The sequence below is a fragment of the Pseudophryne corroboree genome, chromosome 7 (genome assembly GCF_028390025.1).
Source record: "Pseudophryne corroboree isolate aPseCor3 chromosome 7, aPseCor3.hap2, whole genome shotgun sequence".
NCBI classification, from domain to species: Eukaryota; Metazoa; Chordata; class Amphibia; order Anura; family Myobatrachidae; genus Pseudophryne; species Pseudophryne corroboree.
Window position 1 is genome coordinate 384,877,037 of NC_086450.1, and position 144,179 is coordinate 385,021,215.

At 45.7% G+C, this 144,179-nt stretch overlaps 1 long non-coding RNA gene across 1 annotated transcript; it reads right to left on the reverse strand.

Moving 5' to 3' along the window:
* Positions 1–14,974: 14,974 nt before the first annotated feature.
* Positions 14,975–89,290, reverse strand: LOC134943757 (uncharacterized). Its single transcript, XR_010181727.1, has 3 exons — positions 89,187–89,290; positions 26,695–26,814; positions 14,975–17,226 (listed from the first exon to the last, which is right to left on the reverse strand). It is a non-coding gene; the product is annotated as an uncharacterized LOC134943757 (long non-coding RNA).
* Positions 89,291–144,179: the final 54,889 nt, after the last annotated feature.

Consider the following 144,179-nt stretch of genomic DNA (forward strand, 5'->3'; position numbering starts at 1 on the left):
TGAGCGATTCCATCTTGAACTTGAATTTCTTTATGTACGTGTTCAAGGATTTCAAATTTAGAATGGGTCTCACCGAACCGTCCGGTTTCGGTACCACCAATAGTGTGGAATAATAACCCCGGCCTTGTTGAAGTAGGGGTACCTTGATTATCACCTGCTGGGAATACAGCTTGTGAATTGCCGCTAGCACCGCCTGCCTGTCTGAGGGAGCAATCGGCAAGGCAGATTTTAGGAACCGGTGGGGTGGGGACGCCTCGAATTCCAGCTTGTACCCCTGAGATACTATTTGCAGGATCCAGGGATCCACCTGTGAGTGAACCCACTGATCGCTGAAATTTTTGAGGCGACCCCCCACCGTACCTGGCTCCGCCTGTGGAGCCCCACCGTCATGCGGCGGACTTGGAAGAAGAAGTGGGGGAGGACTTTTGCTCCTGGGAACCTGCTGTTTGTTGCAGCCTTTTTCCCCTACCTCTGCCTCTGGACAGAAAGGACCCGCCTTTTCCACGCCTGTTTTTCTGGGTCCGAAAGGACTGAACCTGATAAAACGGCGCCTTCTTAGGCTGTGAGGGGACATGGGGTAAAAATGCTGACTTCCCAGACGTTGCTGTGGAAACTAGGTCCGAGAGACCATCCCCAAATAATTCCTCACCCTTATATGGTAACACTTCCATGTGCTTTTTTGAATCAGCATCTCCTGTCCACTGGCGAGTCCATAAGCCTCTCCTAGCAGAAATGGACAATGCACTTACTTTAGATGCCAGTCGGCAGATTTCCCTTTGTGCATCTCTCATATATAAGACTGAGTCTTTTATATGGTCTATGGTTAACAGGATCGTGTCTCTGTCTAATGTGTCAATATTTTCTGACAGTTTATCTGACCACGCAGCGGCAGCACTGCACATCCAAGCTGACGCAATAGCTGGCCTAAGTATAATGCCTGTGTGTGTATATACAGACTTCAGGATCGCCTCCTGCTTTCTATCAGCAGGTTCCTTGAGGGCGGCCGTATCCTGAGACGGTAGTGCCACCTTTTTAGACAAACGTGTGAGCGCTTTATCCACTCTAGGGGGTGTTTCCCAACGTGACCTATCCTCTGGCGGGAAAGGGAACGCCATTAGTACCTTCTTAGGAATTACCAATTTTTTATCAGGGGAAGCCCACGCTTCTTCACACACTTCATTTAATTCATCTGATGGGGGAAAAACTACGGGTAGTTTTTTCTCTCCAAACATAATACCCTTTTTAGTGGTACCTGTAGTTATATCAGAAATGTGTAACACCTCTTTCATTGCCTCAATCATGCAGTGAATGGCCTTAGTGGGCATCAGGTTAGACTCATCGTCGTCGACACTGGTGTCAGTATCAGTGTCGACATCTGGGTCTGCTTGAGGTAGCGGGCGTTTTAGAGCCCCTGACGACCCATGCGACGCCTGGGCAGGCACGAGCTGAGAAGTCGGCTGTCCCACATTTGGCATGTCGTCGATTTTCTTATATAAGGAGTCTATACGTGCACTCATTACTTTCCATAAGCCCATCCACTCAGGTGTCTGCCCCGCAGGGGGTGACATCCCTTCTAAAGGCATCTGCTCCGCCTCCACATCATTATCCTCATCAAACATGTCGACACAGCCGTACCGACACACCGCACACACACAAGGAATGCTCCGAATGAGGACAGGACCCACAAAAGCCCTTTGGGGGGACAGAGTGAGAGTATGCCAGCACACACCAGAGCACTATATAATGCAGGGACTAACTGAGTTATGTCCCCTATAGCTGCTTTTTCTATATAATATATATACTGCGCCTAAATTTAGTGCCCCCCCTCTATGTTTTTACCCTGTTCTGTAGTGTAGACTGCAGGGGATAGTCAGGGAGCTTCCTTCCAGCGGATCTGTGAAGGAGAAATGGCGCCAGTGTGCAGCAGGAGATAGCTCCGCCCCTTTTCCGCGGACTATTCTCCCGCTTTTTCCTATATTCTGGCAGGGGTATTTTCCACATATATAGCCTCTGGGACTATATATTGTGGAGTTTTTGCCAGCCAAGGTGTTATTATTGCTTCTCAGGGCGCCCCCCCCCCAGCGCCCTGCACCCTCAGTGACCGGAGTATGAAGTGTGTATGAGGAGCAATGGCGCACAGCTGCAGTGCTGTGCGCTACCTTGGTGAAGACTGATGTCTTCTGCCGCCGTTTTTCCGGACCTCTTCTTGCTTCTGGCTCTGTAAGGGGGACGGCGGCGCGGCTCCGGGACCGAACACCAAGGACTGGGCCTGCGGTCGATCCCTCTGGAGCTAATGGTGTCCAGTAGCCTAAGAAGCCCAATCCGGCTGCAAGCAGGCGAGTTCGCTTCTTCTCCCCTTGGTCCCTCGCTGCAGTGAGCCTGTTGCCAGCAGGTCTCACTGAAAATAAAAAACCTAAACTATGCTTTCTTTCTAAGGGCTCAGGAGAGCCCCTAGTGTGCATCCAACCTCGGCCGGGCACAAAATCTAACTGAGGCTTGGAGGAGGGTCATAGTGGGAGGAGCCAGTGCACACCAGGTAGTCATAAATCTTTCTAGAGTGCCCAGCCTCCTTCGGAGCCCGCTATTCCCCATGGTCCTTACGGAGTTCCCAGCATCCACTAGGACGTCAGAGAAATGGTCATTTGGAGAACCAATTTCTCTGCATGACCATTTTCTTCTGTTATCCAGTTTTCTCAATAGACTTAGGGGTCTATTCATGAAGCAGTGAAAAGAGCGGAGATTTGAACTAGTGGAGAAGTTGCCCATGGCAACCAATCAGCATTGAAGAAACATTAATAATTTGCATACTATACAACTGTACGGAGCAGCTGATTGGTTGCCATGGGCAACTTCTCCACAGGCTCACTTCTCCACACTTTTCACTGCATCATGAATAGACCCCCTAGACTTAATTGTCGTTAGCGCCGGTAGGGTAAGCTTGCTGGCAATGTGATGGTCAAAGGCAGGGAATCTCTAATAATCACACACCCTGGGACAGGGACGGATCTAGACTTTTCTTTAGGGGGGGCGGTTTACTGTTTAATCTTGACTCCTCCCTCTACAGTCTCAACTCCTCCCATCTGCAATCCTAACTCCTCCTCTCTCAATTCTGACTGAACTTTTTGAGTGAGACTGAGATAGAGCTTTGTGATTGTGCTATGTACATGTGACTGTGTTATGGGGTAATTGTATTTATTAGCCCTAGTACCCACACACCAGCAAGTGAGGGGCAAATGCTCTGTAACCCTTGCTCTCCTGGCTCCTCTGTGCTGCTGTGGTATAAGCTGCAGCACATCGTTCTGCCTCATGCTCTCCCCGGAGAGCTCTCTTCTGCTCAAAAGTGGGCGTGGCTATGACTGTGTTAGGGGGGGGCGGTCGCCCCCTTCGCGCCCCCCCCCCCCCCCCCCCCCCCCCCCCTAGATCCGGCCCTGCCCTGGGATTGGTTTTGGCGGCTTGCTTGGCATCATCAATATGAAAAATGCAATGGTTGGGCAGTCTGCGTTAGCCATGTTTTCTTTGGTGCATCACTTGCTATTTTCCATCCGTGCATGTGTTATTTAGCCACTGGTATGGTATTCTATAAGGCTCCATTCTGCAGGCATGTCCAAACCAGTTTAAACTCTGTCTTTTAATACGGGATTCAATTGTGGGTTGGCCTTGGCATAGTTTTTGGATGGTTTCCTTTCTCCAGCAGTCTGTTAGCTTTACTTATAGTATGTTTCGTAAGCTCCTCAATTGGAAATATTCTGGTTAGGTCGGTTTAAAGGATTGTCCATGATGCTGAACAATAAAGTAATATTGCTCTAACCGACGTGTTGTTGTTGAATACCTTAATTTTTGAGTCAATGGAAATGTCTTGTTGGTATCCACTTGTTCAATGATGTTTCCATCTAGGTTTAGCTGTACAGGCTTAGTTCCAGTAAAAATGTAGTTTTTTTTATTTTTTTGCATTAATTTATAAGTCAAGCTTTTGCTTCATTTGTGCAGAGCTTATTTAGGATGTTTTGGGCAACCTGCATGTTTTTGTCTAGGAAGACGATATCATCGGCATAGACTAGATCTGTGGGGGCTGTATGTTTATCAGTAATGGTGCACATTTCATTTAGAAAAGCTTTTCGTAGAATCCAGTCCATAGCTGTGTTGAAGAGCATGGGCGACACTCAGGGCCGGTGCAAGGTCTCTCTGCACCCTAGGCATAGCTTCAACCTGGTGCCCCCTAACCTGCAACCCCCCTGCAGGAGGTGCATTAGGGCTATGAGAAGCGGTCGTGAGAGCGCCCCTTGGGAGCCATAGTTACATCCGCCTCTTTGTGCCTTCACATGACTTGATGTTACATGTGTTGGCACAGAGGAAGCACTGAGGCACCATGTGGTATAGCCTGATAGTGGTGGCTGCAACTGACTAGACCTGCAGCAGCAGCCAACGCAGTGTAACAGGAGGAGGCCCCATACAGATATATCCTTCAGTTTTTTGCTAGATGAATTTAGTGGCGCCCTCCAGGGTCTGTCGCCCCTAGGCAGCCGCCTAAAGCTGCCTAATGGTAGAGCCGGCCCTGGCGACACTATACAACCTTGCTTGACGCCAGTTGAGATTGTGAATGGTTGGGACATTTGGACCAGCATATTTAACTTTGTTTGACCATCGTTGCAGAGAGCTTGAAGCACCTTACCTAAGGAGAGTCCAGAGTGACTGGTTCTGTATTGACCACTTGTAACGTGAATCCTTCACGACAAGAGTTCTCAACTTACGTAATGAGGACTCTGGTTTTGTTTTATCTTTTTATTATTTTGTCTGAAATCTGTGTGTACTTTTAAAATAATCATATACTCTTTGTATTCCTTTTTTTCACAACTAAACTCTGAAGTTATTCTTGGCATTAAATCCTAATTTCTAGTTCTTATTTTCTGTGTTTTTAGACCTACGGCCTTGAGAGGTACATGCAACTGATTTTGAAAATCTATATATATTGTGATCGGAAATGAAAGACTGCTGTGGGAGGAGCAACTCCCCAGAATTCCTTTGGTTGTGGCAGGCATATATATGTTTTATTGTTAGGATAATTTGTAAAAGCACCAACGTCATGACCGCCCAACTTGGAAAAGTTGTGAGTGCGTGACAACTGGTGTTCGGGAGTAAATGGTCAACTGTCATTTGGTCAACTGTAATAGTAATGGTCAACTGTCATTTGGTCAACTGTAATGGTAATGGTCAACTGTCATTTGGTCAACTGTAATGGTAATGGTCAACTGTCATTTGGTCAACTGTAATGGTAATGGTCAACTGTCATTTGGTCAACTGTAATGGTAATGGTCAACTGTCATTTGGTCAACTGTAATGGTAATGGTCAACTGTCATTTGGTCAACTGTAATGGTAATGGTCAACTGTCATTTGGTCAACTGTAATGGTAATGGTCAACTGTCATTTGGTCAACTGTAATGGTAATGGTCAACTGTCATTTGGTCAACTGTAATGGTAATGGTCAACTGTCATTACCAGATTTTCATTCCAATCAGCCAGATTGGACAAATAATCTTAAAGTGTGTAGACCCCTTTACTCCTTAGCTGTCTGAACATAATTTTTTAAAATAAAATAAATATAGCCAAGCATTTGAAATATCACAGTATTTTCTCATAAACAGCACTAGTCCACTATGACAGAGATCAGCATAATATGATTATAGCATAGCACTGATATACAATAGTACATACAGGGGCATATGGACTGAGCCTTGACGAGTGATAAAGTTGAGAGAGATAAAGAACTAGTCAATCAGCTCCTAACTGCCATGTTACATACAGGCTGAGTTTGAAAAATGACAGGAGCTGACTGGTTGGTAGTTTACCTCTCTCCACTTTATCACTCTCCAAGGCTTAGTACATCTGCCCCACAATCAATTAGTAACAAATCAATTTTGACCTATAATTTTATAGAATGTTCTTAATAAATGATAGCTACTAGCTACAGGCAACTTGTCACAGCAGGTTTGATACATGTCACCCACAGTCTCATACAAAATTACAGCTATTGCACATGTAACAGGGAACGCCCTTAAAGCTGCAGTTCTACCTGGTGAATCGTTATACTGTGGTTACCTCTTCCCATAGAAACAGCAACACAGGTTTCTCATTGCAGCCATTTTTCCTGGAGCTCCTGCGTTCCTCTTATACCCCAAAAAACAGGGGAGGGGTCTAAGCGGCTGTACTATTATAAGCCACAACAAAGAGATTGCTGCTTGCAATGAGTTCTTCTACTAAATCCACTCCAGCACCATTTACATTTGGGCCCTCACTCCGAGTTGATCGCTCGCTAGCTATTTTTGCAGAGCGGCGATCAGATAGTCGCCGCCTCTAGTGGAGTGTATTTTCACTTTGCAAGTGTGCGAATGCTTGTGCAGCAGAGCGGGACAAAAACGTTTCTTGCAGTTTCTGAGTAGGTCTGAACTTACTCAGCTCTTGCGATCACTTCAGCCTGTCCGGTCCCGGAATTGACGTCAGACACCCGCCCTGCAAATGCTTGGACACGCCTGCATTTTCCCTACCACTCCCAGTAAACGGTCATTTGACACCCATAAACGCCCTCTTCCTGTCAATCTCCTTGCGATCGGTTGTGTGAATGGATTCGTCGCTAGAAGCCTTGCACTGCAACAATGCTGTTTGTACCCGTACGACGCGCATGCGCATTGCATACGCATGCGCAGTATTAACCTGATCGCTGCGCTGCAAAAATTTGCAACGTGCAAACAACTCGGAATGACCCCCTTGGTTGGGTAAATTTATTTACCAGTTTTGTTTTACAAAGCCTTTAAATCCCTGAAAAAAAAACCCAGCTGCATTTAGTCGTCCCCAGGGATCTGGCTGGGGAAGGGGACAACATAGTCTAGTACTTTATGTACACTTTAGTACATATTATATTGGCTGGGCCAATGTAATATACTGTAATAATAAGAAGCAGGCCACTCTTCTAACTAGCAGCAAACAAAACCATTGAGGAATTAAAGGATTTAATAATTTTGTCAACGGAACCAATATTTGGATGCAGTTTTCATGTTCCCATTATAAAGAAATGTACCTAGTGAATTGATTTGCTGCAACGTCATTCATTTTGATCCAGCCAGGGATACCTCTGTTATATCATACATTTTTAAGTAGCTGAAGGTTTGCAACTGTTGGAGCAGCCAACAAAGATGGCTGTCTCCATGGTGCTCTAATGCTCTTTAATTCTCCGTACACAAAATAAATGATATTTTGCCTCCAACCTACATTTATTTTGTAGTTATTCCTCTTTTTTGGCCAAGCTGTTTGAACTGATTGGGCGAGAAACTCGCTAACTATGTTCAACAGCCATGATCAGTCATTAGCGTAATTTCACGGAATAGTCTTTGGCCAGCTCCTGCTGCTATGTCTGATAGCAAGGTGATTAGACATAAAACACACACATAAAATCTATTTCCAAAACAGGCACAGAAAAAGTAGCTTCCTTAACTAACTCCCTTGACCAAAACTCTGATTCCTTTCTAGCTAGCAGTTACTATCTGTAGGGTGTCTCCTTCCTACTAATTATCACCTTATGAGAAGTGTTTCATTAAGAAATTCTGCTTTTGATTAATTATCGACAGAATGCTGACCAAGAAAAAAAAATGAAATTAATCCGTGACCCTGTCTAACTAACACTGGAAATTCATCACACATCCTTTTAATATTGAAACACGGCTCAGAATTTTAATAGATAATATTGTTTTTCCCCTCCCAAAATCTCCAGTCTTTATTAATGCCCCAAGGTAGAAAATGATATTGCTTTGCACCGAGGCAGTCATTGTTCATTTTAAATTTATTAACCAGAATGCACTTCATCTTTGTGATTTTACGGTTTCTTTTTAATTTCACCTAGTGTAAGAACAGAATATACCCTTTTAAACATTTAAGATATTAAAATTCCGCATGCAGGCATGTCATATAAAGGCTACTTCGATTAAGTCAGATTTAAGTAGTTCATTTGTAATTTCAGCTCCCAACCCACCATACTATTTAAACTTCATGATATTGAAAATAACAAAAAAAATACCAAAATCATTATTTCATTTTTTGGGGAAATAACCAAAAACAATACCAAGAGTTTTGTAGCAACATTAGGACAATCCATTAATGGTAATAAATAATATATATGTATTTTTTTTTTTTTTTTAAGTTTTACATATTAATTTTAATTTTTCTTCTGGATAAAAAAAAAGAATAGAAATATTTTTAAGCTAAGGATATTAATTTATACAGCGGTCTGCAAAGAATATTTCAGTAAGTTCAAGTAGTGTCCTGGCTAAATAACTAGTCCATTAAAACAAGCAGCAAAGGCTGGATTTGGAACTAGAGTGTCCAGCAACTGCCTTGCTATGTGTTCTCACTTCTCATAGCTACTAAGGGGGACATGTACTAAGCAGTGATAAGAGCGGAGAAGTGAGCCAGTGGAGAAGTTGCCCATGGCAACCAATCAGCTGCTCTGTATACTTTTATAGTATACAAATTATAAATGTTACATCAATGCTGATTGGTTGCCATGGGCAACTTCTCCACTGGCTCACTTCTCCACTTGTATCACTGCTTAGTACATGTCCACCTTAGTGGTATTTAATCCAGTGACTTGCAATTCAGTCTTTGGTAATTTAAAGTCATGTTGAAATCCAATGTCTATAGTCCTGCTTTATTACAAATATATGTAATCCCAGGCAGGGCTGCCATCAGAAATTGTTAGGCCCTAGACTGACAAAATAGGCAGTGCCCCCCCCCCCCCCCCCAAACAAACAAACAAACTTATTAGCATATGAAAAGGTAATAAAGTGGAGATACAAATGGGAATATAAAGCTACAGGATATGTGGAACAAAGTATAGCAATATTAGCATGCCCCTTTTTCAGCGGACCGCAGCAGGGAGTCCCTCCTTCCCATCGCCTGATGTTGGGAGGTATGTATACCTACATATCCAGTATCACCTATATATATATATACATACAGTATATAAGACTATATTTAATTATTAATACATATAGTTTAATGCAATATAGATATTTGCTGGTTTCTGTACCTGCAATCTGTTAAGAAGCAAAGGTAGACTAGTAATACCACTCCCTGCCCACTGCCACAGTATGGTCTACCTTCAACTCCAAGAATGCTGGGAAGAGGAACTGTGATGGGGGGTGTTGTCAGCCTCTGTCTCGACTGGAAGCCGGCCTAAGCCTGGCTGTATCTGTTTATGGCCAAAGCGCTGCATACCCTCTGCTGTAGCGGATGGTCTTCTGTTTGCCGGCGGCCGGGCTCCCGACGACCAGCATACCGGCTCCGGAATCCCGACCACCAGCATACCGACATCTTTTCTCCCTCTTGGGGGTCCACGACCCCTCTGGAGGGAGAATAGATAGTGTGGCGCTCTGTGTGGCGAGCGCAGCGAGCCTGCAAGGTGCTCATTTGCGCTCGCCCAGCTGTCGGTATGCCGGCGGTCGGGATTCTGGCGCCAGTATGCTGGTTGCCGGGAGCCCGGCCGCCGGCATACCCTGCTACACCCGCTGTACAGTGGCGTAAGTTCGTCACAGTTGCCCAGAGGCAAGATAAATATTGGTGCCCCCCTATTTCCTATATTAATATAAGTGTGTGTGTGTGTGTGTGTGTGTGTATGTGTGTGTGTGTGTGTGTGTGTGTGTGTGTGTGTAGTGTTCTGGAAAAAAAATTATATACTGTATTTATACATTTCATTGTCTTTTATTTTAAATGACACATTTCTTAGAAGTCATACCCAGGATTAGAACCCATGACCTGTTACACTGACAGCAGACACTTTACTGATGGAGCTATTTGCTCCTGTAGAGGAAGCATGAGAATTCTAACTATATGAAGTTACGTGTAATTGTCAGAGAAGTATCTTCATATAGTTAGAATTCTCATATTTCCTATACAGGAGCAAACAGCTTCATCAGTAAGGTGTCTGCTTCCAGTGTAATAGGTTGTGGTTTCTAATCCTGGGTGTGACACTTGTAAAATGTGTATATTCAGTATAATAAAGAGGGTGTGATTTGTAAGGTGCAGGAACCAGTGAGGAAGTCGGCCACTGAAAAGACAGCGACAGCTATCAGTTAACTTAATTCAATGGTGACACAGAATGGGAGGAGAGGTGCCCCCTTCAGAGCAGGAGCCTGGCGGCAGATGACTCCGTTGCCTCCCAGAGTTCTGCCCCTGCCGCTGTAGCTGCAGGACATGTGTTTTTTACAGGGACCCCCGCTCCTCCGGAACACTGAGCTAGTTGCAGATCACGGACTGGCAGCCAGCCCGACATGGAGAGACATCTCTACATTTTGAATTTGGCGCCCGCCATGATCCAATCACAGCTCGCGAACCGGCAGCCAATCAGGAGCGGCAGCTTGGCTGCTGGTCTGTGATCTGCTGCTGGGCCAGGGTCTACAGTCCCGGCATTCCACTCCTAATGACAGACCTGTTTCTGGGCCTTATTTTAAAATTGTTTTTAAAAGCATTTATATATATTCAAGAAGTTGATTATACGGAAATGATTCGAGGCTAATGTCACTTATACAGTGTCTCTAATGCCATGCAGAGTGCAAACTGCTGATATATAAGAGAAGCAGCCGGCAGATAGTTACATATTCAGTCATTTGCTGCTGCTCCTCAATGATAGTGTTACTCTGGGAGTGTGGTGCTTGTTTATAATGTAACCACCAAGCATCATCCTTACCGTCAGGTCAGAAGCAGCGGGAGTGGTGGTGCACAGCCTAAGAGGGAAATACCCCATCTGCCTGGGAGGTGCTACCCAAAGGCACCCCCAAGACTTGCCTGCAGTGAGGGCAATGAGGTTTGATTATTTAGTTGTGTTTTTATTGCTATCTGTGCCAGTAAAATAAAAATACGAACTTTTTAATGCATAAGTACGTACCCTTAATACAGTCTGTGCGGCATTATAAATATCTGAAATATATTCTACTTTTAACTCACAATTATAATGGAATTATTCATCTGGGTTGCACCGAGTTTATGGGGTGAGATATCAAGCAATAAAAAGAGTGGAGAAGGGGACCAGTGGAGAAGTTGTCCATAAACACCAATCAGCATCTACCTATCATTTATAGAATGCACTTGATAAATGCTACCTCAAAGCCTATTGGTTTCTATTGACAACTTCTCTATTCCTCAGCTCAATCACCCTGTTCATTGGCCCTCATTCCGAGTTGATCGTTCGTTATTTTTCATCGCATCGCAGTGAAATTTCGCTTAGTGCGCATGCGCAATAGTCGCACTGCGACTGCGCCAAGTAACTTTGCTATGAAGATAGGATTTTTACTCACGGCTTTTTCTTCGCTCCGGCGATCGTAGTGTGATTGACAGGAAATGGGTGTTACTGGGCGGAAACACGGCGTTTTAGGGGCGTGTGGATGAAAACGCTACCGTTTCCGGAAAAAACGCAGGAGTGGCCGGAGAAACGGGGGAGTGTCTGAGCGAACGCTGGGTGTGTTTCTGACGTCAATCCAGGAACGACAAGCACTGAACTGATCGCACAGGCAGAGTAAGTGTGGAGCTACTCTAAAACTGCTAAGTAGTTTGTGATCGCAATAATGCGAATACATCGGTCGCAATTTTAGGATGCTAAGATACACTCCCAGTAGGCGTAGGCTTAGCGTGTGTAACTCTGCTAAATTCGCCTTGCGACCGATCAACTCGGAATGAGGGCCATTGTTTGATGCATCTCCCTTAGTTCCCTGCATACACATAGGTCTTGTGACTGTGGACTATTGAGCTGTAGATATATTTACACCCTTTGCATTGCATCATGGTCTCGCTGACATTACTCCCTCACTATTTGCATCCTAGATGGGCTGGACCTGCTCCTACTGTAACTCTAGTTGACGCACATTCTCATTTTCTTTTCTTTTTTCTCTCAAGGCTGTGTATTTATCTATGGTACTTTCTTGTAATACAATTGATGCTCTTTCAAAACCCTGCTTTCCCTGCACGGACAGCCTTGGAAAGGGTTAACTGAACACCTCCGTCTCTGGCCCTGAAATTAATGAATATTCTGTAAAGAAAGCTAGGCAGCTCTATTTGCTTTTCGACCTTTAAAACACAACATGGTTCTGTGTGTAAGAAAAATATAATGATATTTTGCTAGAAAAATAATAAAGTTTATATTGGTTCATGACAGGGTTGGCCTGTCAGTATACATTTCATGCATTTCCTTTCTATATACCTTGGTCATGTAGGCAATGGTAAGCTATGGTAGGTAATAGCAAAATAAACATCCTGAATATTGAATACATCAGATAAAGACCAACAGACCTGTCATCTAATAGCTAGCCCATTTTACTAATATTTTAAACGTACTTATCTTTAAGTGTCTGTACACTTACATCTCTGAGACTGTGGGCCGGATGTAATGACTTTTTTTTTTAAAGGGGCAATCACTTACAAGTCAAAACCATGCATTGTAAGTAATTGCCCCTTTAAAAAAACATCCTAGTTCGACCGGCGTCCCACACGGCCACCGAACTTGGTTGTCATTACATCCAGCCCTATTTGTTGAGTTTAAATTTTACATCTGGATTGAAATATACAGCCGTTATTATCATCAATTTTGAAATTTGCACCAGTGACCAAACATATGAAACGCGCAGATGCAATACCTAAAAACATAGGGGGTTATTCAGAGTTGCTAGCGAACCAAAAAAGTTAGCAATTGGGCAAAACCATGTTGCACTGCAGGAGGGGCAGATGTAACATGTGCAGAGAGGGTTAGATTTGGGTAGGTTACATTGTTTCTGGGCAGGGTAAATACTGTCTGCTTAATTTTCACATTGCAATTTAATTTCAGTTTGAACACACCCCACCCAAATCTAACTCTCTCTGCATATGTTACATCTGCCCCACCTGCAGTGCAACATTGTTTTGCCCAATTGCTAACTTTTTTTGTTTGCTAACAACTTTGAATAACCCTCATAATCTTAACAATACTTGTAAGTCAATAAAGGGGTGTGGCTGACTTGCATCATCATGCCTCACTCTACTGAGTTTACATGGGAAGGCCTCACTATCACTTTTCCAAGCACAAGGGACCACAAGTATATGATACACTCAACTCAAAAGAAGAGCATAAGTTATGTGCATGAGTAACAAAAAATTATATAAGTCACATGAGACTAACAGACGTGCTACTTTATAATGTAACTCCATCTCATTAGCTCCAAAAGGGATATGGCAGATTAAGTAACACACATTGGGTCTCATATAGAGTTACGGGAAATTCTGGCCAAAAGGTGCCCCCCCCCCCCCCCCCCCCACCTCCTCCTCCCCCTGAGTGTGCCACTGACTGTATGCTCCAATCTTGGCTTAATTTGCACAAACTCATCAGCACATTTTTGGACCCTGTAGCCTTATGATAAGAGTAGGGGTGCTCCTAAGTTTCTGCAATATCTGGGGTCCATCTCATAATCACATTACCCAAAGTTAGTAATTCCTACCATGTAAAACAAGTCATTCCTGTTTATTATAACTAAAGTAATAGAATGGTTTAAAATTATCATCTATCTTCAGACTTGGTCATATCATCCTGCAACATTTTATATTTATGACTTCCGTTCTTTTTAGGGTTATTTTTATATTATCAGGCGGATATGTTTACTTTTCTTTCCCTGGCACACAAGTCAAATCAGGTCTATAAGAACAATTATATCACAAGCAGAGAGCACAGCAGTGCTGTATTAAAGCTGCATGGGCCACGTGCAAGCCTCTGCATGTATATGATCTGCAGGTGGAATGCCTTTCAGTTAGAGCTGCGACACCGACCACGGAGCAGGAGGTAAAACAGCTGCATGGAGTGGCCCCTGGGCTCCAGGGTTGTGGTCAAACTTTTTTTTTAAAAGGTACGTTTTTATTATTGTACCAATTACACACAGAGTTAGCCATGTGTCACTGTTGTCAGGGATTAGCAAGGCACCTGGTTTATGTCTTCTGTTTTCTGGAAGTGAGCAGCTGCTATACCTAGAACCTAGCTATGGAAATGGGTATGGAAAGTAATGATTCCTCTCCTCCCTTGATTTCACTATCCATCAAATACCTGCCCATTTCATCTGTACTGCAAGTCCGCTGACTTGGAGTTATCCTTGACTCCAACCTCTCTTTCAAACCACACATTCAGTTCTTCTCTCAGTCTTGTCTTTTCCACCTACATAATATCTCTAGGATCAGCCCCTTTCTCACCCTGGAGGAAGTAAAGACACTTATCCACTCACTTGTCATCTCTAGACTGGACTAAGGTAACCTCGTCTTATCTGTCCTCCTTGGCTCGCTCCTTTCTCCACTACAATCTGTCCTCGGTGCTTCTGCTTGGCTCATTCTGATCTCCAAATGCACTACATCTTCCTCCCCCTTTCACCAGGCTCCACACTGGCTCCCCTTTCTCTTCAGAATCCATATTAAACTCCTCACACTTACCTATACAGTGCTCCCTTAATAATCTCCCCTACACTTCCGATCTCATCTCATTTCACACCCCCGTCCACAAAGTTCGCTCAGCCAATGGCTCCCGTCTCTCTTTCCAGCTGATTACCTCTGCCACTCCCACCTCCAAGATATCTACCGTGCTGCTGCCCACCACTGGAACTCTCTTCCTCCCCAAATAGACTCTCCAGTTCTCTGGAAAGGAGAGATGTATCAAACCATGGAAAGAGATAAAGTGGAGACAGATAAAGCATCAATCAGCTCCTGTCATTTTTCAAACATAGCCTGTAACATGGCAGTTAGGAGCTGATTGGGCGGTACACTTTCCAAGGCTTCAAAACATCTCACCCCAAAGCTTCAAACAGTCTCTCAAAACACACTTCTTTATTAAAGTCTTATAGCTTTCAGCCTAACTCACCCCTAAATGCTCTCTCCACTCTACAGTATGTCACCTCTGTCTGTATGCCCCTTCTTTCTAGCTGTAAGTTATCATAAGCAGGGCTCTCTGCCCTCTTGACTTCTTGCCCTGCCCACATAGGCATCAAAACTTTAGGCTCAGCAGGCAATGCTACCTTCTTGGGTACTGTGACTGAATATGAAACATTGCCTACAGTATATACTGTAGATTGTATCCCATGTTTTGCAACATTTCTAAGTCTATTTTTGTATTTTCTTTTTTTCCCTTTGTATTGTTTATGTTTGCATACTTTGCATACTTTTATATTAAGAATATTAAGACCTCCATTGGTTTATTTATAATTAACCACATTAAATTCCCTTACTTAACTCAACTTAACAAAATACACAGACATCAAACAGCTTGGATAAAATGTCACAGCTTTTCTTAAATTAATTATCATGAGAAAGGTGGCCAGGAGGTGCTGCAATCTCAGTTCTAACTTCTCTAGATGTAACCCTTTTAGGGGACAACTATAATGCACCCTCTCTCCCCACTGACACACTTGCACTGTGAAGGCTCATCTCCCCTCACGAGCACAGTCTGAATGCTGCTCAGGTCCCCCCACCTTAGGTAGGACAAAAATAGAGGGTAAGTGCTCTACAATATCTTCTTGTGCCACAGAAGGCCACGGAGATGCAGCTCTCTCCTGACATGCAGCGCCTCCACTAGAATTGGGAAAAGTAAATGGGTGCAGATCATTAGATCTGCAAGCAAAAGGTCTACAGTCATTAAGTCAACCACTAATGGTCGACATACATTAGGTTAACAGGGTCAAAAGGTCAACAGGGTCATTAGATTGACATTGAAAAGGTAGACCGTAGTAAAGGTTGACAGGATCAAAAGATCAACACATGAAAAGGTTGACATGGGTAAAGATCGACACAAAAAAGTAGACACATCATTTGTCAAAAATGTTGTTGTCATTTTTGCCGCCAAAGCATGTGGAACCCCAATTTCTGTACCATGTTCCGTCGCATGGCTTGTGAGCTTCAGGCAGGTTACTATTTCCAATCATAGTCAACGTGGATGGTAAAGTATGAAAAAATTGATTAGAATGCTAAAAATACCCAAAAAGCTGTGTCAACCATATGTGTGTCGACCATTTGTACATGTTGATCTTTTGTACCTGTCGACCATAAGCACCGCTGATATTTTACATGTCTACCTATTGACCATGTTGACCTAATGCATGTTGACCATTAGTGGTCGACCTAATGACTTTCAACCTTTTCATGGTTGACCTATAGTCCGGATACCAAAAAAAACATGGACAGCACAAAACTGAAAAAATATAACAAGGTTTAAGGCAGGAGGGTGGGACTCCAAAACTGCACAAAAGAACCAGCCACCCCTTAATTACAACACTAGTAATCATGCACCCCCTGAAGCATTCCATTGGCTCAAATAATGATTGTTGCCTCAAAACCTACTTTGCATAGTAACAAGACTGTCACACTCAGCCAATCAGAAAAAAGTCTTCTTTGTGAACAGTTATTAAACCTTTCCCTGAGCACCCAATTTTATTGATTGTTTGTATCCAGTCTTTCTAATTGTCAATAAACATTCATAGCTTAGACGACTACCCAAATCCACTGTTACAAGCTTTAACGGAGTCGAGCTTTACATTTGGCTTCTGGATCCATTTAAAAACAAAGTTCCTGAGTAAAAAATGTGAAATCACCTGTGACACATCCTACAGATATAAGGGACAATATTTTAAAATAGTTGTGGGCTAGAAGGACTGAAGACCCATTTCATCATCCATCTCTAGGAGATATCAATTGTTCATCATTTGTTTGGCTCTGATGAAATACAGTGGAATAAGACATCTAGGTCAGTGTACCATAGCCTAGGCAGGTTACCACTAATGTATAAGGGATGCCTACATTTAAAAATGTGCCCACTACTTAGGAGAAACCAACCCCATGCTGATGGAACTGGGGCTCAACCCAACACTTTTGGCCAATGGTTGTTGAAGAAATCATTGTTTAAAGTTAAAAAATATATTTTAGTATGTGACACTACTGGCACTAGCAGACGTACCAGTATATACCCCGTGGTTGCCAGAACCAGCACATACTAGTGCTTGTAGATCTGAGACTTGTAGCGCCATATTGTAAAATATTACAAAGATAAAACACACACCATATTCAAAAGTCCTTTCATTTAAATAAACAATCCGACTCCATGTTGTCCTTCTTCTTATTATATTACTAAATCCTTAAGGATGTTCTTCTTTCTTCTTTTCCATCTTCTTTTATTCTGTCTTCTCTGGCACTCCGATCTTTAAAAAAAAAAAAATCCAAGATAGACTCCTTGATGATAAATATATTGGGAAAAGACAAATAGAAATAGACATACATACATACATACATACATACATACATACAGACAGTGGGTGGATGAGTGGATGGATGGATACCTGTCAGTTTGCTTAACACAGTAGAGTATACATAGAACACATACATGTGAGGTTTCCTGAGTAATTATTGGAGAGATTCTAACCTTGAATTTACCAAAGTAAGTGTATAAACAAATGAGTGTTTTCTCACTTCTGGCTGTATGGAAACAATATCTTTTCATCCATGCATTTCTTTAGAAGTAGAGAATAAAGTGTGAATTTATCAGTACAGACAACTGAGCATGAAGCTGGAGTGCCTCAGGTATTGGTGTGCTTTGGTATTAACCTAGTGTACCATGTATCATAGAATGTATGAACTGGAGGAAAGGGTGGATGTATTTGCTTTAATATATGAACTTAGGGCCTAATTCAGACCTGATCACAGAAGCAAAATCTTTCTCTCATGGGCAAAACCATGTGCACTGCAGGTGGGGCAGATATACCATTTACAGAGACGTTATGGGTAGAAATTGCATACGGGGGTGAAGGAATAAAGAAGTTATTATTGGGGTTATGCTACAGGCCGCCTGGTATTAATGTGTCTGACGAGAAATTGTTACTGAACCAAACTGAAAGAGCAGCAGGAGTAGGAGACATAATAGTGATGGGAGACTTTAACTATCCCGAGATAAACTGGAAAATCAATTCATGTGATACTGCTAGGGGCAATATGTTTTTGAACACGCAAAAATAAGAATTTACTCACCGGTAATTCTATTTCTCGTAGTCCGTAGTGGATGCTGGGAACTCCATAAGGACCATGGGGATTAGCGGGCTCCGAAGGAGGCTGGGCACTCTAGAAAGATTTAGGACTACCTGGTGTGCACTGGCTCCTCCCACTATGACCCTCCTCCAAGCCTCAGTTAGGACACCGTGCCCGGACGAGCAGACATAATAAGGAAGGATTTAGAATCCCGGGTAAGACTCTTACCAGCCACACCAATCACACCGTACAACTCGTGATACAATATCCAGTTTGACAGTATGAAAACGACTGAGCCTCTCAACTGATGGCTCAACAATAACCCTTTTGTTAACAATAACTATTTACAAGTATTGCAGACAATCCGCACTTGGGATGGGCGCCCAGCATCCACTATGGACTACGAGAAATAGAATTACCGGTGAGTAAATTCTTATTTTCTCTAACGTCCTAGTGGATGCTGGGAACTCCGTAAGGACCATGGGGATTATACCAAAGCTCCCAAACGGGCGGGAGAGTGCGGATGACTCTGTAGCACCGAATGAGAGAACTCCAGGTCCTCCTCAGCCAGGGTATCAAATTTGTAGAATTTTGCAAACGTATTTGCCCCTGACCAAGTAGCTGCTCGGCAAAGTTGTAAAGCCGAGACCCCTCGGGCAGCCGCCCAAGATGAACCCACCTTCCTTGTGGAATGGGCCTTTACAGATTTTGGCTGTGGCATGCCTGCCACAGAATGTGCAAGCTGAATTGTACTACAAATCCAGCGAGCAATAGATTGCTTAGAAGCAGGAGCACCCAACTTGTTGGGTGCATACAGGATAAACAGCGAGTCAGATTTTCTGACTCCAGCCATCCTGGAAACATATATTTTCAGGGCCCTGACAACGTCTAGCAACTTGGAGTCCTCCAATTCACTAGTAGCCGCCGGCACCACAATAGGCTGGTTCAGGTGAAACGCTGACACCACCTTAGGGAGAAGTTGGGGACGAGTCCTCAACTCTGCCCTATCCATATGGAAAATCAGATAAGGGCTTTTACATGATAAAGCCGCCAATTCTGACACTCGCCTGGCTGAAGCCAAGGCTAATAACATGACCACTTTCCACGAGAGATATTTCAGATCCACGGTTTTTAGTGGCTCAAACTAATGTGATTTTAAGAAACTCAACATCATGTTGAGATCCCAAGGTGCCACTGGGGGCACAAACGGGGGCTGAATATGCAGCACTCCTTTTACAAAAGTCTGAACTTCAGGTACTGAAGCTAGTTCTTTTTGAAAGAAAATCGACAGAGCCGAGATCTGTACTTTAATGGAGCCTAGTTTTAGGCCCATATCCACTCCTGCTTGCAGGAAATGCAGAAATCGACCTAGTTGAAATTCCTCTGTTGGGGCCTTATTGGCCTCGCACCATGCAACATATTTTCGCCATATGCGGTGATAATGCGTTGCCGTAACATCTTTCCTGGCCTTAATAAGCGTAGGAATGACTTCTTCCGGAATACCCTTTTCCTTTAGGATCCGGTGTTCAACCGCCATGCCGTCAAACGCAGCCGCGGTAAGTCTTGGAACAGACAGGGCCCCTGCTGTAGCAGGTCCTGTCTGAGCGGTAGAGGCCACGGGTCCTCTGAGAGCATCTCTTGAAGTTCCGGGTACCACGCTCGTCTTGGCCAATCCGGAACCACGAGAATTGTGTTTACTCCTCGCTTTCTTATTATTCTCAATACCTTTGGAATGAGAGGCAGAGGAGGGAACACATAAACCGACTGGTACACCCACGGTGTTACTAGAGCGTCCACAGCTATCGCCTGAGGGTCCCTTGACCTGGCGCAATATTTTTTTTACTTTTTGTTGAGACGGGACGCCATCATGTCCACCTGTGGTTTTTCCCAACGGTTTACCAGCATCTGGAAGACTTCTGGGTGAAGTCCCCACTCCCCCGGGTGGAGGTCGTGTCTGCTGAGGAAGTCTGCTTCCCAGTTGTCCACTCCCGGAATGAACACTGCTGACAGTGCTAGTACATGATTCTCCGCCCATCGGAGAATTTTTGTGGCTTCTGCCATCGCCATCCTGCTTCTTGTGCCACCCTGTCGATTTACATGGGCGACTGCCGTGATGTTGTCTGACTGGATCAGCACCGGCTGGTGTAGGAGCAGGGATTTTGCTTGACTTAGGGCATTGTAGATGGCCCTTAGTTCCAGAATATTTATGTGAAGGGAAGTCTCCTGACTCGACCATAGTCCTTGGAAGTTTCTTCCCTGTGTGACTGCCCCCCAGCCTCGAAGGCTGGCATCCGTGGTCACCAGGACCCAGTCCTGTATGCCGAACCTGCGGCCCTCTAGAAGATGAGCACTCTGCAGCCACCACAGCAGAGACACCCTGGTTCTTGGAGACAGGGTTATTAAGCGATGCATCTGAAGATGCGATCCGGACCACTGGTCCAACAGGTCCCACTGAAAGATTCTGGCATGGAACCTGCCGAAGGGAATTGCTTCGTAAGAAGCCACCATCTTTCCCAGGACCCGCGTGCAGTGATGCACTGATACCTGTTTTGGTTTCAGGAGGTCTCTGACTAGAGATGACAACTCCCTGGCTTTCTCCTCCGGGAGAAACACTTTTCTCTGGACTGTATCCAGAATCATACCCAGGAACAGTAGCCGTGTCGTCGGAACCAGCTGTGACTTTGGGATATTCAGAATCCAGCCGTGCTGGTGCAGCACTTCCTGGGATAGTGCTACTCCCACCAACAACTGTTCCTTGGACCTCGCTTTTATTAGGAGATCGTCCAAGTACGGGATAATTAAAACTCCCTTTCTTCGAAGGAGTATCATCATTTCCGCCATAACCTTGGTAAATACCCTCAGTGCCGTGGACAGTCCAAACGGCAGCATCTGGAATTGGTAATGGCAATCCTGTACCACAAATCTGAGGTACTCCTGGTGAGGATGGTAAATGGGGACATGCAAGTAAGCATCCTTGATGTCCAGGGATACCATGTAATCCCCCTCGTCCAGGCTTGCAATAACCGCCCTGAGCGATTCCATCTTGAACTTGAATTTCTTTATGTATGTGTTCAAGGATTTCAAATTTAGAATGGGTCTCACCGAACCGTCCGGTTTCGGTACCACAAATAGTGTGGAATAATAACCCCGGCCTTGTTGAAGTAGGGGTACCTTGATTATCACCTGCTGAGAATACAGCTTGTGAATTGCCGTTAGCACCGCCTCCCTGTCTGAGGGAGCAATTGGCAAGGCAGATTTTAGGAACCGGTGGGGTGGGGACGCCTCGAATTCCAGCTTGTACCCCTGAGATACTATTTGCAGGATCCAGGTATCCACCTGTGAGCGAACCCACTGATCGCTGAAATTTTTGAGGCGACCCCCCACCGTACCTGGCTCCGCCTGTGGAGCCCCACCGTCATGCGGCGGACTTGGAAGAGGAAGCGGGGGAGGACTTTTGCTCCTGGGAACCTGCTGTTTGTTGCAGCCTTTTTCCCCTACCTCTGCCTCTGGACAGAAAAGACCCGCCTTTTCCACGCCTGTTTTTCTGGGTCCGAAAGGACTGAACCTGATAAAACGGCGCCTTCTTAGGCTGTGAGGGGACATGGGGTAAAAATGCTGACTTCCCAGACGTTGCTGTGGAAACTAGGTCCGAGAGACCATCCCCAAATAATTCCTCACCCTTATATGGCAACACTTCCATGTGCTTTTTAGAATCTGCATCTCCTGTCCACTGGCGAGTCCATAAGCCTCTCCTAGCAGAAATGGACAATGCACTTACTTTAGATGCCAGTCGGCAGATTTCCCTCTGTGCATCTCTCATATATAAGACTGAGTCTTTTATATGGTCTATGGTTAACAGGATCGTGTCTCTGTCTAATATGTCAATATTTTCTGACAGTTTATCTGACCAAGCAGCGGCAGCACTGCACATCCAAGCTGACGCAATAGCTGGCCTAAGTATAATGCCTGTGTGTGTATATACAGACTTCAGGATCGCCTCCTGCTTTCTATCAGCAGGTTCCTTGAGGGCGGCCGTATCCGGAGACGGTAGTGCCACCTTTTTAGACAAACGTGTGAGCGCTTTATCCACTCTAGGGGGTGTTTCCCAACGTGACCTATCCTCTGGCGGGAAAGGGAACGCCATTAGTACCTTCTTAGGAATTACCAATTTTTTATCAGGGAAAGCCAACGCTTCTTCACACACTTCATTTAATTCATCTGATGGGGGAAAAACTACGGGTAGTTTTTTCTCTCCAACATAATACCCTTTTTAGTGGTACCAGTAGTTATATCAGAAATGTTTAACACCTCTTTCATTGCCTCAATCATACAGTGAATGGCCTTAGTGGGCATCAGGTTTGACTCATCGTCGTCGACACTGGTGTCAGTATCAGTGTCGACATCTGGGTCTGCTTGAGGTAGCGGGCGTTTTAGAGCCCCTGACGACCCATGCGACGCCTGGGCAGGCACGAGCTGAGAAGTCGGCTGTCCCACATTTGGCATGTCATCGATTTTCTTATATAAGGAGTCTATACGTGCACTCATTACTTTCCATAAGCCCATCCACTCAGGTGTCTGCCCCGCAGGGGGTGACATCCCTTCTAAAGGCATCTGCTCCGCCTCCACATCATTATCCTCATCAAACATGTCGACACAGCCGTACCGACACACCGCACACACACAAGGAATGCTCCGAATGAGGACAGGACCCACAAAAGCCCTTTGGGGGGACAGAGTGAGAGTATGCCAGCACACACCAGAGCGCTATATAATGCAGGGACTAACTGAGTTATGTCCCCTATAGTTGCTTTTTATATTATATATGTATTGCGCCCAAATTTAGTGCCCCCCCTCTCTGTTTTTACCCTGTTCTGAAGTGTAGACTGCAGGGGAGAGCCAGGGAGCTTCCTTCCAGCGGATCTGTGAAGGAGAAATGGCGCCAGTGTGTCTGAGGGAGATAGCTCCGCCCCTTTTCCGCGGCCTATTCTCCCGCTTTTTTCTGGATTCTGGCAGGGGAATTTACCACATATATAGCCTCTAGGGCTATATATTGTGGTATTTTTGCCAGCCAAGGTGTTTTTATTGCAGCTCAGGGCGCCCCCCCCCAAGCGCCCTGCACCCTCAGTGACCGGAGTGTGAAGTGTGCATGAGGAGCAATGGCGCACAGCTGCAGTGCTGTGCGCTACCTTGGTGAAGACTGATGTCTTCTGCCGCCGTTTTTCCGGACCTCTTCTTGCTTCTGGCTCTGTAAGGGGGACGGCGGCGCGGCTCCGGGACCGAACACCAAGGACTGGGCCTGCGGTCGATCCCTCTGGAGCTAATGGTGTCCAGTAGCCTAAGAAGCCCAATCCGGCTGCAAGCAGGCGAGTTCGCTTCTTCTCCCCTTAGTCCCTCGCTGCAGTGAGCCTGTTGCCAGCAGGTCTCACTGAAAATAAAAAACCTAAAACTATACTTTCTTTCTAAGGGCTCAGGAGAGCCCCTAGTGTGCATTCAACCTCGGCCGGGCACGAAATCTAACTGAGGCTTGGAGGAGGGTCATAGTGGGAGGAGCCAGTGCACACCAGGTAGTCCTAAATCTTTCTAGAGTGCCCAGCCTCCTTCGGAGCCCGCTAATCCCCATGGTCCTTACGGAGTTCCCAGCATCCACTAGGACGTTAGAGAAATTATAATTACTTAGTTCAATTAATCGAGGAACCAACTAGGTACAATGCAATCTTAGACCTGGTATTAACTAACAATGGGGAATTGGTATCAAATATTGAAGTTGGAGATCCCATAGGTAACAGCGACCACAATATGGTCACATTCAATATCAGTTTTCATAAGCAGTCCTATATTGGCTCAACTAGGACTCTAAACTTTAGCAAAGCCAACTTTGACATGATGAAGGAAGCGTTAACGGACATTGAATGGGAAATTCTGTTTCAAGGAAAAAATACTACAGAGAAATGGGATGTATTAAAATCACTGCTAATTAATAATACTCATAAATGTATTCCTACCAGCAGCAAAAACAGGAATAAAAATCCCAAACCAATGTGGTTTAACAAAAATATAAAGGAATTAATGGACAAAAAAAGACGAGCATTTAAAAAATACAAATCTGAGGGGGATGCGGAGTCATTTCAACACTATAAGGACTGTAACAAAATATGCACAAAAGGAATAAGAGCAGCTAAAGTAGAAACTGAAAGACTAGTAGCAAAGGAAAGCAAAGCGAATCCCAATTTTTTTTTTAAGTACATCAACGGTAAGAGACTAAAGAAGGAGAGTATAGGCCCTTTAAATGACAAGAGGGGAGTCTTAATCAAAAATGATAATGACACAGCAAACAAACTAAACAAGTTTTTTTCAACTGTATTTACCAGAGAGGACTAAATGCTGGGTCTAACACAAAATCTCAACAAAGATAATGTCCCACTGCTAAAAGCTTATTTATGTGAGGAGGTAGTCTGTGACCGATTAAAAAAGTTAAAGACTAATAAGTCACCTGGTCCCGATGGAATTCACCTGAGGGGTCTTATGGACTAGCAAGACTGCTATTTTTGATCTACATGGATTTGGTTAAATCGGGTATGGTTCCCAAGGACTGGCGTATAGCGGAGGTAGTGCCAATATTTAAAAAGGGGAGCAAAGCTGAACCAAGTAATTATAGACCAGTCAGTCTTACATCTATAGTGGGGAAAGTATTGGAAGGTATTCTAAGGGACAGTATTCAAAAGTTCCTTGAAGCAAATAAGATCATTAAAAGGAACCAACATGGATTTGTGAAGGACAGATCATGTCAGACCAACTTACTTGGCTTTTATGAAACAGTAAGTGCGAACCTGGATCAGGGTAAGGAGGTGGATGTAATCTTTTTAGACTTTGCCAAAGCTTTCGACACTGTACCACACATGCGTCGTATCTGTAAGCTACAAGAAATAGGGCTAGGGAGCACAATATGCACTTGGGTCAGTAATTGGTTAGATAATAGGGAGCAGCGCGTTGTGGTCAATGGATCATTTTCAAATTGGACAAAAGTACTAAGTGGTGTGCCACAAGGGTCTGTACTTGGACCACTTTTGTTCAACATTTTCATCAACGACCTAACAGTAGGTCTAGAGAGCATGGTGTCAATTTTCGCAGACGATACCAAATTGAGTAAGGTTATAAATATGGAGGGGGATGCTGAGTCTCTTCAGAATTACTTAACTAAACTGGTAGCATGGGCAGCAAAATGGAGAATGAGATTCAACACAGACAAGTGTAAGGTAATGCACTGTGGGGGCAAGACCAAAAATTACACCTACATACTAAATGGGGTAATATTAGGGGATTCTGTACTGGAAAAAGACTTAGGGGTTCACATAGATAACAAATTAAGCAGCAGTACCCAAAGTAGGAGTGCAGCACAGAAGGCAAATAAGATATTAGCATGCATAAAACGGGGGGAATTGATGCAAGGGACGAGAGTATTATACTCCCATTATATAAATCACTAGTGAGGACACATCTTGAATACTGTGTGCAATTTTGGGCACCATATTACAAAAAGGATATCCTGGAGCTAGAAAAGGTTCAGAGGCGGGCGACCAAACTAATCAAGGGCATGGAGACGCTGGAATACAAGGAAAGGCTTACAAGGCTAGGCATATTTACATTGGAAAAGAGGAGACTAAGAGGGGACATGATCAACATCTACAAATATATAAGGGGTCAATACACAGAGCTTGGGAGGGACCTGTTTTCTATAAGATCAGCACAGAGGACACGTGGTCACTCGCTTAGGTTAGAGAAGAGGAGTTTCCGCACATTGAGGCGAAAAGGTTTTTTCACAGTAAGGACAATACGTGTTTGGAATTCCCTGCCTGAGAGAGTAGTAACTGCGGACTCAGTCAACACCTTTAAGAATGGGTTAGATAAATTCCTATTGGATAAAGATATTCAGGGTAATGGTGTGTAGGCACGCATTATAGTTAATTTAACTAGTCCTAACATAAAAATAACTAGTCCTATAATAAGACTGCATAGGAGACCACAAATAGGTTGAACTCGATGGACAATTGTCTTTTTTCAACCTTAGTTACTATGTTACTATATTGTTTCTGTGCAGGGTAAATACTGCCTGCTTTATTTTTACACTGCAATTTAGATTTCGGTTTGAACACACCCCACCCAAATCTAACTCACGTGTTATATCTGCCCCACCTGCTGTGCACATGGTTTTGCTCAGTAGAGAAAAATGTTGCTGCTCTGATCAGGTCTGAATTAGGCCATTAGACATCTGTTAATGGTGAGTTGGAGCCTCTTGGTGAATTTGTATTTCAATCCTACTATCCTTAAATCAGTAGCATGACTTTACCTATGTTTTGTAAGAGCTCCCCATGTGTAACCCCCCCCACATATATATATATACATGGAACTTAGTTTCACAGGGTAAGGCCACTTCCCATAGCTTTAGGCCCTGTTGCAGCTGCACCCCCTACATTGGAAATTCCAAAGCACTAAAATGGGTTAATTCTCTCACACAGACAAACACCCTTCCAATGGTTTTCTCTTCAGCACAGAGATCTGGCTAGGTGTATGTTATCACCAAAATAAATAATATCAACCAGATATATTGAGTCAGGTAATGCAATTAAAGGTGTGCTGCACAATATACTGACATGTCATGGTTACTGGTAGGTGACTGCCTACTTTTTTCGCCTTCATAACTTCTTGCCTATGTAACAGCCACTCCTCTTCTTCCTCTTTCTTCTTCCTTTCCTCATCAACACCCTATAAGACTAGCAACGTAAAAATTTAGAGCAACACTATTTTAATTATTAATACATGGGCCCTCATTCCGAGTTGTTCGCTCGCTAGCTGCTTTTAGCAGCATTGCACACGCTAGGCCGCCGCCCTCTGGGAGTGTATTTTAGCTTAGCAGAATAGCGAACGAAAGATTAGCAGTATTGCTAATAAATAATTCTTTGCAGTTTCTGGGAAGCTCCAGACCTACTCACAGATTGCGATCAGCTCAGTCCGTTTAGTTCCTAGTTTGACGCCCTGCGTTCGACCAGCCACTCACCCGTTTCTCCAGCCACTCCTGCGTTTTTCCCTGACACGCCTGCGTTTTTTAGCACACTCCCGGAAAACGCTCAGTTACCACCCAGAAACGTCCCTCTCCTGTCAATCATTTACTGTTCAGCAGGGCGACTGAAAAGCGCCGCAGAATCCACAGCAAATCTGCTAAGTTTTTAGTTAAATAACTAAGCGCATGTGCCCTACGTGCCTTGCGCATGCGCAATTAGCAACAAATCGCAGCATAGCGAAAATCGTCAATGAGCGAACAACTCGGAATGACCCCCATTGTTTCATAGTAATGTTCCATGGATTTGTATGCTTGGATCACATTTATTGATCTTCTTACAAATAAAAGTGGTGCCTTTAGATTCCAGTGTTGGGAACCCTGATAACTCAGGTCAGTTCATAATTGCACACTCGTTAAATCCAGGCCCTTATTCCGACTGTTCACATACAGTAAGTAGCTGAAGTTCCACCTTGGGAACACATTATAATTTACACTTCATTTCGTATACAAAGCTTTATTGGAGTAATTGACTAGTAAAAATGTTGTTAAAATCCCTTGAAATTATTTAGTAATCAATAATCATTATCAATTACATCTCTGACCTTGCTTTGACTGTATGCGCTAATGCATACAGACACAGACTCAATGCAATGAATTCATTTCTTTTTTATATGTTATAGTGTTGCTATTGTTTTTTAGTACGGCATTCCTGGTTAATTATACACATAAAATTGATTCTGTACAATGTAAACAGCCACATTGAGACAGCCAAGTAGACATTCTTTTTATACTGCTGACTTGATTATAGAACAGCACATATCATAAGTGTCAATTTTATTTTTATGCAGACAGTTAATGAAAGTGAAGTTATTACATGACTGTCAACAGTCCCAGTTTAGTGACACAGCCCAAGTCCCTGTGGGCTAAGTCATGTGGCCTGATCGGCTAAGGGTATGGTCAATGTTAGATGGAGATATTATTAGCTGAATGAGGAGTAAGCTTTGTACTGATGGGGGCATTGTTGGCTTTGTCCTAATTTGGGAATCTTGAGAGGTATGTTTGTTGACAGAAAATGAGGCAATAGTCATGTCTACATGAGTACAATGTGACACTGAATAGCTGTAATATGAGCACATGACTCATCTGACAAAGCATGGAGCTCATTCAGGGGTCTATTTATCATTAATCACATATTTAATACGATCTGGGGGCAATATTAGCACCCGGAATCTCATTGTAATGTGAGATTACATCGGCCCCATGTATCATGGAGCAACCACAGGGAGTCCGTCCCTGCGATGTGCTCTGAGTGGAAGCAGGACTCCTGTGCATGTGCGGTCTTGCTGACCATGCATAGGCAGCAGCTATTGCCAGGGAGGGTTCTGGGGGAACCCCCTCCTGGCTAATTATGCGATGTGTTGCCCATAGGCTACAGTGAGCTAATGGCATCTTCAAATGGTGGTAGCTGCAGGGGCCAATCTCCTCCAGAATGCTTTGCAATCTGGAGCTTGGTAAATCTGGCAGCATTGCTTCCCCCATAGAAACCTATGGGAGTTGCGGCTGCAGGCCAGAATGGAGGGATAGCAGCAGGTATCGGATATGTCTGCTGCAGTACCTCTGTGATACATCAATGTGATACTAATTACATTTACCCCCCAAAACAGGTGTTTGGGGGAAATACGCTGCAAATATTTAATGATAAATGGGCCCCTTAGAGATGGGCTGAAATTACAGACGCCTACCCAGTCAGTATGTAGATTCTGAAACATATTGTGATGCAAACAATTTAGATTTACTAAGATACGTGTCAACGCATGATAGGTGTGGAGGCACTTTCAGACTGGAAAATAGGGGTACAGGGAAAAATCCCCAGTGGGTCCCACTGCCTGGAGGATCCACCCCTTCCTCCAGTGCCAGGCTCCGGACTATGCACTTGAATTATACATTGTTACTATATTACCAGTTACAAGGCCTCTAATGGCAGTCTGAGCCTCTGTGGCCAGTTACACCCCTTGTTATAACTTGCCACAACCCTTAAGCATGGGCCCTTACCACTGCATTCCCCTGGTGGACCCTCCATGCCCCAGTCCAACACTGTGTGAATGATACACCAGCTTTAGGTATTTGTGTTAGTGCTCAGCACAGAAGGGGCATTACCCTATTTGTACGCAATCTAATAATGCTATATTACATGTTTTAATACATTATGGTGTTGTACACAAATAGGGTTATGCAGTTGTATACCCAAGAGCAAATAATATTGTATTAATAATAGTGATGAGCGGGTTCGGTTTCTCGGAAACCGAACCCCCCCGAACTTCACCCTTTTTACACGGGTCCGAGCCGTACTCGGATTCTCCCGTATGGCTCGGGTAACCCGAGCGCGCCCGAACGTCATCATCCCGCTGTCTGATTCTCGCGAGATTCGGATTCTATATAAGCAGCCGCGCGTCGCCGCCATTTTCACTCGTGCATTGGAAATGTTAGGGAGAGGACGTGGCTGGCGTCCTCTCCGTTATTGTTGAACTTGATTGGGCTGTGCACTATTGCTTAATTGTGGGGAGGGCTGGGGAGCAGCTGTATAATATAGGAGGAGTACAGTGCAGAGTTTTGCTGATCAGTGACCAATCAGTATACGTTGTCTGCCTGAAAAACGCTCCATATCTGTGCTGTGTGCTGCATATATCTGTGCTCACACTGCTTAATTGTGGGGACTGGGGAGCAGCTGTATTATATAGCAGGAGTACAGTGCAGAGTTTTGCTGACAGTGACCACCAGTATACGTTGTCTGCCTGAAAAACACTCCATATCTGTGCTCAGTGTGCTGCTTTATTGTGGGGACTGGGGACCACCAGTATAATATTATATAGGAGGAGTACAGTGCAGAGTTTTGCTGACCAGTGACCACCAGTATATAATATATAGCATTACGGTACAGTAGGCCACTGCTGTACCTACCTCTGTGTCGTCATTAAGTATACTATCCATCTACATTCTATACCTGTGGTGCATTTTAGTTTTGCAGTTTGCTGACACAGTGACCACCAGTATACTATATATAGCAGTACGGAAGGCCACTGCTGTACCTACCTCTGTGTCGTCATTAAGTATACTATCCATCTACATTCTATACCTGTGGTGCATTTTAGTTTTGCAGTTTGCTGACACAGTGACCACCAGTATACTATATATAGCAGTACGGTACGGAAGGCCACTGCTGTACCTACCTCTGTGTCGTCATTAAGTATACTATCCATCTACATTCTATACCTGTGGTGCATTTTAGTTTTGCAGTTTGCTGACACAGTGACCACCAGTATACTATATATAGCAGTACGGAAGGCCACTGCTGTACCTACCTCTGTGTCGTCATTAAGTATACTATCCATCTACATTCTATACCTGTGGTGCATTTTAGTTTTGCAGTTTGCTGACACAGTGACCACCAGTATACTATATATAGCAGTACGGTACGGAAGGCCACTGCTGTACCTACCTCTGTGTCGTCATTAAGTATACTATCCATCTACATTCTATACCTGTGGTGCATTTTAGTTTTGCAGTTTGCTGACACAGTGACCACCAGTATACTATATATAGCAGTACGGAAGGCCACTGCTGTACCTACCTCTGTGTCATCATTAAGTATACTATCCATCTACATTCTATACCTGTGGTGCGCCTCTTTTTTTCTTTGCATCATGTGCTGTTTGGGGACTATTTTTTTAAGTGCCATCCTGTCTGACACTGCAGTGCCACTCCTAGATGGGCTAGGTGTTTGTGTCGGCCACTTGTGTCGCTTAGCTTAGTCACACAGCGACCTTGGTGCGCCTCTTTTTTTCTTTGCATCATGTGCTGTTTGGGGACTATTTTTTTGAAGTGCCATCCTGCCTGACACTGCAGTGCCACTCCTAGATGGGCCAGGTGTTTGTGTCGGCCACTTGTGTCGCTTAGCTTAGCCATCCAGCGACCTCGGTGCAAATTTTAGGACTAAAAATAATATTGTGAGGTGTGAGGTGTTCAGAATAGACTGGAAATGAGTGGAAATTATGGTTATTGAGGTTAATAAAACTATGGGATCAAAATGACCCCCAAATTCTATGATTTAAGCTGTTTTTTAGGGTTTTTTGTAAAAAACACCCGAATCCAAAACACACCCGAATCCGACAAAAAATTTTCGGTGAGGTTTTGCCAAAACGCGTCCGAATCCAAAACACGGCCGCGGAACCGAATCCAAAACCAAAACACAAAACCCGAAAAATGTCCGGTGCACATCACTAATTAATAAACATTGCATTAAATATATTAAAGATGAATAAATGCAACACATATACATCTTTGATTTATCCCATTAAATATTAAATGGAATTCTTTTTCCCTGCAGCAGTTTATATGGAAAGGGCAATGATGTAATATGAATAGGTGCTAATTTTATATTTGCAATCAATCAGAAGTGACAAGAAAGTGCTACTGGAATTCTCCATCATCATCATCATCATCATCATCTTCATCTTCATCATCAATAATAGCATTGTTGTTGAGATAACCCTCCTGGTGCATCTGCAGGATCCGGCACCAACTTCGGAATCCCGACACTACTTGGAATGCCAGCGCCAGAATCCCAACATTCATCACTATCCTGGTGCTGGAAGCCCAACCGCCGGGATCCCAAATGATGTTTGCACGGGCCACCGGAGAGGTAAGTGGAGGGGGGGTAGGTTTAGACTGCGGGGTGAGGGTTAGGGTTAGGCTGCTGGGGGGGAGGGTTAGTCTGCGGTGGCGGGGGAGAGGGTGACGCACCCCCCAGAAGGCTTAGGGTTAGGTTGCAGGAGAGGTAGAGTTAGGTTTAGGCTGCTGGAAAGGGAGGTCAGGGTTAGGCACCACCACCAGGGAGGGTTAGGGATATGCTGCAGGGGGAGGGTTAGGTTTAGGCTGCGGGGGGAGGAGGGTTAGGTTTAGGCTGCGGGAAAGATAGATTAGGGTTAGGGAGGTTAGGGATCAGGGTTAGCTAGCTAAATTATCCACTGTCAGGATTTTAATATTTGAGATGCCGCTGTCGATATATTGACAGCCGGCATCCAAAATGCTGGGATCCAGATACCAACACTGCAGGTGTGTCTACTAAATTGAGTCATAACTATATGATCATTGCTTCCTCCCCTGTTCCAGCTTTGCTGATGTAAGCAGTCACAGAACTCGTAATAAAGACATATACTGAGTCTGACTTTTGCTTGTGACACAAAATAAGTCCTTACTGTATGTCACCACATGTAGTTGAAAATGTTACTGTTTTTAACTATAGATGTGTGAAACTGAACCGAGATATGTGGATCTGAACCGAACAAAAACCTGTTCCGGATACCCCAAGGAGATCCGATCTGAACTGTCTCCCGGTTCGAATCTTCCGGCGCTTCAGAATTCAGATTTAAAATCAAAATTTTTGGTTTTGGATAGCAAAAATTACATGATTGTAGCTGTTTTTATCAAGTTATATCAATGATTATCAAATTTTTATTGATTTTAAACTGAACCGAAATCTGTACCAAAACACTTGAGGGTAGCTTTGCATAAACCAAAACACAATAATGAACTGGAAGCAAAACACGGGGGGTCTGGGCACATCCCTATTTGCAACACACATGCATATAACGCACAATTATTTATTTATTTATTACCAGTTATTTATATAGCGCACACATATTCCGCAGCGCTGCACAGAGAATATTTGCCCATTCACATCAGTCCCTGCCCCAGTGGAGCTTACAATCTATATTCCCTATCACATGTACACACAGACACATTCACGCTAGGGTTAATTTTGTTGGGAATCAATTAACCTACCAGTATATATTTTTGGATTGTGGCAGGAAACCGGAGTACCCGGAGGAAACCCACGCAAGTACGGGGAGAATATACAAACTCCACACAGTTAGGGCAATGGTGGGAATTGAACCCATGACCTCAGTGCTGTGAGGCAGTAACGATAACCATTACACCATCCGTACTGCCCAACGTATGTTTATAATGAAGATCACCTACTAGGAGAAAATGATCAGTGATAAAGGAAATCCATTATCATTGAGGCCAGTAGAATTTTCTTGATAACTAAATATTATTCCGACACATGTAAACCTCAAACATTTGGAAACTGAATAATTTATTTTCCTCATCAATATTATTACTGGACACTACAAACCCCTAGGACACATAGAAATCCCAAGACATTAAGATTTGTTAAATTCAGTGAGAGGAGGACCACAGATTTCACTTATACACCAATGGTGGCAGTGAGAGGAGTGGATAGCCTTCACCTATACACCAGTGGAGGCAGTGAGAGGAGAGCACAGCTTTCACCTATAAACCAGTGGTGGTAGTGAGAGGAGACCACAGCTTTCACCTATGCACCAGTGGTGGCAGTGAGAGGAGAGCACAGCTTTCACTTATACACTAGTGGTGGCAGTGAGAAGAGAGCACAGCTTTCACATATACACCAGTGGTGGCAGTGAGAGGAGAGTACAGCTTTCACCCATACACCAGTGGAGGCAGTGAGAGGAAACTACAGATTTCACCTATACACCAATGGTGGCAGTGAGAGGAGAGCACAGCTTTCACCTATACACCAATGGTGGCAGCGAGAGGAGAGCACAGCTTTCACCTATACACCAGTGGTGGCAGTGAGAGGAGAGTACAGCTTTCACCTATACACCAGTGGTGGCAGTGAGAGGAGAGCACAGCTTTCACCTATACACCAGTGGAGGCAGTGAGATGAGAGCAGACCTTTCACCTATACACCAGTGGTGGCAGTGAGAGGAAAGCACAGTCTTCACCTATACACCAATGGAGACAGTGAGAGGAGAGCACAGCTTTCACCTATGCACCAGTGGTGGCAGTGAGAGGAGAGCACAGCTTTCACCTATGCACCAGTGGTGGCAGTGAGAGGAGAGCGCAGCTTTCACCTATAAACCAGAGGTGGCAGTGAGATGAGAGTGCAGCTTTCACCTATACACCAGTGGTGGCAGTGAAAGAAAAGCACAGCTTTCACGTATACACCAATAGTGGCAGTGAGATGACCCCAAGGAGTTCCGATCTGAACTGTCTCCCATTACGAATCGTCCCGTGCTTCAGAATTCAGATTTTAAATCAAACAGTGAGTGAGAGGAGAGCACACCTCTCACCTATACACTAATGGTGGGAGTGAGAGGAGAGCACACCTTTCACATATACACCAATGGAGGCAGTGCGAGGAGAGCACAGCTTTCACTTATACACCAGTGGTGGCAGTGAGAGGAGAGCACAGCTTTCACGTATACACCAGTGGTGGCAGTGAGATGACAGCACAGATTTCACCTATACACTAGTGATGTGCACCGGAAATTTTTCGGGTTTTGTGTTTTGGTTTCGGTTCCGCGGCCGTGTTTTGGATTCGGACGCGTTTTGGCAAAACCTCCCTGAAAATTTTTTGTCGGATTCGGGTGTGTTTTGGATTCGGGTGTTTTTTTACAAAAAACCCTCAAAAACAGCTTAAATCATAGAATTTGGGGGTCATTTTGATCCCATAGTATTATTAACCTCAATAACCATAATTTCCACTCTTTTCCAGTCTATTCTGAACACCTCACACCTCACAATATTATTTTTAGTCCTAAAATTTGCACCAAGGTCACTGGATGACTAAGCTAAGCAACCCAAGTGGCCGACACAAACACCTGCCCCATCTAGGAGTGGCACTGCAGTGTCAGACAGGATGGCAGATTTAAAAAATAGTCCCCAAACAGCACATGATGCAAATAAAAAAAGAGGTGCACCAAGGTCGCTGAATGGCTAAGCTAAGCGACCCAAGTGGCCGACACAAACACCTGGCCCATCTAGGAGTGGCACTGCAGTGTCAGACAGGATGGCACTACAAAAAATAGTCCCCAAACAGCACATGATGTAAAGAAAAATGAAAGAAAAAAGAGGTGCAAGATGGAATTGTCCTTGGGCCCTCCCACCCACCCTTATGTTGTATAAACAGGACATGCACACTTTAACAAACCCATCATTTCAGCGACAGGGTCTGCCACACGACTGTGGATGAAATGACTGGTTGGTTTGGGCCCCCACCAAAAAAGAAGCAATCAATCTCTCCTTGCACAAACTGGCTCTACAGAGTCAAGATGTCCACCTCCTCCTCATCCTCCGATTCCTCACCCCTTTCACTGTGTACATCCCCCTCCTCACAGATTATTAATTCGTCCCCACTGGAATCCACCATCTCAGGTCCCGGTGTACTTTCTGAAGGCAATTGCTGGTGAATGTCTCCACGGAGGAATTGATTATAATTAATTTTGATGAACATCATCTTCTCCACATTTTCTGGAAGTAACCTCGTACGCCGATTGCTGACAAGGTGAGCGGCTGCACTAAACACTCTTTTGGAGTACACACTGGAGGGGGGGCAACTTAGGTAAAATAAAGCCAGTATCTGCAAGGGTCTCCAAATTGCCTCTTTTTCCTGCCAGTATACGTGCGGACTGTCTGACGTGCCTACTTGGATGCGGTCACTCATATAATCCTCCACCATTCTTTCAATGGTGACGGAATCATATGCAGTGACAGTAGACGACATGTCAGTAATCGGCAGGTCCTTCAGTCCGGACCAGATGTCAGCACTCGCTCCAGACTGCCCTGCATCACCGCCAGCAGGTGGGCTCGGAATTCTTAGCCTTTTCCTCGCAGACCAAGTTGCGGGAGAATGTGAAGGAGGAGCTGTTGACGGGTCACGTTCTGCTTGACTTGACAATTTTCTCACCAGCAGGTATTTGAACCTCTGCAGACTTGTGTCTGCCGGAAAGAGAGATACAACGTAGGTTTTAAATCTAGGATCGAGCACGGTGGCCAAAAGTAGTGCTCTGATTTCAACAGATTGACCACCCATGAATCCTGGTTAAACAAATTAAGGGCTCCATCCACAAGTCCCACATGCCTAGCGGAATCGCTCTGTTTTAGCTCCTCCTTCAATCTCTCCAGCTTCTTCTTCAAAAGCCTGATGAGGGGAATGACCTGACTCAGGCTGGCAGTGTCTGAACTGCAGTGGCGTGCGGTGAGGTCAGTGGCTAGTGAGGCACTACAGCCATAATGTCCGCCGAATCCTGCCGATGACCCCTAGCCAATGCCCGCTACTGCCTCTGAGCCGGTACCCGCTGCCACTGACAATGGCTTACAAACTCGCCCACAATCAACTGACCCAGCCCTCTGCCACTTATTTCTATCTCAGTCCGATGCTGCCAATGCCCGCTGCCTGCCTGCTCAGCATACTTGTGATATATTGTACATTTTTATAGAAAAATAAATAAAATTAGTGTTTGGGACTGGGAAGGGAGTGGGAGGAGGACATGAATGCAATTCTGTTGTCCAGGGCTTCCATTAACTTAATGGAGAAGGGTCTGAATGGGTTAAAAAAATAATAAAAAAAAATGCGTAGTATAACCAGCCACGGGCTCTTTGAGCCAGTCCTGGTTGTTTAAATACTGGGGGAAAAAATGGACAGGGGTTCCCCGTATTTAGACAACCAGCACCGGGCTCTTAGTCCGGTCCTGGTTCCAAAAATACGGGAAACAAAAGATGTAGGGGGTCCCCCGTATTTTTAAAACCAGCTCCGGGCTCCACTAGTCAGAGAGATAATGCTACAGCCGGGGAACACTTTTATGTAGGTCCCTGCGGCCGTGGCATTACCCCCCCAACTAGTCACCTCTGGCCGGGGTACCCTGGAGGAGTGGGGACCCCTTAAATCAAGGGGTCCCCCCCCTCCAGGCACCCAAAGGCCAGGGGTGAAGCCCGAGGCTGTCCCCAGCACCCCTGGGCGGTGGGTGCCGGGCTGATAGCCATGTGTGTAAAAAAAGAATATTGTTTTTGTTGTGGAACTACAAGGCCCAGCAAGCCTCCCCCGCTTGCTGGTACTTGGAGAACCTCAAGTACCAGCAGGCGGGGAAATAACGGGCGTGCTGTTACCTGTAGTTCTACAACAACAAAAATACCTAAATAAAAACACAAACACACACACCGTGACAGTAAAATTTTATTAAAACACACTGACACACTCACACATACTTACCTACATCCCACGCCGGTCACGTCCACTTGTCCAGTAGAATCCAAAGGGGTACCTGTAAAAATGAGAGAGATTACTTACCTACATCCCACGCCGGTCACGTCCACTTGTCCAGTAGAATCCAAAGGGGTAGAGGCACCTGTAAAAATGAACATTAAACTGACATATGATCCAGGGAGAGAGAGAGAGAGAGAGAGAGAGAGAAGAGAGAGAGAGAGAGAAAAGAGAAACTAACCTGCTGCTGGAGCCGGCGGAGGAGGACAGCCGCACGTACTGTACAGCCACCGCTGCTGCCTGTCAGGTGATCGGGAGCCGGGAGGACGGAGCCAGAAGGGGAGGACGGGGGGAGAGCTGCACGCTCCGCAGGACCGCCGCTGCTGCTAGTGAGGTGAGCGGGAGCCGGAGCAGGAGGACCGGGGGGGGTGGGGAGCCGCACACGCTGAAGGCCCACCGCTACTCCCGGCTATCATTAACGCCGGGACCCGCCGCCTCCAACGCCACATGTGGATGATTGGACAAGCGGATCCAGCCCTGGATCCGCTGTCCAATCACAGGTGCCTCGCTGACATGGGGGTGGTGTCCCTGTCAGCGAGGCACTTGGAACAGTGCCGCTTTCCCTATGGTTTTTCATGGGCTTTTACAGCCCAGTGCTAGGCTCCGCCCCCCGCACTGTGCCCGTTCCCATTATCCACGGGAGGCACTGCTATCAGTGCCTCCCAAAGTACTTTAAAGCATAAAATTATTAGGATTCAATAAAGAAGATACTTATGACACAGAATATGTGTCATAAGTATCTTCTTATCACAGGGGAGGCACTGCCTCCCCTGCCTCCCCTGACTGCACGTCCCTGCTGAACTGACTTCACGTGTGGCAAGTTCAAAGGGTTGCAGAACCTTGCACAACGTTGAAATCATTCTCCACTGCGCTTGAGTCAGGTGCATTCCCCCTCCTTTGCCTATATAGTAGGAAGCTGTATAGGCTTGAATGGCCTTTTGCTGCTCCTCCATCCTCTGAAGCATATAGAGGGTTGAATTCCACCTCGTTACCACCTCTTGCTTCAGATAATGGCGGGGCAGGTTCAGGAGTGTTTGCTTGTGCTCCAGTCTTTAGCAGGCGGTGGGTGAATGCCGAAAGTGGCCCGCAATTCTTCGGGCCACCGACAGCATCTCTTGCACGCCCCTGTCGTTTTTAAATAATTCTGCACCACCAAATTCAATGTATGTGCAAAACATGGGACGTTCTGGAATTTGCCCACATGTAATGCACGCACAGTATTGGTGGCGTTGTCCGATGTCACAAATCCCCAGGAGAGTCCAATTGGGGTAAACCATTCTGCGATGATGTTCCTCAGTTTCCGTAAGAGGTTGTCAGCTGTGTGCCTCTTATGGAAAGCGGTGATACAAAGCGTAGCCTGCCTATGAACGAGTTGGCGTTTGCGAGATGCTGCTACTGGTGCCGCCGCTGCTGTTCTTGCTGCGGGAGGCAATACATCTACCCAGTGGGCTGTCACAGTCATATAGTCCTGAGTCTGCCCTGCTCCACTTGTCCACATATCCGTGGTTAAGTGGACATTGGGTACAACTGCATTTTTTTAGGACACTGGTGACTCTTTTTCTGATGTCTGTGTACATTCTCTGTATCGCCTGCCTAGAGAAGTGAAACCTAGATGGTATTTGGTACCGGGGACACACTAACTCAATAAAATCTCTAATTCCCTGTGAATTAACGGTGGATACCCACACGTTTAACACCGCCCAGGCTGCTAAGGCCTGAGTTATCTGCTTTGCAGCAGGATGACTGCTGTGATATTTCATCTTCCTCGCAAAGGACTGTTGGACAGTCAATTGCTTACTGGAAGTAGTACAAGTGGTCTTCCGACTTCCCCTCTGGGATGAGGATCAACTCCCAGCAGCAACAACAGCAGCACCAGCAGCAGCAGTAGGCGTTACACTCAAGGATGCATCGGAGGAATCCCAGGCAGGAGAGGTCTCGTCAGACTTGCAAGTGACATGGCCTGCAGGACTATTGGCTTTCCTGTCTAAGGAGGAAATTGACACTTAGGGAGTTGGTGGTGTGGTTTGCAGGAGCTTGGTTACAAGAGGAAGGGATTTAGTTGTCAGTGGACTGCTTCCGCTGTCACCCAAAGTTTTTGAACTTGTCAATGACTTCTGATGAATGTGCTCCAGGTGACGTATAAGGGAGGATGTTCCCAGGTGGTTAACGTCCTTACCCCTACTTATTACAGCTTGACAAAGGCAACACATGGCTTGACAAATGTTATCCGCATTTCTGTTAAAATAATTCCACACCGACAAGGTGATTTTTTTTGCAATTTGACCAGGCATGTCAATGGCCATATTCGTCCCATGGACAACAGGTGTATCCCCAGGTGCCTGACTTAAACAAACCACCTCACCATCAGAATCCTCCTTGTCAATTTCCTCCTCAGCGCCAGCAACACCCATATCCTCATCCTGGTGTACTTCAACAGTGCCATCTTCAATTTGACTATCAGGAACTGGACTGCGGGTGCTCCTTCCAGCACTTGCAGGGGGCGTGCAAATGGTGGAAGGCACCACCTCTTCCCGTCCAGTGTTGGGAAGGTCAGGCATCGCAACCGACACAATTGGACTCTCCTTGGGGATTTGTGATTTAGAAGAACGCACAGTTCTTTGCTGTGCTTTTGCCAGCTTAAGTCTTTTCATTTTTCTAGCGAGAGGATGAGTGCTTCCATCCTCATGTGAATCTGAACCACTAGCCATGAACATAGGCCAGGGCCTCAGCCGTTCCTTGCCACTCCGTGTCGTAAATGGCATATTGGCAAGTTTACGCTTCTCCTCAGACGCTTTTAAATAAGATTTTACTCACCGGTAAATCTATTTCTCGTAGTCCGTAGTGGATGCTGGGGACTCCGTAAGGACCATGGGGAATAGCGGCTCCGCAGGAGACTGGGCACAGCTAAGAATGATTTAGGACTACCTGGTGTGCACTGGCTCCTCCCACTATGACCCTCCTCCAGACTTCAGTAAGGATACTGTGCCCGGAAGAGCTGACACAATAAGGAAGGATTTTGAATCCCGGGTAAGACTCATACCAGCCACACCAATCACACCGTATAACTCGTGATAATATACCCAGTTAACAGTATGAACACAACAGAGCCTCTCAAAAGATGGCTCAACAATAACCCTTGTAGTTAACAATAACTATATACAAGTATTGCAGACAGTCCGCACTTGGGACGGGCGCCCAGCATCCACTACGGACTACGAGAAATAGATTTACCGGTGAGTAAAATCTTATTTTCTCTGACGTCCTAGTGGATGCTGGGGACTCCGTAAGTACAATGGGGATTATACCAAAGCTCCCAAACGGGCGGGAGAGTGCGGATGACTCTGCAGCACCGAATGAGAGAACTCAAGGTCCTCCTCAGCCAGGGTATCAAATTTGTAGAATTTTGCAAACGTGTTTGCCCCTGACCAAGTAGCAGCTCGGCAAAGTTGTAAAGCCGAGACCCCTCGGGCAGCCGCCCAAGAAGAGCCCACTTTCCTCGTGGAATGGGCTTTTACAGATTTAGGCTGCGGCAGGCCAGCCACAGAATGCGCAAGCTGAATTGTGCTACATATCCAGCGAGCAATAGTCTGCTTTGAAGCAGGAGCACCCATCTTGTTTGGTGCATACAGGATAAATAGCGAGTCAGTCTTCCTGACTCCAGCTGTCCTGGAAACATAAATTTTCAAGGCCCTGACTACGTCCAGTAACTTGGAGTCCTCCAAGTCCCTAGTAGCCGCAGGCACCACGATAGGTTGGTTCAAGTGAAAAGCTGATACCACCTTAGGAAGAAACTGGGGACAAGTCCTCAATTCTGCCCTATCCATATGGAAAATCAAATAGGGGCTTTTACATGACAAAGCCGCCAATTCTGACACACGCCTTGCCGAAGCCAAGGCCAAAAGCATGACCACTTTCCACGTGAGATATTTTAAATCCACGGTTTTGAGTGGTTCAAACCAATGTGACTTTAGGAAACCCAACACCACGTTGAGGTCCCACGGTGCCACTGGAGGCACAAAAGGAGGCTGGATATGCAGCACTCCCTTGACAAATGTCTGAACTTCAGGCAGTGAAGCCAGTTCTTTTTGGAAGAAAATCGACAGAGCCGAAATCTGGACCTTAATGGAACCCAGTTTTAGGCCCATAGTCACCCCTGACTGTAGGAAGTGCAGAAATCGACCTAGCTGGAATTCCTCCGTTGGGGCCTTCCTGGCCTCACACCATGCAACTTATTTTCGCCATATGCGGTGATAATGTTGTACGGTTACATCTTTTCTAGCTTTAATAAGCGTAGGAATGACTTCCTCCGGAATACCCTTTTCTTTTAGGATCCGGTGTTCAACCACCATGCCGTTAAACGCAGCCGCGGTAAGTCTTGGAACAGACAGGGCCCCTGCAGCAGCAGGTCCTGTCTGAGCGGCAGAGGCCATGGGTCCTCTGAGACTAATTCTTGAAGTTCCGGGTACCAAGACCTTCTTGGCCAATCTGGAACAATGAGAATAGTTCTTACTCCTCTTTTCTTTATTATCCTCAGTACCTTGGGTATGAGAGGAAGAGGAGGGAACACATAAACCGACCGGTACACCCACGGTGTCACTAGAGCGTCCACAGCTGTCGCCTGAGGGTCTCTTGACCTGGCGCAATAATTTTCTAGCTTTTTGTTTAAGCGGGACGCCATCATGTCCACCTGTGGCTTCTCCCAACGGTTTACAATCAGTTGGAAGACTTCTGGATGAAGTTCCCACTCTCCCGGGTGGAGGTCGTGCCTGCTGAGGAAGTCTGCTTCCCAGTTGTCCACTCCCGGAATGAACACTGCTGACAGTGCTAACACGTGATTTTCCGCCCATCGGAGAATCCTTGTGGCTTCTGCCATCGCCGTCCTGCTTCTTGTGCCGCCCTGTCGATTTACATGGGCGACTGCCGTGATGTTGTCTGACTGGATCAGAACTGGCTGGTTTTGAAGCAGGGGCTTTGCTTGACTTAGGGCATTGTAAATGGCCCTCAGTTCCAGAACATTTATGTGTAGGGAAGTCTCCTGACTTGACCAAAGTCCTTGGAAGTTTCTTCCCCGTGTGACTGCACCCCAGCCCCGAAGGCTGGCATCCGTGGTCACCAGGACCCAGTCCTGTATGCCGAATCTGCGGCCCTCTCTGAGATGAGCACTCTGCAGCCACCACAGCAGAGACACCCTGGTCCTTGGAGACAGGGTTATCAACCGATGCATTTGAAGATGCGATCCGGACCATTGGTCCAACAGGTCCCACTGAAAGGTTCTGGCATGGAACCTGCCGAATGGAATCGCTTCGTAGGAAGCTACCATCTTTCCCAGGACTCGCGTGCAATGATGCACCGACACCTGTTTTTGTTTCAGGAGGCCTCTCACTAGAGATGACAGCTCCTTGGCTTTCTCCTCTGGGAGAAACACTTTTTTCTGGACTGTGTCCAGAATCATCCCCAGGAACAGTAGACGTGTCGCCGGAACCAGCTGAGACTTTGGAATATTCAGAATCCAACCGTGCTGGTGTAGCACCTCCTGAGATAATGCTACGCCGACCAACAACTGCTCTCCGGACCTCGCCCTTATCAGGAGATCGTCCAAGTATGGGATAATTAAAACTCCCTTTTTCCGAAGGAGTATCATCATTTCGGCCATTACCTTGGTAAATACCCTCGGTGCCGTGGACAGGCCAAACGGCAACGTCTGGAATTGGTAATGACAATCCTGTACCACAAATCTGAGGTACTCCTGGTGAGGATGGTAAATGGGGACATGCAGGTAAGCATCCTTGATGTCCAGAGATACCATGTAATCTCCCTGGGTCTCACCGAACCGTCCGGTTTCGGTACCACAAACATTGTGGAATAGTAACCCCGTCCTTGTTGAAGTAGGGGCACCTTGACTATCACCTGCTGGGAATACAGCTTGTGAATTGCCTCTAACACAGCCTCCCTTTCTGAAGGAGTCGTTGGTAAGGCAGATTTGAGGAAACGGCGGGGGGGGGGGGTGTCTCGAATTCCAGCCTGTACCCCTGAGATACCACTTGAAGGATCCAGGGATCTACCTGTGAGCGAGCCCACTGATTGCTGAAGTTTTTGAGACGGCCCCCCACCGTACCTGGCTCCGCCTGCTGAGCCCCAGCGTCATGCGGCGGACTTAGCAGAAGAAGCGGGGGAGGACTTTTGTTCCTGGGAAGTGGCTGTATGCTGCAGCTTTTTTCCCCTACCTCTGCCTCTGGGCAGAAAGGACGCGCCTCTACCCCGTCTGCTCTTTTGGGGGCGAAAGGACTGCACCTGATAATACGGTGCTCTCTTTGGTTGTGAGGGGACATGTGGCAAAAATGCTGACTTCCCAGCTGTTGCTGTGGACACTAAGTCTGAAAGACCATCCCCGAACAACTCCTCACCCTTATAAGGCAAAACTTCCATGTGCCTTTTAGAATCTGCATCACCTGTCCACTGCCGGGTCCATAACCCTCTCCTGGCACAAATGGACAGTGCACTTATTTTTGATGCCAGCCGGCAAATATCCCTCTGTGCATCTCTTATGTAAAAGACAGCGTCTTTAATATGCTCTACGTTTAGCAATATAGTGTCCCTGTCTAGGGTGTCAATGTTTTCTGACAGGGAGTCTGACCATGCAGCTGCAGCACTGCACATCCATGCTGAGGCAATAGCTGGTCTCAGTATAATACCAGTGTGTTGTATATATAGCTTTCTGGAGAGCCTCCTGCTTTCTGTCAGCAGGTTCCTTTAGGGCGGCCGTATCCTGGGACGGCAGTGCCACCTTTTTTGATAAGCGCGTAAGTGCTTTATCCACCCTAGGGGGTATTTCCCAACGTGACCTATCCTCTGGCGGGAAAGGGTACGCTATTAGTAATTTTTTTGAAATTACCAATTTTTTATCGGGGGAAGCCCACGCTAGTTCACACACTTCATTCAATTCTTCAGAAGGGGGAAAAACTACTGGTAGTTTTTTTTCCCCAAACATAATACCATTTTTTGTGGTACCTGGGGTCACCTCAGAAATGTGTAAAACATTTTTCATTGCCTCAATCATATAACGAGTGGCCCTATTGGACATTACATTAGTCTCTTCGTCGTTGACACTGGTATCAGTATCCGTGTCGACATCTGTGTCCGCCATCTGAGGTAGCGGGCGTTTTAGAGCCCCTGATGACTTTTGAGACGTCTGGGCAGGCACGGGCTGAGAAGCCGGCTGCCCCGCATTTGGCATGTCGTCAAATTTTTTATGTAAGGAGTCGACACTTTCGCGTAATTCCTTCCACAAGTCCATCCACTCCGGTGTCTGCCCCGCAGGGGGTGAAAACACATTTATAGGCACCTGCTCCTCCTCCACATAAGTCTCCTCATCAAACATGTCGACACAGCCGTACCGACACACCGCACACACACAGGGAATGCTCTGACAGAAGACAGGACCCCACCAAGCCCTTTGGGGAGACAGAGAGAGAGTATGCCAGCACACACCAGAGCGCTATATAAATCAGGGATTAACTAAATTATATCCCCTTATAGCTGCTATATGTATATTGCGCCTAAATTTAGTGCCCCCCCTCTCTTTTTTACCCTTTTCTGTAGTGTAGACTGCAGGGGAGAGCCAGGGAGCTTCCTTCCAGCGGAGCTGTGAGGGAGAAATGGCGCCAGTGTGCTGAGGGAGATAGCTCCGCCCCTTTTTCGGCAGACTTTTCTCCCGCTTTTTTATGGATTCTGGCAGGGGTATTTATCACATATATAGCCTCTGGGGCTATATATTGTGATATATTTGCCAGCCAAGGTGTATTTATTGCTTCTCAGGGCGCCCCCCCCCAGCGCCCTGCACCCTCAGTGACCGGAGTGTGAAGTGTGTATGAGGAGCAATGGCGCACAGCTGCAGTGCTGTGCGCTACCTTGGTGAAGACTGATGTCTTCTGCCGCCGATTTTCCGGATTCTTCTTGCTTTTGGCTCTGTAAGGGGGCCGGCGGCGCGGCTTCGGGACCGAACACCAATGGCCGGTTCCATGCGGTCGATCCCTCTGGAGCTAATGGTGTCCAGTAGCCTAAGAAGCCCAAGCTACCACCAGTTAGGTAGGTTCGCTTCTTCTCCCCTTAGTCCCTCGCTGCAGTGAGTCTGTTGCCAGCAGATCTCACTGTAAAATAAAAAACCTAAAATATACTTTCTCTCTAGGAGCTCAGGAGAGCCCCTAGTGTGCATCCAGCTCAGCCGGGCACAGGATTCTAACTGAAGTCTGGAGGAGGGTCATAGTGGGAGTAGCCAGTGCACACCAGGTAGTCCTAAATCTTTCTTAGCTGTGCCCAGTCTCCTGCGGAGCCGCTATTCCCCATGGTCCTTACGGAGTCCCCAGCATCCACTAGGACGTCAGAGAAATTTAGATTTTTGGGTCATTTTACTGAACTTTTGTTTTTTGGATTTTACATGATCTCTACTATGACATTGGGCGTCGGCCTTGGCAGACGACGTTGATGGCATTTCATCGTCTCGGCCATGACTAGTGGCAGCAGCTTCAGCACGAGGTGGAAGTGGATCTTGATCTTTCCCTATTTTACCCTCCACATTTTTGTTCTCCATTTTTTATGTGTGGAATTATATGCCAGTAATAATAGGATTTTACTTACCGGTAAATCTATTTCTCGTAGTCCGTAGAGGATGCTGGGGACTCCGCATGGGGAATAGACTGGCTCCGCAGGAGATAGGGCACTTTAAGAAAGCTTTGGATTCTGGGTGTGCACTGGCTCCTCCCTCTATGTCCCTCCTCCAGACCTCAGTTAGAGAAACTGTGCCCAGAGGATATGAACAGTACGAGGAAAGGATTTATGTAACCTAAGGGCGAGATTCATACCAGCCACACCAATCACACCGTATAACTTGTGATAAACTACCCAGTTAACAGTATGAACAAGTAACATAGCCTCGGTTCAAGACCGACCAACTATAACATAACCCTTATGTAAGCAATAACTATATACAAGTCTTGCAGAAGAAGTCCGCACTTGGGACGGGCGCCCAGCATCCTCTACGGACTACGAGAAATAGATTTACCGGTAAGTAAAATCCTATTTTCTCTAACGTCCTAGTGGATGCTGGGGACTCCGTAAGGACCATGGGGATTATACCAAAGCTCCCAAACGGGCGGGAGAGTGCGGATGACTCTGCAGCACCGATTGAGCAAACAGGAGGTCCTCCTCAGCCAGGGTATCAAACTTATAGAACTTTGCAAAGGTGTTTGACCCCGACCAAGTAGCAGCTCGGCACAGTTGTAGTGCCGAGACCCCTCGGGCAGCCGCCCAAGAAGAGCCCACCTTCCTAGTGGAATGGGCCTTAACCGATTTAGGCAATGGCAATCCTGCCGTAGAATGCGCCTGCTGAATCGTGTTACAGATCCAGCGAGCAATTGTCTGCTTTGAAGCAGGAGCGCCAACCTTGTTGGCCGCATACAGAACAAACAGAGTTTCAGTCTTCCTGATCCTAGCTGTTTTAGTCACGTAAATCTTCAAAGCCCGGACCACATCCAGGGACTCGGAGTCATCCAAGTCCCGTGTAGCCACAGGCACGACAATAGGTTGGTTCATATGAAAAGATGAGACCACCTTGGGCAGAAATTGAGGACGAGTCCTCAACTCTGCCCTATCCACGTGAAAAATCAGGTATGGGCTTTTATATGATAAAGCCGCTAATTCCGAAAACACGCCTTGCAGAAGCTAAGGTCAACAACATGACCACTTTCCAAGTGAGGTATTTCAACTCCACTGTTTTGAGTGGTTCAAACCAAGGTGACTTGAGGAAACTTAATACCACGTTAAGATCCCAAGGCGCCACCGGAGGTACAAAGGGAGGCTGAATATGCAGCACTCCCTTCACAAAAGTCTGTACTTCAGGAAGAGAAGCCAATTCTTTTTGAAAGAAAATGGATAAGGCTGAAATTTGGACCTTTATGGACCCTAATTTTAGGCCCAAATTCACTCCCGTTTGAAGGAAGTGAAGCAGACGGGCCAAATGGAACTGCTCCGTAGGAGCAGCTCTGGCCTCACACCAAGAAACATATTTCCGCCATATACGGTGATAATGTTTCGATGTCACATCCTTCCTAGCCTTGATCAGGGTAGGAATGACCTCCTCCGGAATCCCTTTTTCAGCTAGGATCCGGCGTTCAACCGCCATGCCATCAAACGCAGCCGCGGTAAGTCTTGGAACAGACAGGGCCCCTGCTGCAGCAGGTCCTGCCTTAGAGGAAGAGGCCACGGATCTTCTGTGAGCAACTCTTGCAGATCCGGATACCAAGTCCTCCTTGGCCAATCTGGAACAATGAGAATTGTTCTGACCCTTCTTAGTCTTATTAATCTCAACACCTTGGGTATGAGAGGCAGAGGAGGAAACACATAGACCGATCTGAACACCCATGGTGTCACCAAAGCGTCTACCGCTACCGCTTGAGGGTCTCTTGACCTGGCGCAATACCTCTTTAGCTTTTTGTTGAGACGGGACGCCATCGTGTCTATTTGAGGCAGTCCCCACCGATCCACGATCTGTGTGAAGACTTCTTGATGAAGTCCCCACTCTCCCGGATGCAGGTCGTGCCTGCTGAGGAAGTCCGCCTCCCAGTTGTCCACCCCCGGGATGAACACTGCTGATAGTGCGCTTACATGGCCTTCCACCCAGCGCAGAATCCTGGTCGCCTCTGCCATTGCCACTCTGCTCCTTGTGCCGCCTTGGCGGTTTACATGAGCCACTGCCGTGATATTGTCCGACTGAATCAGAACCGGTTTGTTCTGAAGCCACTCCTCCACCTGGCGTAGGGCGTTGTAAATGGCCCTTAACTCCAGGACATTGATGTGGAGACAAGTCTCTAGGCTTGACCAGAGACCTTGGAAATTTCTTCCCAGTGCGACAGCCCCCCAACCTCGGAGGCTCGCGTCCGTGGTCACTAGGATCCAGTCCTGAATGCCGAACCTGCGACCCTCTAGGAGGTGAGCACTGTGCAGCCACCACAGGAGAGATACCCTGGCCCTGGGAGACAGGGTGATCCGTTTCTGCATCTGTAGATGGGACCCGGCCCATTTGTCCAATAGGTCCCATTGGAAAGTCCTCGCATGGAACCTGCCGAAGGGGATGGCCTCGTATGAAGCCACCATCTTCCCCAGAACCTTTGTGCAATGATGCACCGAAACCTTTTTTGGCTTTAAAAGGTTCCTGACCAGGGCTATGAGCTCCTGAGCCTTCTCCACCGGAAGAAAAACTCTTTTTTGGTCTGTGTCTAGAATCAGGCCCAAAAAGGTCAGATGCGTTGCAGGTACTAGCTGAGATTTAAGTAAATTGAGAATCCAGGCGTGCATCTGCAACGTCTTCACGGACAGAGACACGCTGTCCAGCAACTTCTCCCGAGATCTCGCCTTTATAAGGAGATCGTCCAAGTACGGGATAATTGTGACTCCCTGCTTGCGCAGGAGCACCATCATTTCCGCCATTACCTTGGTGAAAATTCTCGGGGCTGTGGAAAGACCAAACGGCAACGTCTGAAATTGGTAGTGACAATCCTGTACTGCAAATCTCAGAAACGCCTGGTGAGGGGGGAAAATCGGAACATGAAGGTACGCATCCTTTATGTCCAGGGACACCATCCAATCCCCTCCCTCCAGGCTGGCGATGACCATTCTGAGCGATTCCATTTTGAACTTGAACCTCTTCAAGTACAGGTTCAGGGATTTTAGATTTAGAATGGGTCTGACCGAACCGTCCGGTTTCGGTACCACAAACAGGGATGAATAATAACCCTCTCCTTGCTGGAGATGAGGAACCTTGATTATCACCTGTTGAATGTACAATTTGTGAATTGCCGCTAACACTAGCTCCCTCTCTGACGGGGTAGCCGGCAGAGCCGATTTGAAAAACCGGCGAGGGGGCATGTCTTTGAATTCCAGTCTGTATCCCTGGGAAACAATCTCTATTGCCCAGGGATCCACCTGTGATTGAACCCAGACGTGGCTGAAAAGACGAAGACGTGCCCCCACTTGATCTGACCCCCCCCCCCCCGGAAAGCCCCAGCGTCATGCTGTGGACTTTGCGGAAGTAGGGGAGGACTTCTGCTCCTGGGAACTAGCTGAGTGCAGCTTTTTTCCCTTGCCTTTAGCCTTTACCTCTGGCAACGAAGGACGATCCTCGTACCTTCTTGTTTTTATTAGAACGAAAGGACTGCATTTGATAATGTGGTACCTTCTTAGAATGCTGCGGGGGAACATAAGGTAAAAAATTCGATTCACCGGCCGTAGCAGTAGAGACTAGGTCCGAGAGGCCTTCTCCAAACAACTCCTCCCCCTTGTAAGGCAATGACTCCATATGCCGCTTTGAGTCGACGTCTCCCATCCACTGTCGGGTCCACAAGAGCCGCCTGGCAGAAATAGACATAGCGTTTATTCTAGAGCTTAGTAAACAAATGTCTCTCTGAGCATCCCTCATATACAAGGCAGCATCTCTGATATGCTCCATGGTCATTAGAATGGTATCCCTATCTAAGGTGTCCATCTCCGTAGATAAGGAGTCTGCCCATGCCACAACAGCACTACAAACCCAGGCCGACGCCATGGCCGGCCTAACTATAGTTCCTGAATGTGTGTAAATGTGCTTCATGGTAATTTCCTGCTTGCGATCAGCAGGATCCTTGAGGGAAGCAGTATCCGCAGAAGGCAGTGCCACCTTCTTGGATAAGCGTGTCAGCGCCTTGTCTACTTTAGGCGCAGATTCCCATCGTATCCGATCCTTCTGTGGAAAAGGATACGCCATGAGAATCCTTTTGGGAACATGGAGTCTCCTATCCGGAGATTCCCAAGCCTTTTCGCATAATTCGCTTAGCTCAAATGAGGACGGAAATGTGACCTCAGGCTTTTTCCCTTTATACATGTGAATCCTCGTGTCAGGGACAGGGGGTTCCTCCGTGATATGCAAAACCTCTTTTATGGCAATAATCATGTACCTAATACCTTTTGCCACCTTCGGCTGTAATTTTGCATCCTCATAGTCGACACTAGAGTCAGTATCTGTGTCGGTATCTGTGTCAGCGACCTGGGATATGGGGCGCTTTTGAGACCCTGAAGGTCCTGGCACCACAGGGACAGGCACGGGCTGGCTACCTGACTGATCCCTAGCTTCAGCTTTGTCTAATCTTTTATGCAGGAGATTTACATTTGCATTCAAGACATTCAGCATATCCACCCAGTCTGGTCTCGGCGTTGCCGACGGCGACCTGACATTCAAGCACTCCCCCTCCACATTAAGTGAGCCTTCCTCATCAAACATGTCGACACACACGTACCGACACACTGCACACACCCAGGGAAACTTTTTCTGAAGACAGTATCCCCTGAAAGGCCCTTTGGAGAGACAGAGAGAGAGTATGCCAGCACACACCCCAGCGCAACAACCTGGAGACCAACACAGAATGCTTTTCCCCAGCAGCGCTGTATTATACTTTATCCGCCAATTATGTGCCCCCCCCTCTCTTTTTAAACTCTCTTCACCGTGTGTAAGCAGGGGAGAGTCCGGGGAGCTTCCTCTCAGCGTTCTGTGGAGAGAGAAATGGCGCTGGTGAGTGCTGAGGGAGAAGCCGGCGGCGGGCTTCTGTCCCGCTCAAAATCGTGTAAAATGGCGGGGGCTCAATTATATACATGTACAGTGCCCAGCTTAGAGATGTGCACCGGAAATTTTTCGGGTTTTGTGTTTTGGTTTTGGGTTCGGTTCCGCGGCCGTGTTTTGGGTTCGAACGCGTTTTGGCAAAACCTCACCGAATTTTTTTTGTCGGATTCGGGTGTGTTTTGGATTCGGGTGTTTTTTTCAAAAAACCCTAAAAAACAGCTTAAATCATAGAATTTGGGGGTCATTTTGATCCCAAAGTATTATTAACCTCAATAACCATAATTTCCACTCATTTTCAGTCTATTCTGAACACCTCACACCTCACAATATTATTTTTAGTCCTAAAATTTGCACCGAGGTCGCTGGATGACTAAGCTCAGCGACCCAAGTGGCCGACACAAACACCTAGCCCATCTATGAGTGGCACTGCAGTGTCACGCAGGATGGCCCTTCCAAAAAACACTCCCCAAACAGCACATGACGCAAAGAAAAAAAGAGACGCAATGAGGTAGCTGTGTGACTAAGCTCAGCGACCCAAGTGGCCGACACAAACACCTGGCCCATCTAGGAGTGGCACTGCAGTGTCAGGCAGGATGGCCCTTCCAAAAAATACTCCCCAAACAGCACATGACGCAAAGAAGAAAAAAAAGAGGCGCAATGAGGTAGCTGTGTGAGTAAGCTAAGCGACCCTAGTGGCCGACACAAACACTTGGCCCATCTAGGAGTGGCACTGCAGTGTCACGCAGGATGGCCCTTCCAAAAAACACTCCCCAAACAGCACATGACGCAAAGAAAAAAGAGGCGCAATGAGGTAGCTGTGTGACTAAGCTCAGCGACCCAAGTGGCCGACACAAACACCTGGCCCATCTAGGAGTGGCACTGCAGTGTCAGGCAGGATGGCCCTTCCAAAAAATACTCCCCAAACAGCACATGACGCAAAGAAAAAAAGAGGCGCAATGAGGTAGCTGTGTGAGTAAGCTAAGCGACCCTAGTGGCCGACACAAACACCTGGCCCATCTAGGAGTGGCACTGCAGTGTCACGCAGGCTGGCCCTTCCAAAAAACACTCCCCAAACAGCACATGACGCAAAGAAAAATGAAAGAAAAAAGAGGTGCAAGATGGAATTGTCCTTGGGCCCTCCCACCCACCCTTATGTTGTATAAACAGGACATGCACACTTTAACCAACCCATCATTTCAGTGACAGGGTCTGCCACACGACTGTGACTGAAATGACGGGTTGGTTTGGACCCCCACCAAAAAAGAAGCAATTAATCTCTCCTTGCACAAACTGGCTCTACAGAGGCAAGATGTCCACCTCATCATCATCCTCCGATATATCACCGTGTACATCCCCCTCCTCACAGATTATCAATTCGTCCCCACTGGAATCCACCATCTCAGCTCCCTGTGTACTTTGTGGAGGCAATTGCTGCTGGTGAATGTCTCCGCGGAGGAATTGATTATAATTAATTTTAATGAACATCATCTTCTCCACATTTTCTGGATGTAACCTCGTACGCCGATTGCTGACAAGGTGAGCGGCGGCACTAAACACTCTTTCGGAGTACACACTTGTGGGAGGGCAACTTAGGTAGAATAAAGCCAGTTTGTGCAAGGGCCTCCAAATTGCCTCTTTTTCCTGCCAGTATAAGTACGGACTGTCTGACGTGCCTACTTGGATGCGGTCACTCATATAATCCTCCACCATTCTTTCAATGGGGAGAGAATCATATGCAGTGACAGTAGACGACATGTCCGTAATCGTTGGCAGGTCCTTCAGTCCGGACCAGATGTCAGCATCAGCAGTCGCTCCAGACTGCCCTGCATCACCGCCAGCGGGTGGGCTCGGAATTCTGAGCCTTTTCCTCGCACCCCCAGTTGCGGGAGAATGTGAAGGAGGAGATGTTGACAGGTCGCGTTCCGCTTGACTTGACAATTTTCTCACCAGCAGTTCTTTGAACCCCTGCAGACTTGTGTCTGCCGGAAAGAGAGATCCAAGGTAGGTTTTAAATCTAGGATCGAGCACGGTGGCCAAAATGTAGTGCTCTGATTTCAACAGATTGACCACCCGTGAATCCTTGTTAAGCGAATTAAGGGCTCCATCCACAAGTCCCACATGCCTAGCGGAATCGCTCTGTGTTAGCTCCTCCTTCAATGTCTCCAGCTTCTTCTGCAAAAGCCTGATGAGGGGAATGACCTGACTCAGGCTGGCAGTGTCTGAACTGACTTCACGTGTGGCAAGTTCAAAAGGTTGCAGAACCTTGCACAACGTTGAAATCATTCTCCACTGCGCTTGAGACAGGTACATTCCACCTCCTATATCGTGCTCAGTTGTATAGGCTTGAATGGCCTTTTGCTGCTCCTCCAACCTCTGAAGCATATAGAGGGTTGAATTCCACCTCGTTACCACTTCTTGCTTCAGATGATGGCAGGGCAGGTTCAGGCGTTTTTGGTGGTGCTCCAGTCTTCTGTACGTGGTGCTTGTACGCCGAAAGTGTGCCGCAATTCTTCTGGCCACGACAGCATCTCTTGCACGCCCCTCTCGTTTTTAAAATAATTCTGCACCACCAAATTCAAGGTATGTGCATAACATGGGACGTGCTGGAATTTGCCCATATTTAATGCACACACAATATTGCTGGCGTTGTCCGATGCCACAAATCCACAGGAGAGTCCAATTGGGGTAAGCCATTCTGCGATGATCTTCCTCAGTTGCCGTAAGAGGTTTATAGCTGTGTGCGTATTCTGGAAAGCGGTGATACAAAGCGTAGCCTGCCTAGGAAAGAGTTGGCGTTTGCGAGATGCTGCTACTGGTGCCGCCGCTGCTGTTCTTGCGGCGGGAGTCCATACATCTACCCAGTGGGCTGTCACAGTCATATAGTCCTGAGTCTGCCCTGCTCCACTTGTCCACATGTCCGTGGTTAAGTGGACATTGGGTACAACTGCATTTTTTAGGACACTGGTGAGTCTTTTTCTGAGGTCTGTGTACATTTTCGGTATCGCCTGCCTAGAGAAATGGAACCTAGATGGTATTTGGTACCGGGGACACAGTACCTCAAACAAGTCTATAGTTGGCTCTGCAGTAATGATGGATACCGGAACCACGTTTCTCACCGCCCAGGATGCCAAGGCCTCAGTTATCCGCTTTGCAGCAGGATGACTGCTGTGATATTTCATCTTCCTCTCAAAGGACTGTTGGACAGTCAATTGCTTGGTGGAAGCAGTAAAAGTGGTCTTACGACTTCCCCTCTGGGATGACCATCGACTCCCAGCAGCAACAACAGCAGCGCCAGCAGCAGTAGGCGTTACACGCAAAGATGCATCGGAGGAATCCCAGGCAGGAGAGGACTCGTCAGAATTGCCAGTGACATGGCCTGCAGGACTATTGGCATTCCTGGGGAAGGAGGAAATTGACACTGAGGGAGTTGGTGGGGTGGTTTGCGTGAGCTTGGATACAAGAGGAAGGGATTTACTGGTCAGTGGACTGCTTCCGCTGTCGCCCAAAGTTTTTGAACTTGTCACTGACTTATGATGAATGCGCTGCAGGTGACGTATAAGGGAGGATGTTCCGAGGTGGTTAACGTCCTTACCCCTACTTATTACAGCTTGACAAAGGCAACACACGGCTTGACAAATGTCCGCATTTCTGTTGAAATACTTCCACACCGAAGAGCTGATTTTTTTGGTATTTTCACCAGGCATGTCAATGGCCATATTCCTCCCACGGACAACAGGTGTCTCCCCGGGTGCCTGACTTAAACAAACCACCTCACCATCAGAATCCTCCTGGTCAATTTCCTCCCCAGCGCCAGCAACACCCATATCCTCCTCATCCTGGTGTACTTCAACACTGACATCTTCAATCTGACTATCAGGAACTGGACTGCGGGTGCTCCTTCCAGCACTTGCAGGGGGCGTGCAAATGGTGGAAGGCGCATGCTCTTCACGTCCAGTGTTGGGAAGGTCAGGCATCGCAACCGACACAATTGGACTCTCCTTGTGGATTTGTGATTTCGAAGAACGCACAGTTCTTTGCTGTGCTTTTGCCAGCTTAAGTCTTTTCATTTTTCTAGCGAGAGGCTGAGTGCTTCCATCCTCATGTGAAGCTGAACCACTAGCCATGAACATAGGCCAGGGCCTCAGCCGTTCCTTGCCACTCCGTGTGGTAAATGGCATATTGGCAAGTTTACGCTTCTCCTCCGACGATTTTATTTTAGATTTTTGAGTCCTTTTTTTACTGATATTTGGTGTTTTGGATTTTACATGCTCTGTACTATGACATTGGGCATCGGCCTTGGCAGACGACGTTGATGGCATTTCATCGTCTCGGCCATGACTAGTGGCAGCAGCTTCAGCACGAGGTGGAAGTCGATCTTGATCTTTCCCTATTTTTGGAACCTCAACATTTTTGTTCTCCATATTTTAATAGGCACAACTAAAAGGCACCTCAGGTAAACAATGGAGATGGATGGATACTAGTATACTTATGGATGACGAGTGACTGCCGACACAGAGGTAGCTACAGCCGTGGACTACCGTACTGCGTCTGCTAGTATAGACTGGATGATAATGATATAAAAAATATATATATATCACTACTGCAGGACAGGTATATATTATATAATGACGGACCTGCTGGACACTGTCAGCAGACTCCTAAACTACTAGTATGAAGAAGCTAGAGAAAAAACCCCCCACCACAGGTAGGTATACAATTATGGACGAGCACTGCCGACACAGAGGTAGCTACAGCCGTGGACTACGGTACTGCGTCTGCTAGTATAGACTGGATGATAATGATATAAAAAATATATATATATCACTACTGCAGGACAGGTATATATTATATAATGACGGACCTGCTGGACACTGTCAGCAGACTCCTAAACTACTAGTATGAAGAAGATAGAAAAAAAAACCCACCACAGGTAGGTATACAATTATGGACGAGCGACTGCCGACACAGAGGTAGCTACAGCCGTGGACTACCGTACAGCGTCTGCTAGTATAGACTGGATGATAATGATATAAAAAATATATATATATATCACTACTGCAGGACAGGTATATATTATATAATGACGGACCTGATGGACACTGTCAGCAGACTCCTAAACTACTAGTATGAAGAAGATAGAAAAAAAAACCCCACCACAGGTAGGTATACAATTATGGACGAGCACTGCCGACACAGAGGTAGCTACAGCCGTGGACTACCGTACTGCGTCTGCTAGTATAGACTGGATGATAATGATATAAAAAATATATATATATATATCACTACTGCAGGACAGGTATATATTATATAATGACGGACCTGCTGGACACTGTCAGCAGACTCCTAAACTACTAGTATGAAGAAGATAGAAAAAAAAACCCACCACAGGTAGGTATACAATTATAGACGAGCACTGCCGACACAGAGGTAGCTACAGCCGTGGACTACCGTACTGCGTCTGCTAGTATAGACTGGATGATAATGATATAAAAAATATATATATATCACTACTGCAGGACAGGTATATATTATATAATGACGGACCTGCTGGACACTGTCAGCAGACTCCTAAACTACTAGTATGAAGAAGATAGAAAAAAAAAAAACCACCACAGGTAGGTATACAATTATGGACGAGCACTGCCGACACAGAGGTAGCTACAGCCGTGGACTACCATACTGCGTCTGCTAGTATAGACTGGATGATAATGATATAAAAAATATATATATATAACTACTGCAGGACAGGTATATATTATATAATGACGGACCTGCTGGACACTGTCAGCAGACTCCTAAACTACTAGTATGAAGAAGATAGAAAAAAAAAAACCCACCACAGGTAGGTATACAATTATGGACGAGCACTGCCGACACAGAGGTAGCTACAGCCGTGGACTACCGTACTGCGTCTGCTAGTATAGACTGGATGATAATGATATAAAAAATATATATATATCACTACTGCAGGACAGGTATATATTATATAATGACGGACCTGCTGGACACTGTCAGCAGACTCCTAAACTACTAGTATGAAGAAGCTAGAAAAAAAAACCCACCACAGGTAGGTATACAATTATGGACGAGCACTGCCGACACAGAGGTAGCTACAGCCGTGGACTACCGTACTGCGTCTGCTAGTATAGACTGGATGATAATGATATAAAAAATATATATATATCACTACTGCAGGACAGGTATATATTATATAATGACGGACCTGCTGGACACTGTCAGCAGACTCCTAAACTACTAGTATGAAGAAGATAGAAAAAAAAACCCACCACAGGTAGGTATACAATTATGGACGAGCGACTGGCGACACAGAGGTAGCTACAGCCGTGGACTACCGTACTGCGTCTGCTAGTATAGACTGGATGATAATGATATAAAAAATATATATATATATCACTACTGCAGGACAGGTATATATTATATAATGACGGACCTGCTGGACACTGTCAGCAGACTCCTAAACTACTAGTATGAAGAAGATAGAAAAAAAAACCCCACCACAGGTAGGTATACAATTATGGACGAGCACTGCCGACACAGAGGTAGCTACAGCCGTGGACTACCGTACTGCGTCTGCTAGTATAGACTGGATGATAATGATATAAAAAATATATATATATATATATATCACTACTGCAGGACAGGTATATATTATATAATGACGGACCTGCTGGACACTGTCAGCAGACTCCTAAACTACTAGTATGACGAAGATAGAAAAAAAAAAACCACCACAGGTAGGTATACAATTATGGACGAGCACTGCCGACACAGAGGTAGCTACAGCCGTGGACTACCGTACTGCGTCTGCTAGTATAGACTGGATGATAATGATATAAAAAATATATATATATCACTACTGCAGGACAGGTATATATTATATAATGACGGACCTGCTGGACACTGTCAGCAGACTCCTAAACTACTAGTATGAAGAAGATAGAAAAAAAAAAAACCACCACAGGTAGGTATACAATTATGGACGAGCACTGCCGACACAGAGGTAGCTACAGCCGTGGACTACCGTACTGCGTCTGCTAGTATAGACTGGATGATAATGATATAAAAAATATATATATATCACTACTGCAGGTATATATTATAATATAATGAATGACGGACCTGCTGGACACTGTCTGTCAGCAGAATGCGTTTATAGAATAAAATAAAAAAACACCACACGAGTGTTTAACTTTTTCAGGCAGACAATATACTGGTGGTCACTGGTCAGTCACACTGGCAGCAAAAGTGTGCAGTGTTATGTACTCCTGCTATAACTGCTCCCCAGTCTCCCCCACAATTAAGCTGTGTGAGCAGTGAGCACTCAGCACAGTCAGATATACATAGATGATATTATCAATCATGCAGCACACTGAGGCTGAGCACAGATATGGTATGTGACTGTGTATCGTTTTTTTTCAGGCAGAGAACGGATTTTAAATAATAAATAAAACTGGTGGTCACTAGTATAACTATCAGCAAAACTCTGCACTCTCTGAGTACTCCAGTCCTAATGCTCCCCAAAATTACTAAAATTAAATTACTAGTAAATCAAGTGTCTCACTCTCTATCTAAACGGAGAGGACGCCAGCCACGTCCTCTCCCTATCAATCTCAATGCACGTGTGAAAATGGCGGCGACGCGCGGCTCCTTATATAGAATCCGAGTCTCGCGATAGAATACGAGCCTCGCGAGAATCCGACAGCGGGATGATGACGTTCGGGCGCGCTCGGGTTAACATGAGCAAGGCGGGAAGATCCGAGTCTGCCTCGGACCCGTGTAAAAAGGCTGAAGTTCGGGGGGGTTCGGATTCCGAGGAACCGAACCCGCTCATCTCTAGCCCAGCTGTACATGTATATACCTATTTGCCATCTAAGAGGTGTTATTATAGCTGCCCAGGGCGCCCCCCCCCCCCACTGCGCCCTGCACCCATACAGTGACCGGAGTGTGTGAGGTGATGTGGAGCAATGACGCACAGCTGCAGTGCTGTGCGTTACCTCTGTGAAGCTGAAGGCTTCTGCCGCCTGAGACGTCTTCTTGCTTCTGTTCTTCTGGCTCTGTGAGGAGAACGGCGGCGTGGCTCCGGGGGTGGATGCCCAGGACGAACCTGTGTTCACCCCCTCTGAAGCTAATGGTGTCCAGTAGCTGAGGACGCAGATCCTATCAGTTAAGTAGGTCTGTCCCTCTCTCCTCAGTCCCTCGATGCAGGGAGCCTGTTGCCAGCAGTGCTCCCTGTGAAAAAAGTAAAAATCCAAACAAAAATGCTTTCTGTAGCAAAGAACTCAAGAGAGCTCCCTGCAGTGCGCCCTTCATCCTCTGGGTACAGTGTAAAACTGAGGTCTGGAGTAGGGACATAGAGGGAGGAGCCAGTGCACACCCAGAATCCAAAGCTTTCTTAAAGTGCCCTATCTCCTGCGGAGCCCGTCTATTCCCCATGGTCCTTACAGAGTCCCCAGCATCCTCTAGGACGTTAGAGAAATATCAATAGCAATGGCCTACTGTACCGTACTGCTATATATATATATATACTGGTGGTCAGCAAAATTTTGCACTGTCCTCCTACTATATATACTGCACACAACTAAAAATGCAGCACAGGTATGGATGGATAGTATACTTGACGACACAGAGGTAGGTAGAGCAGTGGACTACTGTACCGTACTGCTATATATATACTGGTGGTCACAGCAAAATTCTGCACTGTCCTCCTACTATATATACTGCGCACAACTAAAAATGCAGCACAGGTATGGATGGATTGTATACTTGACGACACAGAGGTAGGTAGAGCAGTGGACTACTGTACCGTACTGCTATGTATATACTGGTGGTCACAGCAAAATTCTGCACTGTCCTCCTACTATATATACTGCACACAACTAAAAATGCAGCACAGGTATGGATGGATAGTATACTTGACGACACAGAGGAAGGTAGAGCAGTGGACTACTGTACCGTACTGCTATATATATACTGGTGGTCACAGCTAAATTCTGCACTGTTCTACTATATATACTGCGCACAACTAAAATGCAGCACAGGTATGGATGGATAGTATACTTGACGACACAGAGGTAGGTAGAGCAGTGGACTACTGTACCGTACTGCTATATATATACTGGTGGTCACAGCAAAATTCTGCACTATCCTCCTACTATATATACTGTGCACAACTAAAAATGCAGCACAGGTATGGATGGATAGTATACTTGACGACACAGAGGAAGGTAGAGCAGTGGACTACTGTACCGTACTGCTATAAATATACTGGTGGTCACAGCAAAATTCTGCACTGTCCTCCTACTATATATACTGCGCACAACTAAAATGCAGCACAGGTATGGATGCATAGTATACTTGACGACACAGAGGTAGGTAGAGCAGTGGACTACTGTACCGTACTGCTATATAATACTGGTGGTCAGCAAAATTCTGCACTGTCCTCCTACTATATACTACAATGCAGCACAGATATGGAGCATTTTTCAAGCAGAGAACGTAGATATTTTCAGCACACTGAGCACAGATATTTGCAAGCACACTGAGCACAGATATTTGCAGCACACTGAGCACAGATATTTGCAGCACACTGAGCACAGATATTTGCAGCACACTGAACACAGTAACTGAGAGAACGCTGCACGTCCTCTTGCTATCATCTCCAATGCACGAGTGAAAATGGCGGTGATGCACGGCTCCTTATATAGAATACGAATCTCGCGAGTATCCGACAGCGGGATGATGACGTTCGGGCGCGCTCGGTTTAACCGAGCAAAACGGGAAGATCCGAGTCTGCCTCGGAACCGTGTAAAATGGGTGAAGTTCGGGGGGTTCGGATCTCGAGGAGCTGAACCCGCTCATCACTACTATACACCAATGGTGGCAGTGAGAGGAGAGGACAGCTTTCACCTATACACCAATGGAGGCAGTGAGAGGAGAGCATAGCTTTCACTTATACACCAGTGGTGGCAGTGAGAGGAGAGCACAGCTTTCACCTATACACCAATGGTGGCAGCGAAAGGAGAGCACAGCTTTCACCTATACACCAGTGGTGGCAGTGAGAGGAGAGCACAGCTTTCACCTATACACCAGTGGTGGCAGTGAGAGGAGAGCACAGCCTTCACCTATACACCAGTGGTGGCAGTGAGGAGAGCACAGCTTTCACCTATACACCAGTGGTGGCAGTGAGAGGAAAGCACAGTCTTCACCTATACACCAATGGAGGCAGTGAGAGGAGAGCACAGCTTTCACCTATGCACCAGTGGTGGCAGTGAGAGGAGAGCACAGCTTTCACCTATGCACCAGTGGTGGCAGTGAGAGGAGAGCACAACTTTCACCTATACACCAGAGGTGGCAGTGAGATGAGAGTGCTGCTTTCCCCTATACACTAGTGGTGGCAGTGAGAGGAAAGCACAGCTTTCACGTATACACCAGAGGTGGCAGTGAGATGACCCCAAGGAGATCCGATCCGAACTGTCTCCCGGTTCAAATCTTCCCGTGCTTCAGAATTCAGATTTTAAATCAAACAGTGAGTGAGAGGAGAGCACACCTCTCACCTATACACTAATGGTGGGAGTGAGAGGAGATCACACCTTTCACCTATACACCAATGGTGGCAGTGAGAGGGGAGCACACCTTTCACCTATAGACCAATGGTAGCAGTGAGAGGAGAGCACAGCTTTCACCTATACACCAGTGGTGGCAGTGAGATGAAAGCACAGTCTTCACCTATACACCAGTGGTGGCAGTGAGAGGAGAGCACAGCTTTCACACATCCACCAGTGGTGGCAGTGAGATGACAGCACAGATTTCACCTATACACCAATGGTGGCAGTGAGAGGATAGGACAGCTATCACCTATACACCAGTGGAGGCAGTGAGAGGAGAGTATAGCTTTCACCTATACACCAGTGGTGGCAGTGAGAGGAAAGCACAGTCTTCACCTATACACCAATGTAGGCAGTGAGAGGAAAGCACAGCTTTCACCTATACACCAGAGATGGCAGTGAGAGGAAAGCACAGCTTTCACGTATACACCAGTAGTGGCAGTGAGATGACAGCACAGCTTTCACCTAGACACCAATGGTGGCAGTGAGAGGAGACCACAGCTTTCACCTATACACCAGTGGAGGCAGTGAGATGACAGCACAGCTTTCACCTATACACCAATGGAGGCAGTGAGAAGAAAGCACAGCTTTCACCTATGCACCAATGGAGGCAGTGAGAAGAGAGCACAGCTTTCACCTATACACCAATGGAGGCAGTGAGAAGAGAGCACAACTTTCACCTATGCACTTATGGAGGCAGTGAGAAGAGAGCACAGCTTTCACCTATACACCAGTGGTGGCAGTGAGAGGAGAGCACACCTTTCACGTATACACCAGTGGTGGCAGTGAGAGGAGAGCACAGCTTTCACCTATAAACCAGTGGGGGCAGTGAGAGGAAAGCATAGTCTTCACCTATACACCAATGGAGGCAGTGAGAGAAGAGCACAGCTTTCATCTATACACCAGTGGTGGTAGTGAGAGGAGAGCACACCTTTCACCTATACACTAGTGGTGGAGGTGAGAAGTGTCAAAGTCAAAAAATATTGTATTACACTGTCAGGAACTGGTGCAAAATCCAGATTTCGGGATCAGGTACCAAGTGGTTGACGTTACCCAGAACAGAGGCGCGGAGTCTAACACGCCGGAAGGTTTTCACCTGGGAACCCCGCAAGGGGATATGGGCTTCGCGGCTTCCGACGTGCAGGTCACGGCCCCCTGTCTGGGTCACTTGATACCTGAACTGGACTAGAGTTATGGTAGAGGTGTTGTATATGATCAGCCGCAGGGATACACAGGAACAAACAGGAACTGGAGAAGGTGGCAGGGTGCACACGGCCAGATGGTACGCTGGGGCTGTGGAGATGGAACAGCAGCAGGCACTCCAGGGGTGACACAGGAGGTAGCGGCACACGGACGGACTGGGGTGCAGACACTTGGAGACAGGGTAACGGCAGTCGGCAGACTAAAGTCGTCAGCAAGATGTTGAAGCTGGAATTCAATACTGGAACAAGGCAAAACCCACTGGACAGATGAACTGAGACCAGAGAGGAACCAGAGAGCATAACACCACATGGAGTAGCTATAACTGGCAAAGCTTCTTGGGATTGAGAGACTTAAAAGAACAGGCTGGACCAATCAGTTGTGAGCACTAGACAGGCCCCCAGTAATTGATATAACATGCAGCTGCAGTGCAGACTGAGCAGGCTGACAAGCTGAATAGTAGTTTTCAGGTAACGAGCTGTAATTACAGAATCCAGACACCTGTGAAGTCAGTTGCTGAGTGCAGGAGCAAAGGCACTGGGAGACAACTATGCAGGAGCTAGCTGTGACCTGTAGTTCCACAAACTGAAGCAAAGGTAATTATAACAATAACAAAACATGAGTGCTCAGGATTGTAACAGTACCCCCCCCCCTTGAAGAGGGGTTAAGAACCCCTAGAACCAGGCTTATCCGGAAATTCACAAAAGAAAGACCTCTTAAGTCTGGGTGCATGAAGAAACCGCTCTGGTACCCAGGTTCTCTCTTCCGGACCGTAACCCTTCCAATGCACGAGGAAATGAACTTGACCCCTCCTGAACTTGGAATCCAGAATCTCTTCCACAACAAACTCCTTGTGACCTTGGACTAACACAGTGGCAGGCCTTCTGGAAGGAGATCTTCTAAATCTCTGGGACACAAATGCTGGTTTCAACAAGGAACAGTGGAAAGTGTTATTGATCTTAAGTGATTTTGGTAAAAGGAGTCGAAAGGCTACTGGATTAATCTGTCTAATAATCCGGAATGGACCAATGAACCTCTTCCCAAATTTTTGAGAGGGCTGGCGTAACTTGATATTTCAAGTGGACAGCCACACCATGTCACCCACTTTAAAAGTACAAGGTCTTCGTCGTCTGTCAGCAAATTGTTTGGAACGAACAGAGACTTGGTTGAGTGCCAGACATACTCTCCTCCAAATTTTCCTCAGACGAGCTACAGGATCAAGGGAAGAAGTCTGTTGCTGCAGGATGTCAAAAGCGTTAGACCTAGGATGGAACCCAGAGAGACAAAAGAAGGGTGACATGAATGAAGAAGAGTGACTGGAATTATTATATGCAAATTCAGCAAATGCCAGATGGTCCACCCAATCGTTATGGCACTTGGAAACATAACAACGGAGATACTGTTCAAGAGACTGGTTCACTCGCTCAGTCTGTCCATTGGATTGCGGATGATAACCAGAGGACAGACTAAGATTAATATCCAAGGCTGAACAGAAAGCTCGCCAGAATTGAGCAATAAACTGAGTTCCTCTGTCGGAGACGATGTCCTGTGGTAATCCATGTAATTTAAAGATATGTTGGATAAACAAGGTTGCCAATTCCCTGGCACTGGGGAGCTTGCGAAGAGGAACAAAGTGAGCCATCTTACTGAACCGGTCTACCACAACCCAAATGGTATTGTACCCCGATGACTTGGGAAGATCAACCACAAAGTCCATAGAAATATGGGACCAAGGTCTTGAGGGAACCGTAAGAGGCGTAAGATGTCCCATGGGAGCTTTATGAGGAGTTTTATGTTGAGCACAGATCTCACAAGCAAGAATGAACTCTCTAACATCTTGATACATAGAAGGCCACCAAACTGAGCGAGACAATAAATCCAGAGTCTTAGAAATCCCTGGATGCCCAGAGATTCTTTTTACATGAAATTCAGATAAAACTGCTTTCCTGTACTCTTTAGGGACAAAGAGGAGTCCTGAGGGAGTCCTCATGGGTGCAAGAGACTGTTTGGCTTGAATCTGGGAGACTAAATCTTGAGCAAGACCAGCATGGATATTGGAAACAGGAATAATTGGTTCAGAAGAGCAGGATTAATTTTGAATTGGAAGGAAGCTTCGTGACAAGGCATCTGCTTTAAGATTCTTCGATCCTGGCCGATAGGAGATCACATAGTTGAATCTAGTGAAGAATAATGCCCATCGTGCCTGTCTTGGATTCAGTCTCTTGGCTGACTCAATATAGGATAAGTTTTTATGGTCAGTGAGGATTGTAATCACGTGTCTCGCCCCTTCCAACCAGTGCCTCCATTCTTCTAGAGCCCACTTGATAGCAAGCAGTTCACGATTTCCAACATCATAGTTGGCTTCGGCAGGAGAGAACTTTCTGGACAGAAAAGAGCACGGGTGAAGTTTAGAATCCACTGGATCTTTCTGTGATAGGACTGCTCCCACTCCCACTTCAGAAGCATCCACTTCCATAACAAAAGGCAGGTCAGGATTTGGATGACTAAGAACAGGTGCAGATATAAAGGCTTTTTTTAACTTGAGAAAAGCTTGTAGAGCTGAAGGTGACCAATGTGACGGATCCGCACCTTTCTTGGTCAAAGCAACAATAGGTGCAACAATGTCTGAAAACGAACGAATAAATCTCCTGTAATAATTAGCGAACCCAAGAAAGCGTTGTATAGCTTTAAGGTTAGTAGGTTGTGCCCAATCTTGAATTGCTTGAAGCTTACTGGGATCCATGGAGAACCCCTTGGGAGAGATGATGTATCCTAAGAAAGCGACTTCCTTCACTTCGAATTCACATTTTTCTAACTTGGCGTATAGATGGTGCTCCCGGAGCTTTTGCAACACCATCTGGACATGGACTCGATGCTGCTCCAGTGACCGTGAATATATCAGGATGTCATCCAAGTAGACCACAACAAATTTTCCCAGGAATTCTCGGAGCACATCATTGATAAAATCTTGGAAGATGGCAGGAGCATTTGACAATCCAAATGGCATAACAAGGTATTCATAATGCCCAGAATGAGTGTTGAAGGCCGTCTTCCACTCGTCACCGGCCTTAATTCGAATGAGGTTATATGCCCCCCGAAGATCAATTTTAGAGAAGATTTCCGCCATCCGGAGTTGATCAAACAACACGGAAATCAAAGGCAAAGGATAAGAATTCTTAACAGTGATTTTGTTGAGTCCTCTATAATCAATACATGGACGTAAGGAGCCGTCCTTTTTTGCCACAAAGAAGAATCCTGCTCCTACTGGTGATTTTGAGGGACGAATAAACCCTTTGCTTAGGTTCTCCTGAATATAGTCTTCCATGGCTTTAGTTTCTGGCAAAGAAAGAGCATATAATCTACCCTTAGGTAATTTATCTTCGGATACCAGACTGATGGCACAGTCGTAAGGTCGATGGGGGGGAAGAGTAACCGCCTCTTTCTTGGAGAAGACATCCGCAAATGAATGATATGGAGTCGGTAGCCCCTCTGGTATAACTTGAGAGCATCGCACTGGCAAGGACAGACATCTTCCTGTACATTCTGTTCCCCACTGTAAGAGTTCTCCTGTCTTCCAGCAGATGGATGGATTATGGGATTTCAACCATGGAAGCCCTAGGACTATGGAGGCCATGGGGCAATTGACAAGGAGGAAAATAATCTTCTCCGAATGCAGAAGACCAGTAGTTAAATGAACAGGAGGAGTTTGCCTAGACACTTGCCCACTGAGGAGGGGGTTACCGTCAAGGCCACAAATAGTCACAGAAGGCTTCATCTTTAGTATAGGAATGTTCCAGGACCGGGCAAAAGAGATATCCATAAAGTTGGCAGCTGCACCACAATCAACAAAAGCCTTGACTGCAACTTGCTGAGTAGGTAGACTAATTTGAACTGGAAGCAAGACTGAATTTTTTGGAGAGATTCCAGCCAGACCCAGGAGTAACTCCCCTTTTACCCCTGGGTCTTGTCTTTTCCCGACTTCAGGGTGCAAACATTAGCAAAATGACCCTTTGCTCCACAATATAAGCATAGGCCCATCGATCGCCTACGAGATTTTTCCTGAGCAGAAAGACGAAAGGCCCCAATCTGCATGGGTTCACTGGAATCTTCGGCTTCTTCCAAGGCTACTGCTGAGGGAGATGGTGACCCTCCACCTTTCTCCATCCTCCGTTTCCTGATCCGACGATCTACTCGAATTGCTAACTGCATGAGCTTGTCCAGGGTTTCAGGAGTAGGATACTGGACAAGGTAGTCTTTAATTTGCTCAGTGAGGCCTAAGCGGAACTGACTTCGGAGGGCTGGGTCATTCCAACCACTATCACCTGCCCATCTGCGAAACTCAGTGCAGTATACCTCGGCCGTGTTTTTCCCTTGTCTCAGGGCTCGTAAGTGAGCCTCTGCAGAAGCTGCTCGGTCCGGGTCATCATAAAGAATTCCTAGGGCGCTAAAAAAGGCATCCACTGTGTGCAAGGCGGGATTCTCTGTTTTCAATCCGAACGCCCAGGACTGGGGTTCCCCCTGCAGGAGGGAGATGATGATACCTACTCGCTGAGCCTCAGAACCAGACGATAATGGCCGGAGTCTGAAATATAGCTTGCAGCTATCACGGAAATTCTGGAACTGTTTCCGGTCACCTGTAAACCGATCTGGAAGATGCAGCTTTGGTTCAGGCCCAGGAGCTCTGGTTACAACCAATGACCTGCTAGTTTCTTCCTGGGTGGAAACTCGGAGCTTTAGATCTTGCAGTTGCTGCGTCAAATTTTGTATTTGACCAGCCAAGATTTGAGCCGGATTTTGCTGTGACGGGTCCATGCCCAGGAAGTGGTGGGCCAGTTATAATGTCAGGAACTGGTGCAGAATCCGGAATTCGGGATCAGGTACCAAGTGGTTGACGTTACCCAGAACAGAGGCACGGAGTCTAACACGCCGGAAGGTTTTCACCAGGGAACCCCGCAAGGGGATATGGGCTTCGCGGCTTCCGACGTGCAGGTCGCGGCCCCCTGTCTGGGTTACTTGATACCTGAACTGGACTAGAGTTATGGTAGAGGTGTTGTATATGATCAGCCGCAGGGATACACAGGAACAAACAGGAACTGGAGAAGGTGGCAGGGTGCACACGGCCAGATGGTACGCTGGGGCTGTGGAGATGGAACAGCAGCAGGCACTCCAGGGGTGACACAGGAGGTAGCGGCACACGGACGGACTGGGGTGCAGACACTTGGAGACAGGGTAACGGCAGTCGGCAGACTAAAGTCGTCAGCAAGATGTTGAAGCTGGAATTCAATACTGGAACAAGGCAATACCCACTGGACAGATGAACTGAGACCAGAGAGGAACCAGAGAGCATAACACCACATGGAGTAGCTATAACTGGCAAAGCTTCTTGGGATTGAGAGACTTAAAAGAACAGGCTGGACCAATCAGTTGTGAGCACTAGACAGGCCCCCAGTAATTGATATAACATGCAGCTGCAGTGCAGACTGAGCAGGCTGACAAGCTGAATAGTAGTTTTCAGGTAACGAGCTGTAATTACAGAATCCAGACACCTGTGAAGTCAGTTGCTGAGTGCAGGAGCAAAGGCACTGGGAGACAACTATGCAGGAGCTAGCTGTGACCTGTAGTTCCACAAACTGAAGCAAAGGTAATTATAACAATAACAAAACATGAGTGCTCAGGATTGTAACATACACATAGCATGTACTAACCACACACACATGCCCGCTGCGCGTGCACTTGTTCCGCCGTGCGTGCACATATCTGCAATTTGCGTATGATCGCTCCCGCGGTCCTGCACGTGGTATGGGTATTTATGGCAGAGTTTGTGAGCGCATAGAGGGTTATCAAAACATTACATATTTAACCCAAATAGTGCACATTGTACACATAGCTCCCCTACACCACATCAGCAAGTATCAACAGTTTAAATGATTCCAGGACTAAGGGATTCGCCTTTGCATGATAGGAAGGGACAGACAAAGGTTATAAGGTGATGTCTAGTATCCAGCTGTAGGGTATTTTAAGGGTAACATTCCGGTGTTGGTTAGAGAAAGATCGCATGTTCCTGCGTATAGTTATGTGCAGAAGTAGAATATAGATATAAACTGTATTTACTGTATATTATGTATGCGGCGGGAATCCAGAGGAGACCACCCACACGAGCAGTTGGGAAAGACATCGCCCACCTTTTCAAATCAACCTATGACCTCTCCTGTAATGTAAAGATGCATCTCTGTGTCCAATGAACAAAGGGATTACAGTAACCATTGTATTGTTTATGGAAGTTGTGTATAAAAAGCCTATTGCTGCCTGGCCGGTCAGAAGACTCTGAACGCTATCTACCTGATGAGCGGAGGACTGGTCCAGGTTGCGCAAGCGAATATTCTCACGTATGTACATTGACTGTAGCCATTATTCTGTTGTAGATTTATCTTGTTAGCCTTGTAGTGTATAATTTGTATTGTTATCCCCTTTCAAATAATCCACTGTGGCGTTAGAACCCAGCGGTTAACTACAAATCGGTGTGGTGTCCTCATTTCCCTGCTAAGGTTTAAAGTGTATTACATTATTTAACTGTATAAGGTTTAAGAGTGTATTGATAAGGTGTGTACGCACTGCGGGTACTTTATACTGTCAGCGCTGCGTAAGGTTTAAGGTATAACATCACTGCATTGCATTACTAATAAGGTTTAAAGTTTATCAAGAGTGTGTGCGCGCACTGTGCGTACTTTGTACCCCCAGCGCGGCGTGTGTACGCTAAGTCCGTACAACGTACGGGACTCTGTACGCAAATAGCGTACAAAGTGCGTAGCGTGTATATTAAGTATAGCGGCCGCAGCGGCTCCATGGTAAAAGTGTGTTTAAAGGTATAGCTTTATGGTTTAAGATAATATCGACTTTATCAGAAGAGAGCACAGCTTTCACCTATACACCAGTGGTGGCAGTGAGAGGAGAGCACGTCTTTCACCTATACTCTAGTGGTGGCAGTGAGAGGAGACCACAGCTTTCATCTATACACCAGTGCTGGCAGTGAGAAGAGAGCACAGCTTTCACCTATACACCAGTGGTGGCAGTGAGAGGAGAGAACATCTTTCACCTATACACCAATGGAGGCAGTGAGAAGAGAGCACAGCTTTCACCTATACACCAATGGAGGCAGTAAGAAGAGTGCACAGCTTTCACCTATACACCAATGGAGGCAGTGATAGGATAGCACAGCTTTCACCTATACACCAGTGGTGGCAGTGAGAGGAGAGCACAGCTTTCACCTATACACCAGTGGTGGCAGTGAGAGGAGAGCACACTTTCCCCTATACACCAGAGGTGGCAGTGAGAGGAAAGCACAGCTTTCACCTATACACCAGTGGAGGCAGTGAGATGACAGCACAGTTTTCACCTATACACCAATGGAGGCAGTGAGAAGAAAGCACAGCTTTCACCTATGCACCAATGGAGGAAGTGAGAAGAGAGCACAGCTTTCACCTATACACCAATGGAGGCAGTGAGAAGAGAGCACAACTTTCACCTATACACCAGTGGTGGCAGTGAGAGGAGAGCACACCTTTCACCTATACACCACCAGTGGTGGCAGTGAGAGGAGAGCACACCTTTCACCTATACACCAGTGGTGGCAGTGAGAGGAGAGCACAGCTTTCACCTATACACCAATGGAGCCAGTGAGAGGAGAGCACAGCTTTCACCTATACACCAGTGGAGGCAGTGAGAGGAGAGCACAGCTTTCACCTATACACCAGTGATGGCAGTGAGAGGAGAGCACAGCTTTCCCCTTTACACCAGTGGTGGCTGTGAGAGGAGAGTACAGCTTTCACCTATACACCAGTGGTGGCAGTGAGAGGACTGTAGAGCTTTCACCTATGCACCAATGGTGGCAACAATAAATCTTAAATGAGCTCTACCAATTTATTTGTCTTATTTCCTCCATCCATTAGTGTAATATAAATAGTAAGAGACAAATGTATAAATGAATGAATCTTTATTTTCTCTTTCCCATAATCTCTGTATCACCTCTGAGATCTCTCATGTCAATGTCACTGAAACGCTATAATTCTCTTGCGGTACAAGAGGTTTGGAGGCATGGGGGTAAATGTACTAAGATGGGAGTTCTATTTAAGATGGGATGTTGCCCATAGCAACCAATCAGATTCCAGCTATTAACTTCTAGAAGGTGCTAGATAAATGAGAAGTAGAATCTGATTGGTTGCTATGGGCAACATCCCATCTTAAATAGAACTCCCATCTTAGTAAATTTACCCCATGGTCTTATGGCAAGATATATTTGTGACTTCACTGGGTTTGAGTATGACATCACTAGGGGTGTGGCCAGATCCAGAAAGCTCCCAATATATGAGGTAGGGTTAGAGATGTCTTTTATTATGTCCTAAGGACCGGTACCCAATGGATCAACTGGGGCTGGCATGCCAGTCACGTTGCATGAAAACACATTACCGTGATTAATAAAAACTTGAATTTAGGGTTGGAGAGATCAATGGTTGATACACCAAATAAGTAGCAGACAGAGCCTGAAAAACTGCGCAACTCCACAAGGCACTTGCGATACTTCTTACTGCAACAAAGTGGTATGTCACATTGAAAATAATAGGTTCCAATATATAACTCACTTACATATTTGGTGCTAGTTTAACACACAAAGGGGGAAATTCCATGTTGATCGCAGCAGGAATTTTGTTAGAAGTTGGGCAAAACCATGTGCACTGCAGGGGGGGCAGATGTAACATATGCAGAGAGAGTTAGATTTGGGTGGGGTGTGTTCAATCTGCAATCTAATTTGCAGTGTAAAAATAAAGCAGACAGTATTTACCCTGCACAGAAATAAAATAACCCACCCAAATCTAACTCTCTCTGCACATGTTATATCTGCCTCCCCTGCAGTGCACATGGTTTTGCCCAACTGCTAACAAAGTTTCTGCTGCGATCAACTTGGAATTAACACCAAAAGCTTATAATCACATGTATTTTGTTTAAAGTATACAAGGCCAATGTCTGATTACGGTCCGCACAGTACGATAACAAACACCAAATTCCTGTAACTTACATTACACTGTGTTGCGTACCATTAGGTTTATGCAATTGTTGAGGCTGGTTAAATCTTGTAATGAACACAGACCCAGATTTATCAAGCCCTGGAGAGTGATAAATTGCACATCGCATGTGCAGCCCAACTATGGTAAAAAAGTTTCAAGCAAAACAAGACCAGCCCTGCAGCTACCTACCAGTGCGACGGATCCAGCGATGAAGGTCCCGGCTGTGATGTCAGACATCCGCCCTCCAAACACCTGGACATATCTGCGTTCGACTTACCATGCCCGGGAAATGGTGAGTAGACGCCCCGATCCTCCTTCCTGCTGTCAATCTTCTTGCGATCGCGCATGCGATCGCTTTCATCGGTCTTGGCGTCGTTGCCCGGCGACGGCCGTCGCTGGGCAACAATGCACATGCGCAATGCGAGCACCGCGCAGCCGCAGTTCCAAGCCATTCGCACCGCAGTGAAGAACCGCTGCGTGCGAACAGGTCGGAATGATCCCCAAAGTGGAGATAGAAGGTTTGTGTGCAGAGCCATAAATGTGGCATGAGATACCTTGGGGTTGTTAGTGAATAGACTGGTGGCCTTCTCACGAATGCGGTGTGTAGGCATGTTTAACTCTATAATTCCAGAACTGCAGCTTCAGAGGAAGTAGTAACAATTTCTATAAGGATCGATTTCTGCTAATCCCTTCCCTACTCTGTCTTCCTACAGTGCACATCTCCAGGCTTGTAAAAAGGACAATTCCGTTCAATTATACTGTTAGTGGTCATCACATAAGAGTGATACAGGACCTGAATTGAAAATACCACTTCTCCACGGAGAGATTGCTTTTTATTTCTTCTCAAGTCAATGCAGTGCCCTATTTCACGGCCCCAGAATACAGAATATTACTTTTAAAACACTATGAAATATGAGGTTGATTTTGCAAAGCTATCTTGGCAAATTCAATTTTCAGTGGATTGTCCAATTTTAGCAGTTTTCACTCGCTTGTTTTCTTCAGCAGTGTTAAAATAAGGATAATATTTAATCTAAACATTCAGAAATACTGTGCATACAATATAGTTCTAGAGTCTATGGGCAGGATGGAATTGGAAGGGACAAATGTACCCCTCTCTCCTGAGGTTTTTATCCTACTGGCATCTGATCAGATGGCTTCACTATGCGACCTAACCAATAGGGAGTTGTGGGTGAATTATCATGTCCAATTAAAGAAAGTATCCGCTTAAAATATTTCATTTCCACAAATAGTCACCACAACCAGGGATGGATCTAGACTTTTCTTTTAGGCTGTTTACTGTTTAATCTTGACTCCTCCCCTCTGCAGTCCCAACTCCTCCCCTCTCCAATCCTAACTCTACCCTCTCCAGTCCTAACTCCTCCCCTCTCCAGTCCTAATTCCTCCACTCTCCAGTCCTGAAAAACTGAACTTTTTGAGTGAGGCTGAGCTAGTGACACCTTTGCTTTGTGAATGTTCTATTTACACAAACTTTTTTTTTATTAAAAAAAAATATTAAAAGTATTGTATAAAATTACCATCAGGCTATGTCTGTAAGGTGTATATGAAACATAAACACATTCTGTGTTTACACTTGGGTCCCATCCAGTGACAGATTTTACCTATGGGCTCCAGGACTACAGCCCTCCCAGTAAAATCCACCACCGCCTCAGCTAAGTGTCAGTGAGCCAGAGGCAGTAATGCTAACCATTGGACCAGCTGTGAGACCCTAAACACAGATGCACTAAGCCTTGAAAAGTGATAAAGTGGAGAGTGATAAACTACCAACCAAACAGCTCCTAACTGCCATTTTTCAAACACAGACTGTACCATGGCAGTTAGGAGCTGATTGGCTGGTACTTTACTATGCTCCACTTTATCACTTGTCAAGGCTTAGTACATCTCCCCAGAACTCTACAGTACACTACATATAATTCTGCTATTACAGAGATGCTCCAGTGTATTAGAGACAGTCTGTGTCCTTCTTACCCCAGGGCCCGGATGTACAGACACACGTCACATATTATTCAGGCCTTGGCCATGACTCTGCTGCGGGGTAATTGTATCTATTAGCCCTAGTACCCGCACATCCGCAAGTGACCCTTGCTCTCCTGACTCCTCTGTGCTGCTGTGGCAGCCCCCCCATCCCAGGCTCACCTCAAGGAGCCAGAAGCTGGCTGATGTAACATTTATTGACAAGGAGGGTCGAGAGGAGAGAGGCGGCGCCGGCAACATCCGGCAAGCTGCTGCTCCAGCTGCCATACACAATGCAGCTGACCTTGTGACTGGCCGGGTCCCCAGCTTACCAGAGCAGACTGGTTGCAGGCACAGTACATATGGAGCAGCACGGCCGCATGCACCACAGCAGAGGACGCAGCACAGAGCACACACTCTCCCACACAGGGAGCAGCAGTGGCTCCCAGCCCTGTCCCCAGCGAGCACACAGGTCTCACTCTCTTATCGATCTCTGCAGCTCCTCCAGCCATAGCGACACCCTCTCCTTTCCACTCAGCTCCGGTTTGTGATAGAGGGCCTGTACTGCCTGATACACGGTCTGCAGGCTGGACATCCCCTCCATGTCTCAGCGATGTTGCACATAGTCGTGTTCTCCAGGCTTCATCCTCCACCTCACCCGTCACTAGGATTGTGCCCCCGCAACCGCCTCTGGCCAGAAAGCACAGGCTGCAGCAGAGCGTTCTGCCTCAGGCTCTCCCCGGGGCCACCGGAGATCTCTCTGCTGCTCAACAGTGGGCGTAGCTATGACTGTGTTGAGGGGGCGCGATCGCCCTATTTGCCCCCATCCGAATCAGAACCTGCCACAAGCATCATTGCTCCCTGTTTTGGAATGTCCTGAGGATTATTGGAATGTGTCCTGGACTTCCAGGAGAGTAAAATAAGCTCCAGGAAGGGCGCTCACCGTTCTGCACTGTGGGCGAGGATGCATTGTAGTGCTACAAACTGTGTCATGATACGCCTTGCATGCTCACTTGAACCAAATGGTGTAATTAATGGGACATGGTAATGCCATTCGTATTATCAAACACCTTCCCCTGTCCGCTTAATGATGCAAATAGTGTTATCAAGAGTTGGGTTCGATTTGCCGGCGTTATGGATGCCAGCAGTCAGAATACCGACCGTGGCATCCCTGTGTACGGAATACCGACAGGGAAAGGTAAGTAAACTTGCCATCCCCTCCTGGCCCTCTAACCCTTATTCTACCCTCTCTAAACCTAGCCCTCCCCCCGCACAGACTAAACCGTAACCCCTTGGCGGTGGTACCTAACCTTAAACTCCCCCGCAGCCTAACCCTATCCTACCTCCCCACAGCCTAAAATTAACCCCCCCAGGGGCACAGCCAAACCCTAACCCAGCCCCCCTGCAGTCTAAACCTAACCGCCCCCCCTGCAGCTCTTACCTTTCCAGTGCAACAGTGTCTTGTTGTTCGGCATCCCGAGTGTCTGGATTCCGGCTCCAGGGAGTTTATTTACTAAAGTCCCGATTTTGTCCGAGTTTTTTTAGTGTCATCTCGGAAATTTACTAAGCACAAATATCGGCAGTGTTGGGGCTATTCGTAATGGTTTTCATGGCAGAGGGCAGAAATACGAATGATTACACCATCGGTCAAACGCGGCTGTTTGTTCATACAACATGGGAATTTACTATTCATTCGTATTTTGGTGTTTGTCCCTGAATGTTCAATTGCGGTTGTATTTTTTTGCTAATCGTAAAAAAAAGCAGCAAAAAAATAGACCTGCTTTTTCCTGGCGTGTTTGGATACTCATGCACGGATCAGTGAGATCCGTGCATGGTTATCTGTGGGAAAGGGTCTGTTTAGGTTAAAAATATTTTTAAAAAATTGCGTGGGGTCCCCCCCTCCTAAGCATAACCAGCCTCAGGCTCTTTGAGATGGCCCTGGTTGTAAAAATACAGGGGAAAAATTGCGTAGGGTCCCCCCATATTTATGCAACCAGCACTGGGCTCTGCATCCGGTCCTGGTTCAAAAAATATGGGGGACAAAAGATGTAGGGGCAGGGGCGTATCTACCCATTGGCCAGGATGGCACTTGCCAGGGGCGCCAGGCAAGGAGGGGGCGCCGCCTGGCGGTGCCACCCGCGGCCAAAGGGTAGAAAAGTAGTACTGTCGGACTGTACCTGGTGAGAGTCTGTTACTGGTGGAGCAGCGCCGGTGTCCGGCAGCACCGCACTTGTAATCAGACTCAAAATAAACAACAGCTCCCAGCAGCCCTTGTTGCTGGGAACTCCCGACAGCAAGGGAGCCGCACCGGCAGTAACAGACTCTCACCAGGTATACAGCAATTGTTATATAGCACAGTGCTATAGATCTATTTGTTGTTGAAGATAATAAAAAAGTGTCAGTGTTTGGGAGAAGGGACTGTAGTACCTACCTGGAACACTATACGATTTTCATGCATGTTAGGTGTAAGTAAGTAGTAAGTAAGCGAAAACTTTAACTTGTTGAGTGTAATAAAGAAAATACATATGTTACCAATTTCAAGGCCAGGTTCAAGGAAATCTATATCAGTTAATTGTATAATTGATCATTTTATCTTGGAAGTGATGGCACCCTGATGTTTTTTCTAACAGGAAGTACTTCTACCATCCAACTAATGGCGTTTGGTTAATGGCTGGGTCCATTTGAGGCTCATTTGAGATGCAGTCAAGATGCTGGCGTTTGGCATCCCAGCGGTCGGAAAGCTGACGCCAGCATCCCTGCACGGAATGCTGATGCTGGCATCCCAACATAGGTAGCGATGCAGAATGCCAAAATTCAAATCGAGTTGGTGCCAAAGTCTCCACTGGCAAGCCGCATGAGAGGGTTAGGGTTAGGCTGCGAGGGTGGGAGGGTTAGGGTTAGGCTTCAGGAAGGGAGATTAGGAAGGGTGGGTTAGGGTTAGACACCACTGAAGAGGCTGGGGAGGGCGGGTTAGGGTCAGGCTGGGGGAAAGGTGGGTTAGGGGTAGGGGGGAGGGATGGTGTAACGTGAATACGAGACATTACTGTGCGGTGTAATGTGAATGAGGGACACTACTGTGTGGCATAATTTGAATTAGGGAAACTATTGTGTCCACGCCCTTCCCCCACAAGACCATGCCCCATTTCCAATACTCACACCTTATTTCAAATGTGTGTAGGGGGTGGGGGTGGGGGTGCCAGCCCCTTACTTTGCCAGGGGCGCTCGGACCCCTAGAAACACCCCTGTGTAGGGGTCCCCCCTATTTTTAAAACCAGCACCGGGCTCCACTAGCCAGATAGATAATGCCACAGCCCCCCGGCTGTCACTCTTGTGGGTGACCCCAATTAACTTCGCGGTTAACCGCAGACCACAAAGTTCCCATCATTGAGTAGAATGGAGGAGCGCTCTCCTCCATTCTAGCCAGTGCGCTCCTGCTGATTGACAGGCTAGGAGCGCACAGCCAATCAGGAGAGCACCATGACGTGGCGCTCCCTGATTGGCTGACAGGACCTTCAGTGACAGAAGTCACTGGGGGTCCCGGGCATTCGGGGAAAGGGGTTCGATGTGTAAACATGGAACCCCTTTAAGTGCTTGGATCAGGATTACGTCGGATAAGAAGAGGACAGATCTACACAGGATTGGTTGTAAGTATAATTTTTATTTGACAGGTACCCCGTGGATTCTACTTGTCAAGGGGACCGAGGGGCTCTGTGGGACAATAGGTAAGTATGTGTGTGTAAGTGTGTATGTAAGTAAAATAAAACTTTACTGTCACAGTGTGTGTGTTGTGTTTTTTTGGGGGTATTTTTGTTGTTGTAGAACTACAGGTACCAGCGGGCCCGTTATGTCCACGCATGCTGCTACTTGTGGTTCTCCAAGTACCAAGTTGTGGGGGAGGCTTGCTGGGACTTGTAGTTCTTCAACAAAAAACAATATTCTTATTTTTACACAAAGGCTATCAGCCCAGCACCCACCACCCAGGGGTGCTGGGGACAGCCTCGGGCTTCATACCTGGCCCTTGGGTGGCTGGAGGGGGGGACCCTTTGATTTAAGGGGTCCCCACTCCTCCACGGTACCCCAGCCAGGGGTGACTAGTTGGGAGGGTAATGCCACGGCCGCAGGGACCAATATAAAAGTGTCCCCCGGCTGTGGCATTATCTCTCTGGCTAGTGGAGCCTGGTGCTGGTTTTAAAAATACAGGGGACCCCTACATCTTTTGTCCCCCATATTTTTGGAACCAGGACCAGACGCAGAGCCTGGTGCTGCTTATATAAATATGGGGGGACCCTACGCAATTTTTTCCCTGTATTTTTATAACCAGGACCGGCTCAAAGAGCCCGAGGCTGGTTATGCATAGGAGGGGGGACCCCACGCAAATTTTTTTCTTTAGATTTTTAACTATTTACACACTTATCATAATGTAGACAATGAAGACCTGCACGGATTACATTGATCCGGCCGGACTTCATTGTGTTATGTCCGGCAGTGTTTTACTAATCACTCCCGTAAAACACTGCCCGACAATACGAATCACATCGACATCAGAAAATATGAAAATAGAAAACTCGGCAGCTTAGTAAATTACCGTAGATGGATTTAAAAAGTTGCAGTAAAATACATCCGATAAAAATCGAGATCAAACTCCCTAAAAATCGCAACAAACACGAATATCAGTAAATAAACCCTCAGGATGGTGAACATATTCGGGATGCTGGCGTCGTCATTCCGAATAGTGTCGGCATTCCTGCATCAGTATTCTGACTGCCGGATCCCGTCATCAACTAGGACCAACCTCCTTCTTTATATCTGTCTTCCTCATCCCCAGGGGGGCAAATTCAAAAAGTAATAAGTACAAAGGTACGATACCCAACTGCAATACAATGGAAACAAAATATGACATAGTGCATGACATTAATTTCATTATATAACCGGGATTATTTTATCTAGTTGATTGATAAGGGATATACCATTATATGATTGAAACTGCAAAGAACAGTATTAGACTATGGGCATGAACATGAAAAGTGCATAGCTACTCATCGGGGATAGATTCATACAGAATATAAAATACAGACTATACAGCCAGTGGTTCAACTAGCTACTGAAATGCTAATATTGACACTAATTTCAATACAATCAGAGGACAAGACTGACTGAGCTACTACAAATTAAACATGACTCAGTGGATAGGGTGGCTTTGAAAAATGGCCAGAAAATGTCAGAGAATGATAATCCCACCTGAGATCATTTGAATATCTGGCCTATTAGAGCATCTAGGGGATTGGAGACGTCCAATACTTCTGCTCCCCTGGGCTGGGGGCTGACCTAAACAAAGATCCAGTCTCCATGCAACACAGCCAGATGGCTAATAGCAAAGGGATTAATTACCTGCATTATTAATCATAACTAACACAGCCAAAATAACCTCATTCTTGTTTTGAATAGCTCAGCAAGTTTAAGAATTAGGGTATCGCACTCATGCCTCACTCATAGGGGCAATCCACTTTAGACTTGTGTTCTTGCCAGAGTAGCCCTAACATCTATTTCTTCGCAGCCCAGGAAAATGACTGCAGTATGTAAGCAGTGCACGCTGTGGAAATGCACGACAATTCTTTTCACAACAGTAATATTTATTTCACAATCTTTTTGACACAACCAGGCTTATTAGAGTTGAACCTATTTGCACCTAAAGTGCAGATGTAAAATGCACGTCACAAAAACAGCACATTTCTGTGTTTATTTTAAATTGCACATATATTACAGTATGTACAACTCAAAGTAAACATGCAATTGTGCCAGAATGAAGATACGTATAAAGCACATCATAATGTAAGGGTATACTTGAAACCCTGGTGGTCGGGAACCCGGCAGTCGCAATACCGATGCAGGAGTCCCAACCGCCGGGGTCCTGAGTGAGGATTTGCTGAGGCTTCGGACAGTTAGGTTTAGGAACCCCCCGCATACAAGGCGACAGGGGGGGTCAAAGGGGACACCCGTACAGGGCCCCGAGGGTTAGAGGCGTCCAGCCGGGGATCAGGGACACCTATTACGGGACAACAGCTCCTATTAGTACTTTTTAAACTGACTGCCTGCACACCGACAATTTAGCAATTTGGCCGCACAATCCTCTCCTTCCCCCTCCCCTCACTTGGTCCCGCCCTATTGGTGCATGCAGCCGTCGCAACATCATGAAGATGACTCTCCACCAGCCCTTCCATATCTCTTGCCGCAGAGGAGCATGCTTGAGCCAGCCCAGCCTCCTGCCGGCGCCGGACGCAAGTATGTGACAGTGTCATTTACAGACTGAGGGGTGGGCCCCCAGAGATATGAATGTATGGGGCTCCAAGATTTCTATTGCCGGTCCTGGCTTCGGGGGGAGGATTAGGGTTATGCTCCATGAAAGGGAGGGTTAGGCTGTTGGGAGGAGGGGTTAAGTTTGGGCACCACCGGGGATCGTTATGTTTAGGCTGCGGGAAGGGGGGATGGGGGGGTTAAGTTTAGGCTGTGGAAAGGGTTAAGGTTAGGGGTGCATTGGGGGAAGGTAAGTACACTTACCTAGCCCCTGTTGGGATCGTTATGTTGCGGACGGTCTTCTGACTGCTGGCATCCCGACCACCAGCATATCATACCAAACACCTTGAGACATCATTCTTCATCATCAACTAAGCGATGGTGAGTTGTGGTTTAATGTTAAAAAAAGAAAAAACTTAAACTAAATATATTTTTTCACAAAAAAGCAGTATTCTAGCTCCTGCATACATAGCCTGGCTGGTTGTGGCAATTGCAGGGGGAGAAATATTATGGGATCCCCTCGCAAAAGTCACAATCAGCAGCAGGCCATGATAAACTGTGTTAGCCATATTATATATAGTGATGTGCACCGGAAATTTTTCGGGTTTTGTGTTTTGGTTTTGGATTCGGTTCCACGGCCGTGTTTTGGATTTGGACGCGTTTTGGCAAAACCTCCCTGAAATTTTTTTGTCGGATTCGGGTGTGTTTTGGATTCGGGTGTTTTTTTTACAAAAAACCCTCAAAAACAGCTTAAATCATAGAATTTGGGGGTCATTTTGATCCCATAGTATTATTAACCTCAATAACCATAATTTCCACCCATTTCCAGTCTATTCTGAACACCTCACACCTCACAATATTATTTTTAGTCCTAAAATTTGCACCGAGGTCGCTGGATGGCTAAGCTAAGCGACCCAAGTGGCCGACACAAACACCTGGCCCATCTAGGAGTGGCACTGCAGTGTCAGACAGGATGGCAGATTTAAAAAATAGTCCCCAAACAGCACATGATGCAAAGAAAAAAAGAGGTGCAATGAGGTAGCTGTGTGACTAAGCTAAATGACCCAAGTGGCCAACACAAACACCTGGCCCATCTAGGAGTCGCACTGCAGTGTCAGACAGGATGGCAGATTTTAAAAAATAGTCCCCAAACAGCACATGATGCAAAGAAAAAAAGAGGTGCACCAAGGTCGCTGGATGGCTAAGCTAAGCGACCCAAGTGGCCGACACAAACACCTGGCCCATCTAGGAGTGGTACTGCAGTTTTCTAGCGAGAGGATGAGTGCTTCCATCCTCATGTGAATCTAAACCACTAGCCATAAACATAGGGCAGGGCCTCAGCCATTCCTTGCCACTCCGTGTCGTAAATGGCATATTGGCAAATTTACGCTTCTCATCAGACGCTTTTATATTTGATTTTTGGGTCATTTTACTGAACTTTTGTAGTATACTTGACGACACAGAGGTAGAGCAGTGGACTACTGTACCGTACTACTATATATATACTGGTGGTCAGCAAAATTCTGCACTGTCCTCCTACTATATACTGCGCACAACTAAAATGCAGCACAGGTATGGATGCATAGTATACTTGACGACACAGAGGTAGAGCAGTGGACTACTGTACCGTACTGCTATATATACATAGGCGTGCACAGCACATTTTATTAGGGGGTGCACCGTCGGAGTGGTGTGTCTAGCACCGCCTTTTGGGCGTGTCTAGCACCATCTATTGACGGTCAACGAAATATAAAATATCCACCCTTGTACCAATCCTAATAAAGCAGATACATTGTCAGATGTTGTGGTGTGCACCAAACAAACACCCCTGATGGCACTCACTGCAATTACACTGCTCCTCCTCAGCCTGGTCTGGCTCCCCCTCACTTTCCCCTGCAAGCTGCAGCAGCTTACTTACAAGTCAGTCACTCACTGACACTGACAGTCGCAGACTAGTACTGCTGCTGGAAAAAACGAGTGACGTGTCAATGCTGCTGCCGACCGCCTGCCAGTATTGAATTTGTCTTCCTAAGTGGAACACTGGCTGCATACTGCTCCTCATCAGTGGCTGGCATTGGCATAGCATGGAAGGAGAGAGGTGCGCATGTGGCGGGTGTGACGGGTGGGCGTGCGAGCAGCATGACGTCATCACGTCACATCACGCTGGTTTTGTACATGGAGGTGGAGCCGGGAGTTTGAATGCCGGTGTCAGTGGCACCCTTGATTAACACAGGCGTCCGGTCAGTAATGCAGTTCTGACAGGGTGCAGCACTGCAGCGCAGAGGGGACAGTAATCAGCCTGCTCGGTTATCGCTGCATCAGGCATGTGAGATCGGTGTGCCAGACATTAGGGGGTATCTGTGTGCACCAGGCACCCCCCTGCGCACACCTATGTATATATATACTGGTGGTCAGCAAAATTCTGCACTGTCCTCCTACTATATACTGCGCACAACTAAAATGCAGCACAGGTATGGATGCATAGTATACTTGACGACACAGAGGTAGAGCAGTGGACTACTGTACCGTACTGCTATATATATCCTGGTGGTCAAAGCAAAATTCTGCACTGTCCTCCTACTATATACTACAATGCAGCACAGATATGGAGCGTTTTTCAGGCAGAGAACGTAGATATTTTCAGCACACTGAGCACAGATATTTGCAAGCACACTGAGCACAGATATTTGCAGCACACTGAGCACAGATATTTGCAAGCACACTGAGTACAGATATTTGCAGCACGCTGAACACAGATATTTGCAGCACACTGAGCACAGATATTTGCAGCACACTGAACACAGAAACTGAGAGAACGCAGCCACGTTCTCTCGCTATCATCTCCAAAGCACGAGTGAAAATGGCGGCGATGCGCGGCTCCTTATATTGAATACGAATCTCGCGAGAATACGACAGCGGGATGATGACGTTCAGGCGCGCTCGAGTTAACCGAGCAAGGCGGGAAGATCCGAGGCTGCCTCGGAACCGTGTAAAATGGGTGAAGTTCGGGGGGGTTCGGATCCCGAGGAAACGAACCTGCTCATCACTAGTTATATATCAGGGAAACACACAGCATGTAATAATCTCCCTGTCTTAAGTCAAACAGCCCCGTCTGTTCAGCACGGGCATAAGGGGCTGTTTTAGAGATGTATGCTATAGCATGGCTGCTGTGCTAAAATATGCACAAGCCGCGGGTGGGCATCTTAAGTAAAAAGACAGCAACTGTGAATTTCTCTGATCTGATGCTGTCAGTCATCATATCAGCTGTGTGACCATTGGACATCACTGAAACCCTCTGGTTACTATGGGTGTCATTTGAAATCACGCTGCTGGGGCCAAGGACGCAGCCACTGACTTCAGGAAACCCAGAAAATGGGGTCGACCGATGCCCTCTTTTGGAATGCTCTGTGCCACTGGTCCCAAATGCCATCAGCATGTTAGTCATGAAGTGGCTTTAGGGTACTGCGAGCGACATCGCAGTAACAGATCAGCACATACGCAGTGTGGCGCCTGTGCATGCGCAGATCTGCAAACTTCAGAGATGTACGGAAATATCAAAGTTACATAGGTCCTACATCATACTTGCCAACATTTTCATACTCCTTTGTGGGAGAAGCCCAGAGCCTGGGGGCGGGGCCGGTTATTATGTCATTAGGCCCTGCCCCTGTCACGGTACATCCCACAAATCGTGGGTCCTCGAGTAAGGTCCAGATTAAAATGATGACAATTTGTGTTATTTTAGCCCCGCCCCCTCCATCCCTGGCATGATCTCCCTACCTTTCTTGCTTTTCAAAGGAGCAGGCAGAAGGTGTACCCACTCTTCTGGGGGGTGCGGGGGACTAGGGTTAGTGAGTCTCCCGCAACTACTGGGAGAGTAGCTAAGTGTGCCTTAAATACCCTAAAGAATCAGGCACCCTCTTTAGGAAGAAACCAACCTTGTGCTAAAAGTACTAGACCCGATAATTATCCTTTTTTATCTCCACTTATCATGGCAATAAGAAATTAAGATTTGCTCATCAGATTTAAGGACAAGGGCTTATAAAGGAGCTCGCCCTTGTGATCACTTCTCTTTCTAGATGCTGTAGTGTTACTGCACACAGTGGCGGATTTAGGGGGGGGGCACCAAGGCACGTGCCCCCCCTGTCATTTTTAGTTGATTTGTGTATTTTTACACATTTTTACATTTTATTTTATTTTGTGCGCACGCCGCAGCCCGCAGCCCTCGCGGTGGCTTGGGGGCGAGGGGCTGCGGGGGCGCCACTGATTTAGTGCAGACTGACATGCGGACGAGCGTCCGCATGTCAGTCTGCGGTCTCGTTTCCTCCCCTGCTGTTAGGAGGGACACGGAGGGCACAGTGCACGCCTCCCTGTGTCCCTCCTGGGTCTCCGGCGGCCGCGGGTCTCATAAAGGAAGTGCCGTTCGTGAGCACTTCCTTTATTAGAGTGACCCGCGGCCGCCGGAGACCCAAGAGGGACACAGGGAGGCGTGCACTGTGCCCTCCGTGTCCCTCCTAACAGCAGGGGAGTGGGGGGAGCAGCGGCGGCGGCGGAGGAAGCGGGGGGGGGACGCACTGAGGGGGCATATCTGGCACTGGGGGGGAATATCTGGCACTGGGGGCATATTTGGCAGGGAGGGGGGGGGGGGAGAATATCTGGCACTGGGGACATATATGGCACTGGGGGGAATATCTGGCACTGGGGGCATATATGGCACTGGGGGGGGGGAATATCTGGCACTGGGGGCATATGTGGCACTGGGGGGGGGGAATATCTGGCACTGGGGGCATATGTGGCACTAAGGGGGAATATCTGGCACTGGGGCATATGTGGCACTGGGGGCATATATAGCACTGGGGGGGGATATCTGGCACTGGGGGCATATGTGGCACTGTCGGGGAATATCTGGCACTGGGGGCATATGTGGCACTGGGGGGGTATATGTGTACCTGGCACATGGGGGGGGGCTATATTTGGCACTGGGGGCATGTGAGTACCTGGCACCGTGGGGGAATATCTGGCACTGGGGACATATGTGGCACTGGGAGCACAGCCCTAGCAACAAGGACTACCTCCTAGCAACGAGCATGACACCCAGTGCATGAAACCCCTGGCAACGAGCATGACACCCAGTGCATGAAACCCCTGGCAACGAGCATGACACCCAGTGCATGAAACCCCTGGCAACGAGCATGACACCCTGAGCATGAAAACCCCTGGCACCGTGCATGGAACCAAGAGCATGAAACCCCTGGCAACGAGCATGACACCCAGTGCATGAAACCCCTGACAACGAGCAGGTATTTGAAAAGTAATTAGAAGCCTTACTGTAGGACTTAATGTGTAATGGGCATTACGGTGTGTGGCATAATGTATCACGGACATTGCGGTGTGTGTCATAATGTGTCACAGGCATTACGGTGTATGGTATACTATATCGCTGGCATTGTGATATGTGGTATAATGTCTCAGGGTCATTGCAGTGTGTGGCATAATGTATCACGGACATTGCGGTGTGTGTCATAATGTGTCAGGCATTACGGTGTGTGGTATACTATATCACGGGCATTGTGGTATGTGGTATAATGTCTCAGGGTCATTGCAGTGTGGCATAATATATAACGGGCATTGCGGTGTGTGGCATAGGGTATAACGGGCATTGCGGTATGTGTCACAGGCATTACGGTGTATGGTATACTATATCACGGGCATTGTGGTATAATGTCTCAAGGTCATTGCAGTGTGTGGCATAATGTGTCACAGACATTGTATGTGCTATAATGTATCAGGGGCAGTGCAGTGTGTAGCATAATGTATAACGGGCATTGCAATTCCTGTCATAATGTGTCACAGGCATTATAGTGTGTGGCATAATGTGTCGGGGGCATTACGGTGTCTGGCATAATGTGTCGGGGGCATTACGGTGTGTGCATACTGTGTCATGTGCATTATTGTGTGTGGCATAATGTCTAAGGGCCATTGCAGTATGTGGCATAATGTATACTGGGCATTACTATAAGGAGGAAAAATGACAAATAATGTAAGGGGCATGAATCAGGATTATTTTTCTTTCCTGTGGTGGCCAACGTCTGGGCGTGCAGGTTGCAAAACTGGGGTATAAGGTAGTCTTTTCCTGCAATACCACGCCCATTCAAACGAAGCCACGCCCATTCCAACGAAGCCACGCCCCTTATGGTGCCCCCACTGTAATTTTTTTCTGGATCCGCCCCTGACTGCACAGGCGTGATCTGCTGACTGCACATGTGTAGCGCCATTGCTATGGAATCCTGGTCATTTCTGTGAAGAGTAGCCCATAGGCTACAGCGGCTAATGCCATCTGAAGATGGCATTAGCTGTCAAAGCTAAGTTTGACAACTTCGTCAATCAAGCAGCCCCCATAGAAACCTATAGTGGCTGCTTTTGTGGTTGAAAAAGGAGGACCGCAACATATGTCTCTGATACATACATGCTGGGGACATTGGCATTTTTATCATGGGTGCAATGTGTATCGTGTACACAGGCCCCTAAATCCAGGGGGGCCCACGCCGCACACATTGCACGCATTTAAATACTTACTTTACTGAAGTCCAGCAGCAAGTGCAGCGTTCGTGGTGGAAATCACCGTCATAATGGCCGCCGTGCATGTGCGGTAGCCAAATTGGTCTCCGGATCATGGCGGGCGCCATGTTACCAGAGACCTGCTCATGCGCAGTAGACTCCGGCACAATGCCGGAGTCTACAGCGCCATTCAGAGGAGGGGGCCCACCCGGAGGTGCACACGGGCCCCCTCCTGTGTAGAAACGCCTCTGGTTCACTGTGTCTCAGTCATACTCAGTCTCACGGTTTCCTTTTTGTTTTAAACATTTTGTATAGACAGAGGGAAAGTCCGATCTGGACATCATGGGCATCACAGATCCTCACGAGGTAGAGCACTCCCCACAGATGGTCTTCCTGACTGGCATACCTGTGGCTGCGGCCACCTCTAACTATAGAACGATGACCTTGGCATGCCTTTGCTGTACTTGGTCTTTGCTTTCATGCCCCCTCCCTCCGCCATTCCACCTCTCCAGGGTGCAAATCAGGGATACACAAAAAGCAAACTTGGCTGAAGAAATAATTTCATAAATTGGAACCACCCACCTCTAGTTATGGTGGCCAATCCCGGGATCGGGATCGGCGGGATCCCGGGATTTAGGGCCAAAAATGGCCAGGAATCAATCCTGGGATTGGAAGCTCCAATCCCGGGGATTGAGGGATCAGCGTTGAGCTTCCACAGGACGCTCAGACGCTGCCCGGCTTCCTCCTTCCGGGTCCCCAGCGCAGCGTGAGAGGTCACGCTGCGCTGTCAGCTGCTGGTGGGAGCCGCCAGCAGCGTTCACAGGATGTTCTCCTCCCGACCGCCCCCAGTATATGGTGAGTTATATGTGCGGGGCGGGCGGGGCAGGGTGGGGTGAGGGGGTGGCCACCTAGCTAAAAGCCAATCCCGGGAATCCCGGGATTGGCCATTTTTCAATCCCGATACCTGGGATTGAAAAAATGGCCCGGGATTGGCTTCCCTACCTCTAGTCCACATTGTTCCTTCCCTAGTAAAGGAGTTTTGTTTGCAAATCTTAGGGCCTCCTTTATAGTAATACCCCTTTTCCACCTCTGTAGCACGGGTCGCAGCCGTGTCGCCTGACGCGGCTGCGACCCGTGCTACAGCTCCCTTTCCCACAGCGCATACAACCCGGCATATTGCCGGGTTGGTGATGCTGCTGCTGACGTGCCTGGGGCGGCGCTGGGAGATTACATGATCTCCCAGTGCCGCCCTTCCATTCACTGTGAACGGGAGCCGTGTTGCCTCGACATGGCTCCCATACATACTACACAGCTCATCGGGTTGAACACCTGTTCAACCCGGCAAGCTACCCGAGTAGGATTCCCGGATCACTTGATCCGGGAATTTGCAGGGGGACCCCTTTCTACTAGGAAAAAACACAGGTAAATGCGCGCCCCCTGCGTATTTACCCGTGTTTTAAAAGCTAGTGGAAAATATGTTTCAATGAAAAAGTTGCAAATACAATAATTGTCTTCACCATATTAAGAAAATAATACCTGATTCAGCATATAACTCACAAACACTGGCCAACTTAATTTTCATACAGGTTGAGTGAGGGGGAGATGTACTAAGCAGTGATAAAAGTGGAGACGTGAGCAAGTGGAGAAGTTTCCCATGGCAACCAATCAGCTGATTGGTTGCCATGGGCAATTTCCCCACTGGCTCACTTTTCCACTTTTTATCACTGCTTAGTACATATACCCCTGAGTCTCCTATATCCTGAATTATGAAATACAGATTTTTTTTTAACACGACTGAGATAATGACATATTTGCTTTCGGTTGTTCAATGCACACAAACTTTGTTTAATGCACATAACTATTAAAAATATAGTAAAAGGTGTATAAAAAACAAATACATTTTGGGTATGTACACAAACGTTTCTCAATGCACAGAATTAGTTAAAGATATTGTATAAAATGTCCTTCAGGCTGTGTATATAAAGTGTAAATGATACATAAATGGATTCTGTGTTTAGATTTGGGGGCCATCCTCAAGATATCTCATTATGGTATGCAAATATTCCACCGATATCGAGAATGCCTCAGGTCCCAATCATTTTGGATATGGGAGACTCAACCTGTACTATGATTTAGAGATTGTCTAATGTTAAATGTAAGGGCCCTGTTGTCTCCAGTGATAAGGCTGATGTTTTATCACTGCTTATCGCAGCAATAAAAATCCCTTCTCATGGAAACTTGAAATATAATTGTTGCAGGGACAGCTAAAAATACAGAAGCCCTGGCGGTACTTGCATGGAGTGGTAAGGGTTAATTTACTGCTTCACATGGCAAGACTATACAGTTACAAGCATACACAGGAGCGTAACTACAGCAAAATGGCATCATAGCTATGCATTGGCACCCCTTGCACAAACTATAGCTACACCCATGTGTGTACGTCAGTCTATTAGCCGGCTTGTCCATATAAGTAGAACTGAAAATCTGGTTTTGGGCTTTTAGATTCTTTTGTTAAAAATGGTTCCAAATATGGAAAAAATTAAAATAAAAGAAAATACTTAAAAACCTTATTAAGAGAATAAAGAATGTTAACCATACCTCTCAACATATGTCCTCTCTGATGCGGGACTCCCTCGAGCATCAGAAAAGGGGGTGTGACCTATGGAAAAGGGGATGTGGCTTCATGGGACTACCGCTATTGCGAGCCACGCCTCTGTTTTACGTCACTGTGGGGGCATGACCAGCAATCTATTCACTTCTGCTGCAGCTCGTGATGGAGACTCTTAACTGCCCCCCTCCCCCCCCCCACCCTTTTCCACTGCTGCTATAACCCGGGTTATTGCTGGGTAAACCTGGGTCACGGCTCAGTGGTAAAGGGGTGATCCATGTTCATTGACCCAGGAATCCAAGCCAGCTAGCTTGCAGGGTTGGTCCTGGGAAGGACCTGTATTAAGGGGCAGTGTAAACAGGTAACCTGGGTCACCTGACCCAGCTCCCGTATACAGCATGTGGAGATCTACACGCAGTGACAGGATGCTGCTGAACTTCCTCTATCCTGCTGTGCTGACACTGAACCAGGGCCAGGGCCTTTGATGCGAGGGGGCAGTGCAGTAATCTCTAATGGCGTAATGCTGCTGAGACTTCTGGCGCTACTGCACCCACGTGCAGTGTAAATGTCCCCGACCTGGGATTAACCTGGGTTGGAGCTGCGGTGTGAAAGGGGGTTTTCTGGGTCTGACCTGCTCCCAGAAATCTTTTTTTTTTTTTTTTTTATATGAAGGTAATGACAGCTGGATCTCTCCTCCTCCTCTTATTTGCATAAAATGCTATTTGCACGTGAGATTATGGTTACAGGCTAAAAGGCGAACAAAACGAAAAACAAACACTAAACATTCAATCCACTAGTATAAGACAGAAGTAGCTAGTGAGCGACGGTTGGATTTAGATACTGAACATCTGTTCAGAGCATGGCTAATGAAGGTTATGAAATTCTGATTAACTTTTTGAACAAAGTGACTATTGGTGTATGTGTTGGTTTTCTTTTTTCACGTGTGAGCTGCCCAGGATTGCACAGAAAATCAAATTAATAAACTGCGGGGTTTAGCTCCCTACTTTGTATTATCTGTACAAATCATTCATCACAGGACTATCCCCAGATTTTGCGTTTCCGTCTAAGGATTACCATATCCAGTCACTCAGCTCTGCTTATCTTCATGTATGGCTGCCTTGTGTTTAACACACAATTACATTTTCTGCCTCCAACTCCATTACAAATGGAATATAGCAGGCATTGTTTAAAGAGATGTACTGCTTCAATTCGAGTTATGCCATGCAATTCACTGAGCACAAAAAAAAGATAGACAACAAGAACGCAACATAAACACACATTCAACCTCTGCAACTGGAAAAATGAACGAATTCAAATGCTTGGCTTTTTTATCCATTTGTTTACTGTAAGCAAAAGATTTTCCCTGGATTGGTGGCGACAGGCAACAGCAAGTAATACACTGGTTAGGGACTAATTGCATTATTATTGAGTGGCTGTCGTATTCAATAGCTATAGATCTGAGAAACAACAACAGCTCCATTGATGTCAGTTTCCTAAATGAGTTAAATGAAGAGCAAATTGGGCTTGGCGCTAATTTTTTAAATAAACAGTTCTCACGATCAGGGCTTGGGGGGGTCCAGTTCTTTTAATTTACTTTTGGATAGATAGACTGTGTGTGGGACAGACACTAAACCCTTTATTTAGATCACACTGACTCAATACGCTTAGACGCGTATATACATTTTGTTATATGCAGTCATCAGTTATGCTGAATGTTGGGATCATCTACATAAAATATACATTAATATTAGTAGTCCAAATGGAGCGACGGATCGCTGGTAGAGAGATCTAATGTAGATCAAGGCCGAAAGTACATATATCAGAGTATAAAAAAAATGGAATGAACAAATGTTATCTATCTATCTATCTATCTATCTATCTATCTATCTATCTATCTATCTATCTATCTATCTATAGGATTAACCCTTTTTATAAAATCCTTTCTGTTACTCACTTTGCAGTAAATCTCCTTCTACAGACGGATGGCGAATACACCTGTCATGATACAAAGAAAATTTAAATAAGTCAACCCGGGATGTTTATTTACAATTTTATATTGAAAAAAACAAAAAAAAGTGATATATAAGTGAAATGTTTAAAAAACCTGCATGAATACATGATAAAAGCTTTATCTACAACATACAATGTTGTGATATTGTATAAAAAAATCATATACAAGTACACCACCGATAATCCGACACCCTGTCCCGGATCAACCGTTTTGCCAGACTATAGGTGGGACAGTGACAGCGCCATCCCGACGGCTAACCTTCCCTCACCTCCTAAACCTCCCACAGCCTGACTCCCCCCCCAACACCAACTGCCCAACTCTACCCTGCAGTTTAACTCTATTCCTCCCACAGCATAACCCCCCCCCCCACCCCTCCTTCACCCCCTCCGCAGGGGATGATGGTTTTAAAACTCTGAGTTCTAGTATAAATATAATTGGGCTTTCCAGTTAATAGTAGTCCATTTATTATATTTGCATATTTCCCAGTATTATGTATTCCATTGTTTTATGGTCCCTATTGAATCTGGAAATAAGAGCTTTGTCAATCCTCTTGATATTCACTGTCAATGGTGCTGTTCCGTTTTGCTCTCAGGAATTAAGTTTTCAGAATACAGAAAACACAGGAACTGTTATGTCAACTTTGTGCATTTAAATAAGTATCTACTATCAGCATCTACTGATGTGGTTGCAAAAAGTTATGAGACAATCTTCTTAGTCCAAGAAAACTATTGAGGGCAATGACAGGTATGCATAAAAACTAGATTAAAATAAAGATGTGTCTTGGTTGTAATTTATCATTGTGTTTTGGTTTTAGCAAAATCACCCTCAAGTGTTTTGGTTTGGATTCAGTTTTGGTTCGGTTAAGAATCCATAAAAAAAATTATTTGAGATTCATTGATAAAAATTGATAACATTTTTTGCAATCCAAAACCTAAAATTCGGATTTAAAATCTGAATTCCGAACAGCAGGAAGAGCCAAACCGGGACTCGGTTTGGATCGGATTTACTCGGGAGATCCGGACTGGGCTTTGGTTCAGTTCAGACCCACAAAATTCGGGTGGATCTGGATTTCTGGAGATCCGAACCACACATCTCTAGATTAAGATGAGTCATGTGTAAGGTCTAAAATTCCACACTATTCCCACTCAGTAGCGGATCTTGCCACGGGCAAGCAGGACTTTTGCCCGGGGCGCCGCCTTCCGGAGGGCTCCAGCACCATCCGGAGGGCGCCGCACCATGGCAAGATCCACTGCTGCTGTGCCCCCCGCTGCCCGCTCTGTCCCGCTGCCGCTGTGCTCCGCTGTGAAAGGAACTAGATGAGTTGCGTCTAGTTTCCCTTCGTGGAGAGGACCTTTACTGTGCGGTGCGCGATAACGTCATCGCGCACCGCACAGCAAAGGTCCTCTCCACGAAGGGAACTAGACACGTAGCATCTAGTTTCCCTTCGTGGAGAGGACCTTTGCTGTGCGGTGCGCGATGACGTCATCGCGCACCGCACATCACTTCAGTGGCGCTACTACTGTACAGAGGGCGTAACTGACCACGCCCCCTGTATGAAGCAACACCCCTATTGGCCGCCCGGGGCGCTAGAAGCCCAAGAACCGGCCCTGTTTCCACTGCAAATAACAATTATATCATCAATATACCATTTCAATTTGTATGTAATAGTGCTGAAAAGATTGTTGTACCAATAGCATAGCCCATAAAAGGATTCACCAAACTGGGAGCTCTACTCTGAGACATTGAATATAAAAGCCATTCTCGCACCCTTTGCTGCCGCAAATCAGCCCCAATTCGCACAAAACTGCTCGGACCTCTATGGGGTGGCGAGCAGTTTTGTTTGAATTCAGCCCGCCGTAAAGTGTGTCTGCGCCGCACTGATTCACAGCTGCGATATTAAAGCAGCCAATTGGATTGACCCCTCTGTGTGGATTCCCCCTTCCCCTCTCACTGGCACATGCGCTGAGTAGACTCTGTGGCACTGTGCCAGAGTCTTATTCACATGGCCAAATCTCAGGGCAAATGATTTCCCTAGTGCACATTTTCATTAGAGATGAGCGGGTTCGGTTTCTCTGAATCCGAACCCGCCAGAACTTCATGTTTTTTTTCACGAGTCCGAGCGACTCGGATCTTCCCGCCTTGCTCGGTTAACCCGAGCGCGCCCGAACGTCATCATGACGCTGTCGGATTCTCGCGAGGCTCGGATTCTATCGCGAGACTCGGATTCTATATAAGGAGCCGCGCGTCGCCGCCATTTTCACACGTGCATTGAGATTGATAGGGAGAGGACGTGGCTGGCGTCCTCTCCGTTTAGACACTTGATTTACTAATTTTGGGGAGCATTAGGAGTACTCAGTAGTGTACAGTGCAGAGTTTTGCTGATAGTGACCAGTGACCACCACTTTTATTTATAATCCGTTCTCTGCCTGAAAAAAGCGATACACAGCACACAGTGACTCAGTCACATACATACCATATCTGTGTGCACTGCTCAGGCTCAGGCCAGTGTGCTGCATCATCTATAGTATATATATTATATATCTGTCTGACTGCTCAGCTCACACAGCTTATAATTGTGGGGGAGACTGGGGAGCACTACTGCAGTGCCAGTTATAGGTTATAGCAGGAGCCAGGAGTACATAATATTATATTAAAATTAAACAGTGCACACTTTTGCTGCAGGAGTGCCACTGCCAGTGTGACTAGTGACCAGTGACCTGACCACCAGTATATAATATTAGTAGTATACTATCTCTTTATCAACCAGTCTATATTAGCAGCAGACACAGTACAGTGCGGTAGTTCACGGCTGTGGCTACCTCTGTGTCGGCACTCGGCAGCCCGTCCATAATTGTATATACCAGTGACCTAACCGTGGTTTTTTTTTCTTTCTTTATACATACATACTAGTTACGAGTATACTATCTCTTTATCAACCAGTCTATATATTAGCAGCAGACACAGTACAGTGCGGTAGTTCACGGCTGTGGCTACCTCGGTGTCGGCACTCGGCAGCCCGTCCATAATTGTATATACCAGTGACCTAACCGTGTTTTTTTTTTCTTTCTTTATACATACATACTAGTTACGAGTATACTATCTCTTTATCAACCAGTCTATATATTAGCAGCAGACACAGTACAGTGCGGTAGTTCACGGCTGTGGCTACCTCTGTGTCGGCACTCGGCAGCCCGTCCATAATTGTATATACCACCTAACCGTGGTTTTTTTTTCTTTCTTTATACATACATACTAGTTACGAGTATACTATCTCTTTATCAACCAGTCTATATATTAGCAGCAGACACAGTACAGTGCGGTAGTTCACGGCTGTGGCTACCTCTGTGTCGGCACTCGGCAGCCCGTCCATAATTGTATATACCACCTAACCGTGGTTTTTTTTTCTTTCTTTATACATACATACTAGTTACGAGTATACTATCTCTTTTTCTTTGCGTCATGTGCTGTTTGGGGAGGGTTTTTTGGAAGGGACATCCTACGTGACACTGCAGTGCCACTCCTAAATGGGCCCGGTGTTTGTGTCGGCCACTACGGTCGCTAATCTTACTCACACAGCTACCTCATTGCGCCTCTTTTTTTCTTTGCGTCATGTGCTGTTTGGGGAGGGTTTTTTGGAAGGGACATCCTACGTGACACTGCAGTGCCACTCCTAGATGGGCCCGGTGTTTGTGTCGGCCACTAGGGTCGCTAATCTTACTCACACAGCTACCTCATTGCGCCTCTTTTTTTCTTTGCGTCATGTGCTGTTTGGGGAGGGTTTTTTGGAAGGGACATCCTGCGTGACACTGCAGTGCCACTCCTAGATGGGCCCGGTGTTTGTGTCGGCCACTAGGGTCGCTTATCTTACTCACACAGCGACCTCGGTGCAAATTTTAGGACTAAAAATAATATTGTGAGGTGTGAGGTATTCAGAATAGACTGAAAATGAGTGTAAATTATGGTTTTTGAGGTTAATAATACTTTGGGATCAAAATGACCCCCAAATTCTATGATTTAAGCTGTTTTTTAGTGTTTTTGGAAAAAAACACCCGAATCCAAAACACACCCGAATCCGACAAAAATAATTCGGTGAGGTTTTGCCAAAACGCGTTCGAACCCAAAACACGGCCGCGGAACCGAACCCAAAACCAAAACACAAAACCCGAAAAATTTCAGGCGCTCATCTCTAATTTTCATGCGAGCTTGGTGGAGAGGAAAGTATAGTTTATGGGTGCATGGTGTGCGGTGTGGGCCCTTCTGGACCCTGTGATCCATGCATCCATATCCATTATAGATATGCTTATGTCTGAAATAATGGGTAAAGGAAAGTGAAACAAGAACTGTTTTTGCTACAGTTTAGTAAGTGCATTTCATTGCGTGAAAATAGATTGGTCTCTTGTACTTACTGTATTTGAGGTTTCTCTTTCAGTGTTTCACCTCTCCTACTAGTCATCCTGACTGTGGTAGCGAGCAGTGCCGGTTCTAGACCTTGTGGCACCCAGGGCAACTTGGGAGTATCCACAGAATAGTACTAATTCACATTACACCGCACGGTAGTGTCTGTCAGTCTCATTACACCACACAGTAGTGTCCGTCAGTCACAATATATTGCACAGTAGTACCCCCTATAAAATTATGCAATGTTAGAGCCCCTTACACACATTACACTACAACAGAGCAGAGCCCCTATACACATTGGGGGCAATTCTGAGTTGATCGCAGCAGCAAGTTTGTTAGCAATTGGGCAAAACCATGTGCACTGGAGGGGGGGCAGATGTAACATTTGCAGAGAGAGTTAGATTTGGGTGGGTTATTTTGTTCCTGTGCAGGGTAAATACTGGCTGCTTTATTTTTACACTGCAATTTAGATTTCAGTTTGAATACACCCCACCCAAATTTAACTCTCTCTGCACATGTTATATCTGCCCCTCCTGCAGTGCACATGGTTTTGCCCAATTGCTAACAAAGTTGCTGCTGCGATCAACTCAGAATTAGGCCCATTATGCTAGGTATAGCCCCTTGCACACGTTGAGCCAGGTAGAGCCCCTCATACACACTGCACAAGGTAGAGCCCCTTATAGAGAATGTGCCAGGTAGAGCCCCTTATACACATTGCACCAGGTAGATCCCCTTATACACAATGCGCCAGGTGGAGACTCTTATACACATTGCGCCAGCTAGAGCATCTTATAAATATTGCACCAGGTAGAGCCCCTTATACACGTTGAGCAAGCTAGAGACTCTTATACACTTTGCACCAGGTAGAGGCTCTTATACAGTTTGTGTTAGGTAGTCCCTTATACACGTTGTGTCAGGTAGAGCCTCTTATACACTTTGCACGAGGTAGAGCCCCTTATACAAGTTGAGCCAGATAGAAACTCTTATACACATTGCACCAGGTAGAGCCTCTTATACATATTGCACCAGGTGTAGCCCCTTATACATGTTATGCCAGGTAGAGCCCCTTATACACGTTATGCCAGGTAGAGACTTTTATACACTTTGCACTAGGTAGAGTATCTTATACACTTACACCAGGTAGAGCCCCTTATACACGTTAAGCCAGAAAGAGCCTCTTATACACATTACACCAGATAGAGCCTCTTATACATATTGCACCAGGTGTAGCCCCTTATACATGTTGTGCCAGTTACAGACTCTTATACACTTTGCACCAGGTAGAGTCTCTTACACACTTTGTACCAGGTTGAGCCCCTTATACACATTGAGTCAGATAGAGCATCTTATACACATTGCACCAGGTAGATCCTCTTATACACATTGCACCAGGTGTAGTTCCTTATACATGTTATGCCAGGTAGAGCCCCTTATACACGTTATGCCAGGTAGAGCCCCGAGAGAGAGAGTGTGCGTGTGTGTTTGAGAGAAAGCGAGTGTGTGTGTGAGAGAGAGTGAGTGTGTGTATGTGAGAGAGAGAGTGTGTGTATGTGTCTCGGTTGTCACTCACCAGCCTGGGTCCGACTGCAACAGCAACCAACTGTCCTACGGGGCATGGCCCACAATCTTTGCACTTTCTGCGAGGTCACGCCCCTACCCATGAGGCCATGCCCCTAATTTTGACTGTCGAAAGGCAAACACTGGGGGCCAGGGTAGTGGGCAGGGATTGGATACTGCTGACTGGAGCAAATTACCTCAATCCACAGATCATGAATATTAGTAGTAAGCAGCAGCGGCTCTAACCTTGGCGGAAGGAGGAGGGCTGCCACTGGCTATGCTCCCAGGTCTCTGCTGCCTTGTCCCTACTGCCTCGGTCCCGGTACCTGTACTATGTACAGTTCACAGATGCCGGGACCCGGAGCATGTGCATTAGCGGCAATGGTGCTGAGCATGCACAAAATCGCAGCTACTATGGACTGCATCGGATGCATAGAAGCCGGCTAGGGCTGATGAGGCAGGGAGCTGGCATTCTACAGGAATCCAGCACTCCGCCTATCACAGTCCAATCTGACAGTCCTGGATGGAGGAAATGCCTCCCAATGGGACTTCCTGCAGTGTCTGTGACTGGCAGGTAGGACTTCTAATAGGAAGTCCTTGCCAGTCACAGTGAAGCCAATGCAGTCTCAAGCACTGGGAGAGCTGGGTGGCACATTTTACCTTGGGGGGGGGGGGGAGGCTGCAGTCTTGGAGAGTGATAAAGCAGAGAATGTGAAAATTACCAGCCAATCAGCTACTAACTGCGGTTATGTGTGGCACTCTGGAAAGTGGTGTGTGTGCTCCTTTAAAAATTTACTTACAGTGTCTGTAGCAGTGAAGGTGGAGTGATGGTGCAGCAGGGGTTAAGGATGAACCGAGTCTGATCACATGGTCCAGATACTCATTGAGTATTGGACAAGGTGGTTTGCAAGCAAAGGAAGAAGAAGGAGGAGTCTGATGCAAGTAATTGGAGGTGCTGAATATGCTGAGTGAGGAGTGGGAGCTGAGTACCAGATGCCAACTGCATGGTCACGCTGGGTGGTGAGAGCAGCGCTGCAGAGCAGAAGCAGTGGGGTGCTACCGGGAAGCAGAGAGCCAGGTGAGTGAGTGTGAGAAGTCACAGCCGGAGACCAGACACCACCATGCCTAGTGAAATGCGCGGATGCCACGGGCACTTGTGCAGTGAGAAACCACTGAAACAGGTCCAGCTAGTGAACACCTCTACTAAAGAGTTCTGAGTGAGTACACAGAGACTGCTATTGTCACGATCCACAGGCAAACCAATTACCAAGCCTAAGCATCCAATTAGTTACACACTGTGCAGTGTAGTTTTGCAAAAATTTGCAAAACTACAACTCTTTCCACTAACATGCGGGGGGGCCGCCCAACACAAGGCAAGCCTGCCTCGCATGCTGGGTCCTGCCCCTGCAAAAATGTGAGCAAAGCACTAGCATGTTTAGGGTTGCCCCCTGCCTCCGCAGCCTAGCTGTGAAAGTAGCACACGCGCAGTACAGCTCCTGCGCAGCACAAGCGCAGTACAGCTCCTGTGACTGTTTACAGTGCACAAGGGCTTCAGTATGCGAATGCTTTGCTGATGCGTTCCATATTGAATTAGGCTTCAAGTCATTTATGCAAGTACTTTATCTAGAGACAGAGACTGAGTTTATTTGCCCAAGGAACCATTACTACTATAAAAAAAACTGCATTTGTCAGGAGACACTACAATTCTTTACTAGCTACTTCCTTTTTGCATAAAACTGAGATACAGTGACATTATTGAAACCCAGGATTACTTGTATTCATGTGTGCCATTCCCCAATTACAACACTGTGGCACCCTAGGATTTAAAGAGAGCTCCAACGTTATTTGCCAGTGAAGATTATAACAATTTGGTTAGGGAAAGCTAGAAATTTAGCAGCTGTTATTGTAAAAGTGTGTTTTGCATTACTCTTCTCATCACTACATTATTGCTTGTGATTGTAATATGCCAATATCCGTGATTTAACAGATTCTCTTTTGCATATTGGAATGATCCAATGTGATGTGAACTGTAGTAAATTGTAATCTCCTTATATTCTTTTATTGCTCTGTCCATCTTGTGATTATCTACTATTTTTGACAATTAATCAATTATCATCCTCAATCCAGAGTTAATTGCGGCTCAATAAAAAGACATCCTGTTGGAATTGCTGACTCACTCCTGTTTCGTATGAATCTATCCTACTTCTCTGAGCAAGGTACTACAAAACAAGGTACTGGGAAGAACATTTCAAGGGAAAGGTCTGTCACATAGCCACCCAACACCTGTGATTTCTCTCTCAACCACTTAGACATGTCTACCAACCCCGGGGTGTTACACATGTTACAGGGTGTATATGACAAATGTCAGTTAGGAGCTGATTGGCTGGTATTTAATCTCTCTCCACTGTATCACTCTCCAAGGCTTAGTAAATCTGCCTCACACTGTCACATATAATAAAAATATAGTATTAATACAGTTATTAAAAAGAGAGAAATAACAGAACAATGAAATAAGCATGGCAGTCTGTTGTTTTTAATATATCATTACTTTGTGGTTTCCATTTTGTTATTGTTTGAATTTCCCTCCCTCCCTCTTTGTCAGTTTGACGGCTTTGTTGTAGTTGGCAGGAATGAATAGCAGTCCAGCAGCCATCTTGGTGCACTGGTGAGGTATGCTCCCCTTCATTACACTGGGTAGGCTGATTTCACCCTACTGGGATCAGCAGCTCTACATGGCCAGGTGGGTTTTGTGTGCATCATTGGTATGGGAGTCAGAGAGAACTCACTTCTCTGCTGCTGTTGATAGGGCTATTGACCCATGCAGATGTTGTTTGAAGTAAATTTGCATTAAGTGGCTGCACTGATCAACTGCCCATTCCTTCTTCCACACCATACTATTTTTTATTTAAATAATAAAGCCAATTTCTCACCACTTATGTCTCATGTTGTTATTTATATTTATTAGTGTTTCAGTTTAAAGTTCGTTCATATGAATTTGGAGCAAAAGCTGTCATCAGTTGATATATCATTTAATATTACTATCTAAGATACTGTAGTTGGGGTGTATAAATATAGATGGCATTTATGAATGTAAAGTAAGAGTGAATTTTGCAAATGTGGACCAAGTGCCTCCTCAAGCCCTTTTTACTTCAGTATTCTCCATGTTTACAAATGTAATGAAATTCCAGTGATGAAGTTGCTGCTGGTACCTGCTTATATATAAATTTGTGAACTGTTTTTGGAGGTTAACTCTGTTTTGTTTAGGGTGAATACCCCCACAAGAGCCTGCAACATCCTGGGCAATGCTTACCTCCGGGGCCGTCTTTTCATATGGGCTCAATGGATAATTGCCCCATGGCCCCAGGAGTTTAAGGGCATTAGGCTGATATGGCAGGGGTACCAGATTTTTGAAAATCGGCCCTGGGAAACCAGAGATATCCAACTTTAAGCAGTGGTCCCCATCCGAGCCTGATAATTGCTCGTCAGCCAAATATATAGGGTTGTGTCTAACTTTTCTGAGGGTATACTCCAAAAGCTGTCACTCTCCTTTCGGTGGACACTGGCAGCTTGTCTCTACTATGTGCAGAACCAGAGATATCAGCCTTCCAGCAGCTGGTCCCTGCTCCAGATCCACACGCCTGGTATGCAGTTTTATATTTTCATAGATGGATTGCTCTGGCTCTTAGATTCTGATTCCCAAGTCCCCAGTACGTCCTGAAAAGTGGGACTAACTAGTTTTTCGTCACATTGAAAGCTGTGAAATATATTTCTAGGATCTGGAAATATCTGCAGTCAAGCAAGCTGCCCTCCCACGGGAAAATGATGAATATTAAGCCCACTCCACTATCAACTCCTCCCCTGTGTATTAAACACCCCCTACCACCCTGGGAATCATGCCCCTTCATTCAGCCTAATGCCCCCTTCTACAGTTTATGATCCTCCTTCCGGCCCCATCTTCCACCATCTGTGCAGTAAAGGAGTAATTAGCAGAAATTACTGCTCCAGTTCCTACATGCTGAGCGGAAGATAGAACAACCCCTAACGCCCGCGGGACATCAAATCGCACCCCCCACTCCTACCGTTGGAGGACAGGTAGTGGCCCCAGTGCATTGCTGTGCCCAGGGGTCTACACTGCTGTTAAGACAGCTCTGCTTACCTCCCCTTCCAGATGGATTTGGTCACCCAAAGCTCCAGGGCATCATGCAGGTAGAAACATTCCCTCTTATGTATGTGCTGACATTGAATAAAGAGCCTTTTCATTCAGAGTCAATAGCTAATATGCCAATAAAACGGTATGAACAATTTAAAGAAAAAAAATACATAGCCATATAAAATAAAATAAACACACACCGTACTCTACAGCCTTTAAAAAAAAAACAACAAAAAAAAACAAAACAAGAGTTTGGCGAGTGCTTTCCCCAAGAAGGAATTAATGTGTTTAGTGAATGTCTTGATTAGTTTCCATAATTGATTTTGCATATAAATAACCAGTTATGCTGTTGTTACTAAGAAATCTATTGTTATTACTGAAAACTATGTTAATTAGGTATTTTGCCACTCAAAGCTTGTGAGTCACATAGTGTGTTAATAGTATTGAAGTTTGCAATTATGCCAAAACCTGATGTCCATCGAAATACCAGTAGTCTGATTCCCTACATTTTTGCTAGGCATAGATAGGTGTAAAGATAAGGTATTTTGCACTATGCATCTGGCAACCTCATTTGAAGGCATCCATTTTGTAACCTAAGTTGGAATACCACACCCTCCAACATTTCACAGCTAAAAAAAGGCTACACTTGAAACACCTGAAGAGGTTTGTTTTTGCCATCCAGGGTCGTGTCAGCTAGGGGAGGCGTGTCTTGTCCCACTATAGAAATCAGGAAAACTGTACCCACCCGATACAAAATGGTACATCCCGTTGTCCTGTACAAACCATTATAAAAATGGGACTGTACCGGCTAAATCTGTATAGTTGTAGAGTATGGAATACATGCCTCAATGACGCCAGCAGTTCCAAGTGAATTGATAAGGTGCATTCTCGTGAATATTGGTTCAGTCCACAAAATGGCTGCCTCCACTGTCTGTAGCCAATGGTTACACTGTAAATGGATTCATGAGAGACACAAGCTATGAAACTTAGCACAGACAGCAATGCTGAATTGTCACAGGTTTTAGAATGCTTATCTTTGTCCCTGTTATGTGTCCATACATCCCCTTCCCATCCTTAGTAGTCTCTCATAACACTCCTAGAAAGAGCAGTTCTATTTTCAAAAGGAACAGTTCAAAGCAGCCCTGTAATGACAGCTGCATTTAAAGTGGTATTGTGTCTTCTGTGGAAATATTAAGTTTGCAAATCCGGTTTTAAGAGTCAATTCTAAGATCCGTTTTTCTATGAAAGCTGTGGTTGAAAATCATAAGTGGAAAACATCAGCTATGGAAATTACTCCAGATCATATGAAGGGAGCAATAACAGCGGCTTTAGATTGGGGCATTTGCTATTATACTATCAGAGCTACAAATTCCAGGTCTTCAATACACACGAGATACAATACGAGAGGTTTAAGCTTTCCCCCCCCCCATTTGCGACTTAGTATAATACATCAGGAATGAATCCATTCTTAATGTGTATGCGCCGCCTCCATATACATAGATCTCTGACCATAATAATCTTACTGCAGTGGGAAAAATTCCTGTAAAAAATAAATTCCAAAATCAGGTTTATTTTTAAAACTTTTCGCAAAACTGATTAATACTCCAGTCCCAGCCTGTGAATATTTTTCTCATTTATGTCTCTATTTATTCATTTGCAAAGTGTTTACCGAACATGTAACATTTCATCCACAGTGTGGCCTGAGGCAGAAAATGCAATTGCAGCAAAAGAGTAACACGGGAGAACGGCAGGGGAGAAGAAAAAATGGAAAATGATATCTTATAGACAAGAGGAGCCAAAATAAATACATAAATTTACTCTCCGAGGCCTAACTAGTGCACAGAGCCCTCCTAACTCTCATAAATATCGAACACGCGCTTCTTGAAAATATGGTCACAATTTTGAAAGTACAAAAAAAATCAATTTATCCTGTATATTCTTTTTTTTTTGTCATTTCTTAGCATTGACCCCTTAATCATTAAAGTCATCTATAATGAAAACTTTCACTGAGGAATTATTGTACTGTTACTACGAGGCAACTAAAGGTAGTGTCTCTGGGGTCATGTGACATAATTTTGTCCATAAACAAAATGGCAGCCATTCTGCTGTCTTAGGCGTGTCAAATTTGTGAGTTATTTACAGCATATAGTTTACTTATTAAAAACAATAAAAGTAGTAAATGAATCACATACAAGAAGGGTATGTTATTCATGTTTTAAAACATTAAAAAGAACTTGAGTGAGTTTTATATTTAAGAGCTGTATTCTGGACGTTTATTTTCATGATAGGGATCACTCTATTCATCTCTATTGTGGTTAACGTTTTATGCTATTCAGCTAGTATCAAAATGTTAAACTTCCTGATAAAATTTTACTTTATATATCGCCATTTCAGAATAGCCTTGTATCAAAAAAATCCATAAATCTGGCAAAAAATGCAGGAACGAGGGGAAATTTTCCCATCAGTCCCTACAGTGTGACGAACAGCAAGTGCATGCCATGCTCCAGCCTCCCAAAAGTTTCTAAATTGATTAAAAAGTGTATATACTGTAGGCTTTATATTAGTCTATCTACTGTACATTTATATATATGTGGTTTATATGTACATTTTACATATACATTTTATATATAAATTGCATAAATATAAATGTATATAAATTTTACTTTATATATCGCCATTTCAGAATAGCCTTGTATCAAAAAAATCCATAAATCTGGCAAAAAATGCAGGAACGAGGGGAAATTTTCCCATCAGTCCCTACAGTGTGACGAACAGCAAGTGCATGCCATGCTCCAGCCTCCCAAAAGTTTCTAAATTGATTAAAAAGTGTATATACTGTAGGCTTTATATTAGTCTATCTACTGTACATTTATATACATGTGGTTTATATGTACATTTTATATATACATTTTATATATAAATTGCATAAAAATAAATGTATAAAGACTAATATAAAGCCTATACACATTTGAATCAATTTAGGTTGGAGCTGGGCATCCACTTGCTGCTCTTCACACTGCAGACGTGACAATGCGACTATATAACAATTATACTTATCGTTGAGCTACATGTTCGGGGAGTATGACATCACTGAACGATATCGGTCAGTGATATTGTTCAGTGTGTATGCACTATACGATACAGCGTTCAGCGATATAGCGCTAGTAGTGTACGGGGCTGAAGTCACCCAGTGTGTATGGGGCGTAAGAGATTAAAAAAAAGTTTGTTTTGATTATTTATTTAGAAAGTCACTGAAAACAGCAGATGAAGAAAACATGAAACAAAGTAGATTAACATCTGTTGGTAACCTGGGGGCCTATTTATTATTAGTCCCCCAATCTCAGTAATAACTATATATTTTTTTCAACAAGGCAATTAACAACTCAATTATCACTGGCATATACGAAAATAATATAGCCACGGCAGCTTTATTCAGTTGCCCCTCTGGTAGTAGGGCGGAAATAGTAAAAATGGACGTATCACTTTGACAGGTGCAGAGGTGGATGAGATCTTATGGAGCCCTAGGAGAGAAATTATTTAGTGCACCCCACACCTGTCAGCTTTTGCTGTCTTCCATCTGAGAGAAGTCCTAAAGGTGGGTACACACTGGCCGATATATCGGCCATTCTCTTGAACGGCCGATATATCGCGGGTCCGTTGGCCAGTGTGTACGGGAAATATGTCTGTGAACTCCGTCTTTCACAGACATATCGCGTCGGCCCCGCAGCACAGCCGACGGCCAATATATCTACCGAAATAATGGCGCGTTGCTGTGTGTGTACGGGCGGTCGGTATGCTCAACACACTGCCCGATCCGTCCATAGATATATCTGTCGATCAATTGATCAGCAGATTTATCTATCAGTGTGTACCCACCTTAAGAGGAGATGCTGTTGGGCCCTTGGGAGGGTGGGGCCAGACTTTGACAACATTAGGCCCTGCCCCCATCACGTGATAATTCACGGATCAGTGAGTAAGGGCTAAAATGACACAATTTAGGACATGATTCCCATGATTATGTCCCAATCCTGCCTGTTTCACTAAGTAGTGGGTGGGATGCGGGAGATCTACCTACTCTTCCAGAAGTGTGGGGGACTACCTGAAAAATCAAGAGTCTCCTATCTATCTATCTATCTATCTATCTATCTATCTATCTATCTATCTATCTATCTCTCTCTCTCTATCTATCTATCTATCTATCTATCTATCTATCTATCTATCTATCTATCTATCTATCTATCTATCTATCTATCCATCCATCCATCCATCCATCCATCCATTAATAATTAATACCAAGAAATGCATGTACACATTTATTTTAACTTAAAAGGGAGCTTACCTGATAATGATATTTGCATACTCCATAATAATCCACATAAGGTTAATGCAGAAACCCCAGCACCAGCTCATCAGATCAGCAAAATACCCAGTGCTTGCCCGAAGCATATGCCTGTTATGAGCCACGGCTGTGGCTCATTCCTGTTTTGCATTTTGGTTATGTATTTTATGTTATACTTCTGTTTATGTTCCCCGTGGGTGTCATGGGGTGTTCGGAGCTCACCCTTAAGGAGAGGGTACTGTTATGAACCACAGGTAGTGGTTCATTCCTATTCTATGTTTATAGTTGTCTTGCAGGCCAGGATTTCCCGTTGCTCTGGTTTGAGAAGACTCTTGTTTGCTGCCGCTGGTGAGTCTGTGTGATTGCAGCTTGTTCCCATGTGTTCAGCCTCACCTGTCTGTTGATTGCACCTCTCAGTTGTGCAGCAGGACAGCTGCACGACATAATTAATTAAGACTCTCTGTTATATTCTGGCTCAGTGCAATTCACAGACGCTGGTGATATTTCCAGAGTTCCAGAGTTTTTGAGTTCTGAGCTAGTCCCTGCCAGTTACTGATCTCCTGTCTAGCAGTGTCTGTCTAGCTGCTTCCAGTGTCGGTTCCAGTGTCGGTTCCAGTGTCGGTTCCTGTGTTGGTTCCTGTGTCGGTTCCAGTGTCTGATCCCGTGTCCTGCTGTGAAGCGTTCTTGTCCAGAAGTCCTGTGGCTTTGTCTGTGCCTGGTCAAGTATCTGGCTTCTTGGTGTCCACCGGTCTGTCGTTTGGGATTCTGCCTGTCCTCCGGTTCTGAGAGTCTGTGTCGGCTACATTGGGGGTTCCTGTCCGTTTGCCAGTATTTGTACCGGTTCCGTGAGTAGCGGCTTTGCCGCGTCCGTCGGCCTAGGCCGCAGTATTCTTTGGTTATATTTTGTTACTGGTGTTTTGGAGAGGGTTCTGCTTAGCCCCTAGCCTTCTGTTTGCTTTAGTTAGAGGTCCCCTTGTTATTATCCTGTCTCGGTTCACGCCTTGTCTCACTCTAAGACCTGGGGGCATCGTAGTTGGGCAGACCTAATCCGCCCTTCAAACGCGGCTGCCGTGGGCCCAAGAAACCATAGTCACTCAGGCGTGAACTGACCACACGGGTGAAACAATGGAGGTAGGGTGCTAGGGGCTATTTCCACACCACACCTTATTTCAGCGTCACGTTCTGGTGCTCTGGACTCACTACGCAACATCTCCCTTGTTCTAAACACCAGGAACCTAACAATGCCGGGTACGTGGCTCCGTAGAGCGCCAGACTGAAGAGGCCGCTGCCAGTGGTATAACTACCGCGGGTCCCCCAGTAGAAACTAGTGATGTGCACCGGACATTTTTCGGGCTCTGTGTTTTGGTTTTGGATTCGGTTCCGCGGCCATGTTTTGGATTTAGACGCATTTTGGCAAAACCTCCCTGAAATTTTTTTGTCGGATTTGGGTGTGTTTTGGATTCGGGTATTTTTTACAAAAAACCCTCAAAAACAGCTTAAATCATAGAATTTGGGGGTCATTTTGATCCCATAGTATTATTAACCTCAATAACCATAATTTACACTAATTTCCAGTCTATTCTGAACACCTCACACCTCACAATATTATTTTTAGTCCTAAAATTTGCACTGAGGTCGCTGGATGACTAAGCTAAGCGACCCAAGAGGCCGGCACAAACACCTGGCCCATCTAGGAGTGGCACTGCAGTGTCAGACAGGATGGCACTTAAAAAAATTGTCCCCAAACAGCACATGATGCAAAGAAAAAAAGAGGTGCACCAAGGTCGCTGGATGGCTAAGCTAAGCGACCCAAGTGGCCGACACAAACACCTGGCCCATCTAGGAGTGGCACTGCAGTGTCAGGCAGGATGGCACTTCAAAAAAATAGTCCCCAAATAGCACATGATGCAAAGAAAAAAAGAGGCGCAATGAGGTAGCTGTGTGACTAAGCTAAGCGACCCAAGTGGCCGACACAAACACCTGGCTCATCTAGGAGTGGCACTTCAGTGTCAGACAGGATGGCACTTTAAAAAATAGTCCCCAAACAGCACATGATGCAAAGAAAAAAAGAGGCGCAATGAGGTAGCTGTGTGACTAAGCTAAGTGACCCAAGTGGCCGACACAAACACCTGGCCCATCTAGGAGTGGCACTTCAGTGTCAGACAGGATGGCACTTCAAAAAATAGTCCCCAAACAGCACATGATGCAAAGAAATAAAAGAGGTGCACCAAGGTCGCTGGATGGCTAAGCTAAGCGACCCAAGTGGCCGACACAAACACCTGGCCCATCTAGGAGGGGCACTGCAGTGTCAGACAGGATGGCAGATTTAAAAAATAGTCCCCAAACAGCACATGATGCAAAGAAAAAAAGGTGCCTGACTTAAACAAACCACCTCACCATCAGACTCCTCCTTGTCAATTTCCTCCCCAGCGCCAGCAACACCCATATCCTCATCCTGGTGTACTTCAACAGTGACATCTTCAATTTGACTATCAGGAACTGGACTGCGGGTGCTCCTTCCAGCACTTGCAGGGGGCGTGCAAATGGTGGAAGGCGCAACCTCTTCCCGTCCAGTGTTGGGAAGGTCAGGCACCGACACAATTGGACTCTCCTTGGGGATTTGTGATGTAGAAGAACGAACAGTTCTTTGCTGTGCTTTTGCCATCTTAACTCTTTTAAGTTTTCTAGCAAGAGGATGAGTGCTTCCATCCTCATGTGAAGCTGAACCACTAGCCATGAACATAGGCCATGCCCTCAGCCGTTCCTTGCCACTCCGTGTCGTAAATGGAACATTGGCAAGTTTACGCTTCTCCTCAGACGATTTTGATTTAGATTTTTGGGTCATTTTACTGAGCTTTATTTTTTGGGATTTTACATGCTCTCTACTATGAAATTGGGCATCGGCCTTGGCAGACGACGTTGATGGCATTTCATTGTCTCGGCCATGACTAGTGGCAGCAGCTTCAGCACGAGGTGGAAGTGGATCTTGATCTTTCCCTATTTTACCCTCCACATTTTTGTTCTCCATTTTTTAATGTGTGGAATTATATGCCAGTAATATATCAATAGCAATGGCCTACTACTATATATACTGCGCACAACTGAAATGCACCACAGGTATGGATGGATAGTATACTTGACGACACAGAGGTAGGCAGAGCAGTGGCCTTCTGTACCGTACTGCTATATAGTATATACTGGTGGTCAGCAAACTGTGCAAAACTGAAAAGCACCACAGATATGGATGGATAGTATACTTGACGACACAGAGGTAGGTAGAGCAGTGGACTACTGTAACGTACTGCTATATATATATATATATATATATATATATATAGTTATACTGGTGGTCAGCAAACTGTGCAAAACTGAAATGCACCACAGGTATGGATGGATAGTATACTTGACGACACAGAGGTAGGTAGAGCAGTGGCCTTCTGTACCGTACTGCTATATAGTATATACTGGTGGTCAGCAAACTGCAAAACTGAAATGCACCACAGGTATGGATGGATAGTATACTTGACGACACAGAGGTAGGTAGAGCAGTGGCCTTCTGTACCGTACTGCTATATAGTATATACTGGTGGTCAGCAAACTGCAAAACTGAAATGCACCACAGGTATGGATGGATAGTATACTTGACGACACAGAGGTAGGTAGAGCAGTGGCCTTCTGTACCGTACTCCTATATATTATATACTGGTGGTTAGCAAAATTATGCACTGTACTTCTACTATATACTACAATGCAGCACAGATATGGAGCGTTTTTCAGGCAGAGAACGTATAATACTGGTGGTCACTGGTCAGCAAAACTCTGCACTGTACTCCTCCTATATAATACTGGTGGTCACCAGTCCCCACAATAAAGCAGTGTGAGCACAGATATATGCAGCACACTGAGCACAGATATGGAGCATTTTTCAGGCAGAGAACGTATAATACTGGTGGTCACTGGTCAGCAAAACTCTGCACTGTACTCCTCCTATATAATACTGCTGGTCCACAGTCCCCACAATAAAGCAGTGTGAGCACAGATATATGCAGCACACTGAGCACAGATATGGAGCGTTTTTCAGGCAGAGAACGTATAATACTGGTGGTCACTGGTCACTGGTCAGCAAAACTCTGCACTGTACTCCTCCTATATAATACTGGTGGTCCCCAGTCCCCACAATAAAGCAGTGTGAGCACAGATATATGCAGCACACTGAGCACAGATATGGAGTGTTTTTCAGGCAGAGAACGTATAATACTGGTGGTCACTGGTCAGCAAAACTCTGCACTGTACTCCTCCTATATAATACTGCTGGTCCCCAGTCCCCACAATAAAGCAGTGTGAGCACAGATATATGCAGCACACTGACCACAGATATGGAGCGTTTTTCAGGCAGAGAACGTATAATACTGGTGGTCACTGGTCAGCAAAACTCTGCACTGTACTCCTCCTATAATACTGCTGGTCCCCAGAATAAAGATATTTGCAGCCCCCTGAAAGTTCTGAAACAAAGTGAGAGGACGCCAGCCACGTCCTCTCACTATCATTTCCAATGCACGAGTGAAAAATGGCGGCGACGCGCAACTCCTTATATAGAATCCGAATCTCGCGAGAATCCGACAGCGGGATGATGACGTTCGGGCGCGCTCGGGTTAACCGAGCAATACTGGAGTATCCGAGTATGCCTCAGACCCGTGTAAAATGGGTGAAGTTCGGGGGGGTTCAGATTCCGAGGAACCGAACCCGCTCATCACTAGTAGAAACGGCCCTGGTGAGAGACTGACCCGGCAGCGGCAACAGCTGCAGGCAGGTAAAGGGGTCCGGCAGGGGCAATGCGCTACAGATGTGTTTATTTCCTCTTCGTGGAAAGGACCTGTATGTGACATCAAGTGAGGGCAGAAATGGTTGTCTGCCCTTACAGCATGTATTTGTTTTCTCCAGTCTCTGTTAGTTGTAAGTTATGTTGTTTTAGTTGTGCTGCATTGTAAGCTCGCCACACTTCGGGCACGGTGTCTCACTCCGCTTGCCACAGGTTACTATTCCAAATACCAGGTTTGCCCCAAGCTTTGCTAACATATATGTGGGGCATCTTGAAGACGAGTACATCTGGGGTGGCGGATTTGAGGCGCACCTGGTGCTATATGGTCGATATATAGATGACTTATTTATTGTTTGGAAAGGGGCTATACAATCAGTAACAAACTTTGTTGATTCTTTGGACACAAATGCATATGGTCTTACTTTTACAAGCACTGTTCACAAGACAGAGATGATATTCCTGGATATTGCACTACATGCAGGGAAATGCGATGCACCGGGTATGGGTCGTTGGGTAGACACAACTTAAGTCGACAGTCATTAGGTCGGCCATGGAAGGTCGACATGCATTAGGTCGACAGGGACAACAGGTCGACATGGTCATTCGGTCAACATGTACTAGGTCGACAGGTCAATAGGTCGACATGGTTTTTTAAACTTTTTTTGGCGTAGTTTTCTTCGTAAAGTGACGGGAACCCCAATTAGTGCACCGTGTCCCCTCGCATGGCTCGCTTCGCTCGCCATGCTTCGGGCAAGGTGCCTTGGTACGCTACCGCTTCACTCGGCACAGGTTACCGTTCCAATCGTAGTCCACGTGGATCGTTAAGTATAAAAAAAATCCAAATTTTTTTTTAAACCTCATGTTGACCTGTCGACCTAGTACATGTTGACCTAATGACCACGTCGACCTAATGCACGTCGACCTTCAGTGGTCGACCTAATGACTGTCGACCTAATGACTGTCGACCTAAAGACCGTATCCCGATGCACCATTGCAAACTAAGACCATTAGAAAAAAAGTCGACTGTAACACCTTCCTAAATTATACCAGCTGTCATTATAAACCCTGGTTGAATAACATACCCAAGAGCCAGTATCTTAGGATAAAGAGGAATTGTTCAGTTTATAATGACATTTTAATCCAAAGAGATGAATTAACCCAATCATTTAGTGAAAGAGGCTATCCAGAATACCTATTGAATGCAGCTCTAGACGAAGTTCAAGATATAGATAGAAAAGAGTTATTAGTACTGGAAAAATCTGTGGATTCCTTATGTTCAACATTACAACAAAATGAACCCACATTTGTGTCTAGGTTTAATAACTCTTCTAATAAAATTAAAAAGATCCTAAACAAAAACTTTTCCATTTTGAAAATGGATAAGGTACTTTCAGGTTGTTTGGAGGATAATATTAGAGTTGTTTTCAAGAAAGCAAATAATTTGAAACATTACCTTTCCCCTAGTTATCTTAAACCAGTATTGTTACATCTAGAAGCTAAAGATAAAGGTGGATCCAGAAAGGGTTGTTTCAGATGTCAGAAACCGAGATGTATCACATGTGGATTTATTAAGAATACAAGCCAAAACTTCTCTCCTGGAGGTCCAAAAACTCAATTTTTGATATTATAGGATATATAAACTGCCACACCACTTTGTTATTTATCTTATAACATGTATCTGCGGAGTTCAATATGTGGGTAGGACCACACGTACATTGAATATGAGGTTCCTAGATCATAGGAGACTTGTACTCAAAAAAGCTACCACCCACAGTGTCCCAAGACATGTTCTTCAGGAACATGGTGGAGATATTAGGGTCCTTTCTATTTAGGGTATAGAACATATACAAAACACCCCAAGAGGGGGGGGGGGGAAGGTTTAATAGACTCTGTAAGAGAGAAGCGTACTGGATTTGTTCGTTAAACACTCTATTTCCGATGGGGCTAAATGAAAGTATTGAGATGAATAATATTTAGACTTTGTTCTTTATGTCAATAGGTGCTACATCAATATAAGAACAGTTTGTGAATAAGGTGAGTGAGTAAGGTGATTTATAAAATCTCTCTAAAAAGAGAAAAAAAAGAGAAAAGAAGAAAGATGGAAGGAGCGATTAAGAGATTTTTATGTTAGGAATTTTGAGCGGGACTAGTGTTCCTGTTCACTCCTTCCTTTGTCTTCTTGGTTACATCTATATATTTTTTCACTCTCACTGTATGTTATTATTTCCAGTAATCATTTGCTTATAAAAGTCATTATATAAAGGATCATTATATTTATGCATTTTTTTGAACTTTTGAGGGTAGTTTACCTGCTACAGTTAAAGAAATTATGGTTTCGGGGACTAGATGGGCTGGTGATGTGGGGACACTTCATTTAGAACATGAGGAGACGTCCGTCACCATGTCTGAGTGTCGCCTCCCGACATCTGCAGCACACTTGTTCTTGGGTATAACCTTTAGCCTTGGAGGCTTTGTTTTTATTAAGCCTGGGTATAATGCTTTAGACACCATGCTAATTTTTCTTATACTGATAGATATATATATATATATTAAAATAAAGGTTTCTGTTAATATATTTTAAAAGGTAATATTGTAAAAAATTATGATAAGTAGCATAGTAAATAAAAAATAGAAAATAGGATGTGTTTCATTGGGATATCGACCCTGTGACCTGCTGGTTCATAGTTCTGAGCGCTACTGGGTGAGCCACGGAAGTTCTCTATACATGTAGTCTTTCTGTAGGAATAACTATAGTCCCGAAAAAGGGGTTAAGAAAAAATAAAAGAATGTCATTTAAATATGACTATATTCTATGTGATGCCAAATTCTGATGTCTTTTATATGCTTTACTTTGTTATGATAAATAGTTTTTAACCTTGTGTCCCCTATATATGTGTTTTTTTTAAAATAGTCTGATTTTGTTGTAATTAATTCAAGTGTTAGACTGAACGATATGGATAACAGGTGTCATTATTAAAAATGAACTCTGTGATTGGCTAAGACCAGTATAATTATCTACCTAATTCGGACACCTGTATATGCCTCCTGAGGAAACTGCTGAATTTGGGTAGCGGAGAAATGTGTTGAGGTTGAGCACAGGCTATTGCATGTCCACTCCATCATACCAGATCGAAGGAACGTGCTGGTAATCAGTCCCACCCGCCCCCTTCTTTGGACACCACTGAGCCGGAGCCGGAAGCCCGCCAGCGCAAGCAGTCATACACCCATGGTCATCATAATAGACAGTTGTCTTAATCCAGGAGTGTAATTACGAGTTGTGTCCACAGGCTGCGAGGAATGCCAAGCAGACGCTGACTACATCACTGCGAACTGAATGTGTCAGCTCAGTGAGTCAATCAGTGGACGCTAATCGGATCTAAGGGGTCATTCAGAGTTGATTGCTAGCTGCCGTTGTTCGCTGCGTAGCGATCAGTGGAAAAAATCTGCACATTCGTATGCACCGTAATGCGCACTCACGTCGTACGGGTACGAAGTACTTTGTGGTTTTGCACTGGTTCTAGAGACGATTCCAATCGCACAGCCGATCGCAAGGAGATTGACAGGAAGTGCGAGTTTCTGGGTGGCAACTGACCATTTTCTAGGAGTGTTTGGAAAAACGCAGGCATGGCCGGGCGTTTGCTGGGCGGGTATCTGACATCATTACCGTGTCATTGTTGCAGCAATCATCGCACAGAATAAGTAACTACAGGGCTGGTCTTGCTCTGCACAAAATGTGTTTGCTGCCGCGCGGCTGCACAGGCGTTCGCACTTTTGCAAAGCTAAAATACACTCCCCTGTGGGCGGCGACTATGCGTTTGCACTAGTGATGAGCGAGGTTCGGTTTTACTCGGTTTTACTCGGTTTTACTCGGTTCTCAAAACGGCATCTTATTGGCTATCCAAAACACGTGACATCCGTGAGCCAATAAGATGCCGTTTTGAGAACCGAGTAAAACCGAGTAAAACCGAACCCGCTCATCACTAGTTTGCACGGCTGCTGAAATTAGCTAGCGAGCGATCAACTCGGAATGAGGGCCCTAATCTTTATGGGTGAGAGAACATACCGCATATACAGTGGGGGGTTGGAATGCAGTGTGCCTGATAACTGGGATTGAATCTGGGACTTTGTCTAAAGAAATTGCTACACCACTTGTGGGATTCCTAAATAATGGATACAAATATATAAAGCCACATATATTTTTTGGGGATTCCATTCAAATACAAGACCGATACACTAAAGATAGGTCTTGTAACATAACTATCTGGATACAAATAATTGATAGGACAGCAACATTGTGTCTCTTTATGGAACTTTTGCTTCCTCAGCCTACTAATTGTTTTTCATTTTATGTTTCAAATGTTTCTATACTTATATGTGATTAAATTATCTTTTTTTTATATGCGCTTCTTTACTGTTTTTTAATAGTATTACTATTACTATTCCAAATAGTATGTGACGTGGCCCCTGTGAATTATGGGAAAAGTCTTCTCGAGGAAGGGAAACTAGACGCTACCGAAGCCACAGCAGGAAGTCAGCAGCCTCAGAGTGAGTATCTCCCATGAGGCTGCTGCTGATTTCCACAGAGAAACAGGTGATAGGTTCTTTCAATCAGAGCTCAGCACATGCTCCTCTGACCCCTCAGCACAGTCTCCGGGAATTATTACCAAGTGGTGCATTGGTAGCCGGCTGCATACTTCCTGCTGTGAGTGTGGCCTCCCTGGACTTGATGGGCCTTTGTGCACCACACACACTATATATATACACTGTATATATACACATTTATACACCACTGTATATATACACATTTATACAGAACAGACACTTTTCTGAGAGTTCTCTCCTCATAATCTAACTCATCACTTGATGGTCAACTCTACCAATTAAATTTGTCTTAGATGCGAGGAGGAGTTACTTACATACATCTTTTGGTCTCCAGAAAAATGGCTACAACATGTATACCTTGGTCACTAATAGAGACTTTATTTAACAACTTCCCCTTAGCAGCATGAACAAGCCTTATACAGTTCTGTTTATAAGCCACAGTAAGGTACTTTACTGATAGAGACATGTTTCTGCATACTGGATGTTATTTACAGTCTCTGTGGTATAGGGGAGATGTATCTAGCCTTTGAGAAAGATAAAGGGGAGAAGTTTCCCATAGTAACCAATGAACATCCAGCTATAATTTACCTAGCACAGTTTATAAAGTAGCAGAAACTGTTTGTGTGCTATGGACAATCTCTCCACTTTATTGCTCTTGAAGGTTTGATACATCAGTTGGGGCAAAGCAAACAAATGCAAGTAATTCTGCACATGGACAAACCATGTTACAGTGCATGGGTGCAAACAGATTTTTTCTTTTTTTTTTATCAGGGTAAATACTGTCTGTCTTTGCATGTAGCAGAATGAGTGTGATCCGGTCAGCATACCGACATTCAGGATGCCGGCGGTTGGAATCCCGACGCCAGAATCCCAACACTGCTCAGAACACCGCCGCTGCTGGGATCCCGGCATCAGTCACAAAGCCGGCGCTTTAATCACGACTGTCGGCATCCCGAGCATAAGTATCCAGGGGCCAGGGTTGGTTTGGGTTGGGGGATTAGGCTCAGGCAGTATAGGTATGGTTAGGGTTAGGCACTAAGTGGGGGTTAGGCTGCGAGGGAAGGGGGGGGGATGTAGGCACCACCGGGGGGTGGAGGGGGAGGGTTAGGCTGTAGGTAGCGAGGGGTAGTGGGTTAGGATTAAAATACTCAACAAACAGATGTCGGAATTCTGTGCATTGTGATGCCGCTCACGGGAAAAGTTGGGGGAGGCAGTGGCAGTTGCATCCCAAGCGCCAGAATCCTGATACCACCTCGAGTGAGCGCTGTTTTTAGTGGCATCTGTGGAACAAACAATGGGTTAACTGAAAATGCTTATAACTCATTTACTATTCCTAGTATGCCTTACATTTAATCCCGGCGTATCTTTCTCCTGCTAGGATCCTCCACAGCCGAAGGTGCAGGTCCATCTGGCCACGACTGGCCGTTGGTGATGGCGTCACTTTGTTCAGCAGACATTTGCACATGTGGTGCCAGCATTCACCCGCTGGTCACAGTTGTAGGCTTGGAAGTGGGCTACCCTCTCTCCAGGAACTTTGGAAGCAGCTTCCTCTCTGCCACCGGTGCCACATGTGGGGGCGACGACTGGAAACAGGTGCAAAATGCGTTGAGACCAACAGGTGAAACTGGCAACATATGTGCAAACGCCCGCTGGACGGCCAGTCAAGGCCAGATACACCCACACCTTCGGCTGTGGAGGATTCCGGCAGGAGAGAGATACTGTCGGCCATGCTTAAGTTATGGGCATAATAGGGATATATAGCAGTCAGTACCATCCAATAACACCGGAGAATTATCAGAGGAGTCATCTGCCACACCTGGCTTGCACCTTAATTACCCAAAAGGGAGTAATAAGCATTTTCATTATCCCACTGCTATTCACCCCTGAAATTCCTCTTATACCACTTTATTTAAAAAATTTTAAAACCTTTTTTTTTTTTACACAGTCAAGGCTGTATAAACAATTAGGCCACAATACTGACGTTAATATGCATTGGTGGTCCAATTAATGTGGGGAAAGTACGTTGTGAGTAATGGAGGCATAAGACTCATACAGTTCATGGGTACACAGGGCTGATGTATACAGTGTGTGGATATAATATACTGGGGGTATGGTTACACCTCCATGCCAGGCCTAACTTGATTTCTGGAAAGACGGCATAGGTCCAGTACAATGGGCAATGAATGATAAATTGCTGTCCTACACAAAGCAAAAAATGTACCAAAAAATAAAATAAACTACCGTCTATGTAAAACCTTCTTAGCAGGGACGTGCAGTCAGTGGAGGCAGTGCCTCCCCTGACATTAATGATGAAAATAATACAAAGATACTTATGACACATGTTATGTGTCATAAGTATCTGCTTTAGCCTTTTTTAGTAATTCTTACCTGTTTAAATGCAGTCCTCTAAAAGTGTTGTTGAGGCAGCACTGTCAGTGTCTCCCGCTTTGAAGCTGTGATTGGGCAGTGCATGATTAGGGGAGGACACTTTCCGGCTAGAGGAGACAGGCGCATCACATGGTTGGTTCCGTCACAGGGGGAGCGCAGCGCTGACCAAGCTGGACAGAGAGTGGAAGTATCAGTGGCCGCGGCGGTGATGATGCGGATGGCAGAGAGGAGAGTGAAGACGGGGAGCGTGGGGGTGCAACGGTGAGCGCCGGGCAGTGGAATAGCGGTGAGAAAATCCAAATAACGCGTCAGAGCTCTCTCTCTCTCTCTCCTCTTTTTACACCTGTGGATTACTTGTCCTCTTTTGCTCACTTGTCCTCTTTTGTGGATTACTTCAGGAACGAAGAGGACCGAGCTTCGCTGGATTGTTTGTAAGTATCATTTTCATTTTTACAGTACCCCTATTGGATTCTACTGGACAAGTGGATGTAGGTAAGTGTGTGAGTGTGTAAGTGTATTTTAATAAATTTTTACTTTCAAGGTGTGTATTGTGTTTTTATTTGGGTATTTTTGTTGTTGTAGAACTACAGGTACCAGCGGGCCCGTTATTTTCCCGCATGTTGGTACTTGTGGTTCTCCAAGTACCAGCAAGCGGGGAAGGCTTGCTGGGTCTTGTAGTTCAACAACAAACAACAATATTCTTTCCCCCCCCACACTTATGGCTATCAGGCCAGCACCCACCGCCCAGGGGTGCTGGGGACAGCCTCGGGCTTCACCCCTGACCCTTGGGTGCCTGGAGTGGGGGGAACCCTTGATTTAAGGGGTCCTCACTCCTCCAGGGAACCCCGGCCAGGGGTGACTAGTTGGGGGGGTAATGCCATGGCCACAGGGACCAATATAAAAGTGTCCCCCGGCTGTGGCATTATCTCCCTGGCTAGTGGAGCCCGTTGCTGATTTTAAAAATACGGGGGACCCCTACATCTTTTGTCCCCGTATTTTTGGAACCAGGACTGGACTAAGAGCCTGGTGCTGGTTGTCTAAATACGGGGAACCCCTGTCCAATTTTTCCCCCAGTATTTAAACAACCAGGACCGGCTCAAAGAGCCCAAGGCTGGTTATACTTAGGAGGGGGGACCTCACGCATTTTTATTTACATTTTTTAATTCATTCAGACCCCTTTCCAAAGATAACCATGCACGGATCTCACTGATCCGTGCATGACTATCACAACATGCCAGCAAAAAGCAGGTCTCTTTGAAAGCTCCATTTTTTTTACGAATTCTATATTTTCCCGGCAGTGTTTGGCTATTGTCGGCAGTGATTGGGAATACAAATTCTTAGTAAATTATCGAGTTCTATTAAATAACACCCATGTTTCACCATGGTCTATTGATTCGTATTTGTGGGCTCAGGGGCAGTAGCGGGCATTGGCTCAGCGGCAGTAGGGGTCATCAGCAGGATTCGGCAGACATTATGGCTGCAGTGCCTCACCAGCCACTGACCTCACTGCACGCCACTGCTTCTTAGTACATAAATAATGGATATATCTGTAGGACTAACACCTAGCAAATCCTGCTCTGCAACATAATAAAGCATATCAAAGCCAAAATTAAAACATATTAAAATCAAGAACAGTAAAAGAAAATAAGTACATCTCCAACTTGAAGCTTTGGGCAGCTACACGTTTGTTTCATTTCTGGCTTTGACTTCAAGTTGTTTAGGTGTAAGTTTAAGAGGACGGCTGCTGCTTTTTTTGCCTCAGTGATTTCTCACGCCCTATTGAATAGAGACACATTAGCTCTGGTGAATTGTTGTGAACACAGAGAGGGACAGCTCAATGCTGGAAACAGGCGTCAATAAATCTTCCTGCAAGAACTCCAACACCTGCCGGATCCACTTCAGCTAATAATTGTTTAACATGACAGTCGAAATACTCGGCAAGGTAAGTTAAATGAAATATCAACATGGGGGGATGTCTGCTTTCCTGGTATCAAACTTCGTTATCTGTGCCATGGAGAGCTGCTGTCAGTGCAATATAAATAAGCAAAAAAATAAAGAAAAAATACACAGGGAAATAAAATAAAAAAAAGAAGCAGGAAGAAAAAGATATTCTCTAAACAAGTGATTTTTTTTTTTGTTTTAAAAATTTGATTTAAGAACAAATGTATTTATGTCAACTTATCATTGCACAAATAGGAAAGAAGCTATGGGAGATCAAGTCGTTTTCATTTTATTTCTTTTTAATCGTAATTTCAGTTGTATTTATTTATTTTTGAATGCAGTGTCAGTTAATTAGTTACAGATTGTTAATAGAATAGTAAACAACTTAAGGCTAGACTGCACTTGTGATTTCTGTTGTGCCATAAACCTCATTACGCAGGCCGCCTGATCTGTGAACAACAGTCCCCAATAAAAAATGTCTATATTTGTAACCGGCCATCGGACTATTGTGTGACAATCTGGCAAAGTACTTAGTTGCTACTCACCTGCTGTATACAACAATAAACATCTATTCACGTGTCCTGAATAGCAGTTTCAGCAGTATCTTCCCTGCTGTGGGCTTCCAATTTGCTTGATTTAAAACCAAAGTTTTAATATTTGGGGGAAGCTTTTCTTACATAAAAACAATAATAAAAACAACTGATATTATAGTTTATTACTTTCATATTATTGATAATATATTATTGGTGTGAATAAATCAGTATGCTGAACCAGAGGCAGAACTCTGGGAGGCAACGGAGTCAGCTGCCGCTGGGCTCCTGCTTTGAAGGGGGGCACCTCACCTCCTGTTCTATGTGTTCAGCGACATTAATCAATTAAGTTAATTGACAGCAGCCGGTATCTCTTCCGTAGCCGACTTCCCCACTAGTCACTGCACCTTACAAATCACACCCTCTTTATTATAGATACACTGGAATCAGACACCTTACTGATGAAGCTATTTGCTCCTATAAAGGAAGCATGAGAATTCTAACTATATAAAGTTATTTCTCTGACAATTACACGTAACTTCATATAGTTAGAATTCTCATACTTCCTATGCAACAGCAGATATCTCCATCAGTAAGGTGCATGCTTCCAATGTAAAAGGTTGTGGGTTCTAATCCTGGATACGACACTTGCAAATTAATTGTCAGAGAAATAATCAGCATTGTGAGTGACTGAGCAGATCTATGTAGTGTGTGGCTGGACCCCTACATAGATCTGCCTGGTTGCAACGGTTTTGTAGTAGCTTCATATAGTTAGAATTAGAGATGAGCGGGTTCGGTTTTACTCTGATCTCAAAACAGCATCTTGTTGGCTCACGGATGATATATGGGGGGGGGGCACCAATATTTTTCTTGCCTCCGGGCAACTGGGATAAACTTACGCCACTGTGCTGAACTTAAAAAAAACCTTGTCTTTGTCACTCTAAAGGGGCTTAAATTCTAAGTAATCTGACTACATTGCTTACAAGTTACGGATCTCTCTGTGTGTATGCCCCACAGCGATAGCGATGCGCGGCCCTGTGCATCGCTATCGCTGGTACTAGACTGGCCTACATGCAGACACAATCTAGCAGGTTGCTCATTTCACCGCTGGGTGAAATGAGCGGCGCCCCTTCGTGTCCCCCCCTCGCTCAGCACACATCGCGCTGTGTGTTGGGCGGGGGAGAGATGTGTACTGAGCGGTCTGTGACAAATCACTCAGCACACATCTCTCCCCGTGTGTACGGTGCTTAACATCATTAATTGACAATAACGATCTCTTTAATGATCTCCTCCCATACTTGCCTACTCTCTTGGAATGGCCGGGAGGCTCCTGAAAACTGAGTGGGCAAGTCTCCAGCTTTCCCTGGCAGCCCCCCGCACCCTCCCCTTGGCCGCCCACAGCAGAGAACAAGTGGGCAGTCCGAGGGAATACGATGACGCGATTTGCACCGAATCGCATCATCGTAGCTCCGCCCTCCACTCTACAATGTCTGTTTTCTCTGCACTGTATAGGACGGGGCCACAATCATGCAATCGTGATGCCACGCCCCCAGACTGCCCACCTCCCATGCTTGCCATGCCCCCGAACAGCCCACCTCGTCGCCAGCCATGCACCCATTAGCCCATGCTGCCTCCTCCTGGAGGAGGGTGCAGCAAATTAGGCAACCATGTCTCCCACACTTCTTCATACACTAAAGGTGCATACACACTGGCCAATATATCGATGGTCCGTCGGACAGTGTGTACCAGTGATATGTCTGTGAACAACATAATTCACAGACATATCGCATCAGCCCTGCAGCACAGACAATGGTCATTATATCTACAGATATATTGGCGCATCGTGTTGTGTGTACGGGTGGTCAGCTGACTGCCCATACATTTGCCGCACAAGCCAGCGGTGATTGACAGTGCAACAGGGCGGGTGCAAGTGAATGCCCACCCAGTTCCTGATGTCACTCACGACGGTTCGAGTAGTGTGTATGCACAACACACTGCCCGATCTGACTTTAGATATATCTGCAGATCAATTGATCTGCAGATATATCTATAAGTGTGCACCCAGCATACTGTAAGATACATTACAGTTGCACCAAGTTCCTTTTGCGGGCAGATCTTGGAGCTTTTCTCACTGCCCATGTTCCATAGCCGTTCCAGGCATCAATGGGCGATTTTGAGTCTTAGGGGGAATTCAATAAGAAGCAAAAAGGTGTTATGTTTTTGAGTGTTAACGTATCGCGCACATTGCCCGTTATTTCACTTAGCGCCTGTTATCGAGGGTTAACTTATCGTGCAATCTAATTAGAAAATAGGTGTTGAGTGTTTAACTCGATAATTCTTGCTGTTGAAAATGGGGAAATCAGTCTGTACCCCCAATAAAGACGAACTAATATTGGACGACAATATAGAAGTCTGTTTAGTGGCCATAATAAAAGTATTTGGGTTCTTAAATTTTGTCAAATGTCTGTAATATGCATTTTTCTAAAACTGTAAGTATATTTTTGTGCCATTTCAAGACACTTTTAAAAAAATACCTCTCACAGCCACCTGCAATCTCAAAAACACCTGTCCCATTCCAACAGCACCCCCATCATGTATTAATTACCAATTTTCCTGCATTTTGCACATTTTCACTCAAAAAATGGCATGTCATTATTGACCAATTTAAGCTAATGAAAAAATTCTAAATAGTAGTGGTAGAAGTAGTGGTACTGAGACAAGGGCCAGATTCAGCTTCAGTCACAAAAATTGCAAAATTGCAAATGGATGATTATCGGATGACTGTGCACGTGCTGCTAGCGCATTGAACGTGCACGATCTGCAATTCTTCTGAGATTGCATTTTGCCGGGATGCGCTCGCAGACTGATTGACAGGCAACGGGTGTTTGTGGGCGTAGACATAGCGTTTGCAGGGAGTGGTTGAGGAAACACAGGTGTTTCATGGCCGTTTTCGAGGTGTGCATCTGACGTCAGCTACGATTCCTGCGATTGGAAACATGGCGCCCGGTGCGACTGCGTACTCATTATTCTGAGTAGCCCTGGGTCATCTGCAACTGTCGATGGTACTTGATTTTTGCATATGCATTGCAGTTTCTGCGACTGCATACGCGATATTGCGATTAGATCGGCCAGTCTCTTTTACCTTTCTGGGAGGCTCTTCACATGCAATTTTTAGCAGAAGCAGGATTGAGAAAATCTCTATTTCTGTCTCAATAGCTATCTAAGCTGAAAAAGGTCCCAAGTCCTGACACTTTACCTTAAAATAGAGATTTTCTCCAACTTTGCACCTGCCCAGGAAGTGTTAAAATTTTTTTTTGCTTAAATCCTATGGAGAATAGGTTAATTTAACCTGCAATTGAATTGCACAATAACCACTTCTGACGAAAAGTGAAACCTGTTTACAGTGAAACAGGTTATCACCTGCAATTGAATTACCCCCTTAGGCATCTCAGTAGCCTCTCCACGTGCAGTGGAATGGGTGTAAGTGGGCTTTAATAGAGAGTTTGCATGTAGGCTAAATTTAGTGTGGGCACCAGTGTCAGACTGGGCATAAAAAGCCCACTGGGGGACTGCAGCGGTAGGGGCCTATGCTTAGGGCTGTGGCCAGTCTCCAGAGGTGGTGTGGCCAGCCAACCTAGAGCTAACCATTTGAGAATGCATGGTTTGGCCCCTTGATAAATATAGCCCATGAATAGTAATGTACCAGATAATAACAGCAATGCAGTGTAGAAAATACACCATGTAGTCCTGTGCAGTATATTGTAACATATGTATAATGTATCATTCAAGTGCACACTCTGAAACCTAATCCCCCAATGAGGGGATGGGCCCTCAAGCAATGGGGCCCACCGGTGGTTTTACCTGTACCCCTGTGGGCCGGTCCAACCCTGGTGGGTACCATGGAATATGATAAATTGTGCATATACTGAGATCTGTCTGAGTCCAGACGCACCCCTTGCACATAGTATAGCGATGAAAGATATTTACACAAGAGTATGAATAGGGGTTGTACAGTCGCATGGATGCATATAACAAGGCATATGGGCGAACATCTGCATTTAGGAGGAGATTTAGCAAATATTCTAGCAATCCGCTTGTAACTAGCATTCTATAAAGTGATAGGTAGAAGCTGGACGTCTGCTATGGGCATTGTCTACACTCCTTAGAATGCTGGATGCACCTTCCTTTTAGTTCTGTGCACACAGCACAAGTGACATTATGGGCCACTTGCATTAAACTCTGAATTGACCCCAATGTGGAAATTGTATTCCTGCACTGAGTCTGCCAAGGTGATTTTGGTAATGCCAAAATCCGTTCTTGCAGCCTGCCCAGTTGGTCCAGCTTTCCCCTGTAGCTACTCATTCATAGATTATCTGCTGCATTATGTACCACCTAATAATCTGGTCTCCCCATCACTCCCCGCTGTAATACTAACCCATACCCAGTGCAGGCAGTGGTCTTCCTCTTCGGTTGGTCAGTCTGAGCTGTCCTGTCACCTCAGAGGTAGCTGTTGGGCGGGCGCCCCGGCTCCCACTGCATGAAACAGATGGGACAGTTTTGGGGAGAGGTTCCCAAACTCCGTCATTACAGTCCAGGTTTTAAGTATATCCATGCTTGAGCACCGTCCTCCACTCCAAAACAGGTGAGTATACTGCCGCTACTGCTAAAAGCATATGTGCTTTGTAGGGTTACCACCTCATCCCTTTAATTCTGGACACATATTAATTACACAGGTTCTGTGGCTGATTAAAACCAGGTGAAATGAAGTCTTGAAGTCAGCCAGCCACAGAACTGTGTAATTAATATATGTCCAGAATTAAAGGGATGAGGTGGTAACCCTAGTGCTCAGAGCTCCACTTTCTCCTTAGCCGCTATGTCCGAGGCATCACTCCTCTTCTAACGCTGTTACCACGGCAGCACGTATCAGAGTGAGAGATAATGTTAAGACAGTAAAGTCACTCACAGGTAGGGGTGTTAGAGCGTTTTAGGTTGGAGGGGGCAAGATTTAATCCCATTTTTGTGCCCCTGGAGGCGGAGCCACTGGGAGGAGGAGGCTGTACCATTGGAAGGAGGCGGATTCTCTTGGGAGTAGGAGGCCAACGACTGTCTTTAGCTAGCGATTGCCTCTGCCTGATTGACAGGCAGAGGCGGTGGCTGGGCGGGAGGGGGCGGGCTGGCGGTGTTTAGCCGCCGTTTAGGGGGCGCGGTCCAGGCAACGCAGGTGTGCCCAGACCGTTGGGGGGGCGGGTTGCGGCGGCTGCATGACATTACACGCAGCCGCTGCAACCCGGGCTGCAATGAGTAGCTCCCTGCCAACGCAGGAGCTGTGCTGGTGGGGAGCTACTCTACCAGTACTTGTGCGGGAAAGGGGAGGGGGGGGTCGGCCCTGACATGTGGGGCGGACTAGCCCTGTGCTGGGTATCCCACCACATGTCAGGGAAGCTGATCGTAGATGTGCTAAATTTAGTACATCTACGATCAGGTCTGAATCACCCCCATTGTTACTCCTGTACAGCGGCGCCTGTCATGTTTGGGGGGTCGTACTGCCCCATTGCCCTCCCCGTTCCGATGCCTCTGCTCACAGGCACCGGGCAAATGAATACTTACCTGTTCTGTAGTGGAGAACAGTGCTGCGCTGAGGTGATTTACTACAACAGCCCGGCCGTACTGCAGACTGAAGCACATATAACTGATCCTATTTAAAACTGCATTGACCTCATGCAAGGATCTATTCCATTATGGGACCTGTAGTTCCACAGACTGTTTCATTCATTGGATGAGTGTGCAGCACTCACATCTTTTGCTATACTGAACTTTTAATTGGCACTCCTACACATTTACTTTACCCACAAGAATAACAGCTAACCTCAAAGCCCCCTAAAAACAAAATATCCAAACTCATGCTTTTCACTATTATCAGACATCCAGGTTTGGCCTATGGAGAATACCCATTGTCATACCTTCTTCCACCTTTCATGTTAAAGATATTGGCCTAAAAATTGGCCACGCCCTTCATGCGCGGAACTGTGCCCTCAGTTTGCACAGATCATGCATAAGTCAGGCGGCATGATTCGGATTTGGAAGCAAGGCAGAAAAGCATGTCTGTATCTGGGACAAACCATTTTGCAATGCAGGGGAAGGAAATACATTTTTATATTTTTTCTGTGCAGGGTAAATACTGGCTGCTTTTGTATGTAGCCCACAAATGTTAGGCAGCTTTATTTTTACACTGCAATTTAAATTTAAATTTGGACACACCCCACCCAAACCTAAATCTCTCTGCACGTTACATAGTTTTTTCCAGTTCTTCTTCTGAATATCTCCCAGTATGCCTTGCTGCTGCACTTTTGGCAGTTGAAATGTGACAGTAGGGTTTTATATAGTTTTTGGGGGGGCTTCTTAATACATCCCATCAATGTAATTGCATATATCACAACTAGATTGCATTGAATATGTGATTAATGATAAATGGGCCCCAAAATTATCAAAAATCACAAAAAATGTTCACGCTTCGGACAGCTGAAACAGGAAATCGACCAACAGACAAATATAACCCAAAGACCACCAGGCCTTCACATAAAAATAGCCTAGCTTGCCACTCGGTTGACCATAAATCATGAGTGTTAAAACTGTATGTCTAGTTTTCTCACAAAATTCTGCAATTTTTCTATTTTTATGAATTCTGTGAGACAGTGGGGTAAATTTACTAAGATGGTAGTTCTATTTAAGATGGGATGTTGCCCATAGCAACCAATCAGATTCCATGTACTATCATCTAGAAGGTGCTAGATAAATGAGAAGTAGAATCTGACTGGTTGCTATGGGCAACATCCCATCTTAAATAGAACTCCCATCTTAGTAAATTTACCCCAGTGAGTCTGATAGTGTAGGGGGAGTACACATTCACATGTCACTGACCACACCCAGACATCACTGACCACACCCACACAGTAACCAGCTCCTCCCCTTCTCAGTATATGCCCATCATCCGGCCCTGATCCCAATCCTAAAGATTTGTGCTATTTTGTACTCAGCTGCAGTATACCTTCAAAAGGAAATAAAAGTTTGTAAAACTAAAATGTTAAATATAAAATGTGGTACTGTGTTGACCCACCAGCCCCACTGAGTGTTCCTGGTGTTAAAATAATAGATACTTTGGTCTCTAAACTCACTGCACATGATGAGGACACTGGCTCTGTGTCTTAAAACAGCTTGACAAGAGGAAATAATATTTCAATGTGTTGCTAAGGATACAAATATATCAGTATCTTCTTGTACAGGTTGAGTATCCCATATCCAAATATTCCGAAATATGGAATATCCTGAAACACGGAATTTTTTGAGTGAGAGTGAAATAGTGAAACCTTTGTTTTCTGATGGCTCAATGTACACAAACTTAGTTTAATACACAAAGTGTTTAAAAATATTGTATTAAATGACCTTCATGCTGTGTGTATAAGGGGGGTCATTCCGAGTTGTTCGCTCGTTATTTTTTTCTCGCAACGGAGCGATTAGTCGCTAATGCGCATGCGCGATGTCCGCAGTGCGACTGCACCAAGTAAATTTGCTATGCAGTTAGGTATTTTACTCACGGCATTACGAGGTTTTTTCTTCGTTCTGGTGATCGTAATGTGATTGACAGGAAGTGGGTGTTTCTGGGCGGAAACAGGCCGTTTTATGGGTGTGTGCGAAAAAACGCTACCGTTTCTGGGAAAAACGCGGGAGTGTCTGGAGAAACGGAGGAGTGTCTGGGCGAACGCTGGGTGTGTTTTTGACGTCAAACCAGGAACGAAACTGACTGAACTGATCGCAGTTGCCGAGTAAGTCTGGAGCTACTCAGAAACTGCTAAGAAGTGTCTATTCGCAATTTTGCTAATCTTTCGTTCGCAATTTTGATAAGCTAAGATTCACTCCCAGTAGGCGGCGGCTTAGCGTGTACAAAGCTGCTAAAAGCAGCTTGCGAGCGAACAACTCGGAATGAGGGCCAAGGTGTATATGAAACATAAATTAATTGTACGTAATTTTTTGAGTGAGAGTGAAATAGTGAAACCTTTGTTTTCTGATGGCTCAATGTACACACACTTTGATTAATGCACAAAGTCATTAAAGATATTGGCTAAAATTACCTTCAGGCTGTGTGTATAAGGTGTATATAAAACATAAATGCATTCTGTGCTTAGACTTAGGTTCCATCGCCATGATATCTCATTATGGTATGCAATTATTCCAAAATACGCAAAAATCCGATATCCAAAATTAGTGATGAGCGGGTTCGGTTCCTCGGAATCCGAACCCCCCCGAACTTCACCCATTTTACATGGTTCCGAGGCAGATTAGAATCTTCCCGCCTTGCTCGGTTAACCCGAGCGCGCCCGAACGTCATCATCCCGATGTCGTATTCTCGCAAGATTCATATTCTATATAAGGAGCCGCGCGTCGCCGCCATTTTCACTCGCGCATTGGAGATGATAGGTAGAGGACGTGCAGCGTTCTCTCAGTTGTGCTCAGTGTGCTGCAAATATCTGTGCTCAGTGAGCTTGCAAATATCTGTGCTCAGTGTGCTGAAAATATGTACGTTCTCTGCCTGAAAAACGCTCCATATCTGTGCTCAGTGTGCTGCAAATATCTGTGCTCAGTGTGCTTTATTGTGGGGACTGGGGACCACCAGCATTATATAGTAGGAGGACAGTGCAGAGTTTTGCTGACCAGTGACCACCAGTATTATACGTTCTCTGCCTGAAAAAAGCTCCATATCTGTGCTGCATTGTAGTATATAGTAGGAGGACAGTGCAGAATTTTGCTGACCAGTGACCACCAGTATTATATCAGTACGGTAGAGTAGTCCACTGCTCTACCTACCTCTGTGTCATCAAGTATACTATCCATCCGTAAAATAAAAAAAATGTTGTCTGCGCTTATGTAAAAGCAGCTTAGATAAAATGGATAATTGTAGGTTTAAAACGAGTGCTAAATTATGCGTGTAGAAAAGTGAGTGTGGCACCTGTAAAAAAGAATAATGATTAATACTTAAAAACTTCTGTTTACGGCTCTTTTGAGAAATGGTTAGGTTGGTGGTAGCCAGATATAGATGTAAAAGTCCGGAATCTAACTGTCCCTAACTTACCCACGGGGATTCCTCAGCCGTTGGTATCGCTGTGAGGGCTGTCCGTGGCCGGCTTTGTGAGTCGCGGCTCTCACCGCTGCGTCCAGCGGGAGAAGGATGTTGTAGAAAAGCCAGAAATAGCGACGTCAGTTCGAGTCCGCAAAGCGGCGTAGATGTTCTTGTCTGTGATACCACTTGTCCACCAACGCGTTTCGTGCTGTTCAGAGCACTTTTTCAAGGTGGTTGTTTGGTTTAAAAGTCGACTTTTAAACCAAACAACCACCTTGAAAAAGTGCTCTGAACAGCACGAAACGCGTTGGTGGACAAGTGGTATCACAGACAAGAATATCTACGCCGCTTTGCGGACTCGAACTGACGTCGCTATTTCCGGCTTTTCTACAACATCCTTCTCCCGCTGGACGCAGCGGTGAGAGCCGCGACTCACAAAGCCGGCCACGGACAGCCCTCACAGCGATACCAATGGCTGAGGAATCCCCGTGGGTAAGTTAGGGACAGTTAGATTCCGGACTTTACATCTATATCTGGATACCACCAACCTAACCATTTCTCAAAAGAGCTGTAAACAGAAGTTTTTAAGTATTAATCATTATTCTTTTTTACAGTTGCCACACTCACTTTTCTACACGCATAATTTAGCGCTCGTTTTAAACATACTATCCATCCATACCTGTGGTGCATTTTAGTTGTTGTGCGCAGTAGTAGGAGGACAGTGTATAATTTTGCTGACCACCAGTATATAATATATAGCAGTACGGTACAGTAGTCCACTGCTCTACCTACCTCTGTGTTGTCAAGTATACTATCCATCCATACCTGTGGTGCATTTTAGTTGTTGTGCGCAGTAGTAGGAGGACAGTGCATAATTTTGCTGACCACCAGTATATAATATATAGCAGTACGGTACAGTAGTCCACTGCTCTACCTACCTCTGTGTTGTCAAGTATACTATCCATCCATACCTGTGGTGCATTTTAGTTGTTGTGCGCAGTAGTAGAAGGACAGTGCATAATTTTGCTGACCACCAGTATATAATATATAGCAGTACGGTACAGTAGTCCACTGCTCTACCTACCTCTGTGTCGTCAAGTATACTATCCATCCATACCTGTGGTGCATTTAAGTTTTGCGCAGTATATATAGTAGGAGGACAGTGCATAATTTTGCTGACCACCAGTATATAATATGTAGCAGTACGGTACAGTAGTCCACTGCTCCACCTACCTCTGTGTCGTCAAGTATACTATCCATCCATACCTGTGGTGCATTTTAGCTGTTGTGCGCAGTAGTGGGAGGACAGTGCATAATTTTGCTGACCACCAATATATAATATATAGCAGTACGGTACAGTAGTCCACTGCTCTACCTACCTCTGTGTCATCAAGTATACTATCCATCCATACCTGTGGTGCATTTTAGTTGTTGTGTGCAGTAGCAGGAGGACAGTGCATAATTTTGCTGACCACCAGTATATAATATATAGCAGTATGATACAGTAGTCCACTGCTCTACCTACCTCTGTGTCGTCAAGTATACTATCCATCCATACCTGTGGTGCATTTAAGTTTTGCGCAGTATATATAGTAGGAGGACAGTGCATAATTTTGCTGACCACCAGTATATAATATATAGCAGTACGTTACAATAGGCCACTGCTCTACCTACCTCTGTGTCATCAAGTATACTATCCATCCATACCTGTGGTGCATTTTAGTTGTTGTGCACAGTAGTAGGAGGACAGTGTATAATTTTGCTGACCACCAGTATATAATATATAGCAGTACGGTACAGTAGTCCACTGCTCTACCTACCTCTGTGTCGTCAAGTATACTATCCATCCATACCTGTGGTGCATTTTAGTTGTTGTGCGCAGTAGTAGGAGGACAGTGCATCATTTGCTGACCACCAGTTTATAATATATAGCAGTACGGTACAGTAGTCCACTGCTCTACCTACCTCTGTGTCATCAAGTGTACTATCCATCCATACCTGTGGTGCATTTAAGTATTGCGCAGTATGTATAGTAGGAGGACAGTGCATAATTTTGCTGACCACCAGTATATAATATATAGCAGTGCGGTACAGTAGGCCACTGCTCTACCTACCTCTGTGTCATCAAGTATACTATCCATCCATACCTGTGGTGCATTTTAGTTGTTGTGCGCAGTAGTAGGAGGACAGTGCATAATTTTGCTGACCACCAGTATATAATATATAGCAGTACGGTACAGTAGGCCATTGCTATTGATATATTACTGGCATATAATTCCACACATAAAAAAAATGGAGAACAAAAATGTGGAGGGTAAAATAGGGAAAGATCAAGACCCACTTCCACCTCGTGCTGAAGCTGCTGCCACTAGTCATGGCCGAGATGATGAAGTGCCATCAACGTCGTCTGCCAAGGCCGATGCCCAATGTCATGGTAGAGAGCATGTAAAATCCAAAAAACAAAAGTTCAGTAAAATGACCCAAAAATCAAAATTAAAAGCGTCTGAGGAGAAGCGTAAACTTGCCAATATGCCATTTACGACACGGAGTGGCAAGGAACGGCTGAGGCCCTGGCCTATGTTCATGGCTAGTGGTTCAGATTCACATGAGGATGGAAGCACTCATCCTCTCACTAGAAAACTGCAGTGCCACTCCTAGATTGGTCAGGTGCTTGTGTCGGCCACTTGGGTCGCTTAGCTTAGTCACACAGCTACCTCATTGCACCTCTTTTTTTCTTTGCATCATGTGCGTTTGGGGACTATTTTTTAAAGTGCCATCCTGTCTGACACTGCAGGGCCACTCCTAGATGGGCCAGGTGTTTGTGTCGGCTACTTGGGTCGCTTAGCTTAGTCACACAGCTACCTCATTGCACCTCTTTTTTTCTTTGCATCATGTGCTGTTTGGGGACTATTTTTTATATCTGCCATCCTGTCTGACACTGCAGTGCCACTCCTAGATGGGCCAGGTGTTTGTGTCGGCCACTTGGGTCGCTTAGCTTAGCCATCCAGCGACCTTGGTGCACCTCTTTTTTTCTTTGCATCATGTGCTGTTTGGGGACAATTTTTTTAAGTGCCATCCTGTCTGACACTGCAGTGGCACTCCTAGATGGGCCAGGTGTTTGTGCCGGCCACTTGGGTCGCTTAGCTTAGTCATCCAGCGACCTCGATGCAAATTTTAGGACTAAAAATAATATTGTGAGGTGTGAGGTGTTCAGAATAGACTGGAAATGAGTGGAAATTATGGTTATTGAGGTTAATAATACTACGGGATCAAAATGACCCCCAAATTCTATGATTTAAGCTGTTTTTGAGGGGTTTTTTGTAAAAAACACCCGAATCCAAAACACACCCGAATCCGACAAAAATTTTTCAGGGAGGTATTGCCAAAACGCGTCCGAATCCAAAACACGGCCGCGGAACCGAATCCAAAACCAAAACACAAAACCCGAAAAATGCCCGGTGCACATCACTATCCAAAATACTTCTGGTCCCAAGCATTTTGGATTAGGGATACTCAACCTGTACTAATAAATAGTGGTCTATGATACAGTGAATTTACAATTCATTATTATGCACACTGATGGCAATCGATTGATTATTTTAAAATTATTTTTTATAATGTTGGTTTTACACTTGCTAATTATTAAAAAAAACCTTAATTTTTTTTGTTAAATACTTCCTTGCTTTTTGTGACAAAACAAAGGGATTGATATACTTTTATCCGTACCAGTGTAAAGGTCCATACACACGGAGCGAAATAGCTGAGCGATTTTGACTATATAGTCAAATCACTCAGAAAGTTAGTGCATATCGCTTCGTGTGTACACAGCCAGCGATAGCAATGCGCGTCCCCGCCGGGTCGCTATCGCTGGGAAAAATAGACTGTGCAGGCAAGTCAATTTTGTCTAGGTCACTGCAAAAGTTAGTTAAAATCGCTCATATTTTAAGTACCCAGCGATTTTTCCCAGCGATAGCGATCTATAGCCACTCCCCGCCGCCCATTTTACCTCAGTCAGTGCGCGGAGGTTGAAGAGGGAAGATCCTGCTGCACAGCGCCATTCAGGAGTTCCAGGACTCGGAAAAAAAGTGAGTATGAACGGTGCTCTTCTCAGCTGGTTGGGGAGAGCGGGAAATGCCGCTGTGAGCGGGCCTCTGTTGTGTCAGGTCAGGAGGGGGCGCGTCCGGCGGCGGCCATACTGTCAGGTCAGGGGGGGAAAGCAGTGGCTGGCGGCGCACAGTGTCTCAGGTCAGGGAGGGCAGCGGTGGACATACTGTCAGGTCATGAGGGGCAGCGGCGCACGGCGCACATAGTGTCTCAGGTCAGGGGGGGCTGCGGTGCACATACTGTCAGGGGGGGCTGCCAGGGATGGCAAAATACGCACCCTTCCCGTCCCCAGCCCTACTCTCCTCAACCTGCTCTCAGCCCGTGCTCCAACTTCCAGCAGTGCACATAGTACATAGCACATAGTGGGGGGGATATTTAGAAATCATGTGCTGCTGTGCAGCGCTGTTGTTCAAAATGGGGGGGAGGGGTATGCAGTGCTGTCTGCCGTAATGTGTAAAATGGGGGGCGCTGTCTGCCGTAATGTGTAAAATGGGGGGCGCTGTCTGCCGTAATGTGTAAAAAGGGGACGCTGGCTGCCGTAATGTGTAAAAAGGGGACGCTTTTTTTTTTTACAGGTACCCCTATTGGATTCTACTGGACAAGGGGATGTTATTGGCGGCGTGGGATGTAGGTAAGTATGTTTGAGTGTGCAAGTGTGTTTAAACAAATTTTTACTTTCATGGTGTGTGAGTTGTGTTAATTTTAGAGATGAGCGGGTTCGGTTCCTCGGAATCCGAACCCGCCCGAACTTCAGCCTTTTTTGCACGGGTCCGAGCAGACTCGGATCCTCCCGCCTTGCTCGGTTAACCCAAGCGCGCCCGAACGTCATCATCCCGCTGTCGGATTCTCGCGAGACTCGGATTCTATATAAGGAGCCGCGCGTCGCCGCCATTTTCACACGTGCATTGAGATTGATAGGGAGAGGACGTGGCTGGCATCCTCTCTGTTTAGAATAGATTAGAGAGACACTTGATTTACTAATTTTGGGGAGCATTAGGAGTACTCAGTACAGTGCAGAGTTTTGCTGATAGTGACCACCAGTTTTATTTATAATTCGTTCTCTGCCTGAAAAAAAACGATACACAGTCACATACCATATCTGTGCTCAGCCTCAGTGTGCTGCATGATATATCATCTATGTATATCTGACTGTGCTGAGTGCTCACTGCTCACACAGCTGAATTGTGGGGGAGACTGGGGTGCAGTTATTGCAGGAGTACAGTGCACACTTTTGCTGCCAGTGACCACCAGTATATTGTCTGCCTGAAAAAGTTAAACACTCCTGTGGTGTTTTTTTTTTTTATTCTATAGTATAAACGCATTCTCCTGACAGTGTCCAGCAGGTCCGTCATTCATTATATTATATAAATATTTACCTACAGTAGTGTTATATTTTTTTTTTTCATCTCTATCATCTTTATCATCTCTATATTAGCAGACGCAGTACGGTAGTCCACGGCTGTGGCTATCTCTGTGTCGTCAGTGCTCGTCCATAATTGTATACCTACCTACTTGTGGTGGTTTTTTTTTTTCTATCTTCTTCATACTAGTAGTTTAGGAGTCTGCTGACAGTGTCCACCAGGTCCGTCATTATAATCCTACAGTAGTAATATATTTAGTATATTATCTATACTAGCAGACGCAGTACGGTAGTCCACGGCTGTGGCTATCTCTGTGTCGTCAGTGCTCGTCCATAATTGTATACCTACCTACCTGTGGTGGGGTTTTTTTTTCTATCTTCTTCATACTAGTAGTTTAGGAGTCTGCTGACAGTGTCCACCAGGTCCGTCATTATAATCCTACAGTAGTAATATATTTAGTATATTATCTATACTAGCAGACGCAGTACGGTAGGCCACGGCTGTACCTACCTCTGTGTCGTCACTCGTCCATAATTGTATACCTACCTACCTGTGGTGGGTTTTTTTTTCTATCTTCTTCATACTAGTAGTTTAGCAGTCTGCTGACAGTGTCCACCAGGTCCATCATTATATTATATATACCTACAGTAGTTATATATATATTTTTTTTATATCATTAATTATCATCTCTATACTAGCAGACGCAGTACGGTAGTCCACGGCTGTAGCTACCTCTGTGTCGTCAGTCACTCGTCATCCATAAGTATACTAGTATCCATCCATCTCCATTGTTTTACCTGAGGTGCCTTTTAGTTGTGCCTATTAAAATATGGAGAACAAAAATGTTGAGGTTCCAAAAATAGGGAAAGATCAAGATCCACTTCCACCTCGTGCTGAAGCTGCTGCCACTAGTCATGGCCGAGACGATGAAATTCCATCAACGTCGTCTGCCAAGGCCGATGCCCAATGTCATAGTACAGAGCATGTAAAATCCAAAGCACAAAAGATCAGTAAAAAAAGGACTCAAAAATCTAAATTAAAATCGTCGGAGGAGAAGCGTAAACTTGCCAATATGCCATTTACCACACGGAGTGGCAAGGAACGGCTGAGGCCCTGGCCTATGTTCATGGCTAGTGGTTCAGCTTCACATGAGGATGGAAGCACTCAGCCTCTCGCTAGAAAAATGAAAAGACTTAAGCTGGCAAAAGCACAGCAAAGAACTGTGAGTTCTTCGAAATCACAAATCCACAAGGAGAGTCCAATTGTGTCGGTTGCGATGCCTGACCTTCCCAACACTGGACGTGAAGAGCATGCGCCTTCCACCATTTGCACGCCCCCTGCAAGTGCTGGAAGGAGCACCCGCAGTCCAGTTCCTGATAGTCAGATTGAAGATGTCAGTGTTGAAGTACACCAGGATGAGGAGGATATTGGTGTTGCTGGCGCTGGGGAGGAAATTGACAAGGAGGATTCTGATGGTGAGGTGGTTTGTTTAAGTCAGGCACCCGGGGAGACACCTGTTGTCCGTGGGAGGAATATGGCCATTGACATGCCTGGTGAAAATACCAAAAAAATCAGCTCTTCGGTGTGGAAGTATTTCAACAGAAATGCGGACAACAGGTGTCAAGCCGTGTGTTGCCTTTGTCAAGCTGTAATAAGTAGGGGTAAGGACGTTAACCACCTCGGAACATCCTCCCTTATACGTCACCTGCAGCGCATTCATCATAAGTCAGTGACAAGTTCAGAAACTTTGGGCGACAGCGGAAGCAGTCCACTGACCAGTAAATCCCTTCCTCTTGTAACCAAGCTCACGCAAACCACCCCACCAACTCCCTCAGTGTCAATTTCCTCCTTCCCCAGGAATGCCAATATTCCTGCAGGCCATGTCACTGGCAATTCTGACGAGTCCTCTCCTGCCTGGGATTCCTCCGATGCATCCTTGAGTGTAACGCCTACTGCTGCTGGCGCTGCTGTTATTGCTGCTGGGAGTCGATGGTCATCCCAGAGGGGAAGTCGTAAGACCACTTTTACTACTTCCACCAAGCAATTGACTGTCCAACAGTCCTTTGCGAGGAAGATGAAATATCACAGCAGTCATCCTGCTCCAAAGCGGATAACTGAGGCCTTGGCATCCTGGGCGGTGAGAAACGTGGTTCCGGTATCCTTCATTACTTCAGAGCCAACTATAGACTTGATTGAGGTACTGTGTCCCAGGTACCAAATACCATCTAGGTTCCATTTCTCTAGGCAGGCGATACCGAAAATGTACACAGACCTCAGAAAAAGACTCACCAGTGTCCTAAAAAATGCAGTTGTACCCAATGTCCACTTAACCACGGACATGTGGACAAGTGGAGCAGGGCAGACTCAGGACTATATGACTGTGACAGCCCACTGGGTAGATGTATTGACTCCCGCCGCAAGAACAGCAGCGGCGGCACCAGTAGCAGCATCTCGCAAACGCCAACTCTTTCCTAGGCAGGCTACGCTTTGTATCACCGCTTTCCAGAATACGCACACAGCTGAAAACCTCTTACGGCAACTGAGGAAGATCATCGCAGAATGGCTTACCCCAATTGGACTCTCCTGTGGATTTGTGGCATCGGACAACGCCAGCAATATTGTGCGTGCATTATATCTGGACAAATTCCAGCACGTCCCATGTTTTGCACATACCTTGAATTTGGTGGTGCAGAATTATTTAAAAAACGAGAGGGGCGTGCAAGAGATGCTGTCGGTGGCCAGAAGAATTGCGGGACACTTTCGGCGTACAGGCACCACGTACAGAAGACTGGAGCACCAGCAAAAACGCCTGAACCTGCCCTGCCATCATCTGAAGCAAGAAGTGGTAACGAGGTGGAATTCAACCCTCTATATGCTTCAGAGGATGGAGGAGCAGCAAAAGGCAATTCAAGCCTATACATCTGGCCACGATATAGGCAAAGGAGGTGGAATGCACCTGTCTCAAGCGCAGTGGAGAATGATTTCAACGTTGTGCAAGGTTCTGCAACCTTTTGAACTTGCCACACGTGAAGTCAGTTCAGACACTGCCAGCCTGAGTCAGGTCATTCCCCTCATCAGGCTTTTGCAGAAGAAGCTGGAGACATTGAAGGAGGAGCTAAGACATAGCGATTCCGCTAGGCATGTGGGACTTGTGGATGGAGCCCTTCATTCGCTTAACCAGGATTCACGGGTGGTCAATCTGTTGAAATCAGAGCACTACATTTTGGCCACCGTGCTCGATCCTAGATTTAAAACCTACGTTGGATCTCTCTTTCCGGCAGACACAAGTCTGCAGGGGTTCAAAGACCTGCTGGTGGGAAAATTATCAAGTCAAGTGAAACTTGATCGGTCAACAGCTCCTCCTTCACATTCTCCCGCAATTGTGGGTGCGAGGAAAAGGCTCAGAATTCCGAGCCCACCCGCTGGCGGTGATGCAGGGCAGTCTGGAGCGACTGCTGATGCTGACATCTGGTCCGGACTGAAGGACCTGCCAACGATTACGGACATGTCGTCTACTGGCCCTGCATATGATTCTCTCTCCATTGAAAGAATGGTGGAGGATTATATGAGTGACCGCATCCAAGTAGGCACGTCAGACAGTCCGTACGTATACTGGCAGGAAAAAGAGGCAATTTGGAGGCCCTTGCAGAAACTGGCTTTATTCTACCTAAGTTGCCCTCCCACAAGTGTGTACTCCGAAAGAGTGTTTAGTGCCGCCGCTCACCTTGTCAGCAATCGGCGTACAAGGTTACTTCCAGAAAATGTGGAGAAGATGATGTTCATTAAAATGAATTATAATCAATTCCTCCGTGGAGACATTGACCAGCAGCAATTGCCTCCACAAAGTACACAGGGAGCTGAGATGGTGGATTCCAGTGGGGACGAATTGATAATCTGTGAGGAGGGGGATGTACACGGTGATGAATCGGAGGATCATGATGAGGTGGACATCTTGCCTCTGTAGAGCCAGTTTGTGCAAGGAGAGATTAATTGCTTCTTTTTTGGTGGGGGTCCAAACCAACCCGTCATTTCAGTCACAGTCGTGTGGCAGACCCTGTCACTGAAATGATGGGTTGGTTAAAGTGTGCATGTCCTGTTTATACAACATAAGGGTGGGTGGGAGGGCCCAAGGACAATTCCATCTTGCACCTCTTTTTTCTTTAATTTTTCTTTGCGTCATGTGTTGTTTGGGGAGTGTTTTTTGGAAGGGCCATCCTGCGTTACACTGCAGTGACACTCCTAGATGGGCCAGGTGTTTGTGTGGCCACTAGGGTTGCTTAGCTTACTCACACAGCTACCTCATTGCGCCTCTTTTTTTTCTTCTTTGCGTCATGTGCTGTTTGGGGAGTATTTTTTGGAAGGGCCATCCTGCATGACACTGCAGTGCCACTCCTAGATGGGCCAGGTGTTTGTGTCGGCCACTTGGGTCGCTTAGCTTAGCCATCCAGCGACCTCGGTGCAAATTTTAGGACTAAAAATAATATTGTGAGGTGTGAGGTGTTCAGAATAGACTGAAAATGAGTGGAAATTATGGTTATTGAGGTTAATAATACTTTGGGATCAAAATGACCCCCAAATTCTATGATTTAAGCTGTTTTTTAGGGTTTTTTGAAAAAAACACCCGAATCCAAAACACACCCGAATCCGACAAAAAAAATTCGGTGAGGTTTTGCCAAAACGCGTTCGAACCCAAAACACGGCCGCGGAACCGAACCCAAAACCAAAACACAAAACCCGAAAAATTTCCGGTGCACATCTCTAGTTAATTTAGGTATTTCTTTTGTTGTGGAACTACAGGTACCAGCGGGTCCGTTATTTCCCCGCATGCTGGTACTTGTGGTTTTCCAAGTACCAGCACGCGGGGAGGCTTGCTGGGACTTGTAGTTCCACAGCAAAAGAAAATATTGTTTTTTGTCACTTTGAAAGACTATCAGCCCCTCATCCGCCGCCCAGGGATGGGGGGGGTGGGGGGTGGAGAGCCTCGGGCATCACCCCTTGCCCTTGGGTGTCTGGGGGACCCCTACGTCTTTTGTCCTCCATATTTTTGAAACCAGGACCGGACAAAGAGCTGGTTGTCTAAATACGGGGGGAACCCTATGCATTTTTTCCCCTGTATTTAAACAGCCAGGACCGGCTCAGAGAGCCCGGGGCTAGTTATACATAGGTGGGGGGACCCCACGCAATTTTTTTTTTTTTTTCTTTTAACTTTTTAAATACTGTACACAGTGAAGCCCTGCACAGATCTCACTGATCTGGCCGGACTTCATTGTGTAAAGTCTGGCAATATTTTACTATTCACTCCCGTAATACACTGCCGGCAATATGAATTACACCGACATTGGTGAATTTGATTTGAAAAAACAAGGTAGTTTAGTAAATTACCGTGTTATTTCTCAAAAAGTTGCATTCTCACACTGCCGATGTCAGCCAAGATTGATCTCGGCTGAAATCGGCAGAAATTAGAATGTTAGTAGATAATATATACCACTTTGTCTCAATCACTATCTCTTTTTCTCCCTGCCTCTGTGTCCCTGTCTCTCTTCCTGTCTATCTCTCCATCTCTCTCTCTCTCTCTCTCTCTCTCCCTCCCTGTCTCTGTGGCCGTCTCTGTCTTTCCCTGTCTCTCTGTCTTCCTCCGTCTCTCTCTCGAATCCCAGTGACTGTACCAAGTGTCCAAAAAGTAATCTGTTGGGAGGCCGTCGTTCAGTGTACCGATGCTGGCATTCCAATCGCAGTAATGCCGACATGGGTGCAGAGAGTATCTGGCACTCTGGGGGCAAGTGTACAATCAATCACGCTATACAATCAACCTATTACAGCCACCCTGTAAAATCATCCTCTATATGACACTCCCCCACTCATCCCCTTATTTAAATGAGATTGCCAAAATCTCCCATAGCCAAAATCTCTGGTAAAGTTAGTCAAAATCTCCTACTGCCAGTTTAAGGGAAATCTCTCAGTCAAAATCTCTCATAGTCAAAATCTCTCCGTGTGTATGCACCGTAACATTTAATTTTTCCTTGTAAAACTAAAATGTATCAAAAAATTTCCCCCCTAAATTGTATATATTTGTTTATGGACCCTATAATTGCATCAGACCTTATACAGCGTTCCCATATTTGGTAATATAATACTATGGAAAACTAGCAGTTAAATGGCGGTATACATTTCTGTGGTATGCTACCTAAGATATCTGTAAAACATGTGTTCAACATGCTTGGCCAGATCACAAATAAAAAATGATTTCCAGTGAAACCGACACATCTCCGAAATGTAAAAATAATTTTAGACATCAAAGTGCAAAAACCGTTTTCAAATTAAGAGGTTAATCAAGAAAACCACTATTGGCCTTATTCAGGTTTGTTAGCAAACCAATAAAGCACACTAATGGGCAAAATCATGTGCACTGCAGGTGGGGCAGATGTAACATGTGCAGAGAGAGTTAGATTTGGGTGGGGTGTTCAAACTGAAATGTAAATTGCAGTGTAAAGCTAGGCACACACTATACAATTATTGGAGCATTTGCCAATAATCTGAAGAACGAGCAAGGTTATTATATAGTGTGTATGAACGATCATTTCAGCGTTTCACCGATAATTCTGAAAAATCTTGCCCACATACACAAGCAATTGATTTTCCGATCTATCGCCCCAAACCAAAAATCTCGCCCAAAAGCCTCTGAAATTGATCAGTGTGTGTGCATTCTCAATAATCTCACCATCAGTCATTCGATTTTTCCACCATAAGTCATCCTTCTTGTGGGCGGACATATGCAAATGCAGAGTGATGTGGCAAAAAATGAGTAACTTTAAAAAAAAACTCTTAGCGTGTAGCACAGATATTGATGCCTTTAATTTCCCCAAAAATCGTCTGATTGTCGGTCTGACCAAAAAAAATCTGACAGTGTGTACCTAACTTAAAAATAAAGCAGCCAGTATTTACCATACACACAAACAATATAACCCACCCAAATCTAAATCTTTCTGCACATGTTACATCTGCTCCACCTGCAGGGCAACATGGTTTTGTCCATTAGTGTGCTTTTTTGGGTTGCTAACAAACCTGAATAACCCCTACATCAATAAAATAGGTGGATGATTCAAATATATTATTAATAATAATTATTATGAATAATAATAATAATACTTTATGCATTATTGAAATTTATTTTTATATGGAGCGCCAGTATATTTCATGACACTTTACACAGGGCTAAAACAAGACAGGGTAATAACACTCAGAGAGAGGTAAAGGGCCCTGCTCGCAAGCTTACAATCCATAGGGAAATAGGAATTTTAAGTTAAGTGCTACATATTGGGGGTAATTCCAAGTTGATCGCAGCAGGAATTCTGTTAGCAATTGGGCAAAACCATGTGCACTGCAGGGGAGGCAGATATAACATGTGCAGAGAGAGTTAGATTTGGGTGTGGTGTGTTCAATCTGCAATCTAATTTGCAGTGTAAAAATAAAGCAGCCAGTATTTACCCTGCACAGAAATAAAATAACCCACCCAAATCTAACTCTCTCTGCAAATGTTATATCTGCCCCCCCTGCAGTGCACATGGTTTTGTCCAACTGCTAAAAAATTTCCTGCTGCGATCAACTTGGAATTACCCCCAATGTGTATTGGTCCAGCCAGATTGCAAGGGTAGAAAGTGGCCTGTATGACCCAGTCAACTCATGCGTTACACAGTTTCTGTGGCTGGCTGATTACAAGCCTGCATTTCACCTGGTTTTAATCAGCCGCAGAACCTGTGTAATTCATGAGTGTCCCCGGTTTAAAGGGATAGTATGGTAAGCCTAGTCTAGGGTCACATTAACAGTTTCTGATTTATTCAATTGATATAGGGAATATTTTATAATTGGAAAAAAGAAAACCAGTAACATTGATACTGGACATTTTTCGTTGAATAACTTTGCTGAGGTGGAGAGTAAGGGGTATATGTATTAAGCAGTGAAAAGACTGGAGAAGTGGACCAGTTGAGAAGTTGCCCATAGCAACCAATCAGCTTTGTGGACGTATTTATCAAGTATACTCTATAAAATTATAGGTAGCTGCTTCTCGGGTTGGTATCGGGATCCCGGCACTTGGGATGCCTGCGGTCAGAATCCCGACAGCGACATCCCAGCGCTTAACCTGAGCAGCCTGATCTTATCCTGGCATGGCATACTTCAGATCGGGATGCGGCAGTTGGGATTCCGGAGCTGGCATTTTGATCTATATCGGAGTTCCGGAGCCGGTCTTTTGACCAGTGTTAGGTTTCCGGTATCAGCATTCCAATTGCCAATATGGTGACTGGATCCTGTTGTCACACCTTACTAACCTCCTGTTTGGCACAAATAACCGCTTCTACATGAAACACTATAAGTTGTCTCCCTATTTCTGGCAAGACTCTTCTAGCTCAAAATTATTATTCTGTATTTTTAAGGCACAGATTTTCTGTAATGTGTAAATTATCTTATGTAAAGGCCATTCCGAAAATCTAATCTACTTTTTCCTTTCTTCAAGGTTTAATGTGAGGTGTGTTTTGAATCAACTCGCTGAAATATAAGATCTTATCACCTTCAAATTCTTCACTTACTCTACAACATTATCTTGGATTTGTTGGCATTATATTCTTAAACTGGGTGCACTCTATACAGTTATAGTATCAGGCAGATCAGCCAAATTTATATGATCAGCCCAATAATTATATGTGTGAATAAAACAGGAGCGTCAGCGGATCAAACCCTTCAGACGCTCCAGCAACGATTGGATCGGGAGTTCAGAATTTCATGCCCTGCTTAAAAATTCCAGTCCTGACCTTCCAATTACATCACACACTAAGCTAAAATCGGCCAGATAAGCGGGTTCTACTTTACACGTGTTCTGCAGTTCTATCAGAGATTTTTCTGGGTACTTCCGTTCGGTATCCGGACTCCAGGTCGACAACAAAAAGGTCGACACACCTTAGGTCGACGCCAATTGGTCGACACACCTTAGGTCAACATGGACAAAAGGTCGACAGGAACAAGGTCGACATGGAAAAATGTCGACATGAGTTTTTCACAATTTTTTTCTTTTTTGGAACTTTTTCATACTTAACGATCCACGTGGACTACGATTGGAACAGTAATCTGTGCCGAGCGAAGCGAAGGCACCATGCCCGAAGCATGGCGAGCGAAGCGAGCCATGCGAGGGGACGCGGTGCACTAATTGGGGTTCCCGGTCACTCTACGGAAAAAAAACGACACAAAAACCCCCATAAAAAACTCATGTCGACCTTTTGTCCATGTCGACCTAAGGTGTGTCGACCAATTGGCGTCGACCTAAGGTGTGTCAACCTTTTTGTTGTCGACCTGGAGTCCCAGACCCCTTCCGTTCCATGACTTCAAGAGTTCCACTTTACTTCTATTACTTAAAGAGGCTTCCGACCAAGGAAATTCCAAGTTAGAAATGTTTAAATATCTTTTCATGGCCTTACTCTGCTTTGTAGTAATCAGTTACCTTTATTTTTAAGTACCCAGTCAGCTGCTTAGAGGAACTCACTGTGGTTAGGAGCAGACACAACACCGTGGGTGGGATGCAACAATGCATAATTTGCAGTCAAACCTTGGAAAACGCAGCTTAGAGGTTTGTCCTCTTACCGCATATGCAATACATTCCGGATCTTGAATATGGTGGAACCCTA